This window comes from Hyposmocoma kahamanoa, unplaced genomic scaffold, assembly GCF_003589595.1.
Source record: "Hyposmocoma kahamanoa isolate Upper Pololo Valley unplaced genomic scaffold, ASM358959v1 86, whole genome shotgun sequence".
Taxonomy (NCBI): domain Eukaryota; kingdom Metazoa; phylum Arthropoda; class Insecta; order Lepidoptera; family Cosmopterigidae; genus Hyposmocoma; species Hyposmocoma kahamanoa.
This window is the reverse complement of record NW_020654289.1, coordinates 301,948-446,126: the sequence shown is the minus strand read 5'-3', so window position 1 is coordinate 446,126 and position 144,179 is coordinate 301,948. Positions and strand designations below refer to the sequence as shown.

At 36.1% G+C, this 144,179-nt stretch overlaps 2 protein-coding genes across 2 annotated transcripts; both read left to right on the top strand.

Moving 5' to 3' along the window:
• The first annotated feature begins 47,308 nt into the window (after positions 1 to 47,308).
• LOC113234711 (lachesin-like) lies at positions 47,309 to 125,643 on the top strand. Its single transcript, XM_026470157.1, has 10 exons — positions 47,309 to 47,883; positions 83,853 to 84,025; positions 107,559 to 107,766; positions 116,633 to 116,803; positions 118,436 to 118,564; positions 118,941 to 119,079; positions 119,440 to 119,591; positions 121,935 to 122,048; positions 122,840 to 122,902; positions 123,561 to 125,643. The coding sequence occupies exons 1-10, from the start codon at positions 47,778 to 47,780 to the stop codon at positions 123,779 to 123,781; spliced, it is 1,476 nt and encodes a 491-aa protein (XP_026325942.1). The 5' UTR covers positions 47,309 to 47,777; the 3' UTR covers positions 123,782 to 125,643.
• Positions 125,644 to 127,996: 2,353 nt separating this feature from the next.
• LOC113234842 lies at positions 127,997 to 138,456 on the top strand. The gene is made up of 4 exons (XM_026470365.1): positions 127,997 to 128,729; positions 129,282 to 130,709; positions 131,631 to 131,860; positions 138,307 to 138,456. The coding sequence occupies exons 1-4, from the start codon at positions 127,997 to 127,999 to the stop codon at positions 138,454 to 138,456; spliced, it is 2,541 nt and encodes an 846-aa protein (XP_026326150.1).
• Positions 138,457 to 144,179: the final 5,723 nt, after the last annotated feature.

Here is a 144,179-nt window from a genome sequence, read left to right as displayed (position 1 = left end):
AGTGTGAAAAATAGTGTTAAACAAACGTAAAAATCCCATAAAAACCTATAAATAAGGCGAAAACTATTTACAAATATTTTTCGTAAATCGAGTGTTGTTGAACTATTTAATGGTAGTATTCATTATGATTATTTTGACAAAATAAAGGTAACGAACGGATTTTAAAGGTGCCTACGACATTGTCAATCAACAACGAAAATTATAGACGTTTCGAGTTGTTTGGGAGTGCTCATTGAGAATGTGGCATTCATTTCTAAATCCAAGATGGTTGCCAAGAATTTTCAGAAATTTATTTTTGGTAATCCTTATGGAAGTGGCATTTATATCTGATACATGATGGCTGACACGACTTTTCGCATTTCAAAATGGAAGATGGTGGGCACGATTTCTCAAATAATGGCAAGTTGGGTATCCTTTTTGACATATTTAAGGGTGCTCATTACGAATATAGCACTTATTTGTAAATCCAAGATGGCGGAGTAGATTTATCAAAAAAATGCAATATGGATATCCTTTTCGAGGTATTTGGGGATGCTCATTACGAAAATGGTACTCATTTCTAAATCCAAGATGGCGGGCACGATTTTTCGAATAAAATCGTGCCTGTCATGTTGGATTTACAAATAAGTGCTATATTCGTTATGAGCACCCCCAAATACCTCGAAAACGATACCCAACTGGCTATTATTCGAGAAAATAAAAATGAGAAAGCACCGATTGTTGTCCCTTTACCCAATTTGAAGGACATCAGAGTTTCCAGCTTGTCTCGCTGGCGACACATACAAAAACTTACTGATGATTTGTGGCGGCGTTGGCAAGACGAATATTTGTTGAGATTACAACAACGCCCTAAGTGGCTCAAAAAAGAAAAGGAATTCATGATTGGAGACATTGTTCTGATTAAAAATAGTGTACGCTTTTTAAAGAATAGATACCCAATTCGGCTCAGTTGAGTTGTCCCACATTGCGATACCGTATGACATTAACGAATTAAAGTATGCAATGTACGTATGCCTCAATACTGCGATGAAAATAAGAGGACACAATTTCAATAGTGCGTTTGTAGCAACTTCCAAGTTTTCTTAGAGAGACTGTATAATTGTGTGCTTTCCAGTTTAAATTGAGTCTAACGCAAAACCTACGAATTTTCTATAATATGTTATTACCGAGGTAATAGAATATTTTCCAGTGAACAACATAAGTTTCGACTTCGACATATTATTAAGAGTAAGTCCATTCACAAAAAAACTTTTATACAGTTGCTTGTATGTATTGTGTGCGCTTTTTTTCGTCCAACTTCTTATAGATTTTTACGTACACACCACAATGATCGTATCGTCTGTAAATAGAACTACTAGGCTCCCTGATATAAGTGTGGCAGAGTGTCAATGAAAGGAATAGCGTATTCCCTAAGGTCGATCCCTGGGGGATACCATTCGTATCACAATTGGGTGATGTCATCAGCAGCTGACGTAATTGTTTTACCATTTATACTGGCCCGAACTGTTTGCCTTCTGTTTGTTAAAAAAAGACTAATAAGTTACGAGCGACTTTTGGTGGCAGACATAGCCAATTTTTTAATCAACAAGTCACTTCCAACCACATCGAACGCCTTTGTACGGTCTCCAAAATCCTTCAAGTTTTATACTTGACATTTAATAATCGAATCGATAGTTTTGTGCAGTTACAATGGTGGATTTACCTTTCGTTTAAGTATATGGTCTATGTGATTCAATTATTTTTATACATTTAGAACAATGATATACTTCTGTGGCTTTCAACACATATATACCTTCCGTAAACATTTCATTCATTATAATAACGAGTACGTCTCTGATTACTCGTCAGCCACCCCAAGCAGCACACCCATATCTAAATATATACTATAAGATATCTAATTGAATTTAATTCGATTGAATATTTTAAGAGTTCAAATTCCCTCAAGATATCTCGAAGAAGGTTTCTAGATAATTTAAAGTAAAAGTGGGCACTTTATTAGTAGATTACAAGAGTGCTTTCAGAAACTATCTGTGGGTAGTGTGAAGAGTGATTCTTATCTTTTTTCTCAGGCAACCCTTCTAGAATGCTACAAGACCATTTGTAGAATGTAGACAGTATTTATTTGGTCTTGTAGACAGTTTTTAGATAATTTAAAGTCTATGATAGTTTTCTTATTAATGCTATTTTTAAAACCAAAATACGAAAGCGTTACAAACATAGGACACAATTCTCTTAATACTAATAGAATTCAAGTTTAATGGCTTACAAAATATAAACTATCAAAATTGCAACATGGCGAAATTAGATATAATATTTCTGACTTTTTCGCGCAATGTTTAATCGGTTAGAAAGCGCAAATTGACGTGCGACTTTAAATATATTGTGAAAAGTGATGTAAAACCTGCTATAAAAGTAATGCGCTCCCTAAATTTTAAATATTTATGTATAAAATATAAACTTAATAAAAATACAGTTATCGATTTTCGGTTTTAAATATTAATAGAAAGCTTAAATATACAAAATAACTCACAAAACAAACCATTTCCAAGAAGTTCTAGGCTTCTTCAAGCTTATTTCAACTTAGATTTGCTTTTTAAAAAGAAAATAATTTTTTCTCGGCTACTTCATAGTCATTCTTGAAAAATAAATGGCGATAAGAATTTAAAGCTTTTTTCAAATGACAGTTCGAAGCATTTTGTCTATAGCTTTATCTATAGAAAAACTTTAGAATACGAAAAGATTATTTTTACTAGCTTTAGTGTAGTTGAACTTGTCGAAGAATATTCCTCCTATGAGATTTTTAAGATTGTCTACAAAACGCGATGTTTCTAAGCGATTTTTTCTTTTGCAATATTCCAAAACCTTTATAAAGTAATACGAAAAAGAGAGCGTTTTATACATTGACCTACCAACAAAATAAAAAACTTTTCAAAACACTAGGTCAAAAAGCTATTGGAAAAAATCCAATTTGTGGCAAAAAAACGTTACTCTGTATAATTATATGGAATGTGTTATAATATGACTACAAAAGTGAATAAATTTCCTATCATTTAAATATAAGGAATATTTTAATGACATACCTAACTTATGATGAAAAAATAAAATTTTCATTACAAAATTGAGGTTATTTTTTCACGCCAACCACATTTCACACAATGATTTCACTGTATTCTATTGATAGACGGCACAATACTCATACATAACATTGAACATGAACATAACATTACAGTAGTTTACGCGCTCATTTCAATTGTTTTTTATCATTTCACAACACGGAATTACTTCACAATGTTTATTTATTTGTCAACAAACAATGGCAATGGCCGGCCATGACCGGCCCGAGCGCGAATTACGACTATTGTATGCGTTGCCAATTTGTAGGGAATTCCCCAAATTGTGGGGAGTTCAACTAGATTGGAGATTTTGTGGGGATTGGCACTATGTGAGGAAAATGTGGGGATTCTAACAATTTGTTTAATCTATCAATTGCTGATGCATCGCTAGTTTGATCGTTACTGTTAGAAACACTGTGATGGACTATATCGACGTGTTATTCAACATCGCACATCCCTCGTATTATTAACAAACAGCTTAAATAGAATGATTATTAGAGCACTTGGTTCTGAATTGTAAAATTACCAGTCGGTGCATGTTGAGTTCGCGATTCTTTCTCCCGCTTAGGACGCGGACGGTCCCCGGTATGAAGCAAAACGAAATCAGCTATTGATAAACAAAGCCGAGCAGTTGGTACTTTCATACCACAACTTACCACTCGTCAACTTTAAATATTAAATATAGGTCGAAACTCATTGATTATTTCTAACTTTAACATAGTGTCACCGAATGCACAACAAATAATCAATTTACTTAATTTTGTAAGGCAAAGAAAAATGATTTTTTGTTCAGACTGATTACAGATTAATGTTGAATCTAATTAATATTATAATTAATATAACTGCCTCCGTGGCCGAACGGTTACCATGCCGGACTGCCATGCAGAGGTACCAGGTTCAATTCCCGGGTCGGGAGAAATATTTGTATGGCCTACATTTATTTCTCTCGTGAGTTTGGATGTAATTTGTGGTTGTCTACGTGTGTGTCCATGGCACCCGCGACACAGGGTTTCCCCAGTGCGGGGCTATGTTGAGTGGGGCTACGTTATTATTATAAAGTGATTTTTGGGGATTTTGAACAATTGGCATTGGCAACGCTGATTGTGTCGAATGATGTGACTTAATATCTAAGGTTTACCACCTCCACTAGTTCTTTTAATATTCTTTACTTTATCCATTTTGCAAGAACTCTTACAACGTCTAATAGAGTAAAAACCCTAATTGTAGTATTTTTTTAAATAAAATCTACTGAAGACGCGCTATAACGTGTTTGTCAATAAGTACAAACACTACAGAATGTCTATAAATTAAATATATCTAGAATAAACTTAAGAACACTAGTTTTTAGAGTATTCATAGACTTTACTGGATGTGTATAGAACAATTTTACTAAAAATTATCAGTTGTTCTACAGATGAACTCAAAATAAGGACTATAAGAGTAAATCTTAAGAGAGATTACACTTAATTAAGTAGTTTGGTATTAAGAAGGTGTTAAAATTTTGACTTGAATGAAATAAGTCTATAAGAACAATTTCTTTTTTCTAAAACCATTTATAGAGAATTATTATCTAAATCTATACCATATTAAGACTGTTTATAGATATAAAAGTTTTGAGGCTTATAAAGTGTGCTCCTTGGGACACATCAATATACTTATAGAGAAACGCATACGTCCAGCGTTTTTGATGCAGCAACATTCCCCTCACCAATCTCTGCAACAAGCACAGGTGACAGTTGGAAGGTTAAAATGGGGTATGTCGTATTCATCTACAAACCTTTTTTAAAATGACACTGTTTTCTTTCTTACTTTCTAAATGTAATATTAAGAAAATAATTTAGTGAAGCAATAAATCAAAGATCTTGTCAGTCAGCAGAATGTCTCTGTTATGACTTAGTCGCGCATTTTGTGGGTGATGCTTAGTTGAAATTCACGACTGGCCATTGTTTTTTTCTCGAGTTTTAGTAGACATTATCAATACACAACGATCGCGCAGACTGATAGATTTTATTAAATCTGAATAATGTTGTACACATTTATTTTACGGACTTCATATGGAAATTGATCTTTAATTGCGCAGAAATTATTGTACATTACTATGCAATGATTGAGATCTCACCTATGATGTACAATTTTTTTAATATTTTTTTAAAATAGGAACGTACCCTGTGGCACCCCTCGACGTCATAATTTTGTATAATAAATCAAAGTCAGCGTTGTCATTACTCTGTCATTCGGATACAACAAAGTGAGAGTGTAAAAACATAATCATGCTTCTACTCGTTTAAAATTTATGAAGTTAATTTATATTATAACGCTTACTATATCTCGAAAAGAATATTTATTGTCGTAAAAATATATATTGTTTTTAGTTGTTTCACTATAAACGCATAAAAAACCAGGACGATAAGCGTTAAAATGTATAATAATGCAAATTAAGTTGACAAGGTACCCGGCGCAAATGCACAGCTTCAGTTTTGTGTTTGGGACAATTGGGTTCTCTTTTGTGTCAGCAGCACTGATTTGTAAAAGCTGACTAGTTACATTTGCTTAGGACCCTAAACATTTTGGGAAATTTCTAAGAATTACTTATATATGGATTTCCTCAAGTGTTCACCCGAACATAGTCCAAATGTCAATCACCGTTTCAGGGACTAAAAGCTACTAATCTGCCCTTGCTTTACGTTGTGCTCTAATAACACTGCCGGAATTGAGTTATTAGCATACCTGGAATCAGCGAAACCTATAGGCGGTATTTTATATCTCATTTAGTTTCAGATTTTGTCAAGCAAAATCAGCGTAATTAACACTTGCCAGTATCTCGAAAGTTACCAAAATGCAAATACGTAGTTTGTGACAAGGAGGGCAAAACGGCGACTATTATTTTTGTTTTGTGTACAGTTTATATTTTTTTTTTCACATTTTTCGTTACGTTTACCTACCTGTTCTAATAGATTTACTCCATCTTATGTTGCTGATTACACGAACACGTACGTCAAAACGCATTTTGTGTAGGTGGCAGCGTAATCAGTTTTCTTTCATGCTGACATGCCGAAATTACCTTATCACACCTTTCTAAGTGAAACGCTTACATTTTTTTCGCTTACAACCTTTCGTGACGTCGTTATAAGTGCGTGAGTGGTTATTTGTTCTCGCAAATTTTGCTTTGATTACTTTTTTATTCACAAGGATTCATTTACAGCTGTTCACATTAAGTTAATGAGATTGTGCCTGGTGGTCCAAGAGACAAACTGTCAAAAGGTATAAAACGGTTTCTTAAAAATTAGTTACTTACTATTACGTGATTTTACTTGCACTTTCGAAATAAATTTATCTTGTTATTGCTATATGTCAAAGGTGTTTTATAATGAGATAATGTCATACAAGTTTTTTAAGTTTCTTTCATGCTGTAATTGTTAATACAAAGATCGGACACAGAAAAATTCGTTCGATGCGGCTGAATTCGAACCGACGCCGACGTCTTCAGCATACCAGGTCGAGACAACTAAGCTACGGAACGAACCAGCAGACCCAACGAACATTCTCTGTGCTTGTTGCAAATCTGTGTTTTTGTTTTTTTAATGACATTTTTGTCATACATACATTGACTCGGCCGGGGATCGAACCCGGGACCTCAGAGATGGCGACACCATGAAAACCGGTGCGCAAGCCACTAGACCACGGAGGTCGTTTATAATGTGCTGTTCCTAAAATATACTAAGATGTTTAAATACGAGTATTCATGGAAAATTCTACGTCGGGGTAAAATATAGTGCTAGCCATTTAGGTAGGTTCGCTGCGCTGCATTGCAGGAAAAATTGCACTGCGCTCAGGTGTGCCAGATGGGTAATGATACCTACAAAGATGCCTAGGCTCAAATATTATAACTTTTTCATAACGAACTCAGGTTGACCTCTTTTTCATCTTTCATAACTGAGTATAAATACTCACTTGAATAGCCGCAAAAGTAAAGCTGTACTCGCAGATCAAAATATATGCAACAAAACTGCCTCCGTGGGCCGAGAGAAACATTTGTATGAACTACATTTATTTCTCTCGTGAGTTTGGTTGTAATTTGTGGTTGTCTATGTGTGTGTCTATGACACCTGCGATACAGGGCTTCCTTAGTGCGGGCTATGAGTTTGTGCGCGTTATATAATGTATTTACAGGATTTAAAACAAAAGAAAGAAAACAATTTAGGAACAGAAAACAACAAAGTACGCCATAAAAAGGCCATAAAAATTAGAATGAATTAAATCCAAAAGGTTTTTGTTGTAGATTTATTACACAACTACTCGTGATTACTGGGTAGGCATCAATAGCACAGTTATGATTTTTCTTTTTTACTTATATAACACCGAAAAGCTATCTCAATAAAACTCAATGTTCCACGTAGATCGATAATACGTTCGTTACTATGCTATGTATGTAATGGGGAAAAGCGATACCTATACTGCAATGCAGGAAATATTGCTACGTTCAGGTGTATACAGTGCTCACGTCTCACACCAGTTGAGTAATGACACCAGATGGAGTCTCACTGGGATCAATACTGGACCCATTACTATTCTCTTTCTATGTGCAGTGGTTGAACATGTAGTGTGAAAATTATGTTTAATATTGAATTGGATTTCAAAACATACTCAATTTCCTTGAACTATTTTATTAAAAGTATGTAATAGGAAAAATTTAAAGATGCAACTTTCGAGATATTGAATACGTGTGTTCCAGTTTCCGTCGTGGGATTTAAATTTTATTCAAGCACTTAGAATCTTTCAGCGATTACGAACGCTTTGTATAACACCCAGTTTTACGAGCGTGCCATACATCTCTGGAGCCGGAAAAATGCAGCGCGTGCACATTAAGTATCGCGCCGTAATGGCGCGTGCTTAATGTCGACATACGGACGGATTTGCGCATAGGCCGTAGGTATGCGCGAAAACAGATCTAGATTATAAGACTTTCCTGTTCACTAAATAACTAAAATAACGAAAGATTCCATATTTTGAAACATTGGTATTTAAAAAAAATAACCCATTTTTTTACCCGTGAGGAGGTCGTGTGGTCGACAGTTCGAGTCCCACCCACAAAGGGCGGTAGGTACCTAATTATTAAGTCACGTACATTTCTGGATGTTAAGGCAATAATTCTCGCTAACGGTGAAGCAAAACATTGTGATGAAGCCTGCATGTCGAAGACGGTTCACAGCACATGGGCTTTGTGAGAAGTCCCCGATCGCCATTATACCGGCGTGGTGGGCTATGGTGATGATGAAATAATATTTTTAAGACGTACTTTGAAGTCTTTAGATAAAAAAGGACCGCACAAAACCGTTTTTTTTTAGCAAAACGTTTACAATAAAAATATTAAATAGGTATAAACAATATAGGCTAATTGAGTGGTTATTTTGTACGAGCCAGTAAACATTTTTATTTCGAATTTATACTTTATTTCTCATCAGTATATACTATAAATATTTAGTAGAAGTTAACAATTGTTCAGTCCGCAAACAACCATTTTACAGGTTTGCAATATTTTACCTGAAACCATGTTACCCATGTAACAATATTTCTTTTAAGTTACATTGCGATACAACAGTCGTATAAAAATGCAGCGCGTGCACGTAGGTACCTCGCGCTAATGGCGCGTGCACACCACCGACATACGGACGGCTTCGCGTCTATGAATAACGACGTGCGATTCTTCAGCAGATTTGTTCTGTGTTGTTAACCCTTTTTTTGTAATTTTCACATGGTATTTTTTTAAATAAATTGTAAAATGTAGAAGTTACTTTTAGACCTCAAACCGTAACACTAAACATTATCTATGTATTTACATCAAATTAAACGTTATCAGTTGTAGATATCTTTTTAAATTTCTGCAACACAGCGAGGGACAAAATGGATATTATTTGTAGGGACAAAACGTAATTAAATCATTGCAATCATTATTTACCACTGTGACACATAGTAGAGGCGATCGGCAGGCACCTCGCGGCGCGCTGCCGTGAGGCGTGTTTGCAATAAAGCTACACTGTTATACGCTTTCCTTTTAATGTATCTTATTTATCTTATCTTTACATATATTTTTTTATGTTTACTGTGATGCATTTGTATTGCAATTTTTTCCAACTATACGCAAAAGAACGATGCTCCCCATCTACTGCAATAATAGTAATATTAAAATAAATAAAAGTACAGTAAGACAATTAGTAGTGTAAGGTAAAAAGCAAGCGAAGGCCAGCGCCTACTTTTAAGTACCTACCGTTATGTCAAAGCAGCTTTTGGTTGCATAAAATATTTTATAGGAACACATTAAAGCTAAAATTTTGCAAAAGACAACTACGAAATATGGATGCAATAAAATCTTACTCAGTTCAATGTGAAATTGATTAAAATTAAATTCTAAGCAAAAATATAATATGTACGTTGGATATATTAAGAGCGTTACGGAAATTCTTCGATTACTTTATACACAAATGTCACGTCAGTTTTGACGCTCAAACTGGGTGTGGTCACAAAGGAGGTGGTCAATGCTCACGAAGCATTATGCGCGTGCATCTAAAAGAAATACTTTTTGTGTTAATAACGTGACGCGACCACTCTCTGCGAATTCCCCTAGTGAAATTTAAAATCCGGATCCGTAATCCTTAATTTAGTTTCTTACTTTTGAAATAATTTATGTGAAAAGTGAATAAAAGTGTTCATAACCATTTAATCGCCGACTGAACGAATTGATTATGCTCCTCATGAAGTCTCCTCGACATAAATCCCTTGGGGACCCTTCGTCATATATATTATAATATAAGTATGTAAAAAAGATTATATAGTGTCTTAAGCACTATCAACTGCAGTACACCCCTTAATTTTATACACCGTAGCTGGAGAGAAACCGAATAGCGTCCTTATCGGGCGAATTTCCATAATACCGAGTCTGCAAGGCGCTACTGATATTGCGCTTCGGATTACCGACCACGGATGGATCTACTTACAGCTTGCTGTACTAATAACATTGTAAGGAGCTCGAACAGATTATTTGCTGATACGTTCTTTTAGTTGAACTAATATTTGATATTAGTTCTGGGTAAATTGTGAATTGTACTAACAGTACAATATAGAAAAGTAGAGGGAATACTGCTGTGATGGCAAATCGATCTTTGCATCCATTTTTTCTCTCTCTTTGTCCTGGAAGTCTTCTCAATGGAATATTATATTTATCAAAGCTGTACGATGTTTTGCGCCTTTAAATACTTACCTAACATTTCCATTGTGAACCTCTTTCGACGCCTTTTGAGGAAGTGACACACTTCTATTCTTTTATTTAGCTGATTATGTCACTTGTTGTTAACGACTTGACTGTCTAGTCACACAAAAGGTAAAAGAAAAGTTAGAAGCTGTTTATTACACTAGTCCTGTTGTAATAAAAAAAAGCTTCTGCCTTTTACTATTTTCAAGTAGCTTTCAGTGTTATAGTGGTTTGTAATTTTCCTTTGAATTATCTGTGAGTTATATTTCGTTTAAATTATTATTGTAAATTTATTGTTTCTTAGACATAACTTTTTTGAACAGTTACATACACTTTTTTAAACGTTTCAAGTACTGGGTGAGAATCGGTAATGAAGTCTGTGGTTCGTCGTGTACTTTTATGGTGCTCTATGATTAATATGAAGTTTTTAAAAATCCAACTAATTGTCTATGATCAATTATTTGTCACCATTACAAAGCTAGTAATCTAAGTGGTTTCGACTCTGCAAAGTTTAATTCAATATTGGGGTTACCAACATTTGGTGGTCGGTTATTGACGTTATTGATTGTTTGTTTAATTCCAATTTGTAATACGAGTTTGAGTAAATATAATTTATTGAACAGTGTTGCGGACTGAAGTCGTACCGACTTTAAAGAAAGGAAATTTTCAAAAAATAAAGTTTTCAAGTGGTTTTTTAAGAAATTTCAATGATGTTTACTATTTGATAAGGAATTCTTTTGGGATGATGTTTGATATACATTTTTTGAAATTTAATAACAAAAATAGTCAATTTGCTGTAGTTATTACATATACATGACATATTTCAGCGGTTTAAATAAGGGAAAGGAACTAGTATTATAACTAGTGTAATTACAACTGGTTTTGTGTCTGTAGTTAATATACTTCACCGCAGCCACCACAATATTGGTCCTGAAATTGTATGCGGTAGTTACAGCGTCTACGTTGAAAGAGAATGCAATCTAATTCCTTAGTTGGGCTAATAACATTATGCTAACAGAAAGTGTAAGAAAGTCTTGCGAGAAAATTGAATTGTACATTCATTTACATTTCGCGAAAACGGTGTAAGTAAATTAATAAAAAAGAACGAAACGAATTTTGTAATTAATTTAAACAGTTTACTTCAAAAAATAACGACGAAATGATTTTACTTAAGTTTCTTGTTTACAATTTTTTTTTGACTTAAAGGTGGTATTTGTTACTGAAATATTTAATTTCCAAATTAGATTTACTTTTCAAGTTGAAACGTAAATGTGCTTCAATTTTAAGATATATACTAAACGAGAGAATTTGTATTGGCTGCGCTCGGCAGGCGGACTAGATTGCAGTAACGCTACAAAAGCTACAATGCAGCATTACTTACATTACCATTATCTATATTTACCTCTTAGCCGCCATCTATGTCATTTACGCGAGGCTATTGGGCATTATATTATGCGGAAATAGGGCTTGGGGTAATGTAGCCCCAGTCGTTGAGACCTGTAACATCGATTGGAACTGTCCCTTGAGTTTTACAGTACCTTACCCAGCCCTAATTCCGCCATAAAGCGAACTAGGACCGTCGGATTGGGGGCCTTAATAGCCTCAGTAGAGACTTCATTCGTGGAGGATATGGATGGGAGTTTCATCTTTTTGCGACAGCATCTGTAAGTTAACATGGAGTATTACACACTGCACTGAATGTAACTCTATCCTACTTCTTACGATGAACGTTTGCAACCTTTTATCATACTCTCAGTTTGATTGTTGCTCCTAGGAGCACCATCGAAAATACTTTCACAATGTTTGCTACATAAAGAAAGGCTTATGATAAAAATTGTGCTATATTTACGCATTGCAACACAACATTTCATCAGGATATCTTTCAACTGGGCACATACGTCCCTTACACACAAAGTTGTAGCCGTCACTGTCATTGTGGGGTATTTCTATGTCGGGTTAAGTGTTATCTATTATTTCACTTGCATTTAGATACTGGAATCAAACACAAAGCATAGACAAAGTTATATCTATTGCGACTGCGGTGCCACTTATTTACATCGAGTGTGAAACAACCCGCTTGGAAACTTAACTTCTGCCTACTTAAGTATTTTGCCATGTGTACACAGGGTCATGTCCAAAGTGCTTCCAATTTAACCCCTTTCCATTCTAAACAAACGGCGCTCTAAAGTCTTTAAATCTCAAAGTAATATTGAGGTTAGTTAGTAAATGACAAGTTTGTACCACTTACAAAGGTAATAAACATTTATCATGATATATGGGAACTTAGTGACCCAGGTGGGTGGCCGTGAGGGTAACTTATAGAGGATATAAAATAGAATTTGGACCGTATCGTAGATTTCACTTGCATGATCGGTGAAATGGAAATGGTTCTAAGTGAATGGGATACGTGGAATTATTACAATAGTTTCGGGAATGTTTCCATTTTTAGACTATGTTTTGAAAGGTACCGCGCCTTCAATACAACAATATACAACATTGGCACAAACTGTAGTGATTTCTAAATGTTGCTATAATTATTTGTAATGTGCACTATGTAATTAATTGGTAATAATTAAAAATAATAATAACAGAATAAAGTGTTAAAATTCAAAATGAAACTTTTGAGGAACTCACTGGCTTAGCACTAGTTTTTTTATTTATTACCAATCAATTAGACAGGTAGTACATTACAAACAATTGTTACAACATTTGAAAACCCCAAGGTTTCCATCAATACTGTATATTGTCTACATCGAGAATACAGAAATCGTAATATTACATATTACATTATTATAACTAAGTAAGGTTATTCCTAAAAAAGAAAACCAACAACAATTTTGGTGAAATTACTGGCATATGGGAGTTGTCAACTTATGTCTCAGGGTGACGGGCGCAGCGGCAGTGCCCCTCAAATCTTTGCGATTTAAAGCTCTGAACGGCACTGCAACTGTTATGGACAGGCGTGTAGCTTACTATCAGGTGCACGACTTGTTAGTTCCGTCACTTGATATTATAAAAAAAAAACAAAAAACCGAGTATGAAGTTTCGATTTGATATAATACTTTTTCTCTATTCAGAGATGTGCCTCTGTATTGTATGCCTTTGTCTGATGTCAAAATGTGTAAATTATGTTTGATAGGAAAAATAATAATTAGTTTTATTTCGTATGACATTTTTTGTCTGTTTCTCAAAAATGTAACAAATTTTAAAATTTTAAGAATTTTGTGACTTTATTTTATTTGTTGTAATTTAACAAAAAAAGACTATGGAAATGTGTTCGCATTTCGCATTTTATGTGGGGTCAGTGTGGCGAACTAAACCGTCTTCTCAAAGGAGACCCGTACTCAGCAGTGTGATATATGTGTTGATGGATGTGAGGATGTTATTTGACTAAATATTGTTATAATATCCGAAAGCACCTCTTGCCTGTTACTACCGTTATTTTTATTTTTCAACAACGAAATTTCACTTCAAGTGTTTGAAAAGCATGTATACGTAAAATACATTATTGACACTGCATCCTACTAGGCAACTCGGGTAAGGTGATTCATGTAAAAATTCAAGGCAGTGTTGCATTATTCACAACCCCGGCGGCGTATCGTAAAACAAACATTGTTCAGGAGAGTTCAGATGTAGCATTACGGTGTTCAAGTTTAAAAATAAAGAAACTTGAGGTAAACATGAGCGTTGCACAGTTAATGTTATTGCAAATAGTTTCATGTTCTTTGTTCTTCAACAAGCAGTTAAGACGCTAAATTTGCTTTGCGCTAGCGACTCCTACGAGGTAATGTGCCTCTTACAACAATATCGTATTGCAACTTGTCTGGCTGCCTGTACCTGAGTTCTGTTTGTGTTGAATTTTGTTATTATTATTTATTTATCGTGTTTATTAGGGACAAAAACGTTCAGCACAATCGAGTGGCGGAGGATTCAAATAACACTACCAATGGGTAGTATGATTGAATGGGCAATGGTTGTGTGACCAAGTAGGTTTACAATTTACATGCTTTAAAATTTTAAGCCTTAACACACTTATCTGAGCGTTGCAATATTACAGAGTACTTGTGGAACGTCTTGCATTTTACGAAAATCAAAAACATTTAAATTTTCGAGTGAACGGGGATCGCCCGGTTGCATAAGGTGAATGTGCAACATCATGTCATGTTATGTATCTCGTTAGTAAGTATCGAAGCATACATTTATTATAAATCTAATCAAGGACCGGTACAATCCATTTTAAGAATTTAAAGTATAGCAAATAAAAAAACGACAAAGAGAAAATATGATTTAGTAAAGATTGAGTACTAACAACATTGTGAATATCCGTAGCAATGTCAATACGTTAAATAACAATGAAATGATAATTATAAAGGTTAATCACCATCTAATGATATGGTTGATTGCTATTTGCGTAAGGCCTATTATTCCTCTGTCAAGTCCACTAAACTTTAACAATATGGATTGTGGACTACACATGTCTTCATATGGAGATTTCATTGCGATGTTACCTTGAAAGTGATGATTGGTACGAAGTAAATACGACTCGAAAATGACTCAGACTATCTCACATCCCTTCGTAAGTTAGCCTGAGTCATTTTTGAATTGGGAGAACACTTGTCCTCTTGCAAAAATTATTAATAATTGCGTGTTACTTTTGTATACATAGATGAGCAAATCGTTATTTACAATAGAGGAGAAAGGCGAATGATGTTGAAGCTAACCAACGGAATGTGCAAATGCAATAGTAATGAGAATTGTTATAAGAAGAATGAAGATATTGGAGCCAACAATAATTATTGATTACATTTTAAATGAGTAGAGTAAAGTAGTGAATTAAGGTCGCAGCATACGTAACGTGATTTTTATCATAGGACGGAACGGGGACTATTGTTAATATCGTTACGTATAAAAGCATGGTATTCAAATATACGCGACGAGGACATAAACGGGATCCCTAGTCGATGGGAAACATCATCGAGGACAATATTTAGCCCGTTCCCCCTTGCACGCTTCTTGTTCCTACACAGTCGCTCACGACGCGGCGCGGAGCAGTGTTGTGATGTGTCATGGTATTTTTTAAAATTGCGAAACATTCTTCTGTCGTTCAGAAGTATATAAAATTGTGTTTCACCGTCAATAAAATGCTTATAATGAGTGACATTTGCCATCTCCTTCTGTTTCTTCGCCACGTAGTAGGGTGAACACTCCATCTTCTTCTTTTCCTTGTTACGTCAAAGGCAATCGCAATAATTGCTAATTCTTCATTACAAAAGACATTATTAGCTACAGCATATCGTTACAAACGCACCACATCATTTCCCGTCCGATATTTCATCACGTCCCACTTGCTGCAACTTTCAATCCTACGTTAATGATAATTAGATTTTCTTCCCAAAAGTTTGTGACTGAATCTTCGATATTGGAAAATTTAATTTTAGCAACAATCTTGACGTTTTTCTCTTAGTATTAGCGTGGTGATGGGAAAATGCTCATTGCGCCTTGGTAATGGCATAACTTCTGCTATCTAAATATGAAATTCGCTGTCCTCGGATGGAAAAATAAGTCTTCTTCTTATCGTATCGATGGCATACGCTATAATGCTTGCCACAGTGGTGAAAGGATTTGCCAATTGGCGTAAGGCACTCGCTGATCGTTGCCCAGGGTGCTCCAGACGTGCAGCAAACCAACCAAACATACAACAGAATACCAACGTACGAACGAAATAAAGAATGTTTGTTTCTTAATGGACCGAGAACCAATCTTCTTTATTTTATTCAACAAGGTACAGCTAAAGAATACATATTACACTTAACGTATTAAGGAATATACAACATTTCGAGTTCTTAGGTTTTCGCGATTGTTACACATAGGAAATGAAACTATATTTCCGGATTTAAATCACGTATATTTGTTTTTTCAAACAAACCAACGTTTCGGGACCTTAACAGGTCCCACGACGGTGACCGTGTTTGAAAGAGTACAGTAAATACAGAACATTAATAAATAAACATTAAATTGAAAATTACCTTCGTGATGGCTGAACGGATACCATGCCGGACTGCCTCACAGAGGGCCTAGGTTCGATTCTAGTTTCGATGCCGTGAGAAATATTTGTATGTGCGTTATTATTATATTGTTATTCATTTGAATCTCAAATAATTAGAATTTTCATATAACAATTAATATATAAGTTTGATGTTAACCGTTCTATCACGAACAAGTTGTGCGCCTGGTGGTAAGCGACACGCTTGTCCTTAACAGCTACAGTGCCGCTCAGAGGTTTAGATCACAAAGATCTGAGAGACAGGTCTACCACCCTGAGACATAAGTTGACAAGCCTCTTGTGCCTCTAATTTCACCAACACCCTTGTCCTTTAGAAGCGAAACGCAGTAATTCTTTCATTACCTATTTCTACCGCCAAGTTAACGTTAAGTAAACATTAGTTTATTTAAAAAAAATACACGATCTACGTCAGAAAAAATAGTTTCATTTCTCAATTGTTATCCACTGCTTACAGGAAAACAAGCATACTCGAATTGAGAACTTCTTTCGTAAAGTCGGTTAAAATAATTTAAAAAATGTAAGGCTCTTGAATTGTAAAGAGCTTCAAGCAATAATATTGAATTCGGGGAATTAAAGGGTGTTGCCATCAGAACAAGTTGTTTCAACTTAGCAATGACAACAGCTTGGCGGCGGGCGGCGTGTTTTAGTAATAAATATTTCATGTTTTACATTTCCAGAGAGAGTAATCAATTACAAAGAACAAATACCATCATGTTTCATTTATACAAATATTTGAGTTTGCCGGGTTATTTAATATAATGCTTATATTTACACAATAGATCAATGTTCACATGTAGCGGTTGTTACGTTAGTAGAATTCACACGAGTCTCAAGAAAATATCTGGCAAACATGCTGGGCCGTCACGCAGAGGTCCCCGGTTCGATTCACGGGCCGGGAGAAATGTGTATGTGGGCGAATGCAATAAGATAAAAAATAAAATCATGTCTATTGAAGTCAAGTTCTACGACTCTACTACAAAGTGATTTTTAACGCCACTGCGGGGTGTGTTACGTTGCTGACTATAGGTACCACAGGTACTATGCAATAAATACATTTACACAAATAATCCTTTGCTGTAAGAAAAACGAGTTTATTATTTTGGTTCACTTGGAAGGCACTGTTTGTTTAGAATGTGCGGGGAAGGAAGAATCTGTTAAAACAGGACGAATTTAAGTTACCTACTAAATTACAAATGCGGCATACTGCGACATACAACTAACATTATAAATGCGGCAGTAACTGTCTGTTTCGTTTTCACGCCTAAACCGCTGAATCAAATTTGATGAATTTTGATATAGAGATAGATGGAACCTACCACAAGGACATAGGCTACTATTAGTTATAAAAATAATTCTCAAAGGGGTTGAGATAGGGGATCAAGTTTGTATAAAGAACTAATCATTTCTCAAGCAAGTAGTACAGTAGGCTATTCGAAGTACTTATTCTACGCAGACGAAGTCGCGGGCAACGGCTAGAAAAGTGTCAAGTGACACAAAAGTTGTTGCTTGGTGTGCTGCATGGTATGGGCTACGTGAGGGTTACACGATTTTTTGCTTGGAATCGATTTTTTGGGTCATAACGGATCATGTGCCTCTGAATCGATCCACGGATCGGATCGTACACTGTTGAATCGATCTCATAAAAATCGTTTCAAAATTTGTAGTAAATGAAACACCTTTATTATACAATTTAATTGCCATTATATTAGGTTTTTTGTTTTTCACAAATTTAAAGGATTGGCATTTCCATTACATTGTTTAACGCACACACTCAGCCCCGCACTGCTCCGCGCAAAGAAACCTTGTATCGCCCGCCGGTGCCATAGACACACACATAGATAATCTCAAATTACACCCAAACTCACGAGAGAAATAAATGTAGGCCAATACAAATATTTCTCCCGACCCGGGAATCGAACCTGGGACCACTGCGTGACGGCCCAGCATGGTTGCCAGATATTTTTTTGAGACTTTTGTCAATTCTACCAACGTAACGGTAACCGTTCGGCCAGGACGCAGTTTACATCTAGCCAAACGTTTCAATAATATCATATAACTGAATGTCCTCTTCTATATCTATATATGGGATGGAATTACACTATTTAATTCTGCCTCCCTCTTTCCATCACCGGGGGACTAGGCGTAGGCTTGGCTTCCACCCCTATGTTCTGGATATTCCAAAGATTCGCACGAAGCGTTACGCTTCCATATTTATATGGCGAACGACAATGGAGTGGGATTCCCTGCTGCAGACTTGTTCCCTGAACGTTATAAGACCTGGGCCTTGGTGGATGGACCTTTTCAAATCGAGAGTGAATAGGGATTATCTAGGAGTGCATGCTCCATCGTCGACCTAATCGTCAGTTTCCATCAAGTGAGATGGAGGTCAAATACGCACTTATATTTTATTTATAAAAATCTATCTATATTTTCCGTTTCTGAAAGTTTTTGTAGCTAAGTGAAGAAAAGCTTTAATTTAATGGATTTCTCACAGATGGCGCTGCGGTAAAAAGTCGTTACAAACTAAAAACAAAGATCTGCAACAAGCACATAGAATAATTCGTAACGTCCGCTAGTTCGTTCGGTGGCATAGGGTCTGGCACTGTTTGCTGGAAGACGTTGGTTCGAATCCAGCCGGATTGAAGGAACTTTTTCTGAGTATTCGATCTTTGTATTAATAATTACCTATTACAAACTAGTGGAGTCATTTTATAAAAATAATTGATTATCATGGTGGTCAAACATCGTGACATTCAATAAATTTAAAAATCACAGTAAGTATTTCCATTAAAATTGATTTGTTTCAAATTGACAAGGATCGCCGCCAGAACAGCCGAGAATCGCAAAACACTCAAATGTGCAAACCTCAGTCAGTGCTACGGCTTTGTGCCTTTTGCGGTGGAAGCCGTTGGGTCCCAAGAGGCCACGGGCGAAACCCCTCACTGAAGGCGTCGGTTCGCCTCGTTCCGCCAAAGAATAAACTTGGCTATCCAAAGAGAAAACGTTGCCAGCCTTCAATGAGCCAGATGAGTCAGGACTCAGCGTCCGATGGAATTTTCTACCTTTAACTAGTTGAGATAAAGGCAGAATTTTTTTAATAATATGTTCTATAATAAGTACTCTTGGCGTACTATTTTTTTTTATTATTTAATTTAAAAAAGACCCATTAAATATATAAGCAAATTTAAATTATTAATTGTATGAGTAGCACGAAGCGATCTCAGCTTTATTTAAGTTACAGTTTGGAACGATTCACTTATTTCCATATTAACTAGTTCGTGGAAAGCGGAACTAACGTTATTAAAGTTTTGCCGAATATTGTAGAGAACTCGCAAAAGTTATACTTTGCGTATTGAATTTAAAATTTAAATTGAGTAGCACCTATTAAAGAGAAAAGTGAAAGTGGCTCAGGGAAAATGCTTTACCAATTGTACCAAGATAAAGCAGGAAAAGAAAAGAAATAGCCATTCACATTTCTTGAAAGCGCTTTTTATGGCAATGTTATGATTACATTAATTTTGTCCCATCCCGCATTTGATCATAACTAGTGGTAGCCGATGTTAGTTTGCACTAAAATTATGTCGAATTAATTAAATTACAGCAAATAAAAAACCGCCGATATTTACAGCATAATTTCAGATATTCAGATAAAAATCAGAACAAAACGTGCTGACGTCTACATAAATTTCATTTTTTAATATTAAGTAAAACAGCGAAAAGTTTTGCAAGTTTTTATAACAAGTTGTAATCGGAATTACTATTAGTTATTCAAAGGGGAAACGCCAGCCTGCTGGAGACGACGCCCTAGGCGCGGCCCTCGGCTAAATTTTCTATCCTTAACTAGAAAAGTTACTGTTAGAAAATTTCTTTACTTTCTCTTCTCCCTCTTGTATTTTAAGCATATTATTACCTTTATTTAATGTCATGTAAATATTCAAATTCACTGTTTGAGTTTTCCATTGGAATACCTACCTAACTTCGAAAATTCTATGTACATAAACCGAGCATGGAGTTGGTGTGAAGTTCCTTGTTAGTTCTCCACTAGTGCTGCTGAGCTGTATTTTACAGAGTAGCATTTTAATTTTGTTACTTTTGGTCCCTGGTATAAAAGCGGCTTTATTTAGACAGCAATATTCGATTTATAACTAAAATACATTTGTATTTTTTGACTAATACTACCGCTAATCTAACTGTAATAATATATGCAATGAGCATCAGAGTAGGGTACTATGACCGAAACGCTGACTCATGGTTTAAAAGACTGCGTATTTTTTCGGGAACTTTTCCTATAGATAATTAATCAAATAATAATGTAACTCATCCGCCAAAACAGTCTAAAACCCGCAATAATATCAATTTCAATAAAAATATCTTTATTAGAAAATCTGACGATTATCACGCCAGTCGAATGACAATCGATCGTGCGCGTCTGGCACCCCGCGTATTCCCGCAACCGTCATCGGTCTAGCTTGTAGTGGTCTGCTTTAAAGCAGGAAATATTACGTTTAACATCATCATATTCTTAACTATATTTTATGCGTACATGTTTAATATCACTTATACAAAGTCACTGTTAAAGAATTAAGATCCACACCGATAGTCTAAAAACTATCGTCACATCAACAATAAAATTCTGCTGAAATCCCCGCCGCGAAGTTTACAATCTGATGCCGAACTCCCGTCGACACGACTAACATGCGATGCAAGAATACTTTCCGCCATATTGGAACTCCCGCTCGGGCCTGAAAGCAAATACTCTGTACAAAAACTTGGACCAATGCTGGGAACAACGAAACCCGTGGAGGCGTTAGCTATGAGAAAATAGCGTCTTAATATGAAACATTTTCATATTTTATAATAATAATAGTAATAATATCATGCGGGATACCAGACGCGCACGATCGATTGTCTTTCGGCTGATATGATAATCGTTATGTTAAAAATTCAAAATTAATATTTTAGGCCTTGGGAGAGGCGAGAGTCTAAAATAGATATTATAATAATAACGCACACACTCAACTAGGAAAACCTTGTGTCGCGGGTGCCATGGACATACACATAGACAACCACACATTACACCCAAACTCACGAGAGAAATAAATGTAGGCCATACAAATATTTCTCCCGGCCCGGGAATCGAACTTGGAACCTCTGCGATCCATAGGAAGCATAAAGGGTAATCAGTCATATAGAAGCCTTTTTCGAAAGCACCACGTGACGATGGCGTAGTCACAGTACATTTACGATGTAATTGTTTTTGTACGTAAAGACGTACATATTTACGAATGGTGCACGGGCAGAGGCCGGCTATTACGTAACATAGGAATACTGAAACCCGTTGCTCACCGAACCGAACTCGCAACGAGATATCCGGAGTAATCGGGCCTCGATTTTACGAACCCACAAGTCTAAAAAGTGTTACAAATAACGAAGAGTTTTGTTCCCGACTGAAAGACCTTTTATCGGATAATGAATTCTACAGTGTAGAACAATTTCTTTTAAAGAAATTGTAATTATATTTTAATTTTGTACATTTGTATTTTGAAAATGTTTAATTTTTATTTGTATTATTTTGTGGTTTGTATTTTTCTTTTAATTATTTTATTTTATATTATTATTGTTTACATTAATGACGATCATGTTATCCCTTGACATTATATTTCGAATTGTAATATTATGAAATTGATAATATGAAATAAATGATTCTATTCTATTCTATTCTGTTCTAATTATGGTGCAAATACATTAATCTGAAATTACGTCAAAATGATAACGTGTTTGTTTTCCTACATGTTATCAATAATAATTTTTTATTTGTTTCGTCATTAGGGTAATAAGGAGTTTACGACGATAAGAATTTAAGCAAATATCCTGGATTTTTTCACGGATTATACTTGTATAATGATTAATTCTGTGAAGAATGTCCTCAACTAAAATGCACTATATGGCAAAAAGGTTTATTCTAGCAGTTCATTAAAGATAATTTAAGTTAGTATAAGAATAGAAATCAATGAACGAAGGTCTGGTGCCCACCACCACAATGTGGAAACTCGTGTCGGGGTGCGCGAGGTTGCTATATCAGCCTCATTGTTTTAAATTAGAGCTGGTATAATCGTGCACGTTGTAATTAATATTAATTAAAAATAATGGTGTCATCAACTTACGAGTTGACAGTTCATATTTGTAACAGTAAGCCACAACTAAAATAATATTCTTAAAATGATTTAATATTTATTACATTTAATATTATTAAATACTCTAAAGCACAGACTAAAGAAAGCATTTCAGTGCTTTAATACCAATTCGCAAAATGTATATAAGAACACTCCACGCATTCCATGTTCCAAACAAGGGATTATTTCCCCGCCTAAAGGGAAAAAGAGTGCAAAAACTTTAATTAAACAAGTTTGGTGAGAATTGAGCTCGACTTTTGTAAACGGATAATCGAAGGCAGGCCACCTGAGAACGGTTTGGTCAGGATACGACAATATGACAGTTTGACAATACGCCGTAAAATACCGGGAACGGCATTCGATACCGGTAATCTGTTTCGGAAACTCTAAGCCCTGTTGGAGAAGGGTTGATAGAATTTTCATGAACTTACCCAAGTGCTTAGCTCAAATAACAGAAGTTTTAAACTCGAGATTGGTTTTATTTAATACTTATTTAAGTTTGTGAGGAGTAATATGGACGTCGGTGGTTGTGACAGGGTGAAAGACGTTAGAGTGAACGGATTATTCTTCAGAGTTTCCTGGAAAGATTTAATTCAGATGGTACAAAAGTCTAGGAGCTGTTCGTGTTTTTCCGGATCTTGATCGCATATATTTAACCGGTCGTTAAGTAGTACAAAGTAATATATATAAAATAACAAAGTAATACAAAGTCTTATTACGCATCTAAATCTACTTCATTGTATCAAGGACAAAAGCTCCGAAATATTGAATACTAAGATTAATTAAATAAAATTAAATGTGTCTATGTCTATCTATGCCTTTTAAGTACATTTTCATATTTATTATTCATTTTACCATAAAATCACTGTCTGTCTAGGGTAAGGAGTTTGGAAAATACGATGTTGCTACATAAAAAACCGTATTTTACGATTTCGTAAACACTTGCCGCGTGGAGCGCGAGGAAACGCTTCAAAGTTGCATCTTTACAGCGGAGCAGCACGTGTATTTGTATCAATTTGTGTTTCACAGCTGGCCGCAGATCTCTTGCTGTTATGATAACAATATCATATATTGAGGTAACGTCAGCGATTGTAAACATAACATTAGTGTTAAAAATAAAGTAGGGTATTTCAACCGGTCAATCGTGATCATCAAGCCATTGCTGGGCACGATTGTTCGACACGCTGATTTCACCGCGATGTTTTCCGTCACCGCTAGTAAAGATATTGCTACTAAATATTCACAGATGTACGCAACTTAACAATTAAAGTCAGCTCTCACTTGAGAAACAGCTCTTCTACCGCTGGGCTACCATCGCTCTTTTTCTTACCGTAAAATACTGATAATTCATATCGGCCAATCTCGTGATCGACCAACAAATGAATATCATGATAGTAAAACATCATAATACTCAATGAAATTAACATTACTAACACGTGGCATTAGACAATTCAAATTAACGCAGATTTTTATTACTTACTGCTTTATTCTATGACAAATACACACGTCAAAAGTGACTAGGGCGCAGTGGCATTGCCCTTCAAAACTTTGAGCTTTAAAGCTCTGAGTGGCACTGTAAGATTGCAACTACGATGGACAGGTATGTCGCTTACCATCAGGTGTACGACTTGTTCGTTCCGTCACTTGATATAGCAAAAAAACATGTTTTAAAGTAATTATTATACTTTACATTACGTTTTAAATTTTTATATTGTAACATTGATAATATTTAATTAATGATTATATTCTTAAACGAAACACAGCAAGCGAAGGTTTCATGGCATTTCTAAAGTAGTTGATTGGTTTGCTGTTAATAACCTTCTCCTTAATGAGAAAAAAAAACAAATTGGGTGAAATTTACATTACCCAATGTTAGAGAGACGGTTACAACATTGTAGTTAGAAACGAAAATTTGAATCTTGTGGATACAGTCGTATTTCTAGGTATAACGTTAGATGCTAAATTGCAATGGGGTTCCCATATAAGTAAGTTATCAAAACGGCTCGGCTCTGCAGTGTACGCGATTAAAAAAATAAGGAAACAGACGTCGTAGCCGCTAGATTGATTTACTTCAGCTACTTTCACAGTCTAATGACATACGGCATTTTGCTCTGGGGTAATACCGCCGATAATAATAGAATCTTTGTCCTGCAGAAACGTGTATCTTTGAGAGATAAGTGTAAGGAAATTAACATTCTTACACTAGCCCTACAGTAAATTTATGAAAATATAATTTATGTTAAAAGAAATAGTAATTTCTTTAAGAAAAATGGTGACAGACATAACATTAATACGAGGAATAAAAATAAACTAGCTTTTCTTGATAGTCGTCTTCACAAAGTCAAAGAAAATCATTTAAGGGGCAATGTATACGCTTCTATAAAAAGATTCCTGTTGATATATAAAATTTGCCTTTCACGAGGTTTAAAACTATAGTGAAACAAAAACTTTATACTAAAGGTTATTATACAACTTCTGCGTACTTGGATGACAAAAATCCGTGGTAGTACCCGTTTAGCTCATGTAGGTAGTCTCGATCTCTGATGTTTCAAATAAAAAAATATATATTTTAAAATTTGAATGTGTACAAATGTTATTTACAAAGAGCAATCCCTAGAGTTTCTTGCTCATTCTTCTCAGGGGAATCTGCCTTGCGAATGAGCGGTAGAGTTTAGCGATTGTGACGATTTCAAGTGTAATAATGCTTATCTATGAAATAAAGAATATTTTGAATCTGAATTTGAAAACCAATAGCGGCCAGACTCTATCCCACAATAACACTGCGTAATTTCATCAAATTAATTTGTCATCATGTTCACATAAATTTACTAGCTATAAAACTCACAAGAGACAGTAAAAACGTTACAACTCAATCAACTGGCTTTTTGAGCATTGCTTTTAATAGCAGAATTAAATAATCTATTTATTTTTCAACGGGCTGCCGGCTTCTTCCAGTTTATGGGTGTAAAGATTTGTTAATTTAGAGAAAAGGCAATCAGATGCTTCGGTCCGGGTATCACTATTTACGTACATACCAGCTGAACCACTAACGGTGGCAGTGACGGAACCAACAATTCGCGTACCTGGTAGTAAGCGACACGTCTGTCCACAGCAGGTGTAGAGGTTTAAATCGCAAAGATCTGAGGGGCACTGCCACTGCGCCCGTCAACTTGAGACGTCAGTTGACAAGTCCCATGTGTCGGTAATATCAAGAGCACTCGTACTCTTCAAAACCGGAACGCTGTAATATTATGTTACAGCTTGGCGGTAGAAATAGGTAAAGTGGCAGTACGTCTCTGGATACTTAATTAATTAAGTTAAGGGGGATCGACACGATTTTAAGTAATCTAATAACCAATAGATGGCGTTGGTAAAGCGACATAATAGTTTATTACGATTTTCGCAAAATTGGCAGCCAAAAGTTATATTTATTTTTATTGCATACGCGATTGGAGACATTTTCATATAACTTTTCACATACAATCTTTCAATTAGACAAAAACGTCTATTATGTGCTCGAAACTTAGTTACACACACATACAAAGGTATGATCTAGTGTCCTCTTTGTCCAAACTATGAATTCTGAATGTCTGGGGTTCGAACCTCAGGTCATCTAATTATTAATATTTTGCTTTTATTTATGTTAGTAGTCAGGATTTTCCTATATTATTATTTATAAATGTAATGTAAACAGTCATTTTGCTTTAAATAAACATAATGAAACTTTTGTACGTTACTTATTTTACTACAATTTGAGAGATATTGTTTCTAATAGCAATCCTTGCACTGGCCCAGTGATTGGGGATAATTTTTGTGTAGATATGATGTATGATATATTTTTGTGAACAACAATTATTTCAGGAACTAAAGGAGGTTACTAAATTTGTAACAGTCCTCGATTTTTCAAACTATTGACACGACTTTTTAAATAATGACAAGTTGAGTATCGTTTTCGAGGTATTTGGGGGTGTTCATTACGAACACAGATCATACAAACAAATTACGAATATATAATAACAAAACATAAATGACCTACCCCACCAACTAGATGACCAATGCACTACATAAATGACCTACCCCACCAACTAGATGACCAATGCACTCTTTTCGCGGATGACATATCTATTGTAGTACCATGTTCCAACAATAACGAATTAAAAAATAAATTGGACTCTATATTGGACAAAATTCTCAATTGGCTAGAATACCATAAATTAAAATTAAATCTAAATAAAACTAAATTAATTCAATTTAAACCCTTCCAAAAAGCTCCCCTGCCTCTTAACTATATTTATAATAATCACACACTAACTACTGTAGACACTGCTACCCTACTGGGACTAGATTTGGACTCACACATGAACTGGAAACCGTTCATTCGAAATCTGACCAACAAGTTATCATCATTTATATACGCCCTACGTCATTTAAAACGTGTAAGTAATTTTAAATCTGCTCTTACGGCATACTATGCGTACTGTCATTTGAGATTGTCTTACGGTGTCATTATGTGGGGAAATTCTACCAATGTTAATGATGTATTTATATTACAAAAGGAGTGTATCAGGATATTGACAAATATAGAACAGAGAGAATCATGCAGACCTCTTTTTCAAAAATTAAGCATATTAACCTTAACAGGTATATACATACTTGAGTCGTGCAAATTTTTAAGGAACCATCCTACTTTATTTTCACCAAAAACTGGAATTAAACGTAACAATAGAAACCTACATCAATTGAAAGTACAATTTTCTAAATTAAAATTAGTTTGTTCAGGACCGCAAATTATGATAACTAGAATCTACAATCACATACCAGTCCACATAAAAGAAATTAAAGAATTTAAGATTTTCTCTAAATATTTAAAAGACTTCCTTATAAATAAAAGTTATTATAACATTCAAGAATTTTTCAATGATCAAAATTAATTAAAAATACTTCGACATCCTTCTTTTTAATCAATTTATATGTGTATGATATGTGATGATTTATTTAATATGGTGTTTACCATATTGAATGAGTCATCATAAATAATTTGATTGTACCTCTATATGATGACATATGATTGTAAACCATTATATTTAATAATAAGTGAGTGCCCTTTCTACTTTGCTGTGCCCTTACAGGGTGTCACATGTACACTTACAAACCACTGTACGTAAATTATTAATAAGTGTGACAATGCAATAAATAAATAAATAAATAAATTTATTTTTAAATCCAAGACGGCGGGCAGGACTTTTCAAATAATAGCAAGTTGGGCATGGTTTTCGACGTATTTGGGAGTGCTCATTACGAATATAATATTTAGTTTTAAATGCAAGATGGCGGGCACGACTTTTCAAATAATGGCATGTTGGGTAAAATGGAAGTAAATTAATTTGCTACTCCGCGAACCCAGTGATGGTTAAATCGTGGGCTGTTGGCTGCTCGACGCTCGGCCGAAGAGTCTCTTCGGATGCCCCTGAGGATGCCTCGTGGAGAGGCGAAATACGTGTCGGGTATTTTTTTATTTCTGGTACATAGTGTAAGAAATTGCCTAATTTGAGACCAGGAAATTAATAATAACAATAACGCACTCACTCATAGCCCCGCATTAAGAAAATCCTGTATCGCGAGTGCCATGAAAACACATGAACAACCACAAATTATATTCGAATTCACGAGAGAAGTAAATAATGTAGGCCATACAATTAATATTAAAATAGTAACCTTTCGGTCACGGGGGCAATTGAAGTGGTGGTCTGGCGCATTATTATTAATTATTTAGTAGCAGTAGAGCTCCTTGTGAAAGAGTTCGTCCAGGGAAGTACTGCCATCTTTCCTATATCTGCCGCCTAGCAGTAATGTCAGCATTATTGTGTTCCGGTCTAGAAGGGTAAGGGTGCTTTTGAAATTATCCTTAGATCTTTGCGATTTAAAGCTCTGAGTGGTACTTCAACTGTTATACTTCGACTTGTTTGTCCCGTCACTTGATATTATAAAAAGTATATATATTACTAATCCCCGAAGTAAATGAGAGGGATCTGTCTGTTCGTCTGTCTGTGGTACCGTAGCTCCCAAATGGACTTATCTGAACAGTCGATAGGCCCTAACTCCTCAACTACTTAAAACAGAATTATCTTCTTTGGGCTCATTAAATTTTGATCTCGACGGGATGTGACCGGGTTGCAGATGATAAGTGTATTGTCATTTTGAAGTATATTGTTTTGTAGTTATTATATGATATGACTGCTTTCTTAACGCGAATGGACTATAGTTTGAGTCCCATCAATCAGGAAGTTTGGGTGATTGCACGTACACTATAATTAACCTATACGCATTCCACTGCAAGGCGCGGTGTTCCTCCAAATAGTAGGTTTAGTAGCAGTAGAGCTCCTAGTGAAAGAGTTGGTCCAAGGAAGTACTACGTTCCAGTTTTGAAAGGTAAGGGTAGGTACTGGTGAATTACAGGCACATAGGACTTGTCAACTTATGTCTCAGGGTGACGGGTACAGTGGCAGTACCCCTCAGATCTTGACAATTGAAAGTTCTGAGTGTCATAAAAAAAGGTTTAAGTCATATATTGTTTGTCCATAGCAATGAATTTCTTTTTAGTTGAAATCTGGTAAAGTAAGTGTGTTTTATTTTAATTTTTTTTATGAATAATACATACATGTTTTGCAATTATATTTAATATTAAACAGCGATGGGACAGACGATGGTGTTGCCTAAAAATACCTGTTACAATTGTTAAAGCAAGTAATATTAAGCAAGTACATGTTTACTACCCCTAAAACTCAACGTGTTCTCGGCCCTCATGTTTCAACCAGTCCATATATTATGGAAATAATGTAAACAAAGGCAAAATTATATGAAATAGGGAAGACAGAAATCCCCCGTTCTATTATGGCTCACAGAGGAGTGATGGGGAGATTACGAAAAGTATTTTTAATCATTTCGTTGACGTATTACAATTTATTATTTTGTAATGACAACGTTGTTACAGATATGATAAATCTATGCTTTGTGCGTAGAGCGAAGCTTTGAATTATGTTTCATGCCTATGAATACGGTAGAAGTGATAAAAATGTTATGGCTTAGGGGATACACGGCTACGACGCCAGTGCCGGAGCTTGCAAAATTATACAAACTCCTCTATTTTTGATATAAAAACCAATAAATTCATTTTGTATTCGAGAATTTAACATGCTGGTCTGCCACGCAGAGATTCGGGGTTCGATTACCGAGTTGGGAGAAATATTTGTATGGCCTACACTTGTTTCTCTCGTGAGTTTGGGTGTAATTTGTGGTTATTGTATGTCTGTGCTCATGGCGCCCGCGATACAGGGTTTCCCCTGGTGCGAGACTATGAGTGTGTGCGATATTTATTATTAAAATATTTTTTTTCATCATTTGACTGGTGTTGCCACCTAATCACTCACAAATGTACGTAACTTATGAATTAAAGGCATGGGTACTGACGGCACAGGGCGTCGTCCTTGGTTGGCTTGCTTCTTAATTGGCAGGGCACAACCGTCAACCTGCCAATTAAGAAGCAACCGTTCTCCCTAATACAAGCAATGTTTACATTGAATATATAATCAGATTCCATCAATTCCTAATGAGAGATTCAAAGAATATTATTATTATCAATAATAGTACATTTTATGAAAAAGTGTGATAAATATAACATTAAATAACGCACACACTCAACATAGCCCCGCACTAGGGAAACCCTGTGTCGCGGGTGCCATGGACACACATATAGACGACATTAATAAAAAGAAACTGGCTATTGTTGGCAGTCGTCTTTACAAATTCGTTTAATGGGCAATGTATACGCTTCTGTAATAAAATTTCGTGTACATAGTCATCTATATTTTAAGTTTCTTTATTTTGACTTTCTTCGTAATTTATTTGTCACCCAAGTAAGTTTACAAATATGTAAGAAGTTGAGACCTCTTGCGTATCCGGTATTTAATGTTCTTTAAAAAATAAAACTATATATAAGTATATATATATATATATATATATATATATATATATATATACTAATGTGCTCATCGAAATAATAAATTATTTTTAAGCATGTCTTATAAATTTAAATTTTAATTCCTGTGATGATTGACAATTGTCAGCAGCGAATGTCTATGTATAAAGGTGGAACCTGAAAACCAGCAGTAGTATTGAGGTTCCATCCTATTCATTGGCACTAGGATCCACATTTCCAAAACTCTTTACTGTTAACCAATTTATTGTAAATGTGCTTATGAATAAATGTCTTATTATTATTATAATTGTTATAGTGCAGGGAGGCTCCTTTTCTACACCTCATCCATGGTAGTAACACGTTTAGCTCTTGCAGTTTGTCTTGATCTATCATATTTGATATAAATGATATAAATGATGATAAGTGTATACAAATATTTATTTACAAAGACGACCCCTAGACTTTCTTACCCATTCTTCTCGGGGGAATATGCCTATGAATGAGAAGTGCATTTCAACCAAAGTGACAATTTCAAATGTAATTTGTTTGCGTATGAAATAAAGTTTATTTGAGTTAAGGAAGCATGCGTGCAAAAAAACACGCGTACGTATTCTAATTTTCAAGGTATTGATTAGGATATTACTTGAATTTTACAAAATTCCGTCTACTTAAAAGCAGAACCGGACGACCTATCAGATTATTTACGCGTCCACTACAAGACGGTTGAGCAAAATTTTTGCTCTCGTTCAATCTCCTTCAATTGTACACTAGCACCTGACTAGAGTATAGCAATTGATATTCAATTTGCAAATTGTATGCGTGCTCCTGTTTGCCGAATCATTTCACGCAATCACGATACCTCGACAACAAACAAACTGAATCAATACCGAGTCCGCAATGAAATACAATGGCTCTCAATTAGGTACTGAATAATAGCATGAATATGGGCAAACCCATGGCACAGACCAGATTTTGAATACGTTCCATCAGGGCAATGGTGAACGAGTGTGTCAATTGACTGATCTGAACTGATTTAAGCGCTTATGAGTTTCATTTTTATAGGTTCGGAAAAATGAAGGCTCGTTCATTAGACAGCATACACAGTATAAAACACCAATGCGGTAACAAAAAAGTAATTATCGTAAAGTTGTTTGATATTTCAGAAAATAATATGTGTTAAATAATAAATGTTTCGATACGTATTTAACATTTGTTCACATTTTTAAGGGTTGACAAGCCCAAGAAGTTAGCGTTCATTTGTGATTATAGAGTTGTCTCGATGATTGATGACAATGGTTGATTGAAATTATTGTTTTTACCTGACTGCTCCAGAAAGAGGTTAACGGGTATAAGTGTATGTACGAATGACAATTTGGCCATATCTTGTAGCCTAAACGGCGTGATAGAATTTGATGTATGATGTATTTTTAGTTTGGTTTGTGAGACTCAACTAGATTCCTGAAGGGTTAAAGATTACATTACATATCAAGAAATCAAAATGGCGTTCATTGGGCAGCATTTGATTGAACATATATTTTTTTTAGATTTATACAAATGATATAGGTATAAAATTAAATGAAACAGCCATAAGAAAGTAAAGATTAATGACTTTAAAAAATAATATTGATCCCTGGAGGCACTGACTGCAGTACAAGTTTCTATAGCTCTCCAAATCCACTTTCAGCCAGTGTGGAGGACTGTGACCTAATTCTGTTTAGAAGAGACCCTGTAGCCAGCGGCACAAAGGGTTGATCATGATGACGATGACGTTCTAAGAGCTCGTCTTCAACTGGCTAGGACTTGGTTATTTAACCATCTATATTTAATATGAGTAACTTTTGTCTATATCCTTTTGGGACATGTGCCACGTTTAAATTTGGATGTCTGTTTAGTATATGTTGCTTAGTTTCAATTAATTGAGGTAACGAACAAGAATAATATATCTAATGGCGTGTTGAACGTTTTAGAGCTCCTAGAGCTTGTTTTTCTCTGGTCGGGTTTTGAGCAGTTGGGATGTTTGTTATTTTTGTAATAATTTACCGTTACTAAACTAACACAACAATTGTATCGAATAGAAACATAGCTTTTGTTTTCATTTCTTTAAATTGTATAGCTTTTTGATAGTCAATGGCTTTTGCGTGAACTCTGTATTTTTTCAGTCCAATATCAATAGTATATCCATCCCTTCGAGTGTAGGTGTTCTTCTTAGCTTCGTGACTTTTTCAACTTAGTATTTTTTCTGGTCCGTTTCGGATAAAAGCAGCATTATTAAAATCATCATTGTGGCTAAAAAAATGCAGAAGAATTTTTGTTTACTTTCCGCGCAGTTTTGAGGAATGGCCACATCATTGCATTCCGGACCCTCATTGTACCCGAGGAATGCCCGAAAAAATAAATATGGAATATCGGACAAAGCGTATCATTTCCATATTTTTCATACGTTGTCAACAACAAATAGCGAGTGACGGCGACGGGCACCGACGGACGCGTTGTGATTAATAAATCACAGCGGATCGCAAACTAGCGGTTATCAGGGACAACCAGGGTTATCCACAACAATAGTGACCGGCAACAGCACAAACAATGTATTCACTGTCTTTCATTCACACAATACAAACAAACGGGAGGATGGTTACATGTGTGGAGACGTCTAAATCGCATGCGCGCAGCATCTGTCTTCCCCTATCTCGGAGTTGCTCAATACTAAAACGTTGTATCTCCGAATTTAGATCCCAACTTTATGCCTAAGGTTATATGGTTGATAATTAATTTGTCGAGTGATTCAGGAGAATAGTACCAATGTGAAACAGCGTGGCAATAAGCTTCTAGGACTCTGATTTTTTAGACGTCTACGGATCGCGGCGAGGCTGGGACGTATCTCGTGCGCGCGTTTTGTCGGTGAAAATTGTTACGCGTAAACTGAGACTGTCGTTGAAATTTGAGTTCGGGCAGAAATATCTTAATTGGAGAGTGTTTTGTGGGCTGGTGACGAACAGCCTGTTTGTGAAATTTGAGTTGATATCGGATTTAGACCTGATTCGAGTAAGTCGAGGACTTTGTATTAGTTTCTCTATTTATTTTGTAGTCATATGGAACTTTTTGTTTCGTTCGAATTGGCATGTTTTTGTTCGAATTCAGAACGGAATTTGTGGAATTAATTTTAAATTTTGTTAAATAATCTTCGATTATAAGTGCAATTAGAATTCCCTTCTGCTTATCCTGCAAAACAGCATCAGTTATTATCTCCACATATGGACAATTTCTGGTGCTCCAAGTAACCATACAAATTAGTATTCTCTGATACGTCCATCTCAATATCCCAATACCTCCTAATTGTACCTTTTGCCATTCATGACATTTGAAATTTGTAAGTTAATAAACATTTAGAGATGTGATGGATTCTTTCATTTTCATCCATTGAATAATCTTATTTAATCTCGCATTGTTAGTTTCTGTAATTTACGGATGCTTATGCGCTTACGCTTATTTTCGCCCTATAAAGTTTTACACTTAAATTTGTCCCATTTTGAAGTTTATCTCTACAATTCATAACTTCGCAGTTAACAAATCAAGAAGATATCCACTGCTACACGTACACCTTCCAATACACGGCACCACGCAGAGCGCTGGACCGTTTGAACCTTAGGGTTCCCAGATATTCACCAGATCGGGCGGCGTTCCTATTCGTAAACGTCAGTTTACACTGCATTTTTCATTTCGTGGACGCCATTCGAGAACTTTTATTCCAAGGCAGATGCTTGTTGTATGCCTTATGTGAATAGAGCACCGCTACTGCAAAATATAATTTCCAAAAAAAAAACATGTTCAACAATCTAAAGACTGATTGACACAATAAAGTGGAACAGGATGCATAAAATTCTCGTATGTATATAATAGCAATTTGTAACAAGCAAAGCTTAAACAATTTGGAACTGTGTGTATACGAGAGTGGTTTAAATGGTAAATGGTTTGATAAATCCGTGACTTTGAGAAGAAAAATAATCATTTTTTTAAATTATAGTTTACTCGCACCTAGAAAATCGCACAACTACTCGCATGAGGTCACTTACCCCAACTTATTAGGAAGATTTCTAACGAATTTGTAATAGTATTCAATAAAAGACTCTATATTACACATATACTATAATATATATTAAGACCTCAAAGAAACAACTGAAATAAAAAAAAAGGAACTTATTATAAATTTTTTTAATGGAACTGAAATGTTCTGTGAAATTACGCTTTTGGAGCATCATGAAATCAAAGTCAAAATAACATTTATTCTTACAAACTAATCAGAATCACTGGTATCACAAATCTGACAATAGACCCTGGAGTGGTCATTGAAAACAAATTTAGTGCATTTCAAGCATTTTGCACAGCTATTGCTTAGTCCACGCTTAGCTGTCGATGGGATTGGTCGACTCTCCACATCATTCACCTCCATAAGTCGTGTCTTTTGTAACTTTTGGAGTTGCATTAATTTACCCGTTGTCTTTGGTGATCCTGAACTAGTCTACACTTTCCCAGGAAATAGCGTCGCACATGAGCACGGTTTTTCTTGTCGCACTTGACGTCGAGTCAATGTCGGTTTCATGATGAATTGTAGATTTTTGAAATATTTGTAAATTTTACATAAATACCGATAGTTTTAATGCAAAAATAAATTCAAAAGCTTTATTTTACAAACTCAATTAAAAATAATACAAGACGCTACTCAAAAACACAATTAATACTAAACAATAATAGATTTATTTTCCTCGAAACGAAGACGAAAAAAGTACGAAACTACTCGCACGGGGTCACGCACTGTAACGTGTGCAGTTTGACGTCCTATTTGTCACCAAAAGAATATTAACATATTTGTCGCGAATTAAGACGCTACTGTTGGCGGGAGAGCGTTCCGATCATACGAAGTTTTATTTTATAGCGCGTAAAGGTAAGTTGATCCCATGCGTGCAATTAATCGTGACCAGCGATATTCCAACTTCTTCAACCCATCAAAAATATTGTTTGTCGAACCGAAAAATAGGCCTCTGTTTCAGTTATCACTCCCTTATCTGATGCAAATCAGTAAAAAATCAAATTAAAAATCTCAGATGGGGCCAAATCTGGTAAATACAGGGGGTACGGCAATAGTTCGTTCTATAATTCTACAAGTTTTGAAGTTGTGTTTGCGGATGAGCAACGGAATACTTGAAATTCGGCTTTCTTCATCTACAAAATATACACTGATCTCCTAACTTTTATATTGATATTTTTTTTATTTTTAAAGCACGTTATTTACTTAGTAAGTAATTTTAAATTAACGTAATATAAATATAAAGTTCGAAAAAAGTTTTTATTTAACCTTAAAGTCACGTATCAAACGCCCCTCGTACATACTTTCCACAATTAATTCATTTACTCCTACTACACTATATTACTTTCTTCTGGTTCTTTACTTTAAAAAAGGAGTTAAAAAAACATCTTGTAGTAATTATAGAGAAATGTTCAAAAGATGATACAGGCTTTCATATACATAAACCATCAATTTATTTCACAACACTTTCACAGTTATTATTTTAGTATACATAAAAAGGAAATTCAATTATCTGGTAATGTTATTCCTGTTTTATTCGTAACGGTCTCTGAAGACACCTGTCTCCCTCATATTGGTGTTTTTCTTCCCGTCGTGATGATATTCTCCCGTTTGCCCTCGTGAGCAAATAGCTTTTCAATTTTGTATGTCCCTCGTGGTTCTTCAGTAAATTAATCCGACGCAACAACTGAAAAACAAATATTCGCCTTTCAACTTTTGATACCTTGAATTCGCTTTACGCGTATAAACGCGTAATGGTGAGGGTTAACAGGGTGTGTTACTTGATGTCCAAAAAGATGGTCTATTTTTTCAAGTGATTCTAACAGTCTTCCTTTTATATTTACATTAGTAACTAATATACATACCAAAGTTTTAAAATTAAACATTTCATTTAAACACAGCATTGAATACAGTTAAATTGTTTAATAATGCATTTTCTAAAATTACTAAATTGTTTTAAACTTAATTAACAAATTTCAATCTTTGATACTATTATAAAGTTTTAACGCCACAATTTCTGTTTTGACACTTTCGTTGTAATAAAAGCCAACAATGTGGATATATGGGTCCGACCAAACCAACGACAAAGGTAACCCTTGTCTTAACTTTTTCAATTATGCGCGTAACATACTTGTGATATTCGAAACATATTTATAGCCGGAACTTTGAATGAGTTGGAGGTGAAACTTGGAAAGTCTTGCCTTCGAGTGTAAGCTGATCTTTCTTACAAGAGCCTTCTTCTGAAGTATCAAATGTTAGAAAGTTCTGGAAATGCGGTATATGATAAACACTCGGTCTTGTGTTCAGAATTGAAACCATTGCATTTGTAGAAAAAAATCCTTTTGGAGATCGTCAGTTATAATAACAAAGCATTGTTCGGAAATGTCAAACATTTCGTATTCATTATGAAACTATACTCTGTTGTCGTGAGATTGTTGCACATCAGATCAATATTTTAAATTTGAGTTTAAACTTACTTTAACAGAAGCAGCTACATGCACACATTTGTAAATATGGTAGATGTTTAACAAATTTCCCCCGGAGACTCCCTAACAATTTGTATCCATGACCAGTTTAGATTCCATGGCTGTAAGGTGAACACGGGTTGACAGTTGAGAAAGGCTTGCTCGTATATCTAAGAAGCCAAAATTCACAAGCGTTTGTGTGAATATTAAGCTTGATACCCCTCACTTAACAATTTCATACTGCCTCACTCACTAGTTTATAGATTAGGTTATTAAATTTCGGCCAGGTTAGTATTAAATTCCAAAAACCTTCATATATCTTTCACTGGATAATATATTGCATTCTATTATTGCGACGTGTAGAGCAATAATACAAATCGATGGTATACATCATTATCTATATATTAATATAATAATATGAATTTGTATTATAAATAATACAAATTCATGTCATGTGACAGAGTGAAGAACACTGCGCTACGTAAACAATGTGTTTTGAAAGAGCATAGTGACAAACGTAGAGAAAGATAATGTTAAAGACAATGAAGAAAAAATGAATTAATTAAAAATGGGTTAAAGAGGTTTATTTTTTATAGGAAATGAAACTATTTTTCCGGATTTAAATCGCGTATACTTGTTTTTTCAAACAAACCGACGTTTCGGGCCCTTTAAAACAAATATACGCGATTTAAATCCGGAAAAATAGTTTCATTTCCTATGTGTAACAATCGCGAAAACCTAAGAACTCGATATTTATTTTTTATTTTATGGTTTTTTATTTTATTTATCTATTATACAGAAATTTATCCAAGGTTCTGCAACTAATGAAGGAAACCAACACCAAGCTTTAACATTGATCGTGTATTGATCGGTTTACAATAAGTAATAAATGTACCTCTTAAGTGTACTAGAATTACATGAACCACGCGTGGTTACTACCCTAACTAATCTAGTGACGGCGTTGAGCTAAACGGTAGGTTTACGGGGTTGAAGGGTGAACAATTCGCACGGCCTGGACACACCTTGGTCACGCGCAGCAATTGTTCCCCCAACACAGGAGGCGGACAGGGGTGAAGGGTGAGTGATTCGCATGGCCTGGACACACCTTGGTCACGCGCTGCAATTACTCTGCAACAGCCCCTCACCCGGTGGAGGTTCTTACCCTACTAAGCTCGCTGGAGCGAGTGTATCGCTCGATCCGGCTGTCGGCCTTTTATAGTCTCCTCTTCGCTCACGGCGCGCGAAGCGCGCGCGTCTCTCGCCCGCTATCACCTGCACCGCTTGCGTCGGCATCGATCCGCGGAACTTTCCATCACGCACGATCGGCCGGCGCTGTGGCGAGTCGCGCCCGGTGCGACGCGTCACAACCTTATAAACTAACATACATAATAATATGATAAAAACTATTTATTTATTTACACGTGTACGCAACGTGGGTGACCGATAGCCGTCCTCGGAAACGCCGGAACATGACGCCCTTCGGCCGAAAGTCCTCCGTCATGAAGGTCGACAGATGTTGAGTTGGTACTGTCACTACAAATTAATTAAAATTCACCTTGTGGCGGGACTCCAACTGCTCGACTCTCGGGGCAGCTGTGACTTTCACTCGTATGTACTCTATAATATCCGCAGACTTTGTAGAGTAATGAAGTTATGACACGTATCGTCGGTACTGCTGGACGCAATAGATGGTTGGGGCCAGTCGGGGCGATGCCATTAAGGTTAGGGCTAGTGTACTTCTTTTTCTTTTCCACCTTTTTGAAGCCGTCCTGGTCGCACTGGTCTACTCCTCTCTGTGATACTGACGACACAGCTCCAGAAATGAGATTCCGCTATTTCTTCTTCCCCTCCGTTAGTTGCCTGGGCTGTGGTAGTGGAGCAATGGGTCGGGTAGCATCGGCAACGGCAGCGCAATTACGTCGAGGGATCAACGTGATTACGAGTGACGTTTCCGCCGGGGCGGAAAAACGACGGGCCGGGGCACGGGAAAACGCACGCGGCGACAGCGGCAGCGATCGGTGACACATCCATATGAGCCGACTCAAAACTGCCGATAGTTGCGTTTGCGCCCCGCGACAAGTATTCACGTTGCAGGTCTCGGGTGACCTACATACAGATGCTGCACTACTAAGTAAGACAACTTGGGCTCGTAAATCACTGATGGTGTTATCCGAGGCCTCCAATTTACACCAAACTTCAACGAGGGTTGCTTTTAGGGACGTGATGTCCTTCAGTAGCCTGGTGATGTCGACATGGTCGAACGTGACAGGGGGCAGCTTGTGCAGCTCCTTCGCCACGAATGCAGGCACGTCATCTGGGTCGGTCTCGTTAAACAGCGTAATGATGTCTTGGTTTAAGCATATGTAGCAGATGAGTAGAAAAGGAAAGAGACGGCTGTCGACCTGGAAGATGAAAAAAAAACTTTTTTTTTGAGAAGGCTGGAGAACGCGGTAAGAAATTTAAGAACGCTTGTATAAAAGGATTGATAAATATAATTGAAGAAACGGAGGTTTGTCAGAATAGTACAAGGTAGCGATTGATAGTCTCATAAGTAAGTATATCTATAAGGATGCAAATAGGAACTGCCTTAAATAAAGAGAAAAGACAAGACAGCAGCGACGCTTTCAAACCGTTATAAAATTTAATTATTGCCTTATTGCCTACTTAGATCAGAATCCTTTGGGGCATCCCGGCAATTGCTAGCAATTTTACGACACTTTATCATCACTTTATTGACATTTCTCCCTAGGGCAGGGTATGAATTATGTATGAGAAATTTTATTGGGTTTGATACTTAAAAATGAGGTTTAAGGACGATTTATTACATCAGGCTTTTAAGGACATTTGAGTGGAGATTTACGGAGGGTACGCAAAATGGACTGGGAACAGACAGATGTCTCAGAAACATATTACAGAATAATATGTGATTAGGATTATTTACTAGAATCATTTACGAAATCGCTGAAAGTTAACCTCTGTTATTGAATCCCACATGGAACCTTGTAAATCGCATTACGACAAAGACAAAGATGAAACTTAGCTTTAAATACTAGAATATCAGGTGAGCTTGATAAAGATAAATATGCGTTTATTTAACATTAAATCAACGTTGAGTTCTAATATCGTTCATTTGTGTCGAAAAAATTACGTTGAAATTACGTCTCTGAATACAATCTTAGGCTTACAAACTTGATGATATACACAAAACAGAATAACAATACACTCAAAATCGTAAAATGGCAATGGCCAAAATTTCAAAGCGACGATCCCAAACCTCTTAATGCAAATTCTCTCGGAAGCCTTGCCCTGACCTTATCTCAGTGATCTACGAGGGTTTAGTTTATCCGAATAAAATGTACAGAGAATCGCATAATGTCGGTTAATATCGGTCTCGTAAGAGACAAAGAAAAGGTCACTAATTCTGAAGGACCAAGAGTTTCGAGTCACGAGTAATTTTTCAGCGGTTGCGTCCTTTGACATATAGATGAAATTATCCGACTATGGGAGTTCGCCCGAAAAAATAGTACACAAAATGTAATCACATTTCGGCATCCTTCTTTACTGATACACGACCAGCGATTGGTGTGTGTTTGCTAACAGAAGATGCGGCTTTTTGACGTTTTATCGAACGAGTTCCATTAGTTTAATGTCGTCGTTCCTTCTTAGGGTAATGAGATTTTACAAATCTTGTAAAGATGTACGATATATAGAAATACCATGTTATTGAATGTTGGTGTATGGTAAACTACATGTGTGGTAATAGAATTACATAAATGGATAATTTTTTGTTGTGGAAACAAAATAATGCTACTGAGATCGAATGAGTCTTCGGACTACTAATTATAATCACAATGTTTTAACGTTGAAGGAAAATAATAATAATTATTGGACTCTCTGTAGACTTGTGATACGACATAAAACTGCGACTTAATACGTTAACAAATATGGATTTCAGATGGAGCTCCTGGTGATATTTGATTCTAAAAGTATGCGCATATATGGATATTTATAAAAAACAAAAATAAGTAATTTAAAATTCACAGTAATGTTCTAACACAAAGTAACATGGATATTCATCAGCCAAGACATAGGGTAACAGATAGGACCCCACCTAATTACTTACTAATGGCATTGTTTTTTTGGACCGGAATAAATTGAATTCTTGAGCGGATCCTCGGTGGATTAGCAAAGCTACTATCCCTTCATTTATTTAGGACCAATAATGGAAAAACAACAAAGAATAGATACATATATCTAGATTTGAGGCAAACAAGTATTCTTGGAAAAATAAAATAATACAATAAAATTCAAAATAATACAAAGCGTCGTTTGTGTTTGATTGAAACAAAACTACTCATTGAAAGAAATCAATACAACTTGAATCGTAAAAAGCGAGTACTTTTGTTCAAGTACATTTCTCCTTTTGTTTTTTTCTCGGAATTAATTTGTAAATACGAGTAAATACACTACAATTTAGCTAGAAACTCATCAAAACAATTTAAAAAAGCTATTTCCACATTACGCTGAAATTTGTATTTAAAATGGCCTGTGGACGTAAATAGCTCCGTTTGTCACCTCAATCACAAACATGAACATATTTCTCATTTTTATCACTAACAACGGTCGGCAAACTGGTGACAGAAATGATATGACAATAGAAGCATATCCGGGATTATTCCTGCATGTGCTTCTGCTGCTTTAGGCATTTTTGAGGTTTTTGGCATATTTAAAGCCTTTGTGTGGATGTTTCTCCACTACCACCCTTTATAACCTGTTACACGGATCTAAAGATAATAGAAACTGACCCGCATGACCTGAAGTTCTAAAATACGTTTCCAGCAGTAGATCATACGGGGTGTACGTTATATCTCATGCTTTCGCTACGTATCGTGAACGATTACGACCGCCACGAACAGATGTGTCACGCCATAAAGAGTTAATTATCTTCTAAGAATATCGCGTCAGAAATAGGTCCCTAGGGAACACCGCTTCCTTTTTATTCTTTCTGAACACGGGATGATATATTCGTGTCACAAGTTATAAGCCTTGTAACAATTAGAAACAATATAATATATTTTATGTTGCTTACAATAATATTTATTAAAGTTACATGAATGACTACTTGCGGAAGACTAGAATCTAAATGGGGTTGATGAATATTTATTCTTCCCATAAAACGAATCATAAAGCACAATTTTTCACACGCTTATGACACAAATTTTAAATGTTTGCATTCCAATTATAAATTTGCCTTTCATTGCAATTTAAAAGGCTTTATTTAAAAATTTGGGAGAAAAAAACAAATCCCTTACCCGGAATCCCTCTTGCATGAAAAAATCATAGTTTAAGGATCTCCTAAATTTATAAATCGATTAATATTTTTGAATTGATTAAAAAACATGTCGATTATTTCGTTTAGAACGGTGTTTTTATTTATAACCTGTTTCTTCGTGTTACTTATTGTGTTTTTGTTGCTAAAATATCCCAGGCATTATTATTTGGTTTAACTGATTTATATCCTAAATACTTCCAGCAGTTTTAACCGGCGTATATAGGGCTGCCAACCGAGTGGTTCAAGTCAAAGGAGTTAGACCCGGCGTCTACGGATTTGAATAGTGCTTTTCTTGGTACAAGTTAACATTGCAGATCTTCGGGTGATTAGTTTCGTCCCAAGAACAAGAGTGTAAGAAACTCAAAACACTAGTTAGTGTTCAAATTGTCATATTATTTCATTTCGTTAAGTAAATAATTGTAGTGAAAGAAAAAACATAAAGCGCTTTTGGTCACTGCCACTTTTGAAAGACGGCAGCTCTAGTGAAATAAATTGCTGGCAACTGACTATCCACGCGGCCGGTATACATGCTCTAAGGCCGTCGATCTGTTGCTCACTTACGACGAACGGATGAACGAAATGAACGACTATACATTTTTACGTAAACTATACTACTGAACTTTATTAACATCCCAAAGGTACAAGGCTACTGGTACCTCAGGTACAAGAGTGATTGGTTCATAGTTCACCATGCGGTGTAACTTGGAGTATTCATACATCGCTGTTAAGATTTCATATCTAGTCATTATCGTCATCGTCCCATTATTTATTTGTCACTGTTTTCCATGGTTCTTATCCAGGAGATCATTTAGGTAGCAGTTCGCCACGCTAGCCCAATGCTGGTTGAGGTATTCAAACTTTTTCCATTTGCTGTGAGCCTCCTTCGAAATGCAGGTTTCATGGACGTTTGATGTGGTGATGCTACTAAACATACACAAGCGTGTGTCGTCCTCTCAATTGTTCCCACAAAATGTTTGTAACAGTGTGAATCATAATCGCGATCAGACCGACTTCGAAGATTCAACCGTCATTCCAATAATCTTCCGAATTGTACCACTTTGCAATAATTTATTTTTCATGTCCTTTTAGGGTTGCTGCGTTATACTTGGTTTTCTTTTAGCAGTATTTTAGTTAAATGGCTCCGGCTGTCATAATAAATCACCTTGTAAAGGCGGCGGTTACACGCCTATTGTCTAAAGGTTTTTACTATCTTTTATGCATGTTTAATATCTTGTTTTAAGACTTAAATACCGTCTCATTCTTTTTGCTTTTGTTTACTTAAATGTTCATTATTTTATAAACGTTTGAGCTTGGCACTGAAGTACCTTAGTTCTTAATAGGTTGTATGTCTTTCTTTTTTTCTCATTATTTAAAAGTTAGGCTTTTGTAGGTGGAGTAATCGCTTCTCATCTCTATTCAGCCTCCTAACTATTACTTCCCGATACGACATTAACTATTTCTCTTATCTGATTTAAATAACTTCCTCTACGTCTTCCCTTGTCTCTCTTTTATACTATCTTGTCTTCTATAACACTTCTAAATACCTATCGTGACGTATTAGCTGCCGAAACCTTTTTCTCATTTAGTTGTCTATTTTCTTTAATTGATTTCTCTCTTTCTTATTTCTTTATATTAGTCTCTTAAAAAGTAGCGGCAGTCTTTAGAGCTCGTATCTACCAGTCCAATATAAACCCTTACTTATTATGTTTGTTGATTTAGGGTAACCAAGAAATTTGAGATTACAAAATTCAAATCGTCGGCGTGTATTAAAGAATGCGTGTTGATGCAACAGTCAAATTCAACTAGCTATTTCTATAATATACAGTTATTCTAGTTTAACTGCCTGCGTGGCTAAATACTATGCAGGATTGCCACGCAGAAGTCCCAGGTCCGATTCTCGGGCCGATAAATATTTGTATGGCCTACATTTATTTCTCTCGTGAGTTTGGGTGTAATTTGTGGTTGTCTATATGTGTGTCCATGGCACCCGCGACACAGGGTTTCCCTAGTGCGGGGCTATGTTGAGTGTATGCGTTATTATTATTCTCATATTACTTATGTAAGATATAGTATAATATATATAAACTAAGATTATGCACATGTAGAATCAATGCTTTATTCCTATAAACCTACCTATAATTCTGAGAAACCCTAAAGACTCTCCTGAGTCTTTAGGGTTTCTCAGAATTTATTGGTATTAACTTGTAATTGAATACAGTCGTACAATATTGATGTCCGCATCTATTATATTAATTTTGTAATTTGAATCAAATTGAAAGTGGAGTCTATTAGGTCGAACGAGACATTACTTGAAATATTTTTCTTTAATTTCATGTTGCATAGTTGTTTATGAATTTAATTACACAAATTATAATTATATCTATATAATATACGGTAACACCATGGACGGCAAGACGTGCTTGTTGAGATGTCCTATCAGATATAAAGTGCCCTGCTAAGCTTACGTTGACGTGAAATCATTGTTGGAATTTCAGATACAAATGATCTTTAACATAATAAACAATACTTCCGAGTTCGCGAGCTATCTTAACGTAGGAAACGATTTCATCATTCCGTCCTGACTGTGTTCGTCCGAGAGCATCCCTAATATTTATACAACAAAGCGTACCGTGCAATGTACACAAAGTGCTTGTTTCTCGTTCGTTTTTGCCAAAAATACTGGATAGTTTTCCACCCTCTGGTCGGTATTTGATTTCTCGTGGCAACCCTTTGTGTGTCGGATAAAATGTAGTGCACGGCACTCTGGGCCTCCTATACGATATGTCCGCATTTCCTCGTTTCAACTTCGTTGCGTTAAGAACCTTTACCTTTGACATTACTCGTCCAACATTTCGTGCTCCTCTCATTGCCTGGAAAACACCAAAGCCAGTTGTCTAGAAAAATCTATTTAGGCTTCATCGCACTGCATGTAGGTAACTTAAGCGAACATTCTTTGGGTTCATGCAATAACGATTATAATTCAGAAAGCAAGAGAAATTAATAGAAGCACAAAACAAAGTTATATTAATTTCATTTCTAAAATTTACCAACAAGGTTTTCAGGGGCTTAGGGAAGCTTTAATAAATACGAATAGGTTAATAGGTATTTTCCGTGTTTATATTACCGAGAAAATCCTTTTATTATCATCTTTACAAAGAGCAGGGACTCCCGCAGCTGTAGTGCCTTGTTTTCATTTTAATGCGTTGACGTTTTTAGGGTTTTGTCTCTTAATGCTTGTTGGCTGCTCTCAAATTATTATCAGTGCGTTCATTTGAAAATAAAATTCAATTCTGAGAGTCGCATAGACCACACTGTCCTAATGGAAATGTAGGTGTAATATTTTTAAAAAGTTGCAAAAGACTGTCTCCATATTGTCAAATGCCGAATATAAATTAAAAGCGATGTAATGTTTGGAAGAGTTTTAAATAATTGAAGACAGTAAAATGCACTTTTATATTTACGACAGACAGTGAAAGGTAGGTCGAATCAACAAAAGGCTGTGAGAAGTTCCTGTCGCTTGCGTGCAAGGTGGGCCAGAATCTCGGCTCACAGGAAGGAATCCCATTAGAGCAACAACTTCTTGCGTGAGCAATCTTCTTTTACGACTCCCGCCATATCCATGTTTATTGCCCCATACTGTTTAGGTATTCGTTTGTTGGAAATTAGCCGCTATTACACTAAATAGCTGGTTTTGAACGGTTGTAAAATCGGAGAACTTAACAATAACCTAAAACGTATGTGATAAGCTTGTCTGTAAATCGTTTCGAAACTTTGGCTTACAGGGATTTAATTTTGTGAATGTTAAAGAATATTCAATTACAAACGCAACATTATAAACTTTTCCATTTCATAGTACAGCACATGTTGTCTCGATTATAAAAAAGGGCGATGAAATGATTTTCCAAAAAAATGGACCCGATCGATGCCACAGACGATCCCAGTTAGCATATTTGAGTAGGTCGACATACGGGTAATTTATTTATACCTATTAGGCATTGTTTCTTGTGTATTGTTGACTAGTAAACAGTAAGGTAGTCTCACGGTACGATCTGATACGAAATATGTATCTGAGTAAACCTAAACCTGAAATCTTTTATTTTATTCATAGCACTACGACAATAGAAGCTATTTAACATAATTTTTCAAAACAATTTAGAATAGGCCATTGTAGTAGATAAGAGGGGTAAAAGTTGGTAAAGTTTTGCTCGGCTAGCTGGTGCTCTCTTTGGAAGTTCAGGAAATAAACAAGGATATCCGTAAATTACAGTTTATTGTGAAGTACTAAAACTTGGCACTTCCTACCAAACACATTTTTAACAAACCTGACGGAGCACTGTCACACCCGTTCTGTTTTTGTTTTGTAATCCGTTACGAGCGGTGTATATTGACTAATAAAAGTCGCTCCAGGTGGTCTTACATCAACGCCCGAACAATCGCCAAAGGTTCGGGCTACCGTCGAGTGAGGATCATAATAACTTAAATCACTTTAATATAATATTATATTATATTATATTATATAAGGTGTTTCAGGTATTATAAAACCTACTTATGATTTAAGCATTAAGTTTGTTACATTCTTAGAGCAACGATTTAGAAATCGTATATTTTGGGTTAGTGCCATTTAGCGGCAAACTTCGAAACTAATGTAACTAGCGCTGTTAGAATGTTTATAACAAATTTATTGTGTTACGCTACTTCGTAATTGTGCCAGTCCCACAATATTTATAAAGCGCTGGCATAGTTTTCCAAACGCTGGAAATAATAGCCAGATTTTGGACCATTTTTCACGACACATAACATCTATACCAATTGAAATTGCTCAGCTTTTGTTTAACCCCAATGTTTTGTTACAGGTATGCCCCGCACAATGTAGCGGCCGCGCCGCATCATAGATGCACGACGTAAATAACTTTTATCGCCCAATCGAGAGACCTCGTAAAAAGTGTCTCCCGTAACTGTCGCATTATTTTAGAAGAGGAGACTTTTGTATTCTGTTGCAATAAACTTGTGCCGTAGTTTCGTATCATCGCGCGCTATCGGGACGTTTCAAGCTGTTAAAACTTTTCCGTGAGAGCAAATCACAGTTTCTGCAGCGTGTATAAATTTTATCACTCATATTATCGTTCGCAATTTTATTGTATAAAGCGGTGTGATAAAAATATTCGTAGGGACGCGCGCTAACGTAACAGTGACGTTCAAGTCTGTGCCGGGACACGTAGAAGTATATTGATGGTGTGTACTTCCGTGCTAAACGCGTAATTTTGTACTGTGTAGTATAAAACGTTGTGATGTGGCGAGCCGGCGTGGAAGGCGCCAGGGTAAAAGGCTATGAGGATGGGCCGTAAAAGTGAGTTATTATCGGGCAAGATGCTCCTGACGTTTTACGTCGCGCTTCTGCTGTGGAGGTTCGACTGTGTCGTCGAAAGCACCAAAGGTAATTTGCATTTACATTTTTATCACTTTCCTTGTTTGCTTTACTCGTAGATTGCCTACTTGTGTGCTTATCACTATCGTGGAAGTATACGGTTCTGATTAACATCATTAACCCGCTAAACATTCTACTATTGGACACGTGTCTCCTCTAGGGAGAGGGTTTTGCGCTGCATTGGCTTGCAGGTAAAGGACGTTCACACGTTTTCCAAAGTCTTTGAGCTGTCTTCGAGATGCATCCTTGCGCTTTTTTCTTTCACCGTTAGTGGGATATAGATACTAAGTCACAAATGTACGTAACTTAGAATTTAAGTCGTAAGTACGAACCGCCGACCTCCGACCTCCGACCAAGCGATGCCCTGAGCGACCACCGTTTTTTGTTCAGCGGTTCTATAATGGACTTATTCGTCACCAAGCACAGTGAGGTATCCTCACAGTAGTGATGAAAGACACTCAATCTTTTAAGGCCTTTTAAAAAACCTCAACTCATTTTTAACGCCACACGACTAGTCTAGTCTTTTAACCCTCAAGTCTTGAGTCATACGACTAAAACTGAAGACTAATTCAAGTCGAAGCATTTTAACCCTAAGAAGCTTAAAAGACTTGTAGGACTAAAACAACTGGCGCCTTCTGGCCTTCGGGTCTTCGCGTCGGGAGTCGCGAGTATGGCGTGGTTTTATTTCTACCCACAAGATATTTATTTTACGATTGATGGATAACGTTAACGTAGCTTTGTCCACAGAAGTCAGTTAATTATAACTAATTAAGAAAAGGTGATTATTTACTACATACTATTTCATTTTTATTTATAACCTTCGGGCTTAATAAGACATAAAATAGGTATAAGTCCATTGCAAACAACTCGAGTCGTTTAAGTCGTTCCAGGCGTTTAAGTCGTATAAGTCGTTTCAAGTGTTTTAGTGTATCGATTGAGTCTTATTAATAAAAACTCGAACTTCCAGTCTTAATTCTATAGTCAAGTCCTGTAAGTCTTTATAAAACGCCTTAAAAGACTGAGTCTCTTTCATCACTACATCACAGCATTGTATTTAATAAAAGTTTAGCCGGTAAGTTGGCATCGTTTCGGCTTACCTGTGGAATGTGCAGGAAGAAGTCGTCCATTCAAAAGATGGGCGAAAAGGACAGTCCTAGTTATCTGGTCACGTAGGTCAGGTAGTCCGACCGTCCGGCCATGAAAACTGAAATGGAAAACCTTTTGTTGTTACAATGTCGTCCCTGCCCTTTTCCAATTACTTACATCCGACGTGCATGCTTATTCTGAGCCGCCGGATATAACCAACCTGATTCAATATTGTCTGACGCCTCAAATATAATTACAATAATTTATTATTATTATTAGTCACGAAAATAACTTAATTGACATTTTAATCTCCAAATAATTAATGAGTACAATAATCCTGCTTGACGCTGCTAGAAAAGATAAAATTGTTGTAAATAAATAAAGAATAAATATTTAGGGATCACTCGCAAAATTGTTTCTATAAGAACATAGATTCCGATACAATACAAATACTCTAGAGTGCATACAAATACAAAAACGAACAAAATACAAAAGACAGGGCTTAACTTGCAACCTTATTTCTAAATAGCAATCTCTTCCAGACAATTTCGGGGTAACAGGATAATCATAAAAAAATAATAAGAAGAGGGTGCAATAATTGCTCGTATGTATACGAACCCAATGCCTAATATTCAACTTTTAAATAATTACTAAATATATAAATATTTGACGGATACGTGCACTCTATTACCGAAATTGGATTTTTGTCTGGTGGAGACCACATCTTGCCAATCACTCTCAGTCATATGCTAGGGTGGAAGGGGTGATGGCTGTGCAACGCTGTTGTGTTATGTCCTACATTTATATTTCTTTGTCAGTTGTTAAGATAACTAGCAGAGTGTTGCTGGTAAGATTTTAAACTTTTATAAGAGCCGTACCGCACAGTTTCAGCGCAGAAGCGAAAGATAAAATAAGATTTTTTTTTTTATAACACTTACTTAGAATGGTACTATGACGAAATAATTTATCAATCAAAATTCACATTGGACGTATTCGCAAAGTGCAAAACGACATTATCTGTCCGATCAAAACGTATTAATTGACCTACAACTCGGATTATCTCGTTTACGATCGATATTTATAATCAAAATGGATATTTTCCAATCACGTAGACCAGCGTGATAGTAAATATCGCTTAAGAATTTCTTCTTGATTGAAACCCATGTCCTACAATGGGTTCTTAGGGTTTCGTGATTATTACATATAGGAAATCAAACTATTTTTTCGGATCTAAATCGCGTATACCTATTTGTTTCTTCAAACATATAGGTACCAATTACCTATTTGTTTCGCGTATACTTATTTGTTTATTTTGTTTCGGGCCATTTATGGTCACAACTGACAGTCAGCAGTGACCATTGAAAAAACAAATAGTTTCGCTTTCTAAACGTGTAGTAATTTATAGGCAGGAATTCACGACCAAGAGCGTATGAGAGAACGGAAGAAGTATTTGTTAGACGGACTTTCGTAAATAATTCGGCTTAATGTTAAACAGCGTTCGGAACCAACGGAAATTCACGAATTTTTTTTTTATAACATCAAGTGACGGGAAAAAAAGCCGTGGGCCTCCACTGCTACGCAAGGAATGTACGACTGTAGAACCATTTTAATTGCTGATAATCTTAACATTTTTCTTCTTATATTATTGTTAATATAATTCTGATACAAAAGCCAATGACAGGCGAAAACAGAATTCTGTAACTAAGCACTAGAGACTAAGTAGATTTATGAGCTACGTGAGGAATGTAATAAAATTAATCTTGCTGGACGTTACCTTGATTGACCTGTAAGTCCACAAGAGTCTTATTATAAATAAATAAACAAATAAATAAAAGTAAAAAAAAGTATATAGTGCACTTCAAAAAGGCAACAAAGTCACCTTCGGTGAGCTAACCACTGGTCGAGACAAACTTAATGAGACCGAACACAATAGTTCTACTGCAAGTAGTTGAGGAGTTGGGTAATCTGCCAACAGTTGTGATCGGATCAAAGTTAGGATGTAGTCGGATTTCCTTAGTACACCAAACAAGTCAAGGGGATAAGTGGAAGTAAAATAAATATTCATTGTGTGACTGAAATCCCTGCACTAACTGAGAAAACAGCTGGTGATCTTTACTATTGGTAATCATAGCTTGGAACCGTTACAATTCAATTAGCCTTCAAATGACAAAACCGCTTTGAGATCAGGCCATCTGTTTGGATGCTACGGTGCCGCAGATAGACATCCAGACTTCACATTTATAGTTTCTCTCTTGCACCGGTTGGTAAAAAAATCAGGTTTTGTCCTTGTGATTTGCAAGGAACCAAAAAAAAAATTCAATATCAAGAAAGACGTTGCTATTGAAATTGTTGTGAGTGCTGCAAACACGAGAAACATGTAAAAAACAACGCATAAAAACACATTGTTTTTAATTAACCGACTCCAAAAAAATAGGAGGTTCTCAATTCGACTGAATGTTTTTTTTTCTATGTATGTTACGCGATAACTTCGGTATTTGTGAACCGATTTTCAAATCCTTTTTTTCTTGGAAAGAGGGTACCTCCATAGTGGTCCCATTTAATTCCAAAGAAAAATAATACTCCTCTAAGGGCTGTTCACACCTGAAGATACATTTTTATGCTTAGAGCCTAAATTTTATGACAAGGAGCAATTATTTTAATGGTTGATTTTGATATTCTGCAATTCAAGGCGTTTTCCTCTCAATACACTTTGAGTAGTGAGAACCGATTTTTATTATGTCCCGTGTCAAGTCCCGTATAGTGGCGAACTAGGGGATGAATCCGGGTTTGCGCACTTTCCGGTAACCGATTTCAATGAAATTTGGTAATTCTACGTCCTATTGAGGTCGGTTTTGTAGTACTCTGTACTGAGATTATTTCGTATCGTTTCAGGAAGCATGATGTGTTTTAACTTAGGAAATATTTCTATATTATGGAAAAGCGGAATAAAATTTTACACAACATTTTTAAGAGTTATGTTTTTACGCGTCACGTGCTTTTCTAAAGTAGAACGATTTTTTATTTATCCAGCAATATACCGAAGGAGGTTTTGACGATTTACGCGCCGTACACTACGATATTTCGATGTGTTACATAAAACAGACTAGGTAACCTGAGTTCAATGCCTCCAGGGAAAAACGAAGATATGTTACTTGCCTGTAAACCTTGCTCTGTATTTTTATATTCGTTTTGTCAGAGATTTATTTCGAGAAGAAAATTGCTTTGTTAAAATAAAACTAACAATAACTTCTACCTACATTTACAGCGTACGCGGTAAAACACCAGAGTATGCTAATAAATTTATGTTCTTTCACCGTTTCGAATAACGGAAAAATAAATACTGAACGCAATAAGAAAAACGTGAGATGTAATATTTCATCACAAGGCTTATTAGCCTTAGGATCACGGAATAAAATTGCACAGGACGCTCGATGGACACCGTCGCACAGTGGGCCCAAATTGATAATCGTCCTTAGCCCTCGACCGCCTTAATTTTATGTCTCTGTTACATATACACTCGCTCCATCCAACACGAGGCTGTACAACAGTAGAATACGCTGTGTGTTGTTTTAGATTTAGCTGATAAATTAACGAATAGTTGGAGTAATGATGCTGTTTATGAGATATTGATTATAGTTAGTATTAGAAGAAGCGACGTGAAGCACTGGAATATGGGATGGTGGATTGGATTGTTATATTTTTAAATTCACAGTGAAACTATTCACTGTGAATTTAAAAATAATATTTCACTTCAAAGAAGCAATATATACAGAGTGGATGATAACTAGAATAGGTCTATAGTTTTATTACTTTACTATTAGAAAAAATATGGTGTACAAAATACAATACAGTACAAATACTCTGTATTGCACAGAAAGACTCTTCCAGGAATCTATCGGGCTACAGAAAAAAATTTTAAGATATTAATTGGCTGAGGGCGCTACAAATGCTAACTAAATACGAATTTAATACATATATTGCACTTACACAAATAAAATAATTAAATTAATGAACAAAATAGATTGGATAAATAAATTATTACCACAAAACTTTGTTGGTAGTCCAACACCACGAAATAAAGGAAAGAAGTGAAAGTATAAATAATAATAAACACATAATATTAAAAACAGTGTAAGAATAGGAGAAAATAATAATTATAGTATACGATTTGTTGTGTGTTCTGATTTTACGCTTTTATTTTTAATCATTCCGGGATTTCAGAGGGATGTATTATCCACTCTATACGCATTAATTGAAATTTAGGTAAATATTTTCGGCCTATTCCAATCTCCGGTAACGACGCTGGAGCCCGCTGCCGCTGCACGGTCAAAGTAAACTCGTATACGCTACACCTTAAGAGGGGACTGCGTAGTGGGCTAAAGCACCAGCACTTGTAACGAATTAGGGAATTTGTTACGATATTTTCCATAAAGGAACCTTTCACTCTTGCTCGAAATTTAGTAACAAAGTTAATGTTATTGATGCACGAAATTCTTGCGAGGCCACCTTAATTCAATACAATTTATCAACCGTTAAACTTGCCCATTAAGTTAGTATTGAAAGTACCTGTAAAAGAATGTACAATAATAATTATCTTACTTACCGTAATGATACTTAAAATGAAATAGACCTAAACGCAGACAACAAGATTGACGTTTGGCTCATGTTTAAATATCATGTTGGAATAAGACTCAATTACGTTGTAGGCAAAGACAATTGCAAAAAGGAGTAATTTTGTAGACTACTGTAAAATATTATCAAAAAGGTTTCCGAACCACACAATGGGACTTAAGAGTACCCTTTTAAAGATTTAATGTCTGAGCTTGATGATTAAAATATAACGTCAAACACTTTGCCACCTAAAATCACGGGCTAGTAATTTGGAGTGACATCAAAAATAACGACAAAATGCTGCAGACCTTGAACTCCTATACGGAAAACAATAAACACGAACCTTTATTGCTTACCGCGAAACAACAGACGCCATAAACTGGGCCGACTTGTGGATACAAATCAGGGTTGTGACGTAAGCATAAAACATTCATGTTCTAGGGCCACTAGCCGCCAGTGTACGGAGCAAGGTACGCCCGGGGGAGCGACAAAACGTAACGAACCGAGCTCCCACCATCCTTTTATGTCGCAGATACGTTTTTCCGCGTAACAGAGATGGGGCGACTTGTCTTCGGATAGATTATTTATGTTGTCGCACCGCGCCCCTTTGTGAACCGGAAAGGTATGCTGATTGCTAAGCCGACCGAAAATAAAACATGAAACACGTTTTAACCACAACATTCTATTATACATGCAAGTTAAAAGTCAAATCTTTTAAAATGTTATTGTTAATGGTATACAAAGGCATTGTTAAATCAATCGCATGTTCAACGAAAATGGTATTAGAGAGAAATCCAAAGAGCTTGCTTACCTCCGGCAAAAAGTCGGTCTGCGGGCAAGGCTTTTCACTAATTCTGAATTTAAATGCATGAGATCGAATAGGTTCACGCAGTGAGGGATCCCGCGCCGAGTTTTCCGATTGCCAGTACTTATGTATTTAGACGAAAAATGGGACTTCAGATACGTACTCCACGTTTACAAAGGAGAGCTATCAAAGAAATCTTTTGAGTGGAATTACGAGAGCGCCTGCGGCGACATTCCTTTCTGGGAGAGCTGTGTTTAAACGGTCAAGTTTGGTGCGATATTGAAATCAATAAAATTGATCATTTTTCATAGTGCGTTCATTAAAATGACTTAGTGGTGTGAGCATAGCAGATGTCTAGTGCAGGGATAGATTTTGCCGCGTTTTAAAAGAGCGAGCTGTTGTCGACATAAAGTGCCATTGTGAGGCGACTCGCGGGCGAAAGAGCACAAAAAAGAGCTCCTTCTAATTGTTTGCACATTTCGCGTCTCCCAGGGGCCGCACGCGCCGCGCCACCCTTCACTCGGTAGAGAGGGGAGATATCGGCATATTGCCGACGTACTCGATGTCTAAATTCCTGCTATAATTGTTAACAACTGTGAAACAGAGTCGGAAGTATTTTGTTACCGGAAAAATTAGGTAAAATTGACATTTGGTGCGTCATGATATTTACATATCGCTTTTGCTTATATTAATATCACTTTTGAGTTTTTATTTTTTTCTTCACAGCGATATGTATATGAAATATACAAAAAAGGTGCCTTTTAAGGTTGCAAGAGTGTATCATTTCATGTCATCATTTAAACTTTTATGAACTCGATAAATAATTTAAGGCATCTCTAGCAAAAATGAAACAGAGCACATGTGGCACGCAAACCATCAGCACCCCCTAGTGTGTATTATTTTCCGAAGTGGCTATTTCGGGCTCATTTTTTCGCGAACCCTTACAATCTACATCTCCCCCTTCCAAAAATATTATACGATGGCAATTTTATTCTCCGGAAACCATGATAAAACTTCAACAAAATACTTTAGAGTATAAAACTGCTTGCAAAACGAAACGTTTAAGAAAAAACAGCTTTTATTAAATATTAATCGAAATGTTGTTGACAAAGGCAGATTCAGTCGCCATCTCCAAGATTACAAATTAAATAAGATAACCAAAACCGTGCAAACAGTACTAAGCAATAATAACAATAAGGCACAGATTCAACATGGCGAAGTACATAAATACAAACGTATAAATAAATAAAAATGTTAAATAACTAGTCGCTATTATAAACATCTTACCATTCATCATAAAATACTTTCGTCACTCAAACAGTGATACGAGAATTTGAACTTTTATATAGACAATAGTTAGATCCCGAGGGGAGATCCGATACTATCGATAAAGGAAATCTACCGTCGAAATACAATCCGTTTAAGGTGTAATAAATCACCCTGGACACTCCCCTGTAGTGTATCGAGGCTATTATCAAGGGCATTCGTGCGTAATGTCTGGAAAGCCCCTTCTCCTAACCCTAGAACAGATGGGCGGAGGCCAATTTGATTATGTCGTTACCCAAGGCTCCTATTGTCATATTTTCGTCGATATCATTGTTAATGAAGTCACAACAATATTTATGATTTACACGTTATTGTTCGTGAAGATTAAAAAGTTTTGCAGAATTCTCGCTTATGGACGTTTTTTCTTTGGTGTTGTCAAGAGATTTTATTAATTAATTCGATTTACATTTTCAGATCATTCGATTAAAATATTGTCTTAATTTAGTTATTTGTTTATTAGTTTGAATTACCAACAAAACTAATCAAATGAATTTTTTTAATTTTGTTGATTTAAGTCTATGTTATACTATTGTTTACTCCTGCTTATTTGCAAAATCAAATAGTAAAATTCAGTAAAAAACATTTTTCATAATTAAGTGAGATGAAAGCAAATTGCTTACAGTTGTTTATTAATAAATATAGACAGTCGAGACCTTATTGCGCTAAACGAACGAAGCTATAAAGAAAAATAATGAAACCCTCAGGCTTAACAAAAAATACTATATGGATAAACAAAATGGATAAAGGTTAATTTGTTGGAAACTCGGACAACAGCGCTGATGACACGATTAACGTCCATTTCACCTGTCTAGTTAGTGTTACCGTATTATCCAATGGTGTCGAACGACTGGTATTGCATTGAGTTGAAACTGACCATGACACAATAATAGCAGTTTAGAAATATTAGTACGCACTGAGCCAATTGCTTTTACAGAGCTAGTTTCTAAAGGAATAAAAACATATTTTATATTTATCTGATTGTCGTTTTAATGTTGTACTGTACATGTGCACGATTCAGATTAGAAACTTATTTTTAAGGCCATGTTTGAGATTCTATTAAAATAAGAGCTCTGCCGTGGCGTAATGCGGCATGAACGACTCGAAACAATAATGGATCCGATACAACTAGAGAACGCATCGTGCGCTTTTGGTTTGTTTGTAGCCTGGCAAATTTACCTTATGGACGATCAGAGTTTATGGTGGACAATGGTGATCGCAAGGTTTTGTTGAATATGATCCGTTGCAAGCTACAATGAAGTTAGCAAAGCGATTAAATGTACTTCTACACGCAATTCTGACCCAGTGGTGCCAAATCAGTAAAATAACAAAAATAAAAATAAACGGAATAAACAGATATTACACGAATTTTCCGAACAACAACAGAAACCGTGTTATCGAAACAGCACATCTTAATGAATCAGACACAAAGGAGTTCTAGAGCACACCCCTGATTAAAATGAAAATGCATGTAATTATGTAAAAATGGATTATTTTTGATAATTGTTGGATCACAGTGGTTGAACCCTGGCGACAAGTCCACACAGTGTATTCCACAATCATAACACCGTTGTGAAGAAATGCGAACGGTGATGGCAAGACCGAATCAATCACGGTTAGTCAGCCAATCTTCACCGCTACTTATACTTACATAATCATGTCATTTCCATCTTACAGGAGTTGCAGGTTACGCTCTTCGCTCCACAATTCTGACAATTATCTACAAGGAAAACAGTTTAATCGCCGTGAAGCACTGGAATATTGGTTGGTCTTTGTGGATTTCTCTTTACAGCTAATATTATACTGTAAAGAAATAAATTAGTTTACAGCAAGGTGGCCAAAAGTGCATCGACAGCATGCGTAGAAATAGAAAACATTTATTCCTTAAGTAGACAACACAGTACACATGCATTTTGTAGTAACGTAGTAGCGTACGTATTTTGATTGATAGTAATATTGTTTTGTAAAACTTGTTTTTGAATCGACTTGTGTGAACGGCAATTTCGATGTTTAACCCCTATTTATAAATTTTTTGTAAAAAGTGTAAATCCTTTTAGAAGACATGGTGAAAACCCCGTTGGGGCTAACATATCGGGGTGTGTTCTGCACCCTCTGCCCGCAATTAGCTGCATATATTTGGAACAGTACAGTACAATTTTCCACAAATGGATAACTTTATGGGAACACGAGCAATTGTGTCAATGGAACGATTATCGTCGATCGGGAGTTGTTCGTCTGACCTATTTGTATGGCAATATTCCAACATAGAGTTGCCAATTTGTTTCAAAAACGTTGTGGTAACAACTAATACGGTAGAAAGATACTACATAGTACAGCGTCTGCAATAACTGAATTGAAATGAAATAATGTATCGATAACAAAATTATAAGATATAAGACATTGGCGTTTTGTCATTCAAAATTGATAATCCAACAAACAGTACAATACGCTAAACTAAATTACACTACATTACGTTACATCACATTACGCTACATTACATTGTAAATGACAGTCAGTGCTGTTAAAAATCATGATAAAACGATTTTGTATTACATTAACTGATTTAAGGAAATAAGAAACTCTTTAATGCCATAAAATTGCTTTTCTAGAAGCCTTATAAACGGTGAATCCCAAGCCTTAGATTTCGTTCGGTGTCACATTGTACACCGGTACTCTGGTTATTGTTCCGCTATGCCTAAGTTGTACTGGACCTTTTTAAGGTCGTTTCTGTGTTTATTGCGTATAGGTCGGAGTGCTTATCTAGAGTTGCTGCCATTACGTTTGAACTTTTCAGTGTTAGTGTCGGTAAAGGTAGCTATTTACTGTATTCATAATAGGCTGGGACGCTTTACAATTTCATATTTCTGAAAATAATCTACTTAAAAAGTATATTCAAGATGTTGTTGTAGTTGCATTGTAATACGGCGATTTTCCGTCCTTTTTCGTTTCTTAACATTACTGAACATAGGAAATGAAACTATTTTTCCGGATTTAATCGCGTATATTTGTTTTTTCAAACAAACCGACGTTTCGGATCCTTTGCAGGTCCCATGGTCACGGTGGAACAGTCATCAACCAGTTATGTCTCATATTAATAATTTTAAATTTTTTTTATTGAATTGATATTCAATTATTTTTTATGTGAAATTACTTCACTACTTTGTTATAAATATTAATACAAAGATCGAACACTCTGAAAAAAATCCTTCGATCCGGCCGGATTAATAATTTTGTTTGAAAAAACAAATAGGTAAGTAGGTAAGTACGCGATTTAAATCCGGAAAAATAGTTTCATTTCCTATGTGTAACATTCGCGAAAACCTAATAACTCGATTTATTACTGAACATACTAATAAAACCTTAAAATCTCTATTTCGCAATAAGTTTTGTTCACGGTTACATGTAGAACACGTACTTGAATAAAGGAACAATAAAAATAAGTTATTTGCTTCTAGATAATATGAAGACAGATTTCAACCTCTTATTTCGTGATAAATTTACAACTAGTTGCTACTCATAGCAGGAAACGATCTCAACCATACCTATAAATCTTGTATTTACTTGTACTTCAAAGAAAATAAACTGGTTACGACAAAACTAGTTCGTTCACAAACTTTGTGTTACGTATAAGTCTTATAATAACTACCGTCTAAACTACGAAATCCGAAGATATTTTATGATTATCATAAAATTTCAGCACATCGGAAAACAGATTTGATGTCGTAATATTATATAAAAGACCGTCGATTAAAGTTATGCGGGTGAGCATGCTGAACCATCAAATATGAAATTCCCGTTGATGATGACGTCATCATTTCTACTTGGTTTTATTTGTAGGTTGTTTCTTTAATACTATCTAATATTATTTGGTGTACAATTTCTTGATGAGGTTTTGTTTTTACTACTTCTATCAAATTCTCTAAAAGTTGATAAGAGATGACGAACCACCCTATTGCACAGCGTAGGCACGTAAAACCGTAGGTGCATTTAGTAATTTTTTTCTACTCTATAAATGCACAAATCGAAAGGAATTATAGTTTCTTACGCATAAGTAACAGTTACGTCACCCTCTCAGCTCTATCATTGGTCGTCCATGTCCCCCGCAGGCTGATATATCGGCGTCATTGTGACAACTAACAACAGTCCATTCCGGCTAACGATCGCCACTGGCCTCGCGTGTTCGTCCGCAGAACAAAAGAATGCAAAAAACGCACCCTCCACATTTCCTTAATGAGTTTTCTGGGCATAGAATCCCCTAGAGTTTGCGACAAATTCACACGTCGCGCCCCGATATGGAAAAAAATCTGAAAATTCGTTCTGTGCGGACTGGGATCATAGATCTGGTAGTGTAAAATATAACTCCAAGTCTTGCATATACCAATATGAAAGCTGGTTTTTTTAGAAACATAAAAAAACAGCTTTCATTAGCAACAACAAATAATAAATGTAAATTACAATATGATAGCTCTATTCGTAAAGAGTATGAAGTTGTATCAGAGCGGAAAATGTTTTCTATAATTTAATAATGTTTATTGGAAAAGCAAAATTAGTACTTCTCAGAAGATCATTGTTTTCTACGTTATTACAAATGTTATTCTATGATACTGATGGTAATCAGGCGCACGATTTGTTCGTCCCGTCACTTCGACACGCCTGTCCATAGCAGTTTTAGTGGCACTTAGAACTTAAGGTGAGGTATTGCAATCTAGGCTCCCAGATTTTAGGATCGTTACATTCTATAGTGTAACACATTAGCACAGTCTTTAGAACGAACATTTTTAATACCTAAACTATTTGAACTAGCAAAACAGTTTTACCCGCTTCTGCTCCAGTGACTCGCCTTAAAATGCAAAGATTACTATATAGGAAGGACATTGCTAGTGCGTCCGTCAACCTGAGATATAATAATTTGACAAGTCCCATGTGCCTGGAATTTCAGCAGCTATTATATTTACATATTATATCTTTGCTTGCTATTATTATTATTATTAGAGGTACTTGTTTCGCTTGATCCATTTTCGCATTGGCCTTTACAAAGTCAGGGGCGAGCGCAAAGCTAACCCAAGTAACGCGGGCTGAGAAACGAAAATGCCTCTAACACAATAGTAATGATCAAATCCGCGATTCGATGTTCGATTGCGTTTAATTTATGCAAATATTCACATCTAATCCGATACCGAATCCTCAATTAGGCCAATGAATAATTTATCATCGGATAGTGTAATAAATTCCACCCTAAGTTAAGGCCTATTGGATTTATTAACTCCACTACGGTACACAGCCGGGAGGAAAAAGAAAATTTTCATTACGTGGAAAATGGGAGGTTACATGACTTATTACGCTCCTTTTATTTATTTGCGAATTCCTTTTCCTTTTTCTGGTTTGATACCTTTTATATTATTGTTTTTGACTTTGATTCTTCTTTTCTTCAGTCTTAACGTTAACTGTAAAATGAGTAATAGCTACTTTATTCTTATAATCCATTATAATATCTGTGGTATACCATAGGTACATCGTTTTTTCTTTTTTGACTCATTGGTCATTCTACGTTTTTAATCAGTTCCACGTTCATTTGTTAAAAATAAGTTGTTTTAATTTTAGCCAAATACATTCTTGCTATAATTCTGTATTTCCAGCGCTACGATCACGCAACGGTCACGTGGGTTTTTATCTTCAGCGCCTTGATCCCCCGTTATTCAGGCGATGGTTCGGCTGTCCACACGTTCATTTACGCCGCCCCTGCCGTGACAAACGACCTGCTCATAGAGAATAATGACCCATTCCCACCAACTTTGGATATTATTTACCTCGTTCATTATCACACTATGAGGGAATTAGAAGGAACTTCCGAATTTCCTTTGGGACAACGGGCGTATAATGTTTTCGAGTCGTTGCATTGGAGAGTTATGTTATACATAATAGACGAGTGGATTCGTGGTACTAGTAAAATAAATGTAAATGTAAAGTAGGTAAATGATGAGATGAAATCCATTATTGAAATTATCTTGTTGAATTCCTAAAATGTCAAAATATGAAGACATTGTGTATATAAAAAGGTGTTAACCTCACCAAACACCTCTCTCAAAATTTTATTTCAAATTGTTTAATTACTTTGCCTTACTATTAGATATATCATGGGATTACCACGAGAGAGGTCCCATTTAAAATGGAATCGCACCATTTAGTTTCGCTTTCCCTTTCCATCACCGCACTGGGGACTATAGACGTAGGCTTGGCTTCCTGTCCTGTGTTGTAGACATTCTAAGGCTTTGCAGGAAGCGTTACGCTCCAGATTGAAATGGCGAACGGCTATGGAGTGGAACTGCCTGCTTGTAGACTTATTCGATACTAAATGCTTTAACTTGGGCCTTTTTAAGGCGAGAATGAATAGGCATTATACAGGTGTGCTTGCTAGCACGTTGGCAGCAGTAGAGCTTGTTGTGAAAGAGTTCGTCCAGGGAACGTCTTACCCATTTCTGCCGCCATGCAGTAATGTTAGCATTACTGCGTTCCGGTTTTGAAGGGTAAGGTGCTGGTGAAACTAACAGGCATATAGGACTTGTCAACTTATGTCTCAGGGTGACAGGCGCAGTGGCAATGCCCCTCAGATCTTTGCGATTTAAAGCCCTGAGTGCACTGCAACTGTTATATACAGGCGTGTAGCTTACCATCAGGCGCACGACTCGTTCGTCTCGTCACTCGATATTTAAAAAAAAGAAATAACGTTCCATTGTCACTTTCTATCAGATTAGATAGAGTTGACCTCGGCAATGTGCACTTGTATTTTACAAAAAGCAAAGAAATACAAATGTACGCGTTTTTAATTTTCAAAAGTTAGTTATAAAGTTCATAAAAGTTATTTATGTCAATAGAGAAGGAAATCGTCGTAATGGAAACTGCGTGGTAAAATACTATGAGAGAAGAGACGAAGCGAGAATTTCAATCCTGGGCGAGTTTGAAGGACTATGGCAAAGCGATTCTCCTAAGGGAAGGGTACGGTTATGGACCTTGATTTGCCGAGCCAGGACAATATGTCCTGATTCGGTAAATCAAGGTCAACATACGTGTATAATTTTTGAACTAAAATGAATAAATAAACAAACGTAGTGATGTAATAACAAAATAATAAATTTATTTCTCTCCACGAATATTTGTTACAAAAACGGTTCATATTTACTAATGTGCTAAAATCTGTACGAGACTGGAATCTAAACTAGTTCAACAGATCAGTGCCTCAGGCGTTCAGGCTGGCTCACCAACTCGAACGTATTGCTATAAAATTTATACGAAATTAGGCAGAGATATTAATATAAATATTTTACACTATTTTCAACTATATTATAAAATAAGCAACAAAGAACAAGTCTATTAAATATTCATGTGTGAGTGTGTGAGTGAGATGCTGATTGACTTAACTCATTTAGTTACAAAATGTAACAGTAAATGTGCATCGGAGATAAAATTATTGAAATAATAAACATTGACAATTAATTCTCAAAATACATCACAACATCAAAGCGGTAGTTGATTTTTTAAATTAAGTATGTGTCGCGTTCAACATAATCATTTATAATAATTACTTTAAATGTCAGGTTGAACAACATGTCCAACTTGAAAAAGCCGAACGGGTCACTATCATGATTTTTTAAATTCAAGTACGCAAAAGGTGTATAATAATAACCTTTAGTTTAAGTTTTCGTTCCAACTATAGTTTTAAACCTCGTAAATGGCAAATTTTAAAACGCATACATTTGGCAAGCCAACGACATTGCCCCTTGAATGAATTTGTGACTTTTTTAAGGCGACTGTAGAGAACAACCAGTTTATTTTTATTTTTTTGATTTAGAACCTTTTCAAGCGTTATTCTATCAAAATCCATATTGATAAAAACAGACGCAAATTATCTTACTCAAACAAAAAACATATCAACGAGTGCAGCTTTTTGCACGACTTCACTACGTTAGTGGTGTAAAAAAAATCCAATGAAAATCTCTAGCACAGTGTAAGGAGAGGGCACGTTTGATTAATCTGCACTCACATTACTAGCGTGTTAAATGAAACTGTTAAAAGCACATCCTGGACTGATTGATGGTGGCGCGGGACATAGGAGAGGCATTCAACACGGCTCGTTACTTATCGAGATATGAAGCACTGTATTGTGAGAACTCGACTGTGTTCGAACTAATCGAATGTGTTATTTTTTATCGACTTGGTACAACCCTAATCAACTTTTATTGAAAACGAGTCCTGTACCCCACCTACGGTGGGGTCGGGCTCGGCCTGCGGCGCGTGGACGGGTTCAGTTTACGGGGTGTGCTCATGCTCTTCGGTGGCACAGCAGTCAGTACTATGGGCGCTTGATGAGGAGGTCGATTCCCGATTTGGGCCAATTTAGGAAACGAACATTTCTAAGTAGGTTTTGGTCTGAGTATTCTAGGTTATCGTTGTTTTGGTGTTCATAGTACAGGAAATTCATAGTAGTTTGGCATTTTTTAGCTCTAAATACTTCTCTTTGTTATAACTTTCAAGAAAATGGAATCTAACAGAGAGACGGTTGAGATACAAAAACGCTATAATAAGTATCTCATTTCCACTACATCGGGAAGTATGCCTTACATTTTTATAATTGTGAGATCTTGTACTCGTAATCTATTACGTTTCCGTGTATTACCTCCGTAAGATGGCGTGCGGACCTCGGCCTACGGCCTCAGCACTTATCACTTTGTTTTAAAAAAAATTATATAGCTCTTTAATGGAGGCCATATTTAAAAATTGCAAAAATATATTTCGACTACTAATTATTATCAAACAATCTTGGACTTCTTTGTGTACCAATTTTCAGCCCGAACAAAGCAAGTTTTTTCAACAGCCATTTACGTAAAAAATTACGGCTATATCGAAAAACGATGGAAACAAAATTTTTACTCCAAATTATGATTGAAGCCATGCCATTTTCAGTCGAATTAAAAGAAATTTTTATGAATCGCCAAAAAAGGTTGTGTGGCTGCCATAGTGAAAAATGACGAAAAATAAATTTAACACTCATAGAGACCCTGACATGTCCATTTTCAATCGAATTAGAGCAAATTTTTATCTGCCGCTAAAAGAGTTTGTATGGCAGTCATATTGAAAAAAGGCGAAATATAAATGTTGACCGCAAATTATCATCAAACAGCGATAGAAACTCCCACATACCGGTTTTCAGTTGAATTAGAGCTAATTTTTATAAACGCTTGTATGGCGGCCATAATCAAAAATGGCGAAAAACCAATTTTAATCACAAATTATTATCAAGCACTCCTAGAGACCCACAAACATGCCAATTTTCAAAGGGATCAGTGCAATTTTTTTTCTGTTGCAACGAACGCTCCTGTGACAGCCTTATTCGAAAGTGGCGAAAAACAAGTTTTGATTACAAATTATTATAATAATAATAATAATAATATTTATTGTCACAAAATAGATTACAACATATTGATGAAGTCCCTGACTTTTGAGCTAGGTATAACCTGTGTGACAGGAGCCAGTGTCCTCTCCCAAATTTTGACAAGGCTTAAGTCTATTTCATGAGAAAAATAAAATTAAAAATTTAATACAAAAAATAAAGTGAAAGAATCTATTATTAAAAGTCTCGATAAAAAGTGCTCTAAGTAATAATTATATAACAAGTTGGATACATTGTAATATGCAAATTGTGATAAATATATCTGTAATTTTGTGTACGAGTGTGTGTGTGTGTGTGTGTGTGTGTGCGTGCGCGTGCGCGTGCGCGCGTGCGTGCGTGCGTGCGTGCGTGCGTGTGTGTGTGTGTGGGTGTATGTGTTTGGCTGAGTTAGTGTGGATATTGGAATATTTCGTGATGGAAAATTAATGCCACATAAACAAAAAACATTCGCTATAATTTTAAGATAAGGAACAATTTTTGGTTTAATTAAAAAATAATAATAAAATTTATACCAATTGCTACAGTAACGCTTCGGTTTCATGCTAATCTAAAGCTAAAAGCCAATTCTTGACTTTGACTTTAACTTCATGATTTGGTACTTATAGAGGCCTCCATATGCCAATTTTCAGCCGAATCAGAGCAAATCTCTTTCAGCGGCTATTTTTATCGAAAAAAACGCTCATATGGCAGCCATATTAAAAAATAACGACATAAAAATTTTGGCCTCAAATTATGATTAGAAGTTTCTAAAGACTTCCGCATGCCGATTTCCAGTCGGATCGAAGCAAGTTTTTCTTCGACCGCCATTTTGAATTCGCCATCTTGAATTTTTTTTGACACAGGCAGTTAACCATTATTACCCTCTATGACATTTCTTCCAGCACCTCCTATCTATCTCTTATAGTTTCCGTGATAGGAGACTTCGACATTTGTATGGCGGCCATCTTGTTTATTTGAATTTCGAACATTTTTTACTTTCGGCGGAAGTTGACCAGGGTGTACCTTATAAAAGTGCACAAATATCAGCTCCATATATTATAGTTTTTGCAGGCCGTTGATCAATCTTTCATATTTTCCACATTCAATTTTTCTCATATTTGATTCTTTGCTTTGAAGCCTATCCGCGTACAACGGTATAAATATTTTTTTCCATCATATTGGGAAGTATGCGTTCTATTTCTATCAGTGAGTAAAAACTTGTAGCTTTAATACAGGGTATCCCAAAACTCAACGATAACCTGGGAACAGGATGTTGCCTAGTTTGTCAACCCAGAAAAAATGTTTAAGAAATCGGAGTAATTTTTTTTTTATAATATAAGCATTTTAATGAGAAATGTTGAAAATGTACGCTCTGTACACCATTTTTAAGTACCACAATTACAAATTTGCTAATTTTGCTGTTCTAGTTTTTGTAAAGGTAACCCAAGTAGCCCAGGTAATAAACACAATGCCAGAGAAAGCTCTAATTGCTAAAGTTTCAGCATAAAAAAATATTGTATATAATTTTTTTTTGAAATTTTGAGCAGATTTTTTTCAAGGTAAATTTGACACTCCATATTGTAAAAAAAATGTACCTGGACTATCATGGCAACTTGTTACAAAAGTCACATTAAACAAGATTCTAAAATGGTACAAAACCTTCTACGTCATGCTTCTTGGAAAAAATAATCTTGGTTTTTCTAAAAAGGGGCCAATTTAAAAAGGTCACCTTGTCTAAGTGGCTTTCAGGCCTCTAAGGTTAATTTAGGTTTCACATCCGTGTAGTAAGTATGAGGGAGATATACACCCTTAAGTTTGCAGCGAGAATAGACCAGCAATGCTAGCTAGAGACGACATTTAAGTGACAAATGTAACAACAAGAAAATAAAATGTAATTTTAATAATTTTTAACATAAACCACCGTACCTTGACTTAATAGAAAGAGATGGCAGTAAAACAATTTAAATTTGCGAGCGATATAGTTATATCTATTTATGTGCAGGTAGCAACGTGGTCTTTTTGTAATTTCTTGTAATTGTTTATATTCGGCGTTGTGCCTGTCATGCTTTAGGGTCTTATCTTTTGTTTTTCTCTATTTTCTAACGACACGGCTATTTCACAGCGGTTTCTGATTACTTCGTGACTTTGGCTGTGTATTTTGGACTTGATTATCCTGTCATTCGGAAACTGAACTGACCAGGCTTTCTTCTGAACATCGTTATTGTGGTGTGGTACAAGTTGTTCGGATTTTTGTACACTATGCCATCTCCATACACAGCGTTAGAATACGCTAACATGCATTTGATTTATGGAGAATGCAGATGCAATGCTAATGCTGTCAGCAGGTTATATCGCGAGTGATATCCGAACCTTGAACGATATCCAGACTATCGAATATTCATCAATGTCCACCGATTGTTATCGGAAGGTCGTTTACCTGGTAGCGGGAGAAGTACAGGTAGGCCTTCGATGGATTATGATGAGGAGGTTTTACGAGAAATCGACACTGACGCGAGCATTTCAGTACGCGTCGTAGAAGAAAAAACGGGAGTGCCAAAAAGCAGTGTACATCGTATTCTGCTACGCAACTGATTCCACCCTTACTTACTTACGTGCAGCGTGTGCAAAGTCTATTACCTCGCGACTTCCCCGGCCGGATCGCTTTTTTCTCACAAATGCTTGAAAAATACAATGAAGATCCACAATTCTTGGACAAAATTTTATGGACCGATGAAACAACGTGCAAAAAGGACGGTTATCTTAATCTTCACAATTTATACAGTTGGAGCGTGGAAAATCCACATTTAATGCGGGAAGATAATTCACAGTATCAATTTAAAATAAACTTGTGGATGGGGGGACTGCCAGAAACCTTAAATGGTGCAACTTATCTGGACTTTCTACAAAATCATCTGTCAGATCTACTGGAAGACGTGCCACTCAGCATATTCCGGGAACCACATTTTCATCAACATGACGGGTGTCCTGCTCATTATGCCCGTCCAGTGAGAGAATATCTGAATGAAGAGTACGCAGGTCGATGGATTGGGCACCATGGTCCAATTTTTTAGCCATCCCGTTCTCTAGATTTGAACCCCCAAGACTTTTTTTACTGGGGTTGTCTGAAAGAAAAAGTTTATGCAAAACCGACATCAAACGTTGCCGAATTACGACGAAGAATCACGGAAGCTGTACAACAGATTAATTTACGACTACATGCACGATTGGTGAAAAGGTCATTTTTAAGGGTTGCCGTGCATGTATTGATGCCGGTGGAAAACAGTTTGAGCCTTTGCTGTAGTCTGTAATAAAATTATAATAATTTATTCATTAGTTTTATTTAAATTCCTATATCTGTCGAGAAATGTGGAATTTTGCGACTGTTTGCCTCACTCAATCATACTTACTCAATCATAATTACCAGTCAGTCTAACTACGACTACATGAATATGAAACTTAAATTAACCTAGGAGTCACTGAAAACCATTTTCGCTCAGAAAAGGTAACCTTTCTAAATTGGTCCCTTTTTAGAAAAACCAAGATAATTTTTTTTAAGAAGCACTGCGTAGAAGGTTTTATACCATTTTAGTATTTTAATCTTAATTTGTTGCGCCAATTTTTGTAACAAGTTGCCATGGTAGTAAGGATACATTTTTTTTACAGTATGGGGTGTCAAAGTTACCTTGAAAAAATATCTGCTCAAAATTTCAAGAATAAACTAAATACAGTATTTTTTGTGCTGAAACTTTAGCACTTCGGGCTTTCTTTGGCATTGTGCTTATTAGCTGGGCTATTTGGGTTACCGTTACAAAAACCAGAACATCAAAATTAGCAAATTTGTAATTGTAGTACTTAAAAATGGTGTACAGGGCGTACATTTTCAACATTTTTCAATAAAATGCTTATATCACAAAAAAATGACTCCGATTTTTAAAATATTTTTTTTGTTTTGTTACAAACTAGGCAACATCTTGTTCCCAGGTTATCGTTGAGTTTTGGGACACCTGTATATAAAAATTAAAATTATCAAAATGTGTTGTTTAGAGTTAAAATTTAAAAATTGTGGCAGTTTGGCGTAGATTAAATCAAACTTGACTAAATAAAAAACTTTTTCAATTAAAGTTTATGAAATTTACAAGAACGCAAAACAAATTCTGTTTTATAGCCGTAGACCACCTTGCGTAAAAGATCGGCCAGGGAAGTACTGCCACCTTACCTATTTCTGCCGCCAAGCAGTAATGTGAACATTACTGCGTTCCGGTTTGGAAGTTTAGAGGTGCTGATAAAATTACAGGCACATGGGACTTGTCAACTTATGTCTCAGGGTGACAAGCGCAGTAGGAGTGGTCTGCAACTGTTATGGGCAGGCGTGTCTCTTTCCGCCAAGAGTATAAGTTGTTCGTCCTGTCACCTAGTATCATAAAAAAAGAACCACTCGACGAACCTACATTACAAGGAAATTAAAACAAATGAAATAAATAAAATATATTAGTCCAGTAATATTTTATTTTCAAATTATACCGAAAAGTAAATTAACCGGCTCGGCGCTACTTCATAATATCCTTTTAGACCTATTTTTGCAATTGTCTAATTGATCACTAATTATAAATATATATATCAAACGACAACCTTTATTGTTTTGTGCAAAACGTTGATTCTAGATATAAAAAAAGATTTATTGCTTTTAGCGAGCCGTAACAGCTGCTTGCTTTAAAAAATAAATAAAAGGTTAAATTGTCTACAAAGGTAACCTCGCTGTAATTATATAAATTTGAGAAAACAAACATGGCTAACTTCTACTCATCATCACCACTTCAGCCCAAAGTGGATTAAGGACTTTACACGTTTCTCAAGGGCTGTGAACATTCTTTGACGATGTTTCTATCGTATATTTTAGATAAAGAAGTATGGAAAGACAACGTGAGTCTAGATTCCACACAACTGTGATTCAAAGTGTATTCCAAAGCATATTATTTATAAGTTTATTTGAAAATAACAATCCATAGAGTTTCTTGCTCATTCTTCTCAGGGAGGTCAGCGTATTGAACGAGCAGTAGTTTAAAAAGTAGCTTAAAAATGTTTACACTTGAAAACGTTAATAAATGATTATTTGACATTGACTTCGTTGGCAAGATTACTAATCACGTTACATATAAGTAATGTACGTAGAAAGAAGAAAGTAAAGGCAAAGGTACTTACTCAAGTGTTTGAACCATCAACCACATAATTGCTCCGTGGATGAACGGTTACCATGCTGAACTGCCACGCAGAGGACCCGGGTTCGATTACCGGACCGGGTGAAATATTTGTATGGCCTACATTTACTTCTCTCATGCGTTTTGGTGTGGTCCATGTGTGTGTCGATAGCACCCGCGATACAGGGTTTCCCAAGTGCGGGGCTATGTGTGTGTGCGTTATTATTATTATTATTAATTGAGAAGCAACGTTTTCCCACTATATTAGCAATAATGTCTAAGACAGGCACTGTTTACTTTGAATGTACAATAAGATTGCATCCACTCCTAAACGAAAAACAGAAAAAAGTCCATGGAGTTTTTTAAATATAAACACAGTGTACCCACTTTACTTTTTATTCAAATGTAGCGAATGACACAAAGACAACTTCGTGCCGTTGTACTCCCTTAACTGTGATATATTTACATAAAGCTTAAAGGGCAGAGTGCAAAAGCACAGATTCGTGTATTGTCACCTTTGCTTGAAACATTGTTATTTGGTTAGGTTAGTGTACTATGATTTTCGGAATGTTCATTCGAAACAGACATTGTTCCCCACGTACGAAGCAATTACATTACTACATTTAGTTTACTTTATCCACGTTGAAAAGTGCTTTAAACTTTAGCGCAGTTAATATAAAATTCAGAATGCTCAGAAGAGAATATGAATACAAATAGGAATGCAGTATCCATTAAGGCCAAATTAAAACACATTGAAGTCATCCGACCGCGGGACCTAAAATTGTTTACAACAACGATAACCTGTACACAGCAATTTCATAACGTACCCAACTCAAACACCTTTAGCAATTTAATAATGGCCATTAATAAAGTAGGAGAGCGTAACGGCTGGGCTTTTAGTCGTCGTCCACAATTTAACACACTAGGCCGTAAGGGCCAAAATGGGATCGTAAAAATTGTGAGAAACGTGTAGCAATCAGAGGTGGGATTAGAACTCCAACACACTTTCACCGAAATGGTTTCCCTCCGCCGATGACGATAAAAAAGGGTCAACATTTTATAAAAAGAGAGTTCTCTCTTGACCACATAATTTATCTTCTTCCATCCCATTAAAGTCGTTATGACATCATCGCCACTGCCGTATAAGAAGGCAACGAGATGTTGTTAGAAACAACTTTACTCACTTCGAAAGCAGCTTACGAGTTTAAATCTTGTATATCAAGATTTCGGTGGAAATGGATTTTAAAGGATTACAGGGTTATTGTTAGGACGAAGTGGATTGTTTTCAGATGGAATTTCTGATATTGATAACAATCAAACTCGAATTCTCTCTTTAAGCCGAATTAAGAAGACGATCTTCAGATCACCCGTGATAACGAAAGTTATTCTTTCTTTATCTAGTCACGGTGACTTTGAATATACGTGTGTATTATTTATTCATAATAGTTATAGATATTTACGTAAATTAACTCTATCAATGTCAAATCAAATCCCACGATAAATAATTTAGCAAATCTTAACATGAGATTCAAAAAGACAATGAATAAATTCTAGATACGTAGCTATACAAACTGTATGAGTCGCATATTTAGGTTTTCGCGATTGCTACACGTTGGAAATGAAGGTGACCGTGATCAGCCGGGAACAGGGGAGCTGTATAAAAACTACTTAAATAAATCTAAACTCTAAACGCTGATCAGAGAATACAGTTTTAATTTTTCAGAATTCGACTTGTTTGGATTTTCTCACGTAGATAAAAAGCACAAGAAAATGAAACAATTGAGCGACTAATCCAACCAAAGACTTTGTTAAAGTTTAAAAAACCATGCACTATGGATCGGGTAAGGTAGGTAATTACAAAGCAGGGTCTTCATTGGTCCAAATTTAAACGGCTTCAGGGCTGTATCGACATTTATGACAACGAAATGAACGTACTGCCTCATTCCTTCCAAATCCTGAATTCGAAACCGATACGATTTACAATTAGATTGAATCAGGTTTCAAATAGTATCTAGGCAAATATTCCCAGCGTTGCTCGTCCGGATTCCATCAGCCTGAAATCCTATTAGAACACTTGCTTTGTGTGCCCTCGGGCCTTGAAGACAGTTCTGCCATTGATGCGGAATTCAATCGCAAACGTTTGAAGTGTATATCGCTTTACGTGCGTGTGTACTAAGACTTGGTTAAAGAACACGCCATACGACACGGCTCAAATTCAATTTAATGTAAGACATGTTTTTCAGTATTGTATATCTACAACTATTTAATTACCTCAATGATGTGATAATGTAAAACATTGGAGATTTTTACAAAATTAATTTATTAATATTTTTATTTTATTTTTAAAATTTGATAGACTTGTTAAATTTGTTTTTATTATATTTTACTATATGTTTTTTTGTGATGATAGGATGTTTAAGTACAGTGCACAAACTATTGCATGAGTATCGAATTATCGAAAATATAAAGAATATATTATCGAAAAAATAACGAAAACATTGCTCGCTGCAAGGCTGATTACATTGTATTTCAATTTGAATTAATATTACAATATAACTTTAGAATTTCACTTTTTAAAGGCAAAAGCAATCAATTTGTGTTTTAATTTTATAACTTCCATTTGTTTAAATGGGTGAATATCTCATGCGTAAATTTTACGAGTCCAAGCTGAGAAACCAGGTGTAAAGTGAAGAAATATTAATGATTCATTTTTTATAGTTTAATTAGACGTAAAATGAGTTTAGGGCAAGAATTTCGAAAAATTCATTGCACAATAATAATTAATAAAAAATATTAATGTCCCGATTTTCAATTTTGCTGGTGTGTCCACTTTCTGTTACATTGTATAAAATAGTCGTTCTGGCAAAATGTGTACGCTTTTAAGAAAAGCAATTCCATGTATGTTATTCACTATTAGAAGCACTAACTAAAATCATTGAAAGTATTGCAATTACCAGTATGTGAGAGACTGGGTATTTGATCAAACTTTGTCCACGCGAAAATTGTAGTTTTGGTGGCAAATATTCAACTGGTTGCAACAGATAAGTAGTTTAACTAAAAACCATTACGTTCTTGCCCCGCGCAAGCCTCAGTCGTGTATTAGGACCTGGCAGCGAAAAACATGGGCACTGGGTTCCATTTCCCGCCAAAAAAGTAATTATATGCCCTTTGGTGGCACGTGGGACAAAAAATATTCAGCTTTCCTGGCTTCAGGTGGGCTCAATTTTTGTTTTATCCTAAGGTCGTATTCTGAAACCAAATTAAGAGACTAATTTTGTCATTATTTTATCACAATTTAATCGTCTCGGTTTGATTTTTACGCTTTTACTTTTTTTTCCCGTAATTTATTTTTTGAGATTTCATCTAACGTGTGTTAAATTTGGTGGTTTTGGTGGAGTTTGTGTTACCACCTTAACTTAAAAACGCCACCAAATTTTAAATTGTTATGATATTTTTGAATATAACGTTCGCTTTCGAAAATTGTTTTAAAGTATTGTGGTTTATTTATCCCAATAAACTTAAGAAAGATAGTGTTATTCATAATTTTTCAGATAACGAAAAATTACTTAATTGCTTTTTTATCTATTTGTACCTTAGCGATCTTTTAAATTTGTATTTTACTTAAATTAACGGTGATATCATTGTTTAAATGATTTTGTTGAGAACGTCAAACACGAAAATTTAGTTCATTGTTGTTTTCATTGGCAGTTGAATAACTACGATAAACTACGCTATCTCTAGGAATGTTTTCTGAAGATAAATTGTAGAAACTTAAATGTTCACCATGAGGACATGCGGTGGGTTTATCGAGACATTGAGGCTTGATGCAAAATAAGGCACAGAATGCTAATTTAGAGTTGTTACTTTTTTCCAAATAACCTGAAAAAAATAACACTTGGTACAATTATAACTAACTAGTGGAGTAATTTCACAAAAAATAATTGAATATCATAGTGGTGAAACATCTTGACATTCAATAAAATTTATTTACAACCTTAAGAAAATTCATGTTACGAGGAAAAGGCCAGTCTTTTTCTACAATTTCGTAATTTTCTACAGGTTTAATTTTAATATTATCAATGACAGGTTTCAACGCGAGATAAACGAATCAATATCAGTAATGTTGTTTCCAAATGACACTTTGATCTGCAGTTCTATTTAATAATCCTTCAACTCCTGGGCACCCTTGCCATGGCCACACTCGCAATAATCACGGGGGCCCCGGATGGAGTTGGAGGATTTTTAAAGACAACTACAGATCAATCAGTGTCGTTTGGGAATGACATTACTGACATTGATTCGATCACCTGGCGTTAAAAGCTACCGGTAGTAATATTCAAATTAAACGTGTACATTACGAAATTGTTCAAAAAGACTGGCTCATTCTTCAGTATATGAAGCCTTTTCTTAGTAACATGAATTTTCAGGTTTTTTTTTTATACATGACAGGTAAATGACTCCACTCTACCTGATGTTAAGTAGAAAGTGGTATCCAAACGCGAAGGAACCTATTGCAGCGATGAAACCCTCACTGCACTAGCCACCTCCACCCTGCCTGCCTACAATATGCCTCTTCACGCCTCGTTTGAAGGACCCCATATCATAAGAGGGAGGGAAGACATGTGCCGGAAGGAACCGTGCGGCAGAGAAAGGAGCCACCGAACCTTTTAGTACTCGATGGAATGCGGCAGGTAGTGAAACGGTGACTACGAAGGCCAGCACGCGTGCTTCTGAGCAGGAACGGGGAAGGGGGGATGAGGTTGAACAGCTCTTCAGAGCACTCACCATGGTACATGCGGTAAAAGGCGCTAAGCGATACAACATCTCTACGCAGTTGCAGAGGTTCAAGGCGTGATGAGGTTATTTGAAGAAAAAGTAATAACTCTAAATTCTTACTCAGTGCCTTATCAACACCATCATCCGATGATGATGAGATGATGGTGTTTCAGTTCAACTACTCAAAGCAGGAGGAAATCCTGTGGTAAAAGTGTTTGTGAAACTTTCCAACAAAGTTCTTCATGAAGCTCGAACACCAGAGCAATGGAAGAATGCCATCGTCACCATCATCCACAAAAAAGGCGACATTGCAAAACTTAGCAATTATCGGCCGATTAGCTTGCTCTCTCAGATTTAGAAACTATTTACAAAGATTTTGTCCATCTGGCTTACCAGTGAACTTGACGAAGCGCAGCCTATTGGGCAGGCTGGCTTTCGGAGCGGCTTCTCAACCGTCGACCATATCCACACGGTTAACCAGCTGATGGGGAAATGTCTCGAATTTAACCGGCCCCTTGCCATGGCCTTCATCGATTATGAGAAGGCCTTTGACAGTATCAAACATTGGGCCGTATTCCACGCTCTTCATCGCTGCCACATCGATTCCCGCTACGTGGATGTGCCCCGGGAGCTCTACCGTTCAGCCACTCTGCAGGTACGAGTTCACGATTTAACCAATCCCGTTCCAATGCGGCGAGGACTTGAGGATGTCGTAAAAACCCTTAAATTCGATAACCGCGGCAGTAACATCAATGGTGTAACACCATTAGTCTCACCTAAGATTCGCGGACGATCTCGTGTTATTTGCAAGGTTCGACGACCTCCAAAGGATGCTGGAACGACTATATGATGCTTCTTTGAGATTTAGCCAAAGGATGAATAAGTCCAAGATGAAGATTATGGCGAATCTCACCAGTCCGTCAAAACCACTGTCACGGTGGGAAATGAGAGGCTGGAGAGAGTCGATCAGTACGTCTGTCTCGGACATGTTCTGTCCTTTGGTAAAGAGCATCAGCCTAAGGAGATCTCAAAAAGAATCCAGCTGGGATGAGCTGCGTTTAGCAAGTTAGGTGACATCCTTAAATCAGGTAAGGTTCTACGGTGTCTGAAGACCCGCTTGTTTAATCAATGTCTTCTGCCCACCATGACGTATGGTGACGAGACGTGGACGTTCACACAGGAGACTGTATACAGGTTGAGAGTTGCACAGAGGGCCATGGAGCGCGCTATGCTCGGCATCAGCCTTGTAGACCGAGTTCCGAACGTTGAGATCCGACGATGGACGAAAGTCCAGGATGCTGAAACTCGGATCATGGAACTCAAATGGTAATGGTCGGGACACCTAGTTGGGCAAGGTGATAACAGGTGGAGTAAGACATCGACTCATTGGTGGCCGAGGATGGGCAAAAGATGCGTCGGGCGCCCTGTTGCAAGGTGGGTCGACGACATAGTATGCGTCACAAGGCGTCAATGGATGCGGGACCGCACGCGGGATAGCACGGGACCATGATGGATGGCACAAACTTCGAGAGGCCTATACCCAGCAGTGGGTGCAATCAGGCTGTGAATGATGATGATGCCTCATCAAGACTCAATGTCCGTAGTACATTCGTAGAGATGGCGTTGTGTATCATAGTTCTTCAACTGCCAATTAAAACAACAATGAACTCATTCCCTAAAATCCAGGGAAGTACTGCCACCTTACCTATTTCTGCCGCCAAGCAGTAATGTTAGCATAGTTAGGTTTGGAAGGGTAAGGGTGCTGGTGAAGTTACAGGCACATGGGACTTGCCAACTTACGTCTCAGGGTGACGGGCACAGTGGCAGTGCTCCTCAGATCTTTGCTTATTTAAAACTCTGAGTGGCACTGCCACTGTTATGGACAGGCGTGTAGCTTACCATCAGGCGCATGACTCGTTTGTCCCGTCACATGGTATTAAAAAGAAAAAGCAGAAGAAAATTCTAACTGTGCGTTGTTTTAAAGGGGCAAACAAATTTTTATCACAATTAAATTTACTTAATAGTCTTTGTTTTTATATATATTCCAACTTTGGTGGCAATATTCAATTCTGGTGCAATCGATAAGCGTTTTGGTGGCGTTTCTAAGTATTCGTGGCGAGAAAAAATTTTAATTGCTTATATCTCTGAAATTAATGGAAATGGTTATGTCCCGGTCACGTATATATAAATAAAATGTTTCATTTTATTGCAAACGAGTCTCGGATACTGGAAAATCTAAAAAGAAATTGCGCCACCAAAATTTACAATAAAATGCATTTGTTGATATTCACCCAAATGCGCAATATATACATAAGTTGAACATAAACTACGACTACTAACTTGCGTAAAGACGTACATACAATATTGTTATGTAACCACCGTAGCAGTGCCATGGGACAATATCGGTGTCGGAATTTCAAGCTGTTCTTACAAGTACGTTTCACGTCCGTCCAAACAACCGACGCAGTCAGGCGTAACGTTTGGTCAGTACAGCTTCACCGGCGGCAATGACATTAAACACTAAATGTGAATAATAAGAATTCACAACAAAAGTAGTATTTTTTTAACGATAATGGTACTGTCACCGGTTTCACTGCAAGAAATCGAGGCTTCCTCGTCCCGGGAAATGAAATCGACACTTTCGAGAGTATTTCAAAAGTATAAAAAAGTAAGTTTCCATACAGTCATCATACTACGATATAATTATAAATCTAAATCCGTGAGAACTGTCAAATAAATTAGTTATTGCTTGGAAGTTCAATGGAGTATATTATTTACCGTCTACGACCACTACACGTAATTCAAATTATAAAATCGAAACTTATATGGTGTTTGATATAGTTTCAGATTGAGAGGATCTGGTTTCATTACTATTGTTCTTCAATCTTCACAGACCATACTAAGCTTAAGTAGCAGTAGAGCTCCTTGTGAAAGAGTTTACCCAGGGAAGTACTGTCGCTTTACCTAGTTCTGCAATGTGAGCATTACTGCATTCCAGTTTGGAATGGTAAATTAAAGGTGCTGGTGAAATTACAGGCACATGGGACTTGTCAACTTACGTCTCGGGGTGTCGGGCGTAGTGGCAGTGCCCCTCAGTTCTTTGTTGTTTAAAGCTGTGAGTGGTACAGCAACTGTTATGTCGAGCCGTGTCGCTTACCATCATCAGGCACGACTTGTTGGTCCCGTCGCTTGGTATTATAAAAAAAGCCCTTCCAATTCCTTTTAACTAGAGTAAAAAATTCTGTAAGTAGTTTTTAAGAGGCTTGTGTTGATATTCCCGACACTAAAAACATCAGTCAGTAGGGTGCACGACAGGTCGCGACTTGCGCCAGAGCGACATAGAAGCGCGAGATATTGCTATTGGCTACGCTCTCAAAAATGCCAAAAAGTCGTCGAGAGATCATTCCCAGGATGAAAACCCTAGTAGCAACACTGTGCAGATTAGCGACTAAAACTACACAGTCGCTGTTTTGTGTCTGTGGATCTACATTGTAAATATAATGTTTGGTCCCCAGCTAATACGGCACTCAATTTCGAAAGTAGCTACTCGTTTAACATAAATCTGTAGCAAAACTATGTTATAAAGGATGAGTTAAGCGAATTCACTGACGATGTAGGAAGCGTATTATTCAATGGAAGTTAACTACTTAAAACGAACATGATGCCAGTCCAAAAATTTTGGTTAGAACACGGCTAATGTAATAATACAGGCTGTAACAATGATAATGGGAGTTAGTTGATTCCAGTAAAGGATACATAGGCGTGTAAAAGCATAATTTCAAGGTAAATAAGCGCATATTACAGAATATTATAATGATTGTATGTTAGTATTACAAAAGACAGGTGTACATTATTGATGGTATTATATATTATATATATTGGTATATTCTATAAATGATTCCTAAATTTGTTCATGGAAATCTATATATGTCTCAACAAAATTTGTTCTACCCTTGGTCAAGCTTTACATATCTCTTGCCAAATCGTGCGTCTGAAATCATATTTGGGGCCATGTGATACCGCTTCTTTTCGGGGAAGGAATCTGGTGCACTCTTGTTGTGTCTTCTTTTTTTCGAGTTATTAGGAACAAAATTTTTAATGAAAATTTAATCTCGTGTTATACCTATTCGATATTGTACCACTTTTTAAGGGATAGTAAGGACGCTTAAAACCTTCTTCTCAGTGTATATAAGGCATTTGCAATATTACCCTACCTACTTTCCTAGTGACGCAAACGACGGGGGCCAGTTTCCATCAATTCAATCATCTGATTTGTATACCTTATAAAAGATATACGTTTTGTGGCGACTAATTTCAATAAACTTTTTTTTTCATTTCTCTTATAAATTATTAAGAATTTACGGATTAGATAGCAACAATAGAGCTCCTTGTGAAAGAAATTGTCTAACGTTCTACCGCCATACACATTTCTGCCACCAAGCAGTAATGTGAGTATGATGACCGCAATTTCAATATTGAAGGTCAAAAGCGATGCCAAACGGGCGGGCGATGCGTCGTCGCAACGCGATGATTTCAACGTACTAAGTTGCTTGCGGTGGTGTGCCGTATAAACGCACTATGTGGCATGTCGTTCTGATTAATATGTAGTACAACGCAAGGTCACAAAGCAACGTCGTCGCAACCCTGACGCATCGTACCGTATATTAAGTGCTGCCAGATACCTTCCACATTCTTCTCAACTTTGAGCTTCTCGCGTCATATCTATTTAACTTTTAATACAATTTTTGTAACTTTTCAGGACGTTGAAATTGTTTAAATTCAATTATATTTGTTGTCATGAACCCTAAATAGTTTACGAACGCACCCAAATTAGACAACAAAGTAACTCAAAGATAGCGTAAACAAAATGAAATCAATCAATTACTGGTTAGAGCTTGTTTTTTCTAGTGCGTACTTACTATTTTATTTTTAGGATTTAGGCATATATGAAAATTATAAATTATAGGCCCAGGCACTTAAAATCTATAGGCATATTTTAAGTTAGAATTTTAAATTAAAAAAACGAACTTGTAAAATGTAACTTTTTCAGCAAAAATGTAAATTTTTCACGCAACGAAGTGTAATTTTCCACTCAAGGACCCTTGAAAGACTGATTGTGTGATTTGTTATTTATGATTTAATAATGGATATTGGCAGGACACAATGAAAATAAATCTGTTACTGTTGTTATGTTATTGTTATTGTCGATTAAACCATTAACCGATAAACCAAATCAAAAGCCGTTTTCAGCACTAAGTGAATTTACATAATAATAAAAAAATAATAATAATAAAAATCTTTATTGCATTTCAAAAATTATAGTACAATGAACATGGTTGGAGCCCTCTAATAAGTAAAATGTACCTGTGTCAGAGGACTCCGCTCTTCCATAAATAGAACTTCAGATACAATTTTTAAAATTACAATTAGAAATTGGTTAGTAATTTAAAAAAAAACAAATGCTTAGTTGTTAATGTTAGTTGGTACAAATGGGTACTTGTTTATTTTACTATTTAGGTTTGAATTCTCCAACTTTACCAATTACGGGTTAGAAGGAACTTATTAAAAATGTGTGTGTGTCGTATGTGAGCGTGTGTGTGTATGTGTGCATGTGTATGAGTGTATTTATGCGAGCGTGTGAGTGTGTATGTTTCAGTGTTTGCGGCTACTGATGTCCGAGTGCGTGTGCATATTGTCACGTGATGAACTTTAATAATGCTTCAGTTTGTTCATAATTAAGCGTTTTAAGATAATCAATAAGAGTATGTTTACAATTATATGAGTTTTGAGGATATATATTTAAATGCTTATTAAGTTGATTAAATAAATGAGAGGCCTGTTTTTCATTTTGTCTACTAGCGAAGGTACTATTTGTGCGATGAGATACTCTGAAAGTTCTACGCTTTTTCTGGTTATTTTCGCTGTATGGCAACTGTTTGTGAAATTTTAAGGTCGCAAGAAGGATGTATAGTTTTCTCACAGAGAGCACATCACTAATGGAGTACAAACGGTCGGTTGGGAAGCTATACTTCTTAAAATGTATTACCTTCAGCAAAGAACGTTGAGCTCTTTCAACATCAATAAAATGGGTCTTTACAGCTCCACCCCATATGGGGATACAATAGGTTATTATGGACTGCGCCAGTACAATGTACACTCTTCTAAGAAGGTACGCCGGAAGTACATGTCTTAGACTCTTGAAGATCCACGTGAGTTTTCTGATCCTACTAGAAACTGCGTCAATTTGTTGAAACCATGATAATCTTTGGTCTATAATGATGCCAAGGTATCTAGTGGATGATAGTTTTTCAATGTGTGGGCATGTACAGGGATCACGTCGTCCGGGTTCACAGCAATGAGTTTTAATTACAAAATTACTCGCTGGCTGTGAACTAATACATTTAGAAAAACATATAAAGTTTGTTTTGTCGTTGTTTAGGGTCAACAAATTATCCCTCAGCCAGCAACAGACAGTAGCAAGTCCCTTCTCGGTTACACTCTGAAGTTACATAATTTGATTTATATGTCATTTAAAGAAAAAAGAATGATATGCGCGAACGCACATTTAATAAAAAGACTTAAGAATACTCTTACATAAAAAAGGCAAAAGTCTTCATACGTATCTTACAATAGATGTCCGCCTCCTGGGACACAATGAAATATTAATAATTAAATGGGAAATTAGGATTGCAAAATATTTCAAAACCAGCTTGGTCACAGTTTAGACAAACGTTAGCCAAGTTGGGAGCACACCATTACAGGGAGGGAATTGGAGTGGAAGCATACATCGTAGGCTAATTTGAATAGGGCCGGGTCGGAGGGCCCCACTCTTGCTTGACTGAGGGTCGACAATGTCACATAAATTACTACTTTATGTGTCCGGTTAGTATCTCGGAGGAGGTAAAAGTGTGATATTTGTAGTGATATTCGCGGGGTACGGGATGGGAATACATTATTTTTTGTGTGGTGAAACGGAAAGGGACTTTATGTGGGTGCGATAAGCGAACGATTACAGAATTTTCCGGTGCAAATTGCGCGGCAAAAGAATATTTCATTTTCAACGAGGACTTGGTTAAATCATAGATTTAGTAAATGCATACTGATACTTTTATGACAGGTATCCAAAGGACTTGAACAAGGCAGCTTTGATCACGAGGTTTTTCTTCATTGTTTGTCTATGCGGAGTTATGTACCTATGTAATTTTCCAATTCTTGCTTTATCTCTATCTTTGATTATCAAGGAAATTCTCATCTTTCTTTGTTTTTTATTTTTATTTGCAATATTATAAATGAGTTGGTATCATCAAATTGAGCAGCATTTTTTAATATTCCAGTTCAGTGATCCGGAAAAATGAAATTTGTAATTTGCAAAACAACATTCCGCGGTTTGTTGTCAGCTGTATTCCAACATGCTCAACTGTATCAACTCATAATGTTGATGCCTGTACGTTAAGTACGTTTATCGAAATTTTGAATGAACTTCAATGGCTACCTTTGTCCTGAGTAAGCCAAAGGCAATTCATTCTCGAGATAAAAAATATGTATAGCAATATAGCTTTTCATATGAATATGTGGGATATATTGGCAACACAAATATCTATTATGCGGCACCGTGTATAAACTTCACACGTACTTACCACTGCCATGCCATGCCGGTGAGGGCAAAGACTAAATTTCACTAAAATGAGTAAATGCGAATTAATTACGTCAATGTGCCGTCGATTACTTGATTTGTAAACTTTTCCGCTTTTATTAAGTAAAAGTAAGCGATAATTAGTTATCTCAACTGAGTTAGCTTTGCGACAGTTGAGCCATTTTAAACCATTTATTTATTTATCACACAAAAAATGCAAAACTTTTTAATGCAAACTCGGTTTGCACAGCACTGGTTTTTAGCAAGAACATCGCTGGCAGGACCTACGCTCTCACGGTGATGTACTAAATTATTTAAACAAGTAAGCACAGAACATTTACTAAATTACCTTATGAGGACTTATAAGTCTACGCGTGTGCAGATATGAAAAGGCGTTGGAATTTTTTTTTAATCCATTTCTATAAAAATAAATAAAATAAAATAAAATTCGTTTAATTCGGGCAACAAAGACCCATAGACATTATACATCACATTACATCAGTCATTACAATACATTAAAAATCAAAGTGTAATATGCTAAATCAAATTATATATATTAAATTAAGATTATAAAAATTTTATGTCAATCGCTAATGCTAATCAAATAAATTTTATCCCTACTCAAACAAATAAGAGAAACAATACATCAAGATTATTATCTATAACAGCATTATCAGTAGGCTAAAACGGACAGTTTCAGCACTCTGTATTTTAATGCAGTGCACGTTGAGGACCAACTTTCGTCGAATATTTCACAACTTTTGTACAAGTTTGTCAAAGCTGTGGTCTACCTGTTCACGCTTTCTACGCTCGCCCGCTTTTGACTGGTTTTCAATGCGAATTATGTTGAAAATGGTTCTATATTTCGTGACATATTTTATTTTTCAATTGATGTTTCGTTGGTTGAAATATATTTGGGATGGCTGTAGCAAGTGAAAAAATCAGATACTTGCAACAAAATGTTCAAGACATACGAACGTAGACGTATTGGTTTCTTTCGCGCTGTAAGGGTAAGATGGGTGCTCATAGTGACGGTTGATTATGTTTATGGGTGCTGTTATCCCTTAATTTTTTCTCTGGTTAATTAAATTGCACCCTATATAACTATTATTGTTATTGTTACAGTGATAAAAAGCGGTATGCGGCACCAGACCACGTCGTCGTTTAGTCGCGTGGGCCCTACGGTGTCGCTGCGGGACGCCGAGCCGGATTTTGCGGGGCCCATCCAGAACGTCACTGTGGCCCTCGGCAGGGAGGCTGTTCTTACTTGTTCTGTCACTGACTTGGGAGATTATAAGGTAACTCATTTTATTCAATTTACTTTCGTTTAATGTACTTTATGTCAACCAAAGGATCATGGATATGGAACATAATAAAAGAAATAAATTCTCAACATGCGTATTCTGAATATGCTATTATATTTTTCACCTCATAATCTTTTTACACGAGAACAAAAGTTGCAATTTCCGCAGCTTGTGTGTGTTCATGAGTTTCCTCCGCAGATCTAAACTATTTAACCAATTTTGAATATTATATGACATGAAGGTAGCGGGATCACCGTTGTGGCGATCCTTCGGGGAGGCGTGTCCAGGAGCTGAAATGATAATGACAATGTCACATCGTTGAATTTGTTTCGACAATCTCAATTTCATATGCTAGGGTTTTTTTCTGTGGATGTAACGTGACTGCAGTCCTCCAGAATAACAAATCGCAGCCAAGAGCACACAGGGGGCCTACTAGGAGCTTATTAGCAGCCAGACAAGCTCCATGCAATTCACTTCATGTGGTAAAACTGAATTTCTTAAATTCGTATCAAGACATACACAAAATTGAACGGGAATGGCATGGCAGGATGATGACTTTTCCTTTTTAAACGTTAATTATTGTTTCTGGCTGGCTGGCTGACATCGAACAAGAGCGAGATAGAACTACATACTAAATCATATGAAAGAAATAGACAGTATGTACTATCCCGGGAGCGTTCAAGCTCTATTAATCGATTGTGTTCAAAATGAGAATAATTATATTTTTTTATTAATTTTATTATTTATTATACTTATTACGTTGTTTTGTAATATCGGCAACTTTTCAATCATACTTTACATGATATATGTAATTTTTAACAAAATTACATGTCATGTCTAGTCATAATCATTGAAATTAATAAGGCGAATTTGTAATTTGATAACATAATTAGAACGTATCTTGTATACGTACATTTTCATTGATTGCAATAAAGTACAATTTGGTACTATTCAAAAGTTATTTTACGATTTTCGGTCAACAACATTATTAAAATTTCGTATAAAAATTGCAATAACATTGATGCCAATACATTTATCAACAATACTTTAAAAATTGGGAACTCGAACTAAAATTTTCAAAAAATGCTCAATAATTAATTGTATTTATTTATTGATAATTGGCTATATAGCCTATAAAGATAGCACATAATTATGAAACTGAAAATATAATAAAGCTTAAACGAAATTTCTTAAAAATGTAATAAAATCTAAAAAAGTTTGTCACGGAGTCACTTTTTTTGAATTGCTTATTTTTCGTGTCATGATACGATTTTGCTTACGGATTTCGAATGGGGAAAGTAAACTGCATGGACAGTGAATTGTTTTCGTTAGGTCTACGAATTTGAATTTGTCAGGCAATCCAACTTACAGGCTTAAAAAGGATTGCTCTAAGAGCTCATGGTAGGCCCCCAGAACTGTTTCTGGAACATTAGAATTTACCTGAGTCGAAGAAAAATTTAAAGCTTTTCTCTCGTTTTGTGCTTCTGAAATCAAAGCAAGCGATAATATCTATCGGTTTTAGTATATTTTGATCAAAATACATTTACAATATTGCTTACATGATCTCAAATAAAAGAGATATATTATTGCGAAGAAGCTGGAGTAATATAAGGGCTTGTATCATTTATACAGACTACATAATGTGTAGGGTTGCCGTGGGCTGATGGTGAAAAACCGAATACTTAAAATGAAGCGAATATGTATTATTGATTGTGGACCAACATTTTGCCGATTTGTTTTGTGTAGACATTTCTTACTTTAGTTTATCCTTTAAGATAAGAGGTAGAAATAGGAGAGTTATTGTCAATCGCAGCGAGTGGAGATCCGTGGGCTCTAATTGACCTATTGACAGATCGAAGCAGTGTTCTACGTAGGCATGAGTACATAGGCGTCGCACAGCTATGCGACACGGAGGAAAAGTGCTCTGAATATTGTAATGGGAAAGTATATAAAGCTGCATTCAAACTTTAAAAATTAAATGTAAAATTTCATGGTGTTCCATTAATGTAAGATACGTGTGGCGTACTATAAGTTTCCGGAATGAATAAGAAAAAAATACTATAAATTGTCAGAAATGAATTTATTGTTTCACAAAATTATTCTCTGTTAGCGTTAATGCACTTTTTCATACGAATGAATCAATTTTGAAAACATTTATGCCACTCCTCCGTGACAATCTCTGAAACATGTTTTTCATACTCTTCGACAGCCTCTTCAGGTGATGAAAATCGTTGATCGCGTAACTGGTTCTTAATTTTTGGAAATAAATAAAAGTCACAAGGTTGGCACCTTGGTCGGGACTGTACCTGGGATGGCTTATAAGTCAACGTTGTTCACCTTCAAAAATTCATTTGTCTGTCTGGCCGTGTGAGAACTGGCACGATGATACGGCGTTTACGGTTATTTTTACGGAGTTTGTCAATAACTTCCGGCAAACAAATGGTCGTGTATCAATCACTATTTACAGCACAACTATTCTCCAAAGCAGCAGTAGCCACGTGTCCAGTTTTATTAAAAAAAGATGCAACCATCCGCTTAGCGCCACTTTGGTTGGTTTTTTTTTTTTGGTCTACTCATCTCGAAACACCCATACGCTCGATTGCTGATTTGTTTTGGGATTATAACTATAAATCCATATTTCGCCACCTGTTATTATGCCCCACACCAAATTTGACGCCCCTTCGTTGAATGTGGTAAGCATGGCATTGCACCAAGTGACGCGATCCGTTTTTTGAGCCTCAGTCAAATTGTGTGTGAGAGCACAGCTTTTCACACCCAAATATTTGTGTAGTATTGATTGTATTTGACTCATGCCAAGGCCTAAAGATACCCGAATCTCATGAAGGGTATGTCACAGTCAGATGATACAAACTGTATTCTACAGCCAAAGAGTTCCATTTTCAAATGTTGTAATTATTTTTTAAATATTGTTTATGTAAGGGGCCAGTTCCGGAAACTTAGTGCGCTCGACGCTCGATGTACTATGTTACTTTAAAGAATTAATATTTGATACACCGTCGATACATCCCTTTCGATCGGCATCATTAGAATTTACAGCCTTCTTTTTTTTCGCATTTTGTAGGTTCGATTCCCAGATGAGGCAAGCAACTTTAAAAATCTTTGAATGCTGTATTATTGTATGTAATTACTTTTGAAATAAAATAATGTGTCCATTAAGCAAAATATCCTATCTACAATATTTAATGTACTGTCCCTATATTGCACCCGCAATAACAAAGTAACGAAGATTTAAAACTAACAATATTGAAAACAGACAATAAACTTACGAAATAAAACTAATACTTATGTCGTTTATCACATCAAATACAATTTTTTCATATCTGGCACCAACTGAATAGCATACAAGATTGGTGCCATGTTCGCTTTTTTATTTATTTTGTCAGTTTCCCTAAAACTACTTTTCACATCTCTTTATTTCAGTCTCTTTATTACTGAGGTTGCGGCGTAAGCCCGCCCAGATTTGATTGTATCGTTACAGCCAGACATCCTAAACTAACGTCGTTTTTTTTACTTTAACTGTTCAAAAAAGCTATAGTCTTGAAGTAGAAAGTACATAATAAAACGGTAGGATTGAATGCAATATGACGACCAAGCGAGGCGCATTGCAATATTGTTGAGCATTAGAGGACCTCCTCTCCGCATTCGTTTGTAAAGTACTTTCCAGTTTATTGACCTGAAGTCAACAGGAAGGCAATAAATTTTAACAAACTATATGTTTAATATGTATTTGAATGTTAGTAGTCATCTGATAGATTTTCGTCAAAGAGGTGTCATATTTATGTTTTTCACCTCTTAAATATGACACATTATTCTTAACCACCTTCACAATTATACGTCTCACGGCTACGATAGGGTTTAGGACGTAGTTCGCTACGCCAGCTCAACATTGATTGCGCACTTCTCGCGATTTCCAAGAGTTGTACCTTCTTTGATATGCAGGTTTCATTACCTTTACAGTTTTGCTACTAAATATTATAACAAATATATGTAACTTTAAATTGATGTCCTAACTACATACACAGATATTCGAAACGATCATCTTCCCATCGAAAAACAACCGTTCTCCCATTGAGTTATCACCGGTTGTATCGTAAAATATTGTCTCTATTTTAGCTATACAACAATGATCATTGAAAAAATTTCATTATTATTATATTCATTACAAATAGCAGCAGCGGATCAAAAATTTCGAAAATTTGCCCTTATTTTTAAAATCACCACATGAAAATTTTAATAAATATGGTGTATTGCTCATTCAAAAACAACGAGGCTATAGAAAAAACAGATACGCTATGAAATAATGTAATAGATTCATCAAAAAGTTGTCAACGTTATAAAGTAATTAAAAGCTTTATTAAACCAAACCATATTTTAAGTTTCACGTTAGCATTTTTATAAAACTATAAAAAAGCAATTTTCCTGTCACTACCATAAACTTGTGTTTTATATTCTCCGGGATAATGAGGTACTTGAGAGCTGTAGTAAAGTTGATAATGCTTCGCCTTGTTGAACCCTAGTTTATGGGGAGGCTAAATTGGGATCATCCACGTAATATTTATACTCGTAAAATGTATTTTGGAAGTTAGATAGACTTTGAACAAGATACTTGCGGCACTTATTAGACCATGCGCAGTAACAAGCCACTGCAAATATAATTAAAAGTACGAAACAAGCTCATTACGAGGCTTGTAAGAAGTTTTCTTGAGTTATTTTTTTGTACCGATGTGGTGATTATGGAATCCTTCTTTTTGGAAAGTTTATGTCCGACGTTTAAAGTGATGTACGACGCGTATCTCTACGGTCTTGGATTAAAAAACCAAAGTGCCAACATTATCTAGACGTTTTATCAAAGGAACTCGAGGAAGATTAATATCATAGATTAAAAAAGACATTTATTTAGTAACCTGATATTCAGGACTTGTCGCGAACCGGCACAGATAGGATCTGTATCGTTCTGAGAAAAGTATAAGGAAAAATTCGTAAATGGTAAACCGTACCATAAGTGACTGTACGTACATAATCTTTAAAATGTATAATTACGGGAAATTTACACACTATTACTCGTATGTATAATGTAAGTACTTGGCACACAAATTTAAGAACGTCACCTTTCTGTTTATGTTCTCTGTTACGGTCTCCGAGCCGGTTGTACCCTCGTGTGGTGGTGTGAGTTTGTTGCTTGATTGGACACGACGCCATGTTCAAAAGACTTTTATTTTATAAAAAAAGAATAAAAAAAATTATGTATATCGGTTTGCCCCTTTTACTAGAGTTTCAGAAAAGCACATTTAGGTAACCTTCAATATTGTACTCTGGCATCTGTTCAGCGACTTGACATGATTCATTTCAACCTATTATTCACGATATGACAACAAAAGTGAAAAAACACTCCCGAAACCCACAACACTAGAAGGTAGTGAGGAAAGAAAAACACTTGAAATTAATGATCTTCGAAACCGAAACTTTTCCAAACATATATCTGTCGGATTTACTCTTTTCATGTGTTTTTTGTCCGACTTGAGAGTGGTTCGTAAATAACCCTCGTTTATTGAGGATCCATTTAGTGTCCTGGCCCATGACAAACGAGCACGGCTTCTTTTAGAGACGATCGATCACTCTCTAATGACATTTAAACAGTGTCTTTCCTATGATCCCGATGACTTGCCGAACGGTACCGAATAGGCCCTTAAAATGGTCGAAAGTGCAATCTCTTCGCCTTCTATATCTATAGATTTTCCTTCATGCCTGTCTATTCGAGTTTCGTTAAAAAAAAATTATTATATTATTTAGAAAATTATAATACCCAGAAATTGAGAAAGAAGACGATGCCAATCGTTTAATGTTCTAATAAAATATATCTTGCGCTTTTTTATTTTAAACGATTGGCGTCGTCTTCTTTCTCAATTTCTAAGTATTATAATCATCTGTTAGCTTATTATATAATAAGCTTTCATTTCACTCACACGTTTATATTTATGAATGTAATTTACGATTTTGATAAAAATTTCTTATTTACATAATATTTCCGTCGAAATTGTAAATTACGTGAATTCGTGGTGTAAAAGGAATGATATCGAAAATGCTTATTTTCTAGAAACAACATTCGAATTGGAGATGTGTCCTTATAAGGTAAAAATAAATCTCCAGGCAGGTAAAAAAGTTTACACGTGTCAGGAAATATTAAAGGGCAGATATTACATTAAATGATTATTAAGTTGTGACGCTTCACGACAAATACATTTCTCGCGATAAAAATAAATTTGACAAGGAAAATTCCCACCTTAATACGACGGCCATGGTTATTAAATTAAATTGTATTGTCAACAAATGTCAGCTATACAGAGAGTGTAAAAAAGTGAAGTCGGATTTTGGGATATGAGTGTCCATGACTACTGAACAAATTTGAACGGAAATTGATTGTTTATTCGAAAAAGGTTGGAGAGGCAAAACAATTTTGTAGTCCGTCATATATTCATATATTATTCCTACACATAAATTCGTGTTTCTGTCTCGAGTTGTTCTTCCCGAAATATGATTACCTACTGTTGTAAATAATGTGTTCCGTGTAACGAGTTCTTCAGTTTTCTCTACAAATTGGATGTGAAACTATTTTTTCAGATCTAAAATGATTGTTTTTTTTTAAACAAACTAACGTTCAAGTTCTTTACAAATCCCATGGTCACGGCTGACTGAAACATGCGTTGTGTATGTTTCAATATGTAAAATAGCAACTTTTATTTATTATTCGAAACAGTGACAATACTGTGATCAAAATTATATGGTATCAAACTAACTAAACCTACAACACGCAGACCGGGACTAAATAAGAAAAAATCGTTCTCTACATTGCTGTTCCAACAGGGAATTGAACTTGAAGCCTTTGCATATGAAAAGTTTAGGAACAACCATCAGTCCATCTCACGTGCACCATAAATACAGGAATACGTTTTACTATCCTAAGCAATTTGTGTCTGCAATATTCAGACGCCATTGTAACTTCGAAACACATTTTAACAACATGGTATTCGTAAGAAAAACACGAAACTAGAAAACTTTCTCCTTCATTTTTGTTTTTTTATCACCATTTTCGTTTGCTCGTGTTAGTGAACTAGTTTTACTCCTGGGGGCTTCGTCGTGCAAGGCCGCATTCAACTTATGACAAACTGGAATAAAGCGAAATAACATCGAATCTTTTCGGCATCGACAGAGATGAATGTTGGCACAATTTCGCGCCTAGCTTCGTTCCAAACGTTCATTCTTTATCGATAGCAGCAGGTACCGATCTGTAAGTGCTTCTCTTGTAACATATCTAAAAAGTATACTTTAGTACCTTCATGACTTCTTACAGTGTCGTATATTAACTTTATTATCAACACTATGTTACTTTCTTTAATATTTGCATTAAATTTGATATTGTGAACTTCATTTCTAGCTTTTTTAGCTGAAGAAGAAATCATTATATTACAAAGTTGAATTATTTTAAATTAAATAACACAAACTGCGATGCCCTGCAGGGCTTTACGTTATGTTAAGAACTATTACATCAGTTACAATGACTAAGTGAATATGAATATTGAATATCACCTGAATACTTTTTAGCGAGTAATGTAGTAATTATACAAAAAGCAATATTTTACTTTTATTTCTGAAGGTTTTCGTATTATTTACTGCTGTTCCTTCTTATAGTAGTGTTGTTAATAATAGTTTTGCAGGCGCTTAGACTAAGCCAACAATGGTTTCTGGATTTATTTATTTATTTATTTAAACTTTATTGTATAACACACTGAAGTTCAAATGGCGGACTCAATACCATAAGGCATTCTCTACCGGTCGACCATTGGATCAAACAGAAAAAACACAATAGGTTGGTGCTACACTTAGATTCGTATTCTGGAACTCTACTCAATGCTCAAGTCAATATCTGAGTATGATTTCAAGCACTGGAAATACGACACTAATGGCAGGGACTTGAGTATGACGTCAAGTGCTTTAAACCATACTCAAATCCTGACTTGAGCATTGAGTAGAGTTCTAGAATACGACCCTTAAACAAGAAGAACAATAATAATATGCTGGAAAGCTAATCGATAATTTGTATGGTATATATAAATAACATAATATAAACATACTTATTACACAAACATAATGAACTTACATATATATTATAATAATAAATAATATAATACATATACCCAAAGCAACATTATACAGAGTCTTGATTTTGACACTTATCAAACAGATGCTTGCGCAACATGCGCTTCAAAGATAATTTGGTCTGAGCTTGTCTTATATAGGAGCGGGAGCTTTCTAAGACTTTAGAAAAAAAAGGAAGAATTGAGATGGGACGGTAATGCTTGAGTAGACTGGTGTTAGTAATTTTTGGAAGAGGGATTACATGAGCATTTCGTCACAGAGAAGGGAAAGCCCCAGTCATCATCGAGAAATTAACTACGTGCGTGATAATACGGAGTACACATTCTAAAATACACATTACCATAACTCTACATACGTCGTCGCCCCCAACAGCATTAGATTTGATTGACAAAACCACTTTCCCGATCTCTTCTTCAGTTACTGAGGTGAAAATAAAAACAGAATTTGAAATTTTGGGCAGTTCTCTTATAAACGCAATACTTTGTTGTTTGGTGTTGGTGCCTAAAGTTGCAGTTTTGGCAAAATGAGTATTTAGCTCATTTAAGGAGAAGGAAGAAGTTATACTGTACGAACTTTGCGGTTTCCCTACACCAATGGATTTTAGGAATTTCCAGGTGTTAATGGGGGATGAATGTAAAATATTCTCATAAATATGTTTACGTTTGGCTGCTCTTGCCATTTGATTACACCTATTTCTTGCAGCTTTAAAACAGAGCCTATTTTCTTCACATCGGTCGCGCTTGTATTAATAATATATTGCGGAGTAATATGAAATCAGGAAGACTGAGAGAAGTAGAAGCAAGGGTTGATTTAAGCCAGGATTCTGAAATGAGAATAGCATGAATATTAGAAGAAGAGAAAGTATCAAGCAGGTCGTTATCGTGGCTAGGGATGCTTTGGGCATTTACATGACAAACGTTCAGAAGATTCGTGAAGTTTTGGAATTCGCACGTTAATGAATCGCCAAGGGTATCAGTACTCAGAAATTCAGATTTTGCACTGTCAAGAGAAAGAAAAGACGAAAGCGAGTTGCAAGCTGAATAAAAAGAGTCATCATCTGACATTATGTGTTGCGTAGGTACAAATAGTGGTATAATCAATAAATATGAATTGTAAAAAAATAATATAAAATATAATAAAATAAAATAAAATAATATATCTGTATAAAAAAAACAGAAATTTCGAAGTATAGGTTCTGTGTAACCCACCAGTCGACCGTAGAATTAAAAAGTATAAAACTTATGTAAAACAAAAAACAGTTACATTGGATGTCGGCCCTCCGCCAGTAAGCAAAAAAAAAATCCAGGAATAATTTCTGAACGCTAGCGACCTACTACCAGCTGTCTAAATAAAAAAGTGATCAAAAACAAAAATAATCAAATTTTTACAGAGTGCCTAGTCTACCTTATTTAGTTTTACTGGATTATCTTTGCAAGCTATATTTTATTACAATTATTATATTAATTACTAGTTTAATTCACTATTACAAATGTAAATTCAATTTGTAGGTACTAAGAAATGCGAACGAATTATAATCAGTTAATTCATAATCGTTTAGCTGTCATTTGATAGTAAATATTCGAAACTGCCCAAAATATTCATAATGGTGAAAATAATTGTACAAAGTCCGCGTTCATAATGTCATTAATAATTGAAAATAGTAATAAACAAGTAACATAAACGCATTAACGATGAAAAGAGGTAGACCAAAAGCATTACCGTTAGAAGAACAAAAAAGTGTGATTTTTGAGTTAGAAAAGTATTTTTTAGACATAAATGTCCTTCCTTCATCCTGTGATCCAGTGCTTAGAAATCTTAGTGAACTTTTACAATATAAGGCGTCAAAAACGGTATATATCAGTCAATTATTAAAAATTACGCGTTCTTTTTCGAGCGACCTGACTTTAAATCTCAAGAGGAAAACAGAATGAAGTGCTTAACGTCTTAACCCCAAATGTGTCTTCCACAGTAAAAAGGCTTGAATTTTATATAGACTATATCTATATCAGAAAATAAAGCCAAGCCAGACGTAAAGTGCTTCAGACAAAATAGAGACTAATTATCAGATTTCAGAACAAAAATTCTTTTGCCAAAACATCGGTGGGCCTGTTTATTTAGAGAAGAAATTTAAAAAAATTATTATATTCAAAAGGAGTAACACATTACATGTACTAGAGCTCGTAAGCAGTGTTAAGCGGAAATTAAAGTAATTATCAAGTAACCCACGAATAAAATTTAACCTTTTTCTGGCAACTTATATTGTAACAGTTCACTGAGATTTCTGAACACTGGATCACAGGGTGAAGGAAGGTTATTTATATCGGAAAAATAGTACATAACCCCAAAGAAAAAATCAAGGGGCGTCAGATCAGGACCGCGCGGTGGCCATTTGATAGGACCATGTGTTCGAATTAATTTCTTTCCACACTTGAGAAAATTTTGATTAAAAATCGTCTTAAAAGTGACAATTCTCTATTAACAAAACAAAACAAAGCTGTTCCAAATTTAAAAAATAGTGATATGATTATAGTTGTAGTATTTACACTTACGTGGTACGGAGCAAGTGTTCAAAATGTCCACCGTTTTCCCCAAAGCGTAGTCTAGCACGGCATAATCACAGTATAAAATGCTGAGATAATACTCTCACGCAACACTTCGACACTGTTCACTTCCTCCGCGTAAACTCCGATTTCAATAGCTTGCCTCACACTGTCACCACTTATTGCGTTAAGTCGCACCATCTCAGTCAATTCGACGTTAGAATAAATATCTATTTTGCGGCGATCGGGCGAGCGGAAGTACAAATAATTTACGTGTCTTCATTAGATCAAGGTCGCGCGTGCACTGTTTGAAGTTGCAAACAACAATTTCGCGTATGCGCCCGCGCACCCACCCCCGAACTGTGCTTTGTTTTTCGCCGCCGTGCCGCCACCCGCCGCTCGACGGAGCAATAATAGTGATGTGCATAGATTTCGATAACTAATGTTGTTCACAAGTGGTATTCGATAAAAAAAAATTAAAAAAATATTTTTTGTAAAATTTAAGTTCATTAATTTATTATTTATTTGGGTTCAGAATCAGGAATATAACGCACTCTATAAGTATGTCCCACTTTCAAATATACAGCCTTTATAACCGCACCTTTTTGCTGGACAAAGATTCTAATAAAACATAAATAATATACATCTTCCTGGCGGTATTCAGTATCATCAAATAACCCTTGCGGACGCATATCGTGTGGTATAACTGTCTCCTTGTCATACACTACTATCCTACTATATAATTCTGACTAGAGTGGGTCTGCGAACTCTCATATGCTGCAGTTATAGCGTGGTCGAATAGGCGTATAAAGGTCGAACGGAATTTTCTTCGCTTCCATCCCAATATAAATTTGTATTCCTTAAGTACCAGATATTATTAGTACGTCGAATTTTTATACTGCTCTCATTTCTCAATGCTCACTAGCTTATGAAATATAAGTTTTTTCCAGCCAATAAGGCATTTTGCTTACCACATACAGAGAAAGCTTTCTGTTTTTTGGAAGATTATTTATAAAACAATATAAATAAATAAAAAATTGTTTCCCATTATGCCCGTACGATTGTGAACTGGCAAATTGCATTTAAGATAAATGTGAAAATCTAATAAAAGTCTTTCAAAAGCGAATACATTACTACATTCATGTGAACACGTGAATAAAAATTTGTAATAGTATAATTTAATTGTTCTAAATTGGGTCTTTTCTGGGTGTTTTTGATAGTGCCCTAGAATGAACTATTTTCCTGTGGTGCTCTTTTACAGGGAATTTCCTTATTTGAGGCCAGGTAATTGGTGTTCTCTCATTATTAATGATTTCTTATTGTTGACGATAACACACACGGTTAAGTATACTGATATTTTTATATTCACCCCAATTCACATACAGACAATAGATACACAAACACATACACGCCTCATTACTGCATTGTTTACATATCATAGTACAGGGTGGTGACTTTATATGTAAATTGCATCAGGCGTTTGATATTAAGTTTATTTTTATAAGTTCTTCTTTTTATATGAGTGAATAAATATTATTATCACCATGATCATATCAACCTTATAGACGACGACGACGACCGGTACTTTCATCGCCCTGCCCTAAAACTGCAAAGGTCTTCATTGACCCGAAAACAAACGAATCGTATTCTTCCGGTTGCCCCATCTCCCAACCCGCTATCCATGAAAGAGTTACTGAAAGGTCAGTTGACATATCTGAATATTTTCGGTTTATTGCGCGGCTATCAACTATTTATGGCTTTTATATGTTTCGTACCTTGTAAAGCAATTTAATAAATGACGGACTGAATAAAATATAGCCTTCAACAACGCTTTTCTCACATTTCTAAATAACTTACATACTCCAAGTATAAATGTAATACGTAGTAATTAAAAGTTACTATTACGCTTATAACCAAACAGAACAAATGCGAAACGATGTGGTCAGAGAGGTGAGTGCGTTGTATTGTGTAAGATGCTGTTGTAGTGGACAGGATAGAAAAGGGAATGCTTTAATGGTTTGGTCATCAAGAAAGGATTTATGTTAATAGATTGACGGCACGAATTCATGGAGCGAATGTGGATGGCAACGTTGGGAGAGGTAGATCTCGGAGTACATATCTTGATCAGATTGTGATGTCATTCAAAAAGGTATAGTTAAAAGTACCACGAATAAAGGGGCATGAATGACGGGGCAACCACAAGTGGAGAAGGAGAAGGAGGTTTGTCAGGAACATAGTGAGGGAGGTTCGTGGTACCTGTCTACACCAGTGGGAGACTGGCGTGATAGTATGGATGTATATAACTAACTGTAGACGATATTTGTGCGTGTAAAGGGAGTGAACAATGGCGTAGACGGAAGAGGAAAATATACTGCGTGTATCTAGTTGCTGGGATAAAGGCAGGAAAGATGACGACGTTATTAAAACTTTAGTCGAGAAATTAAATTAAAAAATTTTAACAGAATTTATGTGTCTATTACGAAGAAATGTCAAGTAAAATCTATCACTGATTAATCATTGAAACTAAAATGGACATAATAATTCTGATATTAATATCACAAATGCAATCTATTCGTACTTATAAACGGCTCGAATAAATATTTACAATTTTTACAATTTTTATTTACAAGTTTCCAAACATAATATGTGTCACATCCAACTATTTAACAACAAAACTTTTCATAAAATGTTCACAGAAGTGTGACTGAATCGCGTCTCGTTATTGCAGAGCCGTCATGCGCAATCTCAACTGACGAAAACTCTTGAGAGTACAGCACAACTCACAGGTTTCTAGAACAGTAAACTGAGAATTAGGACGAGATGTATTTTCCTAAATGAGCGTGCAAATTCCGACGCCTGCTTCAATTTGTTCCTAATCCGGCGGGTCCTTGTTAGAGATGAGGCCGACTATATTACATATAATTTATGTACCTGAGATATTTTTAATGACAACTCGGATTTGTATTATGTTCTACCTGATGGTAAGTGTGCGCCGCGATTATGATAGTCCTTACCTATCAATTCAGGACACAACAGCTTTCATCTTCATAGTACAAATATGGGCGTCGAGACTTTCTGCGCAGGTAGAGAAATCAAGCTTGACAAGCTATTGTATACGCTGTACCTGGTACAAAAATATGTAAAAATCACTATTGTTTACTGAAATCAGATTGTACATTGGAGTATGTTTATCGTTCACAAAGGGTATTCACGCTAAGTGTGCATTGTATACCTAATAGCAATTTCACTGAGATTAGTTTGAATTTTGTATTGCACTCTTAACTGGAATTGACTGTCACATTATACCGTTCGTTATAACAAGTCCCATTGTCCCCTCTCTAGCGTATAGCGAAATCGGCCAAGCGTCAGAAGCATTTGCATTGGACCGGGAGTTATCTCATTACGTTTCGATTCCTTACGAACTCCCCCAGACGTCTTGTTTGTAATCTGAGCTGACAAAATCACTACTCTTACGTAATTTATTCTGACATTCCTGTGCCTGTTCTGACGTTATTAGCAGTTGAAATCAAGGCACCTTGGAGTCAGTTGTCGGTGTACCTCCCTGGTAATTGTAACGACTGATTTTGAAACTACTCTAGAAAAAGTATGAATAATGAAAATTGCTTGTTAATATTATTATTCTGCATTTTTCTATAAAAATGCCTGGTCTATACCAATGTCTGATAAGAGATTTCAGCTATATGTTTTTTTTCTGTTTCTCTAATATATTAAACGATTGGCTACGAACACCGTTAGCTTTTTAAACCGTATTACGCACAAGTACGCATTCACACACCAAATTCAAATGGTTTAAGTTACCTCGTAACCTTGTAATCAAGAATCTTGTTTTCAAAAAAATTTAAAACTTAAGGAAACAACAAATTTAATAATCTCAAAGTTGCAATGAAGCTCTGTCATGAAAGAGCGCAGTCCCCTGATACAGGTATGTTCTAGTTACTAAAGGATTCCCGGATCCTTTGGACTTTGACCGTTCTTATCGCAAGGGAAATAGAGTAAACCTTGCTTGCGTCAGGCTTGACGTTTTCCTAGCCCTGTACGTAGATTTTTGAGCTTTTTATCATATATTTTACTTAAAAACTTTTTAGCATCATTAGTATCGTAATGAAATCAATAAATTAATAAATATATGTTCTGAAGATTGAGAATATACCAGTGAAAGTGAAAGCGCCTACAGAACTTAAGAAAAACCTTCATTCCAACTTCTTTTTTATGACCTTATCATATATAAATTAAGACTACAAAATACGTTCAATGGCATACGAACAACTACCTTACCTGTTTCAGCCGCCAAGTAGTCAGCATTATTCTGTTCCGGTTTTGAAGGGTAAGGGTGCTGGCGAAATTACAGGCACATGTGACTGGTCGACTTATGTCTCAGGGTGACGGGCGCAGTCGCAGTGTCCCTCAGATCTTTGCGATTTAAAGTTGTGAGGTACACTGCAACTGTTATGGACCAGCGCTTAGCTTACCGCCAGGCGCACGACTTCTTCGTCCCGTTACTTGATATTGTAAAAAAATGTAAGTGTCCATGATACAGCCATGTAAATAGATTCCATATTACTATAGATAATAATATTATTAATAATATTGACAATATTAATTAATATTAATATGTATCAATATTAATCGGGCGCAGTGGCAATGCGCCTCAGATCTTTGCGATTTATTCACATAACTTGATACTATAAAAAAAGAATAAAAGAACAGGATGCTGCTGATTTTAATCGTCCTGAGGCACGTAACCTACATGTGTTGTCATGTGTATTCGCCTTGCATGTCAACGTAAGCGAGATCGTCTCAATGGGTCTATGGTTATTTTTAGTTCCTGTTGGTCTTTTTGGTTCCTGTTTTTGACATTAAGCGACGGAATGAATGAGTCTTGGGCCTTGGGCGTGGTGGCGTCACTATCAGCGACACGCCAATTTATATCAGTTGCAGTGCCCCACGCAACTTTGAATCGCAAAGAACGGAACGGAACGGACTGCCACGGCGCAGGGCGCAGTGGGTCTCGATGTCGCCCTAAGTTGATAAGTTCCATGTGCTTTTAGTTTCACCAGCACTCTTGCCCTTCAAAACGCAGATGCTCACATTACTATTTGGCGGTAGAAACAGGTAAGGTGGCAGTACTTCCCAAGACCAACTCTTTCACAAGGAGAACTACCGCTACTTCTGGTTAACATTTACAAGCTATTTTTTATAACTCTCATATCACATTTTTTTTTATCAGTGGGACAGGATACTTAAAAATTTGTATTAATTATCAATTGCTTTGAATCATGTGTAAAATCATAAATATGGTCTATATAGTAACGTATACATAAATAAAACACATAAAGCATTGTTTTAATTTTTATATGTTTTTCTCTTTAATTTCGCCAAATCAGATTCGGAACAGGCTGTTCGCCCTTGAATTTTACTCTTCAATTTTACTCTCACCAGAACTTATTAAGATGTCGTATAATTCTTTTCTTGATAGCGATACAGTGATACAATTAGGTTCTGGAACCAAGAGAAGTCGTACGTCATTAAAATTCATATAAATAAGAAAACATTATTTTATTAGGTAAATATCAAAAACCCTATTTCTTGCCGAAATTGCAAAATGTCGCAAAAAATCCCACGTGCTAAAGTTGCCCAATAATAAAACTATTCAATCATATAAACAAAAGTACACGATATGCCTGGATACACAACTAAAATTTCACAAGTTTCTGAGAAATGAAAAAAATTCACGAAAGATTACAATGTTCATTTCTTAGATTTATGATTCATCGTATGTACTCAATTTTAGATAATAAATAGAAAAATATAGCACATACCTGCAGCTGACGTCTCCATGTCAAAAAAAGTGAAATTTGAAACTATTTTTGAGATTAATAAAAAAGATCGAATTGACGAGTGACAGTCGTGCTCTCTCCACGATGCTCTTTTTGCGACTGAGGGGAGAGAGACGGGGGATGTTATCGGCTACGGGACTTACCGTGTCTGACGGGTAGAGGTGGGTGTTTAAACGAAAAGCACTTAAGAAAGTCTGCTTTTTAAAATAGGCGCAGGAGCACGCTTTTCATTTTAAGCGTAAGCGTTGGTCACCGGTCAGTTCTATAGGTACTCAACAATTTCATTTTTTACAACGTGCCTCAATTTCAAGTAGCGCCATCTATGTTTTCTAAACAAATTAATTCAACATAACGTTGTAAGCTTTTTTAAACATGAAGTCTATGCGCTTTAACGTTTTTCTAAACGACTTTTTAAGCGTCAAACTAAAAAGCGTTTATGTGAAAAGCGCTTTTACGAGCACGCTTTTTGAACGTACGTTTTAGCGTTAAAAAATAAGCAGTTTTTTCCATTTCAACGGTTAACAACTACAAAAGTTAAACAACTTATGTTTTTGAACGCTTTTAAATGCCAATGAACAAAATGTTAATATAATAATGTTATGTCATAAATAAAAATATAACTCGTTTTTTTACAAAAGAACTTATCCTATAACCTTTACTGGTATACTCTTGCGTTTCGCTATCAACACAACGTTGCAAGCTTTTTTAACATAAAAGTCTTTGCGCTTAAACGTTTTCTAAGCGATTTTGTGAGCTTCAAACTGAAAAGCGTTTAAAAAAGCACGCTTTTCTTAAAAAAGCATAACGTTTAAACGTTTAAAAAATAAGCAGTTTTTCCCATCGCTACAGACAGGCGGACATGTTGATAAAATAGCTGCCAATATAACGTAGGCAATTATGGCGTTTGGATTTTTGAATTAATACCAGCCTTTAAGGTATTCTGCCCCAGTGTGCGTAGGCTTTTGTACTTAACCAAATACAAATAAAGGTCCCTTTCCGTTATTTTTCCTTTAACTACACAATTATCCTTTATTTTATCAAAGCTAAACTTGAAACAACATGTTAAATAATTGGACATTTACGTACAGTAACAGTGACGGGATATAATACCTTTTTCATTAATGCAAATTAGAACTACAACGTTCTAATTTGATTACGTCACGCCGTGCTAAGAATTTGTTCATTTAAATTCATTACAACTACTCATCTCCCGAACAAGACTCCGAGGACACAGGAGAATAGATATTTTAGAACAGAAATTCCAAGGATTGATTAAAAAAATTGACCCCCTGCTCACAATACCTCGACACAGACCTAAGTCAGCGTTTTCTCTTTATTCTCAGCGAATTTCCGTGTAACACCGCCCTCCCATCATAATTCTAACAATGAATTTACTATAAAAGCGCGCTTAGTCCAGTTTTGCCTTGAGCTGGAAAACTACGAATAATACAGCAGGTTGGTTAACGTTTCTGTCGTATAATGAACACGAATTTTGTTTTCAAATTATAATATTTAGTTACGTTACCCTCATTACCACGAAAACTAGCCATTTCTAAAGACCCATCCGTTACTTCATTGTAGGTAAGTTTTGAATAATGTTTTACACATACCTGCATGCTTGCATGGATCTTGGTCAACATGACCTGTATGTCCGTGTGTATGTATTCAAGTGTGCCCCAGAGTACACCCTGAGGCCTAAACGAAGTTAAAGAATAATGGGTATAATAAGCTGTGAACAAAATGTTCAACAATTCTCATTATTGTAATAACAATAATGCGAGTACGTTGCGTCGTTCCGCAGGCTTATTATTTTGATATTATCGTTCTTGTTTCTTGTTGAGTAATTTTGGCAAAATATAAGAAACTTGTAAATAACTTCCATTCATAATCTTTAAGATTGTGGAAAGAAGATTATGCGAAACGATATCATATTGTTATTAAGGTACGTAAAATTTAGCACACCACCAGCCTGCGAGTTTCATTCCCGGTCAAACCATTATATGTTGGGGTCTGAGTTTTGAACAGAGGGCCTAGAATATCGACGAAACTAGTTTCGGCTCCAGGTAGTAAGTGTTATTGTCTGGCATATTTATATATTGGTATTCCAGTACATAAGATAAAGCAGTAAGACATAATAATCAGTAATAAAAGGAGAAACCTCGTCTAGAATTATTACTTACACGGATTGTAATATTGTTAGTAGGTATTTGGTAGACACGAAGGTGTTGTAACAGAATTATAACACCATGAGCGTGGATAATAATATATATTTTCCGGATTTGTGCTTATTGTTTATTTACTTACTTATAATAACTCTTTTGGGCTTAAAATCAATCAAAATGGCCTGCGAAATGACAGGAAATGTGTATAAATGTTTATGTCTTAAATATAAAAAAAATATAATGACACAGGAATTGTGCATACAAAATGTAGCACCTACGAATTGCGACCAACATTAGTGTATGGAATACGGTCAGCGAAGTAATGGTCCTGACGGTCGATGGATTTTGTATGACGATTAGGCACGAATAGGCCCAGTGCTTCTAAAATAACAGGGTTATCTATTCTAAGAGTAAGTAGTACTGGGTAAGCAGCAAATTTCCGTCTCAGTTCAAAGGACCCTATCCCCGAGACAAACACAGCGAGGGAAAAAGAAATGGCTCGTGTCTGCTTCACGTTTGTGTCACACATAGATTCGATTTATTGCCGGTTGATTCTAGTCGGGTCTTGCTAATTTAAAAATGCGGGTAGTTGAGTAGCGGATTCGTTTATTTAAGTATATGTATAAATTGTCTTGTGCGTAAGTAAACAATTTAGCTAATATAAATATTGTTATAAATATAGAATTCCCGGCAATAATTTTAATAAATTTTAACCTGAAACAATTATTGCATGAAAATGAAATATTTTCGGGTCTTATGACCATGATAATGACAATCAGCCGTGAACACGGGACCCGAATATTGTATTGTTTAAAAAAAATATGTATCAATTGCAAAAGCCTAAGAACACGATTTTTATTGTATCTGTGAAGTGACAAAATGTAAGAGGTACATGCAATTTTATTCACAATTTTTACCCAGTTTTTTTATCACTTTTTTTTTGTTTTATACATTCCTATTATTACTAATTTCGTTTTCGTTATTATTTCAAACAATATTTTAAATATTTTAAATGGAGAAATAAAAAAAAATCATTATGTTATTCACAACTTCCTTAAATGAGCCTCGAATTAGTCAACATTTCAATGATTTTGCTTTTTATTATAGAGAGGACAAGATGGACCTTATTCCTAACGTTAACTGAATGTTACGTTGGATATTTCAGTAACGCAATTACTGTGATTAAGTATGAAGTGAGGACATATTTCCGTCACGTCAGGAAGCCCTTATCTAGCGGCAATCTAAGAGAATAGCCATTAGGTTTTATTAAAGATTTCCTTACCAACGTTTTTGTATAGTGAACGTCAAAGTTTCTCCAAATAATGACACCATACAAGAGCACACGACATACGTTCAAATAACACGCATTGGTAGCCACTTCAATGTACATAAGAAATTATAGCAAGTTTGTTCTATAAAGGATTTTTTTTCCAACCAACATTTAAACTACTGAATTAAATAAGTGGTTTCTGGATCGAAAACGTATAAAAATAATGTATAAATAAACTGTTTATTTTAGATGTACGGACAACGGCACATCAGACTACACATTTTTGTTCAAAAATCGCCTCCAGTGCAACGGAACAGGATACGTCAATGTGTAGCTTGATGTGCTGGCTTGTGTACATGTCAATACATATATAACCTAAAAATTATGGCATTATAATACTAATACGCATAACCCATAGTAAAATTAATTAATAACGTAAAACAAACTTACAAATAAATATTCGGCGCCTGTGAAAGCCCGAACCGAATAGGATACGGATTGTGCGTAAAAATAATTATAAACTTTGTAATTCATTTAAATTTATTAATGCGTGACAAAGAAAATAAGTAAAGTACTACGTAGTGATGGAATCCCGTAAAAGAATGGAAAGTTCTTATTTCAAGCATTTAATAAAAAAAAATATAATTAATTTTTTTACGCGCTATACATTTATTGCTTGAATACAATTCACTTCATTTAAAAACTAAATTAGTTACATAATTACGTGAATACGCAACGTAGGCTTCGTCAGAAAGACAAATATGAATCAGCAACAGATTTCGTCACATAAAACTTAACAATGCAATTCGCCAGACTTGGCCATTTTTATCCAACTAGTACAATGAATAAGGACCGCTCTGAATCTTAGCTTGTTCAAACGCCCCATAACACTGCCAGCATTACCATGCTGAATAGCCAAGGATATTTGCTGCACCAAGTAAGATCCAGAGCGTGAATCACAACGTCTATCCCTGAGCCGACGACCCAACTCCCTGATGAATTTTTGGCCTTCGAACCCCAACTCCCCGCAATCTCCACTGCAATTGGCACAAAATCGTGCACGGTTCCAAGGTACTATACTTGGCATGTTTCAATTTTGCCGTATACTCTGCATCTGACCCGGCAGATCTGGTGGTGTGACTCAGGTGGGACCGTGCACACGTAGCGTCCCACAAAAGACACGGGCCCTTCTACCGTGGAACCAAGACGCAAGACACGTTTGCCAATACCAAAGTCCGGCGAACTAAATCATTTAGGTATTGCATGATGTCTTGAAAAACGCGCCGCGCACCTCTGACAACTAAAGCAACGTCAATTCTTAACGAATCATTATCAGAGTTTATCAGTTCAAATGTAATCATTAGCAGAGTGCCTAAATGGGGAGAAGGCAATGCCTGCAACCACGCTCCAGATTCAGGTTTTTACATCCAACACCTCGCTCAATAATAATGAACTCATCGTTCCACATAAAATGTCGTCCCATCCCCTCTGGACGACTACATTATCCAGCCGCTCATCACCCGGACAAATAATGGCGCACCTGGTACGGGCCTAAGCAATAAAAGGTATCTGGGTATCGTCACCATTAGCGGATAAGACACGAGTGACTCCCAAAGATCCATGAGCCGAGGCCAAGAACGCTACCACACCGATCTCTTGTCACCGATGTACTCCTAGTCCGTCGTGACGAATTGGAAGAACAGCCTGACACCACTGCGATTCCTTTTGGTGTACATTTAATATGGACTCTAGTGATGACTTCAGTGTGTCGTCTAGTCTTGCCCATCGTCCTCGCACAACCAACTGGAAGATGTTCTCAAAATATACATCAGGCGTGGCATCGTAAAACAGTTCCGCAACAAGACAAGCGAGACGTGTGCTGATAATTTGCCTAAACGTTATACCAAAGAATAAATTGCTAGCTGTGGAGTAACACTGATGAAGAACAGATAGAGTGATGCCACTTGCTCTAGGACATCCCCGAAAATAGTGTCCCTCTCGATGCTATTAAACGCATTCTTGATGTCTGTCTTTACTACAACGGCGTGCTTATCCTCATTCGCAAGAGCGATCTCTATCTCAAATTCAAATTCTAAAAGTTTTAAATTATTAAAAAAAAACTCTTAATAAAATAATACATAAAGCAGTTCATAAACGGAGTAAAATCATAAAATTAGCGATAAAATTTTATTTCTAAACACAGGTACAAGGTTCAGGTACGGCTTTAATAAGATTACCCGTTTCCTTCAGATCTCGAAATCAAAGTAATGTGATTTCGCTTGATTCGCGAGTCAGCTAATAAAAGAATTCGCTTAGTATTTCGCTTTCCTTCGTTGTACGAGTGAAAGAACGGAGGGAGACGTAACATTTCGAGATTTCCTACTCGTTATCCGATGACGGATACCTAACGTGACCAGACTTCTCTAGCACAATGCGGGACACTCGGCTTACTGGCTGATTTAACATTGGCTTAGTATTTAGCACTCGTCTCGTCCACGGCCCGACTTCGCCCAATGCTGAGCACAGGCCTCACGTACTTTGTGTCATTTATGCGCGTTTCATTCGTCGACCCATCTCTTTTGCCGGACGTTCCATATTTCTGTTGCCACTTTTTTTGTCATCATTCGGTTGCCACTTTATCTGCCATATCTTATTTCTTCGACTGGATTTAGTATATCTTTGGTTTGTATGGAGACGATTACAACGTAGTCGTGGGTAATCGTTACAGGCGTTGCTATTTGTGAATCGGCTTATAATACAAATCAAAGGTATGATTAATTTTATTTTATATGATATGTAAATCGAGCGTGTAACAGGTAGGTATGTCATTGGTAAATTACTCTAGAGCTTTCTTATAAGTAGTGATAACATTGTGGTTTTTTTATCGTAAGATGGCCATTTACAGTCGCATGTTTTCGATCTGAAATTAGAAAAGTCCTGCAAAAAGTTCTAACGTGTCGTCACCTTATGGGTTACCTCACTCAGTAAGAGGGAAGGAGTTTGAGTAACGTTTTTATTTGTCTGCTTTGGATTTCATAAAAGATGAATGACTTGTTTTTATTCATATAAAAGCTATTCGTTTTTATGAACATTTTTAATAGTTTTAACCCTACTTAAACATGTTCCGCGCGCAATAAGACTGGTGCTAAAGCCTTTTTAAAAGTTTTCAGTAAGAAAATATTTGTTGAATTTAAAAGTAGGTCGCTCTCCATTTGTTCCCGCTCAAGTTTTAGCTGAATCCTAAAAGCCGCTACGTAATTTATTTTAATACTTTTAGAAATCTATTATTGCTTTCCAAATTAAACTTTAATAATTTTGGTGCAAAAAGGTCTCCAAAATCTTGCCTTATTGAATATAATATTCTCTTATTCCGGCACGTGACTGCTAGCTCACGTTTTGTCACATTTTATGGACCACTTCGACTCGTAATGAATTATAGTTCACTCCTATCTTATCTAACTACCTAAATATAGTAACAACTCCCGTGCCTCTACATTGTAAATGAAATGATATTGTCCTCAGGTTGCTTGGATCAAAGCAGACGACCAGACGATCCTCACTCTTCACACGCGTCTGGTAACACACAGCTCACGCTACGCGGTTACCAACGACTCGCCGCGCTTGTGGCAACTCCACATCAGGCCTCTGAAAGTTGAGGATCGAGGGTGCTACATGTGCCAGATCAATACCAGCACTATGAAGAAACAGATTGGTTGTGTTGATGTTTTAGGTGAGCTTTATTCTTATAGTACATACACATTATGCTGCGCTCTCGCATCGAGCTTGATACTTTGGACTTTACATCGTCCTTATCGTAAGCGGCAGAGAGTTTAATTTAAATCTTAAGTGCAAAGCTGTGCAAAGCGACGTGCTTTCGACCCTGTACGTCGTATAGGTTTAGAAACAAGCAAATTTAAGTCGTAACACATCCGCAGGTGTGCTACAGCAAAGTTTTGAAAGCGAATTAGGGAGATTGTCCGGTAATTACGAGATGCAAAGTGAAATAAGTGAGGTCGTCTCTCTAATTACAAATTTGCTCACGCGTTTCTACGTTCCTGAGCCTCTTTGTCTCGGGACAAAAAGTTACTGACTTTAAATTAGGCCCTCGTGCCTACAGTTCGGGTAATTAATAACTGCAGGCAGTTGAAATGATATCAGTAATTTAAATTACAAAACGATCTTACGCAGCTGACCCCTCCCGTCGGCCCTTTTATTCGCGTGTAATGTATTGACAAGCACGCCAAAGGAACCTCTTTGCCACAGAAATGCAACGAACAATATATCCTTTCATTTCAATGTCAAATAAGCCTGTGCACAATGAAAGTACAGTGAACAGTATGTGATTAGATAATCTCGCGCGAAAATAGACCCATTTATTGTTTGAGGTTTAAAATTATTACAACTCATGTAAAAGCATAAATTATTTATAGAACTATATTTCTTATTATAGAATTACTTCCGTTACCCACATTAATATACCTCTATACATGTAATAAAATGACGTTAAAATGACGTTCAATGCGTTACACAATTATATTCATCTATTTCCAATAATTTTCCAGTGCACTTATTAATTGTAAACGAAGCGTACGAAGATGAAATCAAAATTTTCTGACCTTCTCGCGAGGAATGATTATATTCATTCGCTTTAAAATGCATAATATTCAATTTCTTTTTTACATTCTTATTATTTAAGTACGATAACAAACGGTACTTAGAATTATTACATAATTATGTAACATTATAAATCTGGCCTCGAATTATACTTGTACACAACATTAATATTATATATAATTAAAGATAACATTACTGTCATTTTTTTTGTTTAATTACAATACAGTGTTTTTTAGAATGGCAATGTACAAAAAAAAATTGTGGTTGGAGTTGGAAACGTGGTTCTTTGTCAGTGGTAAACTAAACAACTGTAAAATATGGATGAGATGAGATGAGATGGAGGTCAAATGCACTATTACATTAGAATATAAAAAAAATTATATGATATGTACAAATAGAGAAGGAAACCCTAATATATATGTGTTCGGCCAACTGAAAATGTTACGCACAGCACGTAGAAAATAATACGTTCTAGAATTCATAAAAAGTGTATTCTATTCGCATGTCTACAATTATATCGCAAATGTTCCTCGAACGGAGAAACGCGTGTATCGTAAAAAGTGGAAACGTACGATCTCTAACAATAACATGTTAGCACTTGCGACAGTGAACAAATGTAAGGAGTTTTCTCGAAGAAGTAGTCGTTATCGGCAAATGTCACATATTCCGCGAGCTGTGTGTAACGTATTTCAATAAATATGGGCTTATTTGCTCTTCCTATCTTTTGTTTACGGCGGCCAAATCTTGTTACGCTATTCTTCGATCTCATAATATCTGAATTCTTACACCTGCGTGACTCGCGGTATTGACGAAGGTGCTATTAATAATATTTAATTAGCAACTAACTTAGCAATATCTATTATGCACGGAGTGGTGAGATACCGCTGACAGGACAATAGCAATTAATATCAGTTTCGCAACAAAAATGTTTGTATTCGAAAGAAACATTTTTCACTTATCCAAATGAAAAATGATAAATTTCATTAAAAATTCAACCGTGCTGTGACGTTCACAGCGGTGAACATCTGGCCAGTGTAACCAAAAACATTTTTAAATGCGGTGAAGCGGGAATGAAGAACAAGATGGTTTTTTCTTTTGCGAGCGATTAAAAAAGTTTTAAGCTCTAACGAGCCAGTTACAATACCATTTACACAGACGGCCTTTTGAGGTCCTTTGAGGCATCTCGCGTCTGTTTCTTGCGCATTCTCTAATTGTTTATAGAAATCTAACTTTTGGAGAATTGCCGCGCAGCCGAGTTGTGGAAGAATCTTATTTTTAAAAAACGCCGTTTACTTGTTTTGCGTCAGGACTTATTACTTTGCTATGTTTGAGGAAACGGTACACAGGAAATGTTTACACGTGTCCTAGTAAGGAGGCAAATCAATATTTGCTCTTTTGCATTAAGTAAAAAACAGTATTGTATACTTTACATAAGTACACGTAAAACATTCAATAAATGTATACATGAACATGCAGGTATCAGTCTTTTCATATACGTATTTTTATTCTCGTTGCTTTTGACCTAACCTTTGTAGGATCTTCATCCTTGTTAAAATATATGCGCCGAGCGAAGTGCTTTGAAGTGTTTAAATTAATGGTCGAAGTTCTACTAATGTACTTCATTTCAATCGGATGAGACTTTTCCTCTTCTATCATTATTTAGTATACCCTCTTTCACGTTATAACGCTCTTTTTTAACCGACTTAAATAAGGAAAAGGTTCTCAATTCGACTGTATTTTTTTCTGTATGTGTTACGCGATTACTCCGACACTTGCGAACCGATTTCAATTAGTCTTTTTTATTGAAAAGGAAATTTAGTAGCAGTAGAGCTCCCCGTCAAAGAGTTCGTCCGGAGACGTATTGCCACCTTACCTATTTCTGCCGCCAACCAGTAACGTGAGCATTACTGCGTTCCGGTTTTGAAGGGTAAGGGTGCTGATGAAATTCCAGGTACATGGGTCTTGTCAACTCATGTCTCAGGGTGACGGGTACAGTTAAAATTCTAAGTGGCACTGCAACTGTTATGGACATGCGTGTAGCTTACCACCAGGCGTACGACTTGTTCGTCCCATCACCTAATATTATGCATAAAAAAAGGATAGCAAATTAGGGGATGAAGCCGGTTGATGGAATTTCACTCACTTTTTCTGTAAACCGATTTTAATATAACTTGGTAAATAGTTGTAATTCCAATTAAACTAAAATGTTATAGTGACCTAGAACTGACATAATGATGTAAATGGTAGACAGCAGCGGTCTTATCGAGTCATTGTTGCCGATTTAATGTAAGCGAGAAAAAATTACGAATTTTACAGGAGAGGGTTTTTTAAAAATATTTCTACACAAAAATGTGATACTAAATTGAATTTTAATATATATATTAATGAATTTCGTAACCAATTGTTTAATAGCTGAAATATTTTTTAAAACAATGGATGTTAAGCCGGTTTTGGGGCTTATAATATTTTTTTTCTATCTCTATCTTTGAGATAGAGCAAATATTTTTGGGGCTTTCAAGCGCTTAGCGCACACACTCACTCAACATAGCCCCGCACTAGGGGAAACCCTGTGTCGCGGGTGTCATGGACACATATATAGATAACCACAAATTACACCCAAACACACGAGAGAAACAAATGTGGGCCATATAAATATTTTTCCCGGCCCGGGAATCCTGGGACCTCTGCGTGGCAGTCCGGCATGGTAACCGTTCGGCCACGGAGGCATCTAAGGTAACGTTTAAGGTAACACTTGCGATTAAAAATATGTAACACGATGCAACACGTTTTTTGCCACTGTTTATAGTAAACGACGAAAAAGTTATGTACTATGTCGGTTGCGGTAAGTGGGGTCGCTTACGTTATGATTTTTTAATATTGATCAATTACATTATAATATAACTAACTATCTGGCTAACGATAAACTTACCTTTTGCTATAATTTCTATTTGATGTGATTTTGGCGGGAATTGTCGACGCGTCCTTGTCCGGTATAGTTTAAAATATCATTTGCGATAAAAAACGCTGTTTAGGTAAAAATATCGCTTACGATAAGTCGGCGGTCATGACTCGTTGCTTGGGCTGATATGGTTTTGACGAGACTTCCGCTGTTTCAATTGTCGTTGCGGTTTTTTAACTTTATCCTCTTCGTCATCAACCCATTTATGAGTCCTTCCGCTGGGCACGGACCTTCTCTCAGGCGAGGGATACGCCATATTCAGCCATGCTGGCCCAATACGGGTTGGGGACTTCACACGTTATCCAAGGGTTGAGAACCTTCTTCGAAGACATCGTGCAGCTTCACCGAAAGCTCATGGTAAATTTCAAATTAAATTTTGCACATAAAGTCCGAAAAACGAAAAGTCAGTATTCAATAAATATATCGTATTTCAATAAATATAGGCTTCGAGCCCGGAGTCGACGGTCTCTACTTGAGTGACGGTTGGTCATACTACTAGACTACTACTAATGGCTATTATATTATATATTGATCCTTATTTCTGCAGAGAGACAGACGCTGATAAAATAAATGCTCGTACAAATATATAGATCTCATTTTATAAGAGAAAGCACTAGAGCAGGCCCGCCCAACACCAATTTGGGTCTTCACATGGTTTTATAAACGCTGGGGTAACTCTATAAAAGGGATATAATAGGTCCGACTTCTCCAATTCCCTGTAGGTCGGTAAAGTGCTTGTTTGGCCACGTAGCTGAATAGCGTGCTATCACGTAGCGACGTACTATTTCCACGACTTGCTTTACCGTAGTGATTTACCGTTGGCACATTTTTGCCGTGAGCGCCGCTTTCTAGATGCACTGAAAAAAATCAATTGTGTTGCTGCGGAACTACTTGGAAATAAAACAATCTCATAGAAGAAGTATTTTGTGGAAGGCGGAAGGACTCCGTCTTGAGCACGTGCGTGTTTTGAGTTCAATTTGTGTCGTTAAATCGGATTCAGATTGAACTATAAAGCAATTTTATAGTTGCTCCTGAAGTACGTTTTCAAAGATGACTTGTGTTCCCGAACCATTCCTATCATTTCGGAGGTGGTTGATAAGTTCATGTCGCGGATCTATTAGTTCAACTGCAAGTATATTAGATAACAAGCACGAAGGGGATCTCTGCTGAGATGAATGGAAGTGATTGAGAGTGGCCGTGTGTTCTGGTGACGACCACCACCACACTGCCAAGAAGATGTTATTATTATCGAAGAAGATATTAGATTAAACCAAAAAAATATTCGTATGACTAACAAAATTAAATACTGCTCAAAACGCTTAGTATCTGTAATAGATGTATTATTGATATTTGTTTAGTGAAATAACCCCAAGTTTTGCATGAAGGTTCTAAAGTCTTTCACTAGATGTCACTAGCGGCGCAAAACTCCAATAAACCAGTGCAAAGACACATTGTCGAAATTCTTCTATGATACTCGATAACTTGATCTGTAGCTCAGTTGGTATAGATCACGAGTATAGACAGAACAACGCTACGATACCTATAGCGTGATCGTGGGTTCAAGTCCTATCGGGTCGGAGAAATTTCTCTATGTGTTCGATCTTTGTATTAATAATGATAATAATTGTAATGACCTTTTGACCATTGGCGTTTAGCAAATTAATTTTTCATCGATACCCCGATACGAAGAAGACGTGACGTATACATGTATATGTACCCAGAAAAATTTTTCTTAACGAAAAATTGTAACGTTGTCTGTTATTAAAATATTCAATTTCAAAGCGGTATTAGAAAAATATGTACCAGCTCTAAGATAATTGACCTTTGAATAGAAAATCAACACGTATTTTCATTAGCTCGATATTTTTTTTTACTTTGTATCTTCGTTGCGTACACAACAATCAGAGATGACAGAAACCCACGCAACAATATTGGATAAACAAATAAAGGTTCTGTGCGAATTCAGGCGCCTGCGCACTAGGTGGTCACGAATACAACAGGCCACTGATCGTTACCTCTACGGAAGAAGTTGCGGTCCACCAAGTATTGCATTTACCTGGCTAAACTTGGTCGTGTGTTATCATGGTCTATTCGAGCCACCACCAGTAAACGGCCTCTCGTAAACAATTACAGAAAGGTGGACCACCACGACTGGGCATGCGATTGGACGTACATAGATTTTAGCTATGCGGCCTCGGTCGCGGTTGGCCAGTGCGCGAGGCGTTTTAGGCCTGGTGCAAATATAAATAAAGAGATAAAAAGGACCGTTGTTTGTGTCGCCAATGCATTGCAATTATCGAAATTGCAAACGTAATCAGTTTAATTATGCGATTGTATCGAGTTGCACGCGCGGAGGTTATAAATTAACCAATCAGCTAGAGGTGGGAATAAAATTAAATGTAAACTCAGATTTCAATTATATTTTAAATTAAACAATTAGTTTTTGCAAAGCTTTAGCTTTTTATAGATTACCTATCTTACTTTACATAATACTTAATTTCATGATACAATAAAATATCACAAAATATTTACAGAAAGATGATTAGATGATAGAAAATGTGACTTCGCTCGCGGCGAGAGCACAACCTTTATAAAAAGTGGCCTTTAACAAATTTAGACAAAAATCTTTTCTAAATTACTTCGCGTTTTGGGTCTTCTCTGGGAAACAGCTTTGCAGTTATTTCCTGACTTTTTACTCCAAGTAATTGGTATCATTGCAAAACATTTAATTATATCGGTATCGGCACCTGCAAGGTATCTGTCTACCTTAACCCTTTAAGCATTTGAAACATCTTTTAAATTGAGTCCAATTTTGAGACAAATTAAATTATAATTTTGAAATGGCACCTTCGACATTTCAATCGTACTGTTGTCGTTAGCCAACTTCAACATGAAGGGCCGATTATGTTTCTTTCGTGTATACCTACATATTTATTACTTTCACGATTTTCTCAATAACTTCTAGACCCATTTTTAAAGCGCTTTTTAGCTGTACTCGTAATTTTACAACACGGCAGGGGATCAAACCAGTCTTTTATAAAAGTAAATGAAGTAAAAATACAAAAAGCGTTTTTCAACTCTACAGCACGTTAATTAATTTATATCTTTGCATAAATATTTATTAAAACATTCGTATCGCGAGATTTACGTAAAATTTTAACAGGAAAAACGCGAATAAGAGTATATTTTTCTATGAAAATGTATTCCTTTGGCTTTGAGTTACGATCCCTCCGCGCATAAATTATCTCCGTTTATGGTCGCTTGTCATTATTTTTTTTTAGAATTAGGCATCTTTTATGCAAAAGGAAACCTCGAGCGCGAGCACTAAGTCTGACGGTATCATTAAATAACATATAATTTTACTGAGCGGCGAAAGAGTCGTCGCTGCCTCAGTGGCCGCAGAAAATGTATCTAAAAACTTTTATTGTACTACAAAATGTTGTTCCCAATATCGATACCACCCAAGCCGAATGTTTTCTATATCACCTGTAATCGACTGCACTCAAAACATAATCGATAAAAAATATATTTTATACAGAAAGCAAGATCATCAGAATCAATCATCAATTAATGAATTACGGAACATGTCCAAACACATTTTGTCAAATTAGTGTCCAAATGATGTCAATAAATCGTCAAAAGTCAAATTAATGTAATTTTATTATTATGTCACGAATTGAATGCAAATATGGATTTCAGGCAGTGATCTTATATACGATTTCACGTTGCTCGAACAGAAATACTATAAAAAATCATTACAAGTCCAGTGCGCAGTGATACTAGTGCTCTAGCATTATTGTAGCCTAGTTTCAACACCGTCACAGAGATGGTGCAATTATTAAAATTGCAAATATTTGTGCATTTCTTGGTTCTGTTTTAGTCTATCGAGCTTCATTTGAGGGTTAAAAATACCTCTCTGTCACCATCAGCGTGAACAAAACCGCTGTCTGAGCTGGAACATTGTAATGAAAGTTGGATTTGTGGCTTTTGTATAAACTCGGTTCTTACTCATTTATTTTGTCGCATACACAGGTTTTTCATTTAATTGTTAATTTATATATAAAACTACTTTAAAATGATCAATAAAGTCACCTTCCGTAAGCCAACAACTCGACGTAGTCAACAACGTACTAATGTAGTAGTTGAGAAGTTAGGTAGTCTGCAGACTGTCCTGGTTGCAGCATCAGATCTAGGTTACCATATTATTTATACTAAATTTCAAGTCGATCGGATAAATGGTAGTAAAATAAAATTTTGACTGAGATGCCTGCACTGACAAAATAGAAAAGAGCTGATACATTTTTAAACAGCTGAGCAGATATTCATCAAATACTGCTATATAACTCAAACACTGCTTTATAAATAATGCCATTCGGATTAAATTAGATTTTAAATTAAAAAAATCCGCTTTCAGAACGGTCCATTGGTTTGGGACCTACGACACCCCTAACATAAAGACGTAAATAGATACACAGACCAAGGCTTCAAACTTATAATTCTCCGCTTTTTGCATTGGGGCAAAAGTGTGTTCCTTTACAATCACGTTATTCAAAGTAGCAATCAAAATGTCACGAGATGCTGTTTGCATTTGTTATGAGCATGTGATATACACAGACCACATAAGTACTGTGATATAGAACTGACTTTTTCCAGTCAGTCAGCTTGGATAATCAAGTGAATAAAAAAATCTATTTTTTCAACGTGCTATGAATATTTTATAATAAAAACATTTGCAGTAATGGAAAGTGGCGCAAAATCAAGCGGATTCTAATTTGTTAAATAATTTGATATAGTGAAAATTAACGTTTGCAACGATGCACCCAACTTCATTCATTTTAGTTACTTTCAACAGATTTAGATGCTGGCAAATTTTTTCAACAAAACGTCAAATGTACTTACTAACATAGTTTATAAGTCTGTTACTAATTATATATGGATTCAGGTCCTAAATAAATGCTTTTTATTATTTATTGCCGTCTCAGTTTGGCTAATGTTAACAAAGTTAACATTTTTCTACGCACAGTGCCACCGAATATAATAGACGAGGGCACGAGTGGCGACATCGTGGCAACAGAAGGAGAGAACGTGAGCCTCTCTTGCAAAGCTGACGGAAGACCGTTGCCCCGCATCCTGTGGCGGAGAGAGGACGGGACTAACATCCAGCTGAGGAATGAGGCTGGAGAACTCCACAAAGGTAAAAGAAACACATTTACAAATATTCTGACTCAGATCCGGGACCGCGACGTATTGCAAAATATTAAAGATTTAATTTCTTCTACTGACAAAGTGAATATTTATGCCAATTTAAATGATATAAATTAAGATAAAAAATAACGTTACCTTGTCACGCCAACCGACTCCTTAAATATTGGATAGAATCCTTCTAGAAAAGAAACCTTCGAATTTGATTAACTCCCAAAATAGCGCAATTACAGAAAGACTTTCATTTGCGACAATTTATGGCGTACGGAAAATTAATATTTCAATTTGAATTTCGGTATTGAGTGGGGAGCAGTTGTCAAATTTTTATTTCAGATTTTTCCTTTTTATATACGTAGACTTCCATTTATTAAAATATATGACGTGAACTTGGAAACAGCAAACACCCACTTCCAATTTTGTTGGAAAGAGAAATGTTAACCGATTACCTACGCTTGCCTTCACTAACAGAATTTAGGGCCACTGAATGAATATTTATAAAATAATTGTTTGCCGGCGCTACTCCGAAATTAGGAGAGAAGAAGTTACTATGAATGACCTTGACAGTTTCGATTTAAGGTATCAAGTCACCCGCAGGCGTTTCCACCTTCGACGTTACACTTTAATTTCTCTTTGTCAGCCCGCAGTCGACTTTTTCCGTGTATTTCAGTTAAAGTCGAAATTGTTCGCGTCTATCTGCGACATTTTTTGTATTTCTGCCGAGTTGCCATTTCTGCTGTTATTACACTCGGTTATTTATTGTGCTTGATATTCAGTCTCTCCTTTGTAAAAACGTTGTTTGGTTTTCAAATACACGACTCGAATTAAACTTGGCAAAGTCTTTCTGCGGAGACAAGTCAAGTGATAAATAATGGAAACACTTATTTAGTTGTCACTGCTACATTTATGTTTTTTACAAATTGAAGCGAGACTTTGTGACGTACATTTTGTGATATAAATGAAAGCTTCCATGCAATTTGGTCAAAGTTTAAGTTTTTGATGAATCATAAACTTTAAGGTTTTAAGTAACACAATTGTAAACTTTAGGTTAAATATACTCTAGAACATACTCATCTCCTCGGCTCGTCCTTAAGCTTCTTAAGTTAGAAAGCTGTCATTCAATTAACGAACTCTGCAAAAACGGTCATTGTCCAGCAAAGAACTTTTTAAGTCAACGGTCACTCTGGCTTTGTGTAAATAGTATTAAAACTTAAAAAAAAAAATTCTTTGCCTTAACGTTATATAATACGGTCGTCTCTTATATCACTATTTTATTTATACTCTTATACAGCAAATGTAGGAAAGAACTGAAGTAGTCGATACTAGGTCGCTGAAGCATGGGGGTCTTGAATTCCCCGCTGCGCTTTCTCCGAGAATTTAAAGTGTTTTTCTTGTGATTACTTCGGTTACTTTAGTGGTAAAGCAAGCACACTAAGCATTACACAATTAAATGTCCTGGGGTTAACTTCGGGAACATTATACAAACTTTTCTAATTTCGCCTATTTAAGGTAGAGAAGCTTCCTTTAAGTAGGACCTTTAGGGAGTTTCAACCGACGGATTGGTGTAGTTGACTTAGCACATTTGTTATGTACATAATACCTCTCTGAGCAGCGAACTTTGTTTCAGTGGATATGTACATGGGCCCAAATCTTAACCTGACGCGGGTGGAGCGAAGGCAGATGGGGGCTTACCTGTGCATCGCCTCTAACGATGTGCCTCCGTCCGTCAGCAAGCGCATCATGCTCAGTGTCAACTGTATGTATGAAATGTCGCTAACTTTGTTCCAGGCATGGCAAGGAGAAAGTTGACGATAACGGAATAGCTTATACCACAAAGTTCATAAGATTAAGGAGAAGACATACTAATGCCCAATAGCGTGACTTTTCGTTCAAAAAGTTTGATATCTATTGTACTCAGAGCATGTCTCACTGCAAGTCACGAGTTTGTATTGGGAGAGTAGTTCGTTTGTTATAAGTTCACCTTATAATTCCAACGTCATCGTTCAGGGCTCTTGACATGTCTTCGAAGAGTTTTGTGAACCTTTCTTAATTGATCAAAGCTGTTGGTGTAAGGGTATCAACTACATAATAGACAAGCGCGTCAGGTGTATCACTGATGCTCCTGTTTGCAGTTCCGCCGACAATGATGGTGGCGAGGAAGGTGATAGGAGTCCCCACCGGGGCCCAGGTGCGCCTCGAGTGCGCCGTTGAGGCGTACCCTAAGGCGATCAACTACTGGCTCAAGAGCGAGGAGGCCATGATACTTGCTGAGTATGTTAACGCCTTTTTAAAAGTCTTGATTTTCGGTACAGGGCAAAGCGACTTTTGCGTTTTAATTTTTACCTACCGTAAATGTACAGTTGCACATGGATATACGATGCTTACCGCTTGAATCCAATTAAATTCTCTAGTGCAATGGTCTATTCGGCGGTTCATATTTATGCAAATGTGAGAATTATAATTTAAACATGTTCGTAATTTGACGAAATTCAAATTCATAAATCAGAGCGCATATTGAACAAATTTGATTTTTGTCACGTGGGAGCGTCATCTGTTCACTGGAGCTCAAACCAATTCTAAAATGTATGGCATTGATCAGAGATGATGCCATAAACCGCTGTTTGATTGCAGTAACAAACACGAGATATCAGAAGAGCGCTTATCAGCATATCAAGTGAGAGCGGTGCTGACAGTCAAGCTGTTTAGTGGAGAAGACACCGGCACTTACACCTGCGTGTCTTCCAATACGATGGGCAAGGCCGAAGGGACGATACGGCTTTACGGTAAGTTGGATGAATTGGTGTGTTTCCAGAAATTCAGATTCTGAAATCTCATTTAGCATTTGCCTGCAATATATTTGTCACATCCTATTCCCAATATCAATTCAATAGTTCATGTTATTTACTAAAAAAATAGGATTATGACGTTCATGCAGGCTAAAATCAAGTAGGAATATTGTTAATTTTTACCTTTGTTTTATTTGACACTGGACATTCACTGTACTTTGCAGTGCTGTAGAAGTATAAAAAAAATATTATGTATCAAATATAAACAAAACTACATGCAAGGTTGCCACTACTTGTATAGGGAAGTCTCGCTTCTCGGTTACTATACTGTTTAGGGGATCATTTGAATTGAATCCACTCGTAATTTTGTACAAGGAAATATATTAAAAATGGGCTTTTTGAAATTCAATAAGAAATTAATGAACACACTTGAAGGTGTTCAGATGACTAGAGTCCGGTAGCTGTCATAAAGGGCCCACCGCCGTAAAATAAAGTTTGCACAATACCTACTGTTGCGTATGATTTATCAATGAGTATTAATATACGGGAACTGTTATTTACTGGTACGTAACAAAATTGCAAGATTTCATTTTAAATTGGTTTACTACATATCATTTATTTTTGTTCTTTGGGGGTTTCCCCCATTTTCGGCGATGCGGACGTCATTCGGCTGAAATGAAGATGATGGCACTACATATCAATCCAACATCCATTTATGATTCTGAACTTGAATTACTACTCGAACTTGAACGTTTGAAATCTCTTCTTCAAAGCAAAAAATCATTAGGGATGACACAGTTTTATAAATAATAATTGCTGGTAGTTTTTATATTTTAACTTCTAATGAACAACATTCATCACAGACATGACTTCAAGATTAATATTGTCAATATTATTAATAATATTAGTTTCTATAGTAATATCGAATCTGTTTACGTAAACGCAAATTGCGGTGCCCTACAGGGTTACATGGCTGTATCATGGCCACATACATTTTTTTACAATATCAAGTAACGGGACGAACAAGTCGTGTCAGGCGGTGGTAAGCTACGCGCTGGTCCATAACAGCTGCAGTACCACTCACAACTTTAAATCGCAAAGATCTGAGGGGCACCGCCACTGCGCCCGTCACCGTGAGACATAAGTCGACAAGTCACATGTGCCTGTAATTTCACCAGCACCCTTCCTTACCTTTCAAAATTGGAACACAATAATGCTGACATTACTATTTTGCGGCAGAAATAGGTAAGGTGGCTGGACGCACTCTTTCACAAGGAGCTCTACTACTACTAACTACACAAAGACAACCACAAATTCACCCAACCACAGATACTTAAACTCATGAGAGAAATAAATGTAGGCCATACCGATGATGTTTCACCGGGCCCGGGAATGAAACCCGGGACTTCTGCGTGGCGGTCCAACATGGTAACCGTTCGGCCAAGGAGGTAGTATATTATTATGTACATAATTAAGTGGGTGGTGAATCACTGTTGACTACGGTGGCCCAGTGCTGATTGGCGAAGTAAAACATTCTCGAAATTAAGCATTTTTAATTCAGGAAGTGATATAAATAATAATCTTGTGTAGGCATAGGGCAGAGCATAAGCCCGGTCAAACCAACGCGTGAACCGTTCAATTTGAACGCGTAAATAAATATGCCCGATCCAAACCGGGCTTAAATACTATTATTTATACTGGAAGGGAAATTATGATTTGAATTCCCTCCTCTATAAAGTTTCTGTCTGTGACGTCCAGTAATTCAAGGATATTTCGACACAGAATTATTAGCATGGATACCCATTCTAAAAATGAGAAACCATTAAAACATCTTTCAAAGAGATTTTATCGTATTATAATTTTCGTTTTTTTATTCATTGTTCTTAGGAACATCGTGTCTTGCACTTATTCTTATAACCCTATAATAGCTCTCAAAATACCCGTGACCTCTTTTGTGTGCAACTTTTTTACTACTTGCTTTCGTAGGAATTAAAACTTTTACGTCATGTTGTTGAACGCAGGTCTGCTACAAGAAGAGGGTTCAGGCTATGAGCTCTCTTGTTCAGTGCGAGTGAGGACATTTTCACGTGCCTTCGAATTTTGTGAACCTTCCTTGCCATACAGGTTTACTCACTACGATGTTTTCCTTCATCATTGAATCAAGTTTGTAATTGTAAACTGGTCATTATTCTAAAATACCTTTAGATGCAAGGCCGCGGGGTTCGGATTGAAAGACTCTCGAAAGAAATAGAATGTTAGCATTCGCCCAACTCGGCTATTATTGATCTGCTGTTGTTTTCTAAACGTTTGTACTAACAGAATAGTTTTCATTACCCACAGAAATAAAAGTAACGACAACGACAACCACAACAACGACGACGACCACTACGACAACCACCACCACAACTACCACCCTACCTCCGACTACTACTACCGAATATACACCACCACCTAGTAAGTATACTGTATCGTAAAACAAAGTTTGTGATCACCCACCATCTATTTTCCACTTAGCTTTATAGTTCTGGACATAATCTTCAGCCCCTAGCCGTGAAGCTGAGCTTGCTACGATCACTTAAGAGCGTCTGTCTGTTTGAAGTCATCAGTAAAATTTAGGAGCCTTTCTTCTTCAAAAGCTACCTTTTTCGTTACTGGACTTTGATTGTCGTTCTGAAATCTAATTGAAATAAAGCCCAGTATAATAACATTGGAAACCCCAAAGACTAATGCAATAGTAAGTAATAATGTTCATTTCAGTATTAGCGAGCCACAACAATAATACTGTGATGTTGGGAATAATTCCCTAATGGCTCAGAATTTTCACCTAAATTATGGCAATTTTAGTAATGAGACAGGAAACTGTTTTACAATTAGGTTGCACATTTATTTTATTTGTAACCCAGTATTTGCCATTGTTATTTAGAACCCAGCTTTGTCGGCACAAAAAAATAGTTACCATGTCAATACACCGTAAGATTTTACATTAGCTATGCACTTTAGAATACTTATCACCTTTGTGTAATGATCTCCATGATATGCGTATATTTGCAACCATTTCATGGAATATGAAACTTTCTCGACCTAAGGTGTCTATTAAGGAAATGAACACCTAAGATATTTTTAAAATGTCTGCATGTGATTTTGAAAGTTATATCGTCCTCAGAAATCGGCCTGACGTGTACAAAATGATTGTTCTTAAACTTGGCTTTAAGTGAAAAGTCCTAAATGTTCGCTTTAATTTATAGGGTATGTGGTCCCTTTACAACCTGCCGAGCAGAAGTTTTACACACCAGATGTCACCACGTATGGTACGTACTTAAAACAATGATTACAACTTCTTCAAAGTTCACATCTTGATTGCATCTTTTCCCCTTTCTCTTTATGACTATAAAAGTTTTAAATTTCATTGAAATAAACTAATTCAAATATCACAAAAATTCATAAGCTAGGTCTTTCTATGATTTGGAAAATGCGGGGAGGGAACACTATCATTTGAATCACTAACCATCCATTCGTCATCCATTCAAATACGTCTTTAATCAAATTGTTTTGTGAGGAAACCTCCGCGTGATGCAACTGTGATCATCTGTTGAAAAAATAATTCATCATTAATTTATTTCATTCTTCTTCTTCCTGTCCTTATCCCACGATAGGTGGGGTCGGCACCGCATGTATTTGTCTTCCACTCTCCCCTATCAGCCGTCATTTTAATTAATTTATTTCATTATTGCACAAATATATTGCTAACAGAATATATATCTAGACACAATAGTTGCTGAAGTCGAAAAATATAAAAACATTAAAGATAAAGTACGTGCAATAATACAGTACTCATAAATAATAGCAAAAATTCATGTATATAATACAGGAATTAATAAAGTTAAATGTCATGAAGTAAATAGTAAATAAAATCAGTCAGATTAAAAATATAATAAAGCTAAACTTAAATGTACACTCCTTTTACAGATACAATGCAAAATGTTATAGAACAGTCCGTTCTTGACAACAACTGGTTGCCAACTGCCGAATCAACGGGCTCCAGCGGCCATCAAGCCTTGCCTCTCCCCACTCTGGCACTAATCTCAGTATTGCCGTATATAAATAATTTTTTTCTTAGTAATTTATTCGCCTTCTTGTATGCTGTTAGAAACCAAATTAGCATTAAAATTGTACAAAACGTGAGGTGATAAGTTTGAATCTTTAAGGAAACGTGTCAATTTTAGTTAATCATTAAACATGCGTTTTATGAAGGCTCATGCCTCTAGCGGCAATACTCAACAATATCATTTGACTTTTATCGTCAACTCGTACTAATTAGTCGTAACTTAATTCACGTACATATGCTACTAAATAAATTAAAGTTATGTGAAAAAATGTGATAGATTTAATTAAATTACTATAAGTAACAAAAACAGTTTGTTGGAATGTTTAAATTTTGTTTGTTTTTTGTGTGTAGGTACTCTTGAAGCAGATAAATACCAACCGACGTGAAATGCAAAATGTTGACTCCGCGATGTCTCTAATCGTAATGATCGCATTGATACATTCAACTCATTAAAACTACTAGTCAGTTCTGCATCTGCATAATATTTGCCTCCTTTCCCATAGACTTAACACGGTGACCTTTGGACTCAATTATGTCAGGTTACATGTCAAAATTCAAAATTTGGGCTTCGTCACGACCTGTGATTTTTAATGCTAAATTTAAAATTGTATTTTTATGCTAGTTTCAAATTTCATGCATGTTGGTTAAGGAATTCCGTTCGGAAATAGTGCAATTTGAGTGGATGCCAAGGAAGCTTCGATAATTTCGCAATACCAAAATGGGTATATTTTACAAATTTTCTTCATTTTTCTCTTACCAAGTTGCTCATTTCTAGACAGCGCATTTTAAATCTACATAAATAAGATGTATACTTAACGAATAATGTTATCAAACCGAAGCGCTCTTAGTACCTTAAAATAATTGTCTCGCCACATTCAGGTAATCACGAAAAGCATATCAGTACTCTGATTCATTGTACAAACATATATAACTGTACATGTACATACATAAAATACTTATTAAGTCTTAATGTAATTATTATAACACGAAATAGTGAACATATTTCTTATATTACCAAATTTCTAAGTTCTTTCGTACTTATTATAATTAAAGATTTGTTATTAAACTAACTCCAAACATTTTCAATCATAAAATTGTTATTTATGGGCTCCACAAACCAATCATTGATCAGTTCGGTTTTTGTGTACAATTGACAACACCGTCAAGTGCAGTTTTACTTATTTTGTTAAACTTAGGTTAAGCCACATTGAGACGTTGTTGGCGATTGGTATTTTGATTAAACAAAGCACAGCAATTTTTATGAGAATGCTTTTGTAACTTTAATTTGAACTATCAGTTTCCTGAACAAGTGTTTGGCGATGTCCCGTACTGGGTACAAAAATTTCGGAGAACGAAACCACGAAATATTCATCGGGCTACGAGAAACTTGAGTTTGATTGCAGTGCTTCGTTTTAAAATAGAATTAGTACTTATTCAATGCTATGTTGTAAATTAGAAGGGTACGAAACTTAGTGTGGGTTTGTGTGGTCCTTCCTTATTGTATATTGTTTTGTCAATGCGAAATGCCTATTGCCGCTTACTGCCAGCCAATGCGTTTCAACCTTGTCGGTATTCGTGGTTTATTTGTAATGGTTACTGTGAGAATTAGCTATATCATTAATTCTCATTGCGATAAAGCCACGAGGCGAGTTAATATTCAAAGTGATCTTACTAGCCATTTCAATATTTACAATTGCGAATGAGATACGATAATAAGAAATTATTTTATAAAATATGTATTGCTAATTGAAAATGATTTTGTACACCGACTGTAGACCCCAAAATTTCGTTGTTAAGCGTTATTTAGTTATAGGTGGAATGTTATGTAAATATTATCGGTACATTAGATGTAATTTTATTATTATGAATTTAGGTGCCCAAGTTTTACCGCTCGGTACCTATCACGAAATGATGATTGTAAATATAAGAATATCAATAAAACAGGCCATTTATAAATAGTTTGGTTGTTTTATTTTATATTATACGAAAATAGTACCTATACGAAACGAAAAGCTTATTAAAGAAAATAAAGAACCGCAAGGGACGGATGTTGAGCATCTGATACGACCCCGTGGTTTTCTTAGAAGTATAGATTGGAACATAGAAGAAAAGAGAAGCATGGGAAGACATTTAGATCAGATAAGCGACTTACCTAATGAGGACTCGTGTCAATTTTGGAGCACTAAAGCGATACGAATATTCACCACTACGAATATGTTTACGATCATTATTACAAATCAAATTATGTCTCAGGGTGACGGGCGCTGTGGCAGTGCCCTTCAGGCTTTTGTGTTTGAAGTTCTGAGTGGCACTGCAACTGTTATGCACAGGCGTGTAGCTTACCACCAGGTACGCGACTTGCCCGTCCAGTTACTTTATATTATAAAAAAAAATTGAACTGTTATCAGAGAAAGAGGGGTAATATTAAAATTATATTAAAAAAGTTATTCGATTTCACCAAATTTTACTTCTTTGCTTTAGGTAAGTGTTCATACGTTAATGATGGTAAATTAACCCCGAAAGTCCTGTGACAATGATGCCAAATTTTTCCTTTCGTAAACTTGTTTTCTATATAAATACGTAAGTCGCGGCAATGAGAAAAATATTGACAAGCTAATAAAAATATATTCAAACTCAGAACAAACCACCGCAAAGACGACATTTATAGGGAAATTATGGGGAAATTGCTGTTTTTAATATTTTTACTATTTGTTATTATAACTTCTTCTTCTTCTTAATTTTTAAGTTTATTGAATGTCGTGATGTTTGACCACCATGATATTCAATTATTTTTGTGAAATAATTGAATATGATCTTTGTATTATAATTATAACAAAGTAGTGGAGTAACTACTTTGTTATAACTACAATACAAAGATCGAACAGTAAGAAAAATGAGCTTCGATCTGACTGCATCTTCTTATTTCTGCGCAGCGCGCTAACTGATTAATTTCCTGATACGACTTGTCAGATCTACATAACTTCGACTCTGTCGTCCTCTGCCTCTCTTTCCTTCGATCTTTCTTTCTATGATGATTGTAAGAAAACAGTCGTGACTTACCAGACCCAAACATCTTTTTTTTCCTTTTCCTGCACCATTCTGAATTCATCGAACTTATCAAATTGCCCAAGTATCTACAGTTATTTCATCCAGGGGCATGTTGTTCAGCTTTATGATAAGGTTGTTAGTATTATTATAAAATTTATGTTAACAATCCATTTCTGCATAAACGGCACTCATTCAATCTTTCAAACGTGAAGTTACATTTAAGATCAATAGGTCAATATTTCACATGATATATTTCTGTTCTATACACGATTATTTAAAAAACCCATTAAAGCCGGATCATGCCAAAAACTGCGAAAAATGACTTTAAACTATGTACAAATTTTACTTATTGCGCACTGTTGTAATGAAACCTTGTAAAGCATTTTTTCGCTAATTAAACTTCGCGACCTGTTTAAATGTACGTATAATAATCAGATTACTAAGATAAATCATGAGCGCACATGCGAGTTGATAATACGTAAGCGCCACTGGTTTGGCAACCCCGGCGACTACGTCCTTAAGTCACGCCTGCCGACTCCAAGTGGAGTAGCGCTCGCACTTTGACTGCAGCTTATAAAGTAAGAAATAGGATAATCCTGCATTCTTGATATTTCATAACATGACACTTGTTTACAGAAACTGCTTTCCCTCAGCACTCATACCTATCCAAAGATTATCTCTTGCGTAGTTCGCGTTAACTCTAAAACCGCGTTATTGATTTTTCGTGTAAGTTTGAAGCCTCACTTATTGTGTTGCCAGTCCCATGGAGCATTTCTCTCTTTGTGATGCAAATCTAAGGACAAAAACAATTTAAATGTTAATTTATTTATCACAGCGTTAAATTGGGTCGTTTCTTATTTGTCTGACCATGTAAAAGCTGCTATAATTTACCGTCTTTTGAAAAGAATGCAGTCCACCGCCAGTTTCAAATTTATAATTATTTTGACGCACCAGAATCAATTTGTTTTTATTTATTTTCAATAATTCTTTGCCTGTAAAAATTACTGTATACCTGTTGTGGGTAGACTTAAGAAATACCATGTACCGGTGTATCAAAATTGAATAAACCAGTTGTTGTCGCACACTCGCCGTGTTTCATTGAAATACTACATGGTGGCAGCGGTGTTTTACCTTTTCGGCTAAAAAAGTATACTTATGAAGTGTAATACTGCAAGTATTGGTGTGATAATCTAAAACTAAAATTTTAGTGTAATTGAAGTAAAAAAAAAAAAAAAAAATCAGCGTAATAATGGAGCACGCGAGGCCACCGCAGGAATTAAATATGGAGGGCGGTCCCGTTAGCAGGGCCGATGCGTGGAAGCGGTGGAGACAGCAATTCAATCTATTTGTGAAGGCATCCGGGGTGAAGAGTGAGTCCTCTGGAGTGCAGGCCAGTCTACTTGTCAACCTCATCGGCCCCGAGGGTTTCGACGTTTACCAAACTTTTTCATTTGAAAACGACAAAGATAAGGATGACGTGAACGTAATAATAAAAAAATTTGACAAGTACTTTGGTGCCAAAATCAACATAACGTTGGTGAGATACAAGTTCTTTACGCGGAATCAAGACGACGGGGAGTCGATTCAAACGTACGTGACTGCGCTGCGTTTGCTAAGTAAGGATTGCGAGTTCGGTACTCTGCAAGAAGAGTTGATTAAGGATCGCATCGTATGTGGTGTTCGGAATCCCACTGTGAGAGATAGGTTACTGAGATGTGAAGATCTCGACCTGGATAAGGCGATCAAGCTGTGTCAAGCCGAGGAGGTGTCTCAAGAAAGCGGGAGGCAGTTGTGTGTAAATAGTGAGTGTTCAAGTGCGGCACATGTGCACGGTGTGGAGAGGCGCGCGCGGCCTGAGCGGCGCGGCGGCGGCGGTGGGCCGAGCGCGGGCTGGCGCGGGCGCAGAGCAGGCGGCGCGCGGCCCCCGGCTCCGCTTCGCGAGTGTGCTGGCTGCGGCGGCAGCGGCGCGCGCTGTTCTACCCGTGAGTGTCCGGCGATGTATGTGACATGTTTTGCTTGCGGTAATCGAGGACATTTTGCTAGAATGTGTAAGGCCCGTTTTGTTAACAACGATAGCGGTATCAAAAAAGTGTACGAAATCGAACAAAGTCACTGTTATAGTACTGATTCTGATAATGAACCGTTTTATATGGATATGGTTTATTCGATAAATAGCAAAGGGCACTGGACAGAAACTTTGTACTGCGAAAACGGTAGTGAGCATTTTAAGCTCGACACGGGCGCAGACATAAATGTTATTTCTTTTGAAAAATTTTTATTATTAGGTTTTAACGATAAAATGTTGAAACCGTCAAAGATGAAACTGGAATCGTACACTGGGGATGTGATTCCTATCAAAGGTGTATGTAGTTTAAACTGGTGGTATAAAAACAAACCTTATAAATTGTCCTTTGCGGTAGCCAACATTAAATGTCAAAGCGTGCTGGGACGACAGTCGTGTGCAGACATAGGATTAATAAAACGCGTTAATGTTATACAGTTAGATAAATATGCTGATTTGTTTAATGGCTTAGGGTGTCTTCCCGGCAAATATCATATCGTAGTCGATCAGTCCGTGCCGCCTGTCATATGCGCAAGTAGAAAAATACCGTTAAGTTTGAAAGACCGCTTATTGGAGGAGCTGAGAAAAATGGAACAATTAGGGGTAATTAGAAAAGTCACACATCCAACTCAATGGGTCCACCCTCTAGTGATAGTGGCAAAAAAGGACGGCGGCATACGCGTGTGCCTCGACCCGCGTGAGTTAAACGTCGCAGTGCAACGCGCGCACTACCAGCTGCCCACGCTGGCGGAGTTGGCGGCGCGTCTCCATGGCGCCGCATACTTCTCCGTGCTCGACGCCAACTCTGGCTTTTGGGTCGTGCAGCTTGACGACGAGAGTGCCGACTTGTGCACGTTCGCCACACCATTTGGCCGCTATCAGTTTTTGCGCTTGCCATTCGGTATTAATTGTGCTTCGGAAGTCTTTCATGGCAAAATGCGTCAGCTGTTGGAAGACCTTGATGGGGTTGATAATTTTATCGATGACATCATCGTATGGGGAAAAACGAGGAGCGAACACGATGAGAGATTAGGCATGCTTCTAGAAAGAGCTAGAACGATTAATCTTAAGTTCAACAAAGCGAAGTGCAGAATAGGATTAAAAGAAGTCACATATCTTGGGCACATATTTGACGCCAATGGAATGAGGCCCGATGACAATAAGGTCAGGGCGATAAAGGAGATGCCTCCGCCAAACGACAGAAAAAGTTTGGAGAGGTTCCTAGGAGCTGTAAATTATTTATCGAAATTTATACCGAACTATTCACAACGAGCAATACCCCTTACGAATTTGCTTAAAAAAGAAAATAGCTGGCGGTGGGAACATAGCGAACAGAAAGCATTCGCAGAATTAAAGGAAGCGGTAGGAGGCGCAGACGTGTTGGCGTTATATGACGTGGCGGCACCGGCCCTGTTGTCGGTGGACGCGTCGCGTGATGCGCTGGGTGCCGTGTTGTTGCAAGGGGGCCGCCCCGTCGAGTTTGCGTCCCGCACGCTCACGGACGCACAGCGTCGATACGCGCAAGTGGAAAAAGAGCTCCTAGCCATTGTATTCGCTTGTGAAAGATTCCACCAATATATATTTGGCAAAGAAAAGGTTATTGTGGAATCCGATCACAAGCCCCTCGAGAGCATTTTCAAAAAACCGTTAATGTCTGTACCAGCACGCTTGCAGCGCATGATGTTGCGATTACAACACTATGACCTGGTCGTTCAGTACAAGCCGGGAAAGTACATGTATATTGCGGATACATTGTCTCGTGCGCCGTTGCCCGATCTATACAGCGAAGAAGTTCATAAAAACAATTTGTATCAGATACAGTTAATAGTAAATAGTTTACCAATGTCGAACGACAAACTATCAATGATCAAAAAGGAGACTAAACGTGATTCTGAATGCCGTAAATTAAGCGAATATATTAGTATTGGCTGGCCCGATCATAAGTCGCAAATAGAGAGTGACTTAAAAGCATATTGGTCCTTAAGGGATGAATTTTTCATAGTCGATGGTGTCATTTTTAAAAACAATTTAGTTTTAATACCACAGGTTTTACGACTACCAATGTTGAAGTTAATACACGAGGGTCATATGGGCATAGATAGGTGCAAGAGGCGCGCGAGGCAGGTAATGTACTGGCCCAACATGACGCGCGATATCGAAATGTTTGTGAGACGCTGTCGTACCTGCCAGGAATGCTTAAACACACCCGCCAAAGAACCACTAATTCCAATCGAAATTCCCGAGCTGCCGTGGAAAAAAGTAGGTTCTGATATTTTTGAAATAAAAAAGAAATATTTTTTAATAATTGTAGACTACTATTCCAACTACGTAGAAGTGTGTCAGTTGCCGAACATTTCATCAAATTCCGTTATAATGAGTACAAAGGATATTTTTTCACGTCATGGTATTCCGGAAACCTTAATAAGCGATAATGGGACACAATATAGTAGTCGCGAATTCAAAATGTTTGCGAGAGAGTGGGGGTTCCATCACGTTACGTCCTCGCCAAACTATGCTCAGGCGAACGGCAAGAGCGAGCGAGCAGTGCAAACTGTTAAATCATTACTTAAGAAAGCAATGAATAGCAATGGCGATTTTCACTTAGCGTTACTGAATTTTCGTAATACACCTAGGGACGGTTTAAGCTCTCCTGCGCAGCTTCTGATGGGTCGTAGACTAAGATGTAAGTTACCAGTGCACCCCGACTTATTAAAACCGCAACCCATTGACTCGTCAGAATACCATACTATGTTACGCAATCAGTTTAAAATTAAAGAACGGTACGATAAACATACTAAGAATTTACCAACACTTAATGTAGGCGATGAGGTTGTATGTATTGAAGGAAAAGCGAGGACTCGCGCAACTGTTGTAGGCAAGGCGGCTACTCCACGCTCCTATGTAATTCAAAATAAGGTGGGGGGCAAGCTTAGACGAAACCGCCGTCATTTAATTAAATGTGAGCCTCCGATCAGCGCAGCACTCGCGCCCTCGAGCTCTCAAGAGCAATCAGATATGGTCAGTGACGAGTTCAAGGACGCGTGCGATAATGTAAGTCACCCGGAGAATCACAAATCAGAGTCTAACGATGTAGATAGCTCCAACCATATACAACCGAAATTTCTTAGAATCACGCGAAGACGAGCAAAAATGTTGATGGAATCTAAACAGGACAAATGAAACAATTATTAAGCATAATCATTACAATAAAATTTACCCCACATGTTCGTCTTGTTTACATTACGTTAACGCAATAAATGTTACTTAACAAATGATATTAATGTAATTTAAAAAAAAAAACATAGTTTAAGATATTTCATTACGTAGGTTTAAGTTCAACTCAATGGTGATGGGTAAGTTTAATTTAAAAATAATAGTGTATGTTAATTAATATAATATGTATGATGTTTGTAGTAAACATAAAAGGAGGGTTGGCATGTAATGTATACTATAGTTGCTAGTGTTCAATCAGATATTATGAAATCTCTGATTCTCTGATCTCTGATTATGATTATGAAACCTTCCAGAAATGGTTTTAGTTTATGTTGTTCTTATAAAATCTTTTTGGGGGAGATGTTGTGGGTAGACTTAAGAAATACCATGTACCGGTGTATCAAAATTGAATAAACCAGTTGTTGTCGCACACTCGCCGTGTTTCATTGAAATACTACAATACCTATATAAATATCAGGCATCAAATAAACAACGAAATCGTTTCGTACAAATGGTGAAATAGATATTGCGAAACAACAATCAACGTTAATAATTACAGGATTTTTCATTTCTCATCGATAAGGACATTTTTTATTCAATTACCGGCAACAATTGGATCCGATCATTCGTGAGCTACAGCCTGAAATTCAAATGTTTCACTAGACAGACGCATGTCTCTTTTTGTATTAAATTCTATAAGTTTCGAAGCTTTCGATACGATTTTTTTTAAGCGAATAATTCGTTTATGATGTGGCGGTTAAGAAAAATGTTCGACAGTACTTCAGCCACTGCTCGTACAATAAATAAAGTTAAATTAATAGAAAAATTATAGAACTCAGGATAGGTCGTTGCACGATATCAAAAATCTGGACTTTCTAATTCGAACATGCGAAAATCTAAAATTAAAATTATTTTAACTGACGTGTACGTTCAGTAGCAGTATAGAGCTCCTTGTGAAAGAGTTCGTGCAGGGAAATACTGCCATCTTACCGATTTCTGCCGCCAAGCAGTAATGTCAGCATTACTGTGTTTCGGTTTTGAAGGGTAAGGGTGCTGGTGAAATTACAGGCACATGGGACTTGTCAACTTATGTCTCAGGGTGACGGGCGCAGTGGCAGTGAGATTTAAAGCTCTGAGTGGCACTGTAACTGTTATGGACTGGCGTGTAGCTTACCATCAGATGCACGACTTGTTCGTCCCGTCACTTGATGTTATTTTAAAAAACTTGCAATGCAATACAAGAAAATAAAGGGTAATAATGTACAGACTCGTTCCATAACATTCAAAAAGTTAACACGAATATAACAAGCACAAATTGTAAGAAACCTGAATCGCGGTATTACCTGTGAAGTTGCCATTATGAACACTTCAGAAGGAGTCATAGCTTGGAATATGTTCGCAAAAATACGGTGTACTGTACCATTCCAAGATAGTAACATGTCTATAATATACTATAAACATAATAAATTGAAAATGAAACTAACAGTTTTCGCACACACACAATTTTCAAATCTCGTTTTCCCTAGAGTTCAGTGAAAATATTAATTCGCGGAGAGATGCAAAATCGAAAAGTGTATTTACAAAAGTCGTAATGCAAAGTTGTTCGTTTTGATGCTCAGATGAGCCCCTCAAGTTACGGCGACAACTTCATATACAGCCTGTACACGAATCGAGGGCTTTATCCAATTTATCACATTAATTGTTTGTCGTTTTCTCTTCAAGTTCTTTGGTATACATATACATATACATACACGAGTGAATATCATATTTATGACTTGGGAATACCTTTGATGTTGTGCGATGTGTTTGGTGTTTCCACGAATAAACGTAGCTTTTGATTAACAGAAAATACATAATTATCTCATTCATGAACATGTTAAAAGAAACGATCGAAGCTAATCGATGAGGAATATGTACCACCAGATGGAACCACGTGTAACATCATGAGGATTTTTTTAATGTGAAATACAAGAGACTGATATTATTTTGCTTTATTTACTCACGCGTAAAACGAACGTTTACTTAAAAAGCATTTTTGATGATAGGAAAGCTGAACAGGCAGGCCGAGAACATGACAATTTGATCCAATTACGTCAATAACTAATTTTTGACAGAACTTGCCTTTTACGTCTTTTATTCCCAAAAGTGTCTGTTAAAGTTGTATAAATACACTTTGTATCGCCGAATGGTATGAAGTTGAATTCACATTGTATAACAGAATACGTTTGATTGCCAGAATACGGTATTTTTTTTAATTTTAATATTGGACAACATCCCGCACGCTGCTCTGATCCCAAAGTAAAGCACTTGTGTTATAGAAATCGAAAATAACGACGGCACCACAAACACCCAGACCCGAGACAATACAGAATAGTTAGTTTTTCTACATTGTTCCGGCCGGGGATTGAACCCGGGACCTTCAAAGATTGCGACACCATGAAAACCGGTGTGCAAGCCACTCGACTACTGAGGTCGTCTAAAATATTGTATAGACCTCTTTTAATATCAGATATATAGGTGTGCAGGTTTCTTTGTGGGAACACATTCTGGTGTCTACCAGGCGAAGTCCCTGTATAAAGTTATACACAGGAGAAACGATCTAAGTAACTGGAACTCACGCCTGAAGTAATCTCAGGTTGAAGTAACATTGATGCGGGATCAAGATAAGTGGCAAAGAATATGAAATAATAAGAGATAAAGGCGACGAGAGAGAAGGACATAGCTGGAAATGAAGTTCAAGTATTCCAATCACGATCCGCGCACATTTATCCTAGTCGCGAGGGTAGCATGACGGGAACAAAGCTGAGATTTTATCGCCACACTCGAGTACCTATGTACATGCTTACCTTCGCTCTATCATGTGAATATACACAATTCTGTTTTCGACTATGCATATGTTAGCTTTAGTTCTTGCACAAATTTTCTTTATACAAACTTTATAAAACTTTATGTTTACCATTTACTTTTTTACATGAACAACTTTGTTCTAAAACTTGTAAATATCTCAAGTGAAATTTACCTGTTTTCTTTAACAAAAAACGTAATACTTTAAAAAAGTAATCTTATTATTATTGAGAGGTAGGATAATCATGCCAAAGTTTTGTATTTAACTTCAAAACTAGTAGGAAGTTTTCAATTCGACTATTTTTTTTTGTGTGTATGTTACTCGGTTACTCCGGTTGTATTGTGCATTTGTGAACAGATTTCGATTATTCTTTTTTGTCGGAAGGAAAGTACATCAGTATTGGTCTAGTTTAAATTTGTGGAACATATTCCACCTCTTAGAGCTTAGAGCACTTTCCGGAAACCGAATTCAATAAAACTTAGCAATTATAGATGTAATTCCAGGAACTTTTGAGGTCGGCTTTTTTAATAAGTTGCAACAATTTCAAAACATCATGTATAGTTTAAAGTAGAGTGATGTACGAACCAAATGTGTCACGTGAATGTGACACGCACGTGGTATTGGCACACATATCAAATGTAACGGCTGTGCACGTCGTCTGGAATTGAATAACGTAATAATTATAATAATATACACGTACAGCGCAAGCGCTGATGCACTTTGCTTGTGGTTGATTTGTAAGTTTAGGATCGATCAACGCGACAGCTTTCAGTTATTTTAATAATGCGAACGCCAAGGGAAGTTCCAATAGTGTATGTTAATAATTATGCCTTAACTAGTGTTCACGGGTAGTTCGCAATTTTGATAACGAAGTAACAAAATTGCAAATGTAGTAGTATCTTTGGGCGACTGATAAACTAGAATTATAAATTATGATTTATTTATTTTTATGTATGTGATTTATATTGTTACTAGCGTAGATGTAACTTTTCTTGTTTTGTGTTTTTGTTTTTTGTATGTTAAGTAGTAACCACCAATGACTATAGTGGTCCGAATAAGTTTTTGCAATTGCTACAGATTGGAGATGAAGCTATTTTTTAGATTCCAATCGCATACATTTAATTTTTCGAACAAGCCGACGTAAAAAGCCCAAAACGTTAATAAAAACAAATATAGTGACTTAGATCCGAAGTAATTGTTTAAATTTTGTTACTTTCTCAAAAATACATTTCCGAATTCATACGTCATAATTAGTAATCTGCGCCTCAAGAAACCCAAGTGTTCCTATTAACTTATTCATAACAATAATTAACCCAAGTTCAATCGTACTGGATAAAAACAAGTTATATTTTTACTTACACAAAACTTTACTGCACCAAAACAAATATAACAAACTTAACAGACATTAATAAAAAATTACCGACACTTACGTAAGTATTACCTACAAACACATGCAATATTTATAATGTATAATAATAAATAACGTAAATAAATGTGCATAATTTAATTAAATGTTTATAATATACATAATACGATGATTACAAAGAGAATTGAGCAAGAAAGTGCGCTATCAACCTTTTATTAATCGACTTCAAAAAAGGAGGACGTTTTCTATTCGAGAGATTTTTTTGTATGTTTGTTATGTGGTTACTCCGGCGTTTGTGAACCGATTTTGATGATTTTTTTTTGTTGGGACGAGGTTATCTCAGTAGTGGTTTTTAATTTAACCATTTAAATTTGAAGAAAATATTCCACCTCTAAGGGTGGCAAACTAGGGGATGAATTAGGTTTCGCGCACTTTCCTTTAATCGATGCCAATAAACTTGGCAAACAGGTGTAATTTCAATAAACAAGCCGATAAGCAAACTTTTGAGGTAGGTTTTCTTATAACAAAAAAAGTTATAATTATGTTACCATTCGATTGGAAGTGGAAAGGGGAGCGATACACGAGAACAAAAGAGTTAAGAAAGGAATTTGTATTAATTCAATTAGTAGTAAGTAACTAGTTACACTTAAAAAAGTAAAGAACGACCTACAATGAAATAACACCGTAGTACTTTCTTAAAGATTAAGTAAATATCTTGTGCCTCTTCCGATCTTTCGTTATAAATACAATAAAAAAAAAACACATTTTGTTTCTCCACAAAACATAAGAAACATAATACTTAAAAACTAATAGAAAATACAATTGAGTGATGTGGACAAAAAGGTTAAAGACTCGGCATTGCATCAGCAACGCATTCAGCATTGCAACAGCTAGCTCCAGGTGAAGACTGAAAATCATTTCAGTCTTCACCTGGAGCTAGCTGTTCGCTTGCTGCACCAAGCTAATATGCGGACTGTACACCAAGTAATAAATCAAAATTTAATATCGACGACGAAATTGTGGAACACTTGGATTTTGATATAAAATATCTTTATTTATATAAAATTTCCCACGAATATTGGTTACTCATACAAGCTCGTGCTTTCAGAGTGAATAATCAAAACAGCATTTTAGCTTCCGAACGCGACCTTTGACCAACAAAGGTTAATTAGACCCGAAAAAAAGGGTTCGTAAAATTTTCGATTACATTTATAGATCAAATAAAAATTGAAAAGGTTGCCGAATGACGGGAGAGATACTTTTGACCTTGGCGTAACGCCTCGTTCATACCAAGTGAAATAATCAGAGTTAAAATTAGTTAAATTTAGACGAGCTAGAGCATTTTCTGTGATCATGCACCTTTAATTGCAATTTGCATTTGAAATCGATGGTCTGCCCAAGCGTGGCGAACATAAAAATCTTCTATTTAGAAAGTGCCGAACAACGCAGGAGTGAAAAGGAAATTTAAAGCTGTCAAAATCAATTGTATGTCCCGCATGGAAAATGCAGTTCATATTGACATAATAATTTCCAGTGTGAATTCGCCTTTAGCTATTGTATAAATAAAGCCTCGCGTCCAATGCTAGATTCACCTTTTTGCGTCAATAATAAATATACCGTACCACAAAGGGTTGGGTAATTGTTCTATTTGTTGGGTCGCGGGGCTTAGAAGGGTCGTTCGGACACTCGGACTCCTAATTTATTTATTCCGAAGTGTCAGAGTGACGCGTAGGCGCGTTTGCCCCCGGCCCGGACAGTGGCACCTGATTAGATCACGCCTCCTTTTTATAAAGCATTTTAACCCCGTTCCAATGGAAATTAAAAATTAACAGAAAAATTAACGAATGACAGCGACCACGCTTTGCTGACCTCCGAAAATGGATGGTTTAAAAAAGGTACGATCTGCAACACATTTTGGCTGTTAATGTGTTGTATGGAGTACGGGTTTACATTATTATGTCTATTCTTTATACTTTGAACTTTTCCACTTGTCAAAACATTCCTCTTAGTGAGGGAAAAACTTGTATATGTTGTTGCATATCATATGTGTTGAAAATAATTCGTAAATTTCAGGTAAAAAGAAGCATTCATTATCCTGCATTGCAGTCTGCCTTGGCGTCCGCCACGAAATGCAGGATTATGAATGTAGTGGCAACGTGCAAGCGATGCTGCAATGCGTCCTACGAGACTCCATACGTGAGCCCTACGCAGGATAGTGTGTGAGCCGTCTCCTGTCTGCACGGAGGACTGCCTTGCAAGTAGTGAACGGGCCATTTGACATCAACACGAGTAATCATTTTAATGTCAGCGTTCCTAAAAACTTTATTGAAGGCAAACAACTGCAGCAAATTATTACAAAAACCTTACGGTTTACTTTGTATCTATACAAACGTATAACAGTGAGATACACCAATTGTAGATTACGTAATTATTATGTAAACATAGATGAAATGTGATTTACAGTGTGACAATATAACTACACTTCAATATAATTACACAAATGGCGCTGCGAGGTTAGCTCGCACCGTTTAGATGGCCAGGCAATTGGTACGTGTCTTCAAACTAGTTTACAATGCATAAGTGTAAAGCTTCTCGCAGCACCATCGCCCTCGAGATTTACCTCTAGCTTTATTAGAAAAGGCATTCCTTGCTAAAAGAGTTTTACGAGCTCTCGCCGAGACTCGGTGAATGCGGCCGTTTTAGAAAGACGCTTATTTAGAAGAAGATGTACGAGTCGAGATAGGAACACAAGTGGATTAAGTAGTCACTTCTAAAACACTTGGAATTTACTAATGGAGGATTTTCATAGTCAATGTTTATTTAAACAGGAAAACTAGCGCGTACGTAGAAAGCTAAGAGTAACGCGAGCGAAACTGGTAGGAATTTACTTTATGTAATAATAATCTAGTATAGAGTACTAAAAAACCGACCTCGAAAGCTTGGAGAACCACATTTATTTGCCAAATTTTATTGAAATTGGTTATCGGAAAGTGCACGAAACCGGATTCGTCTCCTAGTTTGCCACCCACAGAGATGGAATATTTTCTTCAAATTTAAATGGGGCCAATGCTAAGGTACCCTCTTTCTAACAAAAAAGAGTCATTAAAATCGGGTCACAAATGGCGGAGTTATCACGTAACAAGCTCATTTTATTGGAAGGACTATAATTTAATATAATTTACAGCCGAATTGAGACCCTCCTCCTTTTTTGAAATCGGTTAAAAATTAAGGGATCGTCTTTGTGTGATGATTGTATTGGCATTGTATAGTCGCCGCAAGTACAGCAGTTTGTATGAAAACCAAGCGTTACACATTTTTGTACTCACTATGACGTCACAAGAACTATTTAGTGATGGAAGCCTCCTTCCGCTCACTCTAAATCGATTGATTGAACGGAATACGCGTAAACACGCGTATTCTAAATATAATAATTTTTGTTCAAGTATTTGTTCATTACAAGTAGTCGTAATAATAATATAGTAGAAAAATACTACAATAAGATAGTTAAGTCTTTATTTTACTTGTTTAAAAAAAATGTTGATTACTTCAAAAAATTAAGACTTTAATTTTTGTTCGACTTCAAATATTGAAATTATAGTCCTTCCAATAAAATGAGCTTATTACATAACATCTTTTTGTAACAGAAGATCTTATCGATTAACTTAAATAATGAATACATAATTATATTGACTATATGAACTTGCGACTGGCTTAATTAATTTTACTAGATGCCTTTCTGTTGGTAATTGATCAAATTGATGAATGCCAAAACAAATGAAATGTTACTGCTGACAAAATATGGTAAAATCTTATTAATCAGAGGAGGTTTACTTAATGACGGCCTCGTGTGAAATTTTTGTGTTTTGTTTATTATTTCTCGGATTTCTAACTCTGCTACTCTGCATATTTGGATAGCATCTTAGATGGAACTAACTATACTAGCGGTGTATGTAATTGTTTGCTCACTATATTCGGACATTCGAGGCTACGTGCTGCAAAATTATCGAAATTACAGATACTAATAATAGATACTACAAAACTGAAAAAAAAAACGAAACGTAAGAAAAGAATAATATTGCTAAGGTCATAACAATTTTCGTCCCTTTGTTTTCAAAATCGATTAGAATCGAAAGCAGTATTGCAGAATCGAGAGCAGTGTTGCCTAACGTACACGTCACAGCGGCCATATCACGAAACTGAGTGCATTATACAAAAGTACGTTCGTTCGATATTCATGGCGTATTAACAAAGAATCACAAATATATCGCACTAAGTAAAAGCCGCAATGTATTACAAAGCATGCGCTCGGTTGCATATTTGTTTTCTCGAAATTTATACAAAACCAAAATAATTGTTTTTAAAATAAATTATGCATCTTCTGATTAAATAATCACTTGCCCGTGGAAGGAAACGTCCCGGTTTACCAGTTTACCAGCAGTTATGGTGCTTTTGCAGTTTGTAATGGCACAATTATGCATTATTTCGCGTTTTCAACTGGTGTTTATCCACGATAACGGTCGAGAGCGTTCTGAAGTGTAGCATCGGCAAGTAAGTGAATTTCGCTTACTTCGGGCACGCGAAGTACGTACACTTGCGGCGTCTATCTAGATATATGCCTGTGATTGGCACCTTATTGTGGGAGGAAACATGGGTACAATTTTAGTAAGTAATTATAAATCCGTAAAATCACAAAAGTGTGGTTGAATTTTTAAGTTTCATCCTATCTAGATCTAATACAAGATAAATAACGTTTCAAAAATTACAACTAAACTTGTTAGTATAGCCTACATTTCGCGCATTTCTCTCCAAATATGCCTAACGACATTCCAGTAAACCATTGTTAAAATAATGTGACTAATAAATTATTGTTGAATATCTCCAATTCGTCTGTATTCAAACAAATTCTGAGAATTCCATGAGTTTCTCAAAAATTCGCCTTTTCAAAGGCATTTGGAGTGGAAATGTTTTTACTGTAAATTACGGTCGGACACTTACCTTTAGTGGAGGCGGCTCCCGTACATGAGCTGGATTTTGCGCTTCCCAGACGTTAGATTCGAAGCAAGTTTTTTTCTTAGAACGTTAAGGAATTAGTTCAGCACTTATTTAATAGGAGCAAACAAATTGAAGTGAAAACGTAAAGGGAACAGAGGAAGGAACAGCGCTTTGCTCAGTTTAAAAAGCTTCTTTAGGAGGTAAGTACTATTATGTTTGTTTCAATAATAAAAATGTTGCTCGCCTATCAGTCCAACGTGAAAGTTTCTGGAAATGTTCGTCGTTGACGGGATCCGTAGTATAACTGCGAGGTTTTTGAATGTATAAGTAAGTCAGTACTCATTTATTTTTCTTCTTCTTCCTTTTCTTAACGACGCTTTCCAACTAGTGGAGGTTGGCGGTCAGCTCAACACATTTGTTCTTATCTTTGGTGCGGTGAAACAAATAAATATTACTCAGTTACACCTAATAAATAGTACTCAGTACTAATTATATTATGTTCTATATATTATATTTAACTGCCTCCGTGGCCGAACGGTTACCATACCGGACTGCCACGCAGAGGTCTCAGGTTCGATTCCCGGGCCGGGAGAAATATTTGTATGGCCTACAATTATTTCTCTCGTGAGTTTGGGTGTAATTTGTGGTTGTCTATGTGTGTGTCCATGGCACCCGCGACACAGGGCTATGTTGCGGGGCTATGTTGAGTGTGTGCGTTATTATTATTGCGTTATTATTAAGTATATTGTGTTATGTATTTGTCACATGTATGTGCACGTACAACTGAACAACATCTAGACGATTGGCAGTATTGAAAAAATGAGTTAATTTCAAGTCCTGTGTAAAATTTACTAAAATTAAAATATAAAGTCAAAAATTCTGTACGTAATGTATAGTAAAAAAACACATTAACATGAAAAAACTGCCCCGATACAAAACAGTGTATTCCAAGAAGTCAATAAAGCTGCCATCCGTAAGTAACAATTCGCGAGATCATTTCAAAGAGCCCAAATACAATAGTTCTACTGTAAGTGGTTAAGGCGTTGGGTAGTCTGACTGTCCTGGTTGTAGCATCAAATTAGAAGGTTATCATATTATTGATTTTTATTGAATATCATGTGTCACTAGGGTCACTGCTCTGCTAACTGAGCTACATAATATCCACCCTGGAAGGTAAAACGTGTGACGTGCATTTGGAAAATATTGCAGGAGAGCGCTTTAAAGTATTGTTTTGTTATAATAGAAAATCATTACTCTAATTTCATGTGCTTGGGAAACTAGAGTTTTAGCTTTTCCACATAACATTCTAGATTCTAGTTACGATTTTTTTCTCAAAAAATTACTTTAAATCGCTCTTCTCTAATATTTCTCAAATGCAGGTTAGACATTTTACCTTTCCAGCTTCCATGTCAAGTTAGCAGACCTTACAAACTTCTCGGCTTCTACCCTTAGAGGATGGAAAAAAATACAAGAACTTCTATCACCGTGAGTAACATGCGTGACAGACCTATGAAGTTTCTCACTCTGCCAGTACGTTTGCAGTTACCAGAGACTGACGTAAGATGTCGCTGCATTAATTGTATAATATTGACTTTTATCATTGATTTTATTAATGTCATTGGATCACAATGTGTTTTGTCGTAGGGTATTCATAAAATGTCAAAAGAGCTTTTGATTCAATTACGTGGTACTATAGAATTCACAGCCTTCGATGATAATCTGTAATCGTTAATAACTAACAAGAAACTAAAAATTAATGACGACACACACACACACACCTAAACAAAAGCGACAATTTAATATACAATAAAGAAACAATCAAGAGCAACACAAGACATGGAGCATTAATTAAAGCAAACCTGCGTCCCGGCAATGGTTGTGAATAAGTCATTGTGATCATTAAAGTATGAATGTCCATAATGATGGAGACATAGGTATTACATAGATACTATTATCGCATATCCTCTACATTAGTGGTATTTGTCATCTTCGACACAGAGAAAATTACGTTTGCAGTCAGTTTTTGTTTGAAATCGGTTAAAGCCTTACTGTAAAATTCAAAGAACCCTAAACAATGGAAATCTCATCGACTGTCGACCGTGACAGGGTCTCAGCACTCTTTTAACGAAGCCTTTTGTTAAAAGCGAATAAGTACCCAGTGCCGAAGTATACTTGATCAGAAAATTACTTTGCTATAAGTTGTGTAAAGTGAGTCAATTATTGTTGTTTCTTTGTAGAATTGTTATTTCATTTATTTTATTTTTTATTATAAACATAATAGAATTTACACGGGTACCTATAATATAATTGTACGCCGAAAACAATTTGTTTTCGGCGTATACTGCCACTTGTCATCTAATACAAGTTAGTAATATTATTGCGTAAGTAATATTATGACATTTAACATTAAGGTGTACTTATAAAGTAACCGAAAATCGAAAAATTGAAAATGGAAAATAAAAGATCATAAATAATAAAAAGATCAAGTCAATAGTAAATAAAAAGATCAAGAAGCTAGCGAGTAATGGAAAATCAAAAGGTCCTGCGTACATTGTCTATAATTAGGTCGTGGTTTTAATACAATCGCCAACCAAGGTGAAAAATTATACACAGCCAGCTTTACTTTCTTAGATCAAATAACAACCTACTAGTTTAAATTAAAAAAAAAAGCTAGTTTAATTTTAAAAAATGCTCATTATTTTATGACATTTAATATATCTATTAATGATTTATTACTTATGCGATTTATTTCATAACCAATATATTATTATTAAATTAATATTTTAATTTATGTGTATAATACGTGCAAATCTTTGAATTTAATTATGTAATATATTAAATGTTAGTAGTGAATGACTTTGATAAGATATTTTGTTGTTGACGTGCAAAATTTTACGAGCTTTGTGACGCGGCAAATAAAGAATTTGAATTTGAATTGCTTTCTAACTAGTCTC

Excerpts from the sequence above, each read along its gene's own strand:
- LOC113234711 (XM_026470157.1), top strand. The coding sequence starts at position 47,778 with ATGAGGATGGGCCGTAAAAGTGAGTTATTATCGGGCAAGATGCTCCTG. Across the intron at positions 119,080-119,439 it reads GAGGCCATGATACTTGCTGA|TAACAAACACGAGATATCAG; the intron begins GTATGTTAACGC and ends GTTTGATTGCAG. Across the intron at positions 119,592-121,934 it reads AGGGACGATACGGCTTTACG|AAATAAAAGTAACGACAACG; the intron begins GTAAGTTGGATG and ends CATTACCCACAG.
- LOC113234842 (XM_026470365.1), top strand. The coding sequence starts at position 127,997 with ATGGAGCACGCGAGGCCACCGCAGGAATTAAATATGGAGGGCGGTCCC. Across the intron at positions 128,730-129,281 it reads CGGCGCGCGCTGTTCTACCC|GGTGTCTTCCCGGCAAATAT; the intron begins GTGAGTGTCCGG and ends TTAATGGCTTAG. Across the intron at positions 131,861-138,306 it reads TCAAGGACGCGTGCGATAAT|GTAAAAAGAAGCATTCATTA; the intron begins GTAAGTCACCCG and ends CGTAAATTTCAG.